Source organism: Melospiza georgiana, chromosome 1, assembly GCF_028018845.1.
Source record: "Melospiza georgiana isolate bMelGeo1 chromosome 1, bMelGeo1.pri, whole genome shotgun sequence".
In the NCBI taxonomy this organism is placed as follows: domain Eukaryota; kingdom Metazoa; phylum Chordata; class Aves; order Passeriformes; family Passerellidae; genus Melospiza; species Melospiza georgiana.
Window position 1 is genome coordinate 60,495,858 of NC_080430.1, and position 137,190 is coordinate 60,633,047.

General features: G+C 39.5%; 1 protein-coding gene across 1 annotated transcript; it reads right to left on the minus strand.

Moving 5' to 3' along the window:
- Positions 1–25,202: 25,202 nt before the first annotated feature.
- On the minus strand, positions 25,203–99,014 carry TPPP (tubulin polymerization promoting protein). The gene is made up of 4 exons (XM_058041947.1): positions 98,924–99,014; positions 84,873–85,124; positions 39,763–39,916; positions 25,203–27,910 (listed from the first exon to the last, which is right to left on the minus strand). The coding sequence occupies exons 2-4, from the start codon at positions 85,118–85,120 to the stop codon at positions 27,716–27,718; spliced, it is 597 nt and encodes a 198-aa protein (XP_057897930.1). The 5' UTR covers positions 85,121–85,124; positions 98,924–99,014; the 3' UTR covers positions 25,203–27,715.
- Between the last annotated feature and the right edge of the window lie 38,176 nt (positions 99,015–137,190).

Sequence of the window (137,190 nt, forward strand, 5' to 3'; positions counted from 1 at the left end):
ATACACTTGCATGAGACCTGCAAAAGAACATTAGAATAACAGACAGAGATTAATTTCTAATGGCTATGTATCATTCTTGATGGCTGAACAAAAAATTAGGCACATAGGAAATCAGCACTTCATGAAGAGCAGCTGTCCTGAGCAGAGGGAACATGAGCGCAACCAACAGCCAGTTATTTTGGGGCTAAGGTAATTGACATTGGAATGAGATGTTCAGAAGGTGAAAATTCTGGTACTTAGTACTGTGTTTGAGTCTCTTCTTTGGCAGTATAATGAATCTGTTCCTTTTCTTGCCATAATTTCTTAGAAGTAGATAATATGTTGCCTGCAATAAAAAATTTCTGACTCTTACAGACAAACTGTCTATACTGCTCTGAAAAATCTAGCATTTAGTGCTTGGTTCAGAACTGTGTATGCTTGCAAAACCACATTTCCACTATGAAAAAAAAATCTTCCCAATGCATGGAAATGCATTACAATGTCTGTTTTAACATAATGAGTTCTCCTATGTATTTGTTGAAGAAATCCTACTAAAGATAATATAAACAATCCTAGACATTATCATATTAAAACTATATTTAAAGATAAACTTTTGAACACTGGCAGGACATCAAAAGACTTTCTCCTATGCTTCCTCCACAGAACAACAAGCATTAATTTCTTTCAAAGTCTGCATTATTTCTACAACTATGATTAATGAAAAAAATCCCACTGAACACGTGAGATGCAAAGCTATGTTTCGTGTCAGGTACAAACAGGTGACGTGTGTATTTGTGAATGCGAAATGTGTGGACCCTGACAATGGGAGAGCTGTGAATTCTAATAATAACTGAGGAAAATAAAGCATGGAAAAAGGCCTTTGAACCTATCTTTTGTTTGCAATTAACCCTAGTTGATTTAGGAGCATTGGAATTAAGGTGTTAAAGATGTTGCTTTTTGCTTGCATTTAATCCATAAAAAGCTCTGCAATAATAACCTTTTGAAGTATAATTTTAGAATATTACTTGTATCCTTGAAACTATAGCTTTGGAATATATATAAAGGAAATATGCTTATCTCACACCTTATTGAAGCAGAGAAAAACAGCTTGAGAAAGGAAGATGAACATCACCTCAAGGATTTATGGTTTCGACCAAAGGGAAGCTGGACATCACTGTTATGAGATTTGTAGTCTCTGCAATTATAAGGTGGACACATCTGGGGAGCTGGATCCCACCAGATGGGATTCGTCTTTCTTCTTTCGGAAACTGGACTGTCACCATCTGGGGATACTCCTTTGAGAATACATCCAGAGAAATTAAAATCCCAGTAGTGTATAGAATTGTGATGTAATAAATTTGGAATAAAAATTGCTGGTGAGTAAAAGATGGGAAATAGAAACTGCTGAAAAAAAACTGATGAGTACCCCTATAAATACCTGTAACCATCAATTATCGGCATGCAGTTGGAGGGAAAACTTCCCCCACTGTACCCAGCGCTGTATTGCTCATACTTTACCATATTAAATAATAAATTGATTGCTGCTTGAATGTTGGCCTAGTCAAGCTTCTTATTCATAACAAACAGAACATGGATTAGACACATTAACCCTTCAGTGCATGAGCAGAATGCAATTTCTACACATATGCAGGCGACTTCTTTCTCTGAGTCAATCTAGAAAAAAAAAGAGAACTCCGCATAAAACCACTTTCTTTTCTTGTGAATCTTGTTTTTCCTATCAGCAACTTTCAACAGTTACTCAAAATTCTTTTTTGACTGTTTTATTGCAAGGACTTCTTAGAAGCTTTATGTGGAGTAGGGTTTGTTTTTAATAGGGATGTAAAGGATTTGGATGTCAAAAAGATTTTGGGAAAGTAACATTTCATTTCCCCCTGGTTATATGTCCAGTTGAAGGTACTCTGGGAACTAACTCTACTATTTTAAACTTGTGAGAGTAGCTTTTGTTTTAACAAACATGTATTGCAACATTCTGTAGTGGTAGAGATAAGTTGCTGTTCTCTTTATGTCTAAACAATATTAATTTTAAAAATATTTATGATCTGCAAATTTCTTAGTTTTCATATCCATTACTATGTGAACCATGGAAACATTGAACATGAAAAAAAATTATTGGATTAGCATTTGCACTGATGAAAAATCAGATGGGCTACATTACATGATCAAGTATTGCTGAAAATCAGAAGACCTGTAGAGGAAAATGCTGCTGACTACCATACCCAGTATACTTGGTACATTCACTTATAGCTATTACTTTATAGAATCTTTTCCTCTCATTCTTGGCAAAATTGTATAGAATAAAATAGGGGGAAAATACACCTAAATTTAGGGTGAATGGGCAATGTACATAGTAAATACACTCTCTTTTTTTAATCCACTTTAATACTTAAAGAACTTGAATTGAGAATAGCATTAGACTAAAATCTGGACAAAACTTAGACAGATCTATGCCAAAAGCCTTCTGTCTGACTTAGTTAGTCAGAAAGTTTTCCTTGACCTTAAGAAAAGAGAAAGAAATCCTTCCTAGACTTACTAGCAAAAAAATCTCAGATTGGTTGCTTTGAAGATGATAACATGAAAAAAAAAAAAAAAAACTGACTCTACTTTTAGAAGTTATTTTAAAGGCAATTATATTTATTTGACCCTTCTGCTTTTCAAGTTTCACCTCTGAGCTTTTGTCTTGCACACTAATCTCAAAGTAACCTATAATGGCTTTAATAGATTGATGAGTATATTCTGTTAGCAATAAAATACTATCCAATTTTCAAAAACTGAGTAAGAACTGAGAAAAGCCTACATGCATAGTCAGCCATATAATATAACGGTGACAAAATTAGGCCCTAAATAGCTAACAGAAAGAATGGCAGCTAGCCTAAAGTAGATAAAATAAAAAAGGTAAGATGTTTGAGCTACAAAAGGTCTTATATTATAGGGAACAATTATGTTTACTATGAAAAATGAAATTAAGGAAAAAATCTTTAAAAAACATCTCCTACTAAGCAGAAAGAATGCTAGGAGACACGATGCGAGGAAATGGCATAAAGCTGTGTCAGGGGAAGTTCAGGTTGCGTATTAGTAAAGAGATTGTCACTGCAAGAGTTGCCAAGCACTGTCACAGGCTCCCCAGGGAGGTGGTCATGGCCCCAAGCTGTCAGTGCTGAACAAGTGTTTGGGCAGCGCTCTGACATGCTGATCAACTTTGAGGCTGCTTTGTGTGGAGTCGGGGCCTGGACTTGATGATCCTTGTGGGTTCCTTCCAAATCAACATATCCAATGTTTCTGCGGGTTTGGATTTGCTAGACAGGTATTTCAAGTGACATGAGTATAATCCAAATAAAAGTGCTATTTAATGTATAGGAATTAAGAGAAAAAAAGCACACAAGTCAGATATTTAACACCATGATGGATATTCATGTTGCAGCTACTTTTCTCTTTTGAGTCTGTTTTCTTTCTTCTTCCTAACATCCCTTAAAAATCATAAACAGCTAAACATACATTATATAATCCTCACTTCAAGTTATAGAAGTGCATCTGCACATTAACATAACTACATACATTCTGGCCCTCCCGTCCCAATTCACAGTACCTCTACAGATTTTTCACTTAGCAGTTCTTAATAAGGCCGAAGATAATGTGAGAAGATTGTATCTTGTGAGGAGATTTAGTTTCTCTTCTATTTAAGAAATTCACCACTAGTCAGACTTTTTATCTGTTCTTTATCATTAATCCAAGAGAAAGACTATTTATGCTAAAGAAAAGATATCAGATTCATAATCAACATGATGTAAGTATTTTGGGAGGATCAACAGAGATAAAACCATTTAGACAATCAGTGTTTAAGAGAGTTTGTCTTCATATCATTTTTTTTAAAGGCTGGCAGTATGGGCAGGTAAAAAGACAAGACGCTTTCAAGGCTGAAGATAGCAATGCAATGTGGTTACTACGGGTTAGAGGACATTATGGACTTCTTCACAAACACTGGGTGTAAGTTTGCTGTTTTAAACTGAAACTTTGTAAAAAACTGATCGGCTGCATTCACAGACCATACACATATTACAGCTCAAAACGTCCTCACAGCAGTTAAAAAACTCAGGAAGGCCATCAAGTTAAAACATATTTTATTTTTTGTCATAATGCAACTTAACACCAGAATGTAATTACCTTCTCACCACCTATAATAAACCAAACATTTCAAGTGAACAGTTTACAAGGGGTAGCAGCGCAGCACGCACGTGTGCCGAAGGGAGGACGAGCGCAGGGATGCCGCACCGACTGGCACCGGCCCAGTTTGCCGCTGGAGCAGGAAGCGCCGTCCCAGGCCCGACAGCCTCCAAGGACGCAGACCGGGCCGCTTACGTTTCCCGCCCGAACCTGGGCCGTGCTCCCGGCCCATTCCCGCCCATCGCGAGCCCACACGCTTCCCCGGCCTGCACGGAGCCCGCCCAGCCCCGCAGCGGGGCCGGGTGGGCGCAGGGCCGCAGGGCGGACGGCGGCTCCGGCCGGGAGTGGCCGTGAGGGGCGGAGGGGAAGCGGCACGGAGCGAGCGGCCGATACGGCGTGCCCGCACACAGCCCCTGGCAGCGGGCGGAGGCAGAGACGGGTCCGTGCTGCCCCAGCGCTCCCTCGGCTCCCGCTCGCTGCAGACCGGAGCGACCGCTGTTACTGCAATAAGGGGAAAATTAATTGGTGTCACTTTCCCCTGACCAACAATTCATGCATTGATGAAATGACACCGCAGTGGTTCATGTCAGCAGACCATTAAACCCAGGTTTGGGGTTTTGGCACCACCGATAACTGTCCTCTCTGAATATTTAATCGTAAGCACTGTTTTGTGTTTTGCCTACAAATGTAGCAAGCAAAACACATTCCAAACAGAAGAAAATACAAATAGTGTTTTGTTGGTCAAGAGTCAGCAGGAAAAAAACCCAACCACACAAGAACACACTGATTTTTAGCTGCTGTGTACACCATATGCCAGAATAGGTATAGTTTGCTGATTCATTTAAGTTCCTTGGCACCTTGCATTTTAGGCGGTAGTTTGTTTTGTGTGCTCAAGGGATATAAATCTCTACAAAATCAGAATGTGTAAATTCTTAGTCAGATGTACATATATCACATAAAAGTACTAGAAGAGAGAAACATGCTCTTAAATTTGATTTCTTAATATGGTAAGTTAAAAGGTAGTTGATATATGGGGGTGTTTTGTTTTTGTTGTCTTTCCTCATTGCTTTTCTCTTTTCCTCATTTCTAGTGCTGTATCTTTCTACTTTGCACCATCTCTGGTGCTTATTATCTCATGCAGTATTACAATTAATTTGGTAAAACAGCAAAAAGTTCTTGTATAATTCTGGTTTAATTGTCTGTTATTCCATGAAAATTTATTAAATTACTACCAGAGTCAATGCAGAATAAAGAAACAGGAGAACATACGTGGAAGGAAGGTTGATATGGGAGGAGCAGGATTTAAAATTGTCCAACTGTAGGCTGCTGGTAAAAACCCCTCAGGTTGCCTAACCTTTCTGCTTTAAATATGCCAGAAGGCTTGGAATTCCTGCATATGAATTTCCATTGGTTCCCAAACTCCTTTCATCTCTTTGCAAGTAGTGGCAGCAGCTGTTATTTTGTTTGGCTGAGCTGACCTTACCTTTACTTCTGTTAGTAGATCATAGAACCACAGAAGGGTGATGGTTGGGCCTTTAAAGGATGACCTTTAATATGCACCTACTCCAATACCCTGCAAGGACCAGGGACATATTCAACTTGACCAAAGCCCTGGCCAAACATGCCCTTGAATGTTCCCAGGGGTGGGACACCTGCCATCTTTCTGGAAAATCTATTCCAGTGTTTCACCACCCTCATAATAAAAAATGTCTTGCTTATATGTAGTCTGAATCTACCCTCTTTTAGTTTAAAACTGTGTCCCCATTTCCTATCACAGAATGCCCTGGTAAAAAGTCTGTCCTCATTTTTCTTATAAGCTCCCTTTAAGTACAGAAAGGCTACAAAAAACTTTCCCTGGAGCCTTCTTTTCTCCACCTGAACAACCTCAACTCTCTGTCTTTCTTCAGAGGATAGAGGTTCCACCTCTCTAATAATTTTTGTAGTCTCTCTCTGGAATCACTCCAACAGGTCCATGTCTTTTCAGTGCTGGGGACCCCAGAGCAGCACTCCAGATGGGATCTCACCAGAACAAAGCATCGCCTCCCTTTACCTGCTGGCCACAACACTTTTGATGTAGCCCAGGATGCAGCTGATTTTAAGAGCTAACTTAATTTAGATGTGCCACTGACATGCTTCAGGAAATTTTGAATTATTTCTTGAACTTTGAGTAATGTGAAATACTAAGTGTTTTTCATAATTTAATGAAAACTGAAAGTTTTCAAAACTGATGTAATGATCTAATATCCCAGGGTACTTGGAAACAGCATTCTCAGATATGGAAACTAAGCTCATTAAGGCTTATAAATTCTTCAGAAAAGAAAATGCTACATGTGGAGTTAAATCAGGGGAGGGATAAAGGTAATGCCTGATACACAGACTGAGAGTAGGAGCTCCCAGTTTAGAAATACATTCTTTGCTTCTTGTATTCTGGCTAGATTTTACTCTGGATGCTTCCTGCACTGTATTAATTTGCTTTACAGTTATTCCTACAGAAATACAGAATTCAGCAGAGATAGGCCCAAGATCACCACAACACCCAGGGAATGCACAATCAACTTTCTCTCTTATAAATTACCTCTACATTAAAAAAAAAAAACAACTCATATGACACATCTAAAATGTTCTTTGTGGGCAAAACCCTAATATATTTAGAAACTGAGTCTTTATTGTTCCATAGCTTCTTTCCTAAGGAAGATCAAACTCAGATTTGTGTACCTGATGTGTGTTTTCCCTGTATATAGGAGTGATTTAATTTGTATAATATGCACCTACTATAAATACTTGTTTTCAAGGAAAAGCTGGAAGCATAGAGGTTATTTTGTCCTGGAGAGTAGATATGCAGAGTATTGAGCAAGGGATGGTTTCATATTAAATGGCATTTGAAAGATGTAATGGTTCTTTCTAGCATCCTTTTGCAATAGTATTACTGCCATTTAAGAAACCACCAAAAAAGCCCCTCAAACAACAACAGGAAATTAAAGTTTCCTTTTCCTATTTTTGTTTAATACCAAATTCTTGATATACTGCAGAATAGCTTCATCATGCATTTTGTATTAACCCAATTAAGTGCTAAAATGTGTAGAAGATATTACCTGCCTTTCTTATAAATATGCTGAGATTATGGATGTTCCCAGTCATGCCCCCAACTGGCCTGCCCTTTTGATCTGAAGTAGGTGATGCACCATCCTTGCTCCTTTCTCACAGGAGAAAATGATTCCTTTTTGAAATTCTCTGATAATTCTATGATAGATCTCTCTCATAATGCATTGGTTAGTTTGGAGGTAAGGATGTTGGTTGGTTGGTTGGTTGGTTGGTTGGTTGGAGTTTTCTTAACAGCTAGAGTTAGAAATATGTAACTAATACACACCAAGTCTTGAAAGCCTATGGAAGACAAGGCTAGAACAGCGTTAGCTGAGCATAGCAACATTGCAATAGTAACATTTTTGAAATTAGGGACTTTCAGTGCCTAATTCAGTTACAACATATCACTGTAAATAAGGTGGTGATTCCTGAGACATGTATCCTAAGAAGTGGGTAGGTTTCATGCTGAGGTGATAACTGTACTTCTGCACTTGATCCATCAGCACCTAAAACTTATTTTCCTGTACCTATTCAAACGGCACTTTGGAATGCATGCATGGATTTACTGTATTTCAGAATGAGCACCTGAAACAAACCAGCCTTTGGCAGTAGTCTGAGTGAAGTAGACTTAGAGCTTGGATAAGTATTTCAAACTTTTTTCCTTTCACAAAGATTATATTGCACCAGTGGGTGACCATGCAGAACAACATATTGCCTCTGCATGTTGAACTGACAACACTTGAAAGATCTTCTCTTTAATAGCAAACGTGATTTCACAGGAAGTCGAACACAGCAAATCACAGAATTCTTGGTAGCATCATGGGAATCCCAGGTGCTTCATATAGGGATCCTGAATAGTTGTTTTGATGCCATGATGACCTTTTGCTGTTTTTAAAATAAATATTTTATATACCTTTTTTGTATCTTCAGCACTCTTGGCATACATACTTGTAATTATTTAAATCTGATAACTTAGCATAATCCTGGTATTCTGTTAGACCAAACATCCCAGAGGCCTCGCAGTCGGAGGCTGGAAGGCCCTACGCTGTCTTGAGAAACCAAGCAGTAAAATGCATCCTGTAAATTAGGATTACGCCCCTCCAGGGGGGAGTTCTTCGGGATAGGGAGATATCAATGCCATTCATTCAAGCCTCTCATTGAGGCATCTTTATTAAATATGCTAATTTGCAAGGTCTGTAAAACTGTATGCATGTTTTATGGGGGTGTGAATTTCAACACATTCCAACTTGGCAAAGTTGTGCACCATAAAGATCCTTTCAAAATACTGAAGTAAAAGCCCTTTACCCCTTAACTGTGTCTGACTCTTAAGTTTTAGGACCAAGGAAAAGGCATCAGTTTCTGTTCTAGGGTTATTTTAGCTACTTAAGTCTTTTTATTGAAAAAAAGGCATCACTATATTAGTACTTCTGAAGTTTTTCTGACTCAGGTGGGATAGCAATTAAGTCTGTATGTTAACTGAAGCTGACAAAACAAATGTATCTGCTGCTTCCTGTCACAAACGCGAAGACGTTTGTATGGCTGAAGGCTGAAATACATAGAAAAGAATTTATATATACATTTGAAAACCAAAAAATACTCCAGTTGGTTATCTTTCAGCTGGACCAGCTTTCCAGTTAACTGTAGTGATAAAACACCTGACATATTCAAGAGATATAATGTAAAAAATGGTGTGAGAACTTGAACAATTGACTGGAAGTGGAAAAGGAGAAATAGCACTTAGTTTTCACATGCTGCTTTAAAACCTGGTTGTCATGCATTACACTAAGATTTTTTTTTAATTAAAATGAAACTTGCTAGTTTTACTTCTACTTTTTATAGCTTTTTGCAGTGGTACTACAAAAATAAAACCATTCTTTTTTCCAAGTTTGTAACAATGAGAATATTTTCATGAAAAAAAATGAGTGAAAAGAATGCCTTGCTGATGCAGCAAAGAATAGCTTCTATTCCTGCATCCTCCTTGTCATGGCAGAGATCCTACCTCACTCCCTGATCCATGGCTCCTGGCCACATAGTCCTGCATATTCCTTTGCTGTCCCTCTGGCACTCATCAGACAATTCTTCAAGTCAGTTCAGTTCATTAATCTAGCAGAGAAGAGAATCTTCTTTTTCCTGATCCACTTGTTTTCTGGCAAGTTGACACGTGACATGAGCTCACAGAGGAATCCAGAGAACACAGGAGTTTGTGCAAGGTAAAAAACGTGTACTGGCAACCTCTGATTGGAAGCATGAAAAAGAGAATGAAAAAACAGGGGGAAAGGATTGTCATCTCTCTCTCTTTCAGGGTATGTGAGCTTTTAGATCAGGTTGTCTTGGCACATCACAGTCTCAGGTTGATGAATGCCAATATTAAAGGAGAACAGAATTTGTAATTCAGTCTTGTTTCTCTTCTAACTTTATGCTCATCTAAATAAAAAGGCTCTTGCTTTGGGCTACTCTGGCTTCTGTAAAACACCAAATTTCTATTACTCCAGACTCTACTCTGGAAATATAAAATTAGTTCTGACTATAGTTGTTTTGAAGTAGGCATCGAAGTAAAACTCAGGGAATATAAAACAATACTATATTTTACACTTAAGCTTTTATATTACTGTCCTATGAGGACATGACTTGATTAATTCACAGCTATTCACAGGAATCCACTAATCTCACAAATTGATGGTATACACAAATGTTTTTGAGGTGACAGCTTTATTTTTTTTCCTTGGAAATGTTGTCTGATCTTGTGCTCACAGTAGCATCAGGGAAGAAAATTAGATTCTGTTTCCCCTGGGAAGCTGGACTGTTTTTAATTGTCTTTAGAGCTGCAAAACAAATTGCCATATTATTACTTTGTAAACTTCCATCTGTCATCCATATTGTAGTTTATTGCTTTATCACTGATATCAAAGGCCACAGTGAAGATAGCTACTTCTGTTAATAGTTACTAGTATAACTAACACTATTAACTGACTAAACAATATTGCAAGAGGTATATTTGGAGTGGAAACCAAATAAACTGTGAAACCTTGTGTTTTCTGTGACTTTTGTATATTTATTTCTGTACTATTTTTTGCAAGTGAACTTTGTTATTCAATCTTCCCTGTAACCAAACTTCAAAGCAGACAGTTTGCATGCTTACCTTTGTATGAATGAAATCACATTATTTCATGTGTAAGACTAAGTTAAAGGACAGTTATCACATTCAAACAGTATTCAGAAGCTTTCCTAGTTGTACATGAAGTACCAATGCTATTGACATTAGTCATCAAATTTGGCCACAAAGCCTATTGCCAAAAATTCTTATTGTTCAATACCAAACTAAATTTTCTACATGCCTTGCTGTTGCATGTTGCTGGTCTAAATTTGTCATGCTTTCTTTGTATTCCTAGATATTCCAAAAGTATCATTAACATAAAGTCAGCAAGTTTGTTCCTAATGCTTCCTTTAGAGCTCTAACATGTGCTGTCAATGGGAGATGAACTTCAGCAACTTATGTAACATAATGAATTATTTCAAAATGGCCATCACAAAGTAACCTTTTCATGACACATGAGTTTAAAAAATTTAAAATCTTCTTTCCTCTGAAAAATGGCTAGATTTACATGATTTGTCAAGGTTTTGTATACAGTTACTCTGTCAGCATCAATTTCATGTCCTAAAATGCTATCTTGACTGCACTTATTTTTCATTAACATTTATTACCCACCTCAGTATTGATTCATGACATTGCTGAATTAAAAGACATTTTATCAATCAAATCTTAAAGATTTTGGGGCATTGCTCAAACTTCCTGACTTGAACACTTGTACAAGTCCTAATTTTATAATTTCCTACTGTAGATGATCGTCCAGTGAGTGATAATTGAGTGAAATGCATCTTTGGTGCAGTTTAGTACAGATAATGCATTAAAATTAGGTTTTCCTGAGAAACAGAATCAAACAATTGAAGGTACAAATGCATTAATTGAAACAGTGATATTGCAGTGCTGTCACAGAAGTTTGAGCTTCATTCAAAAGTGAATAGTACAGTTAGGTGAGTTCAGGAAAAACCTGTAGTGAAATACTTACAAAACCTACAAGACTTCACTCAACATTTGAATTTTGCCTAAATATTTTTGAAAGACAATTACACATACAGTACTGCAGCCTTGCAGTGTGGTGAACTGGTTACATACAGCTTCATGCTTCAGTGGCTGGAATGTTTCTAGTACATCACATGTCTCATTTAAAAATAGCTGTCTTGCAGCATGCTCAGCAGCACAAATATAGCAGAGACATCTAACAAGTCTTGTCAGTTTCTTGTGCATTAATTCACTTTTGGAGGCACCTTTTCAGCTGGCATCCTCTGTCATCAATTAGTCTCTTGACATTCATACATCATTGGTGGGCTCGTTAAGACATTAATTTTCAATACTAGCATCGTATGTTCCTGATAGCTTGTTTGGAAACCTGGAATGGGTTTGCAAGCATTTTGGGAACTGAGTATCTCTAGTTAGCATAGAGGAGAAAGGATTTCTGATGTATTAGAATGGGTCTGCTATTTTGAAATACCTGGTTTGAGCGTTCTTTGGTTGCATTTAAATTTCCATTCTGTTGGTTCTTTGTGTTTATGTAACTGCATATTGTGCCTTCAAGCACCACTTTGTCAATAAAAAACAAATTTATTTTATGTTTTGAATGTTAGCTTTGGTACTATCACTTTGTTATGCCAAGATACAGTATTAGAATATAGTAATTACAATTAGAGTAATTTTAGTATTTTGTTTTTAATTGTATTTCTGTGAATTTTTAAAATAACTTTATATTTTTTTATATGTATGATCACATAAATACAGGCAGAATATAATTTTTAGCTTGCCCAGTGTTTTCCAGATCAGCAGTGCTCTGTTGTCTCCTTCTTACCTAGCAGATTGCAGCTTTCTGAGCTGTTCTCAGCAAACCATACTGCCATTAACTGCTCTAAATTAGCTTATTTTAGGTTTATTTTAGCCATCTGATTTTAATTGTGGAGATGGCTAACTCATCAGGCTTTTAGTCTTACATTTTAAAAGCTCTCACAATGATTTACTTGTAAATAAAATAATGGCTTTTTTATTATTAAAAATGGCTTTACGTCATTTTTACCAGACCTGTCACTGTCTGAAATACTTTTATCACCTTCCTTTCTGTAAAGCTATGGGTAGCACATAGAAAGTTAAGCAATATAAACCTTCTAACAAGAACTTGTGTTGTCTAGTTTTTATTCAGCTGAAATGTCTCTCCAGCATCTGTTGTATGTAGAACTTTCTCACATGGCGAATCCATAAACCCTAAAATCTCTATTCTTGCTCACCTTAGGAACTTGTTTTTCTGGACACACAGCCAGAAAATTGTGGAACAAGAAAAAAAACACTGTCATTTACTAAAATTGCATTCCTCAGCATGCTCAAACTTAGGCGTCTAAAGTAGACTCATCAACTTATATTCAGGGCCATCACCTTCAGTTATAACTGTTTTTTTTTTTTAATATGATGATGTGATTCTTCAGATATCTTCAAAATGGTGAGTCAATAGAGCAAGTTATTCCAAATAAATGTATTCTGGGTAAACTTACATTACTTTTCCTATTCCAATCCCAAAGCAACAAGATAATTTCTAAATTGAAAGGAGTTTCATGTTTAGAAATGTATAGCAAAGAACAAACTGGACATGGCTTACTGTTAGTAAGGAACTTAACCAAGCTTGAGAAGTTGGCAGACATAATTGAGTTCATCAAAGACAAATGCAAAGTGGTACCTTGGGTAGAATAAACCCCTGCAGTAGCTGCAGGATCTGACAGGTTATGTACCAGCTCTGCAGAAAATTTGGGCTTTTCCTGGGTAATGAGTTGAACATGACTGCAGTGCAAGTTGGGCTTTATTAACAAGGGCAGATTGAGAGAAGAAATTATTTCCTTCTACTCAACACTTATGAGGCAGTAGTGTATTCCTCTTTGGGGTTCCCCACGAAAAAGAGAGGTCATAAAACATAAGAGTCCAGAGAAGATGGTATAGGCTGGAACATACACTAGGAACAGGCTGAGAGATATGGTTTTGTTTACTCTGGAGAAGAATTAGGGAAAAGTGAGGAGGAGGGGAATCTAATTATTTTCTTTCACACAGGGGCATATGGAAAGATAAAACCAGACTTTCACCAACACACACAGTAAAATGACAAGAGGCAGCTAACATTTCCATGGCAACAAAGACAATTCCAGCTGGACATAAAAAAGGATTTTTTCCACTGGTCAAGCACCTAGAGGTGATTTTGAAATATGACTCAACAGAACACTGTGCAGCAGCTTTGCTGACATTGAAGTTAGAGAGCTCATTTAAGCATAAGTTGGACAGTTGAGGACATGGAGAGGTCCCTTACAGCCCGAGTTATTTTATGATTTTAACTAAGATACAAGTAAGTTATATAGTGTAGTATTTTAAATTTGATTTCTTCTCTGAAGATGGTGTTGGAAAATTATCAAATACATAATTTCATTTCATTTAAATCCTTTTCTGAAGTTGTAATATGGATTAGTGGAGTCACAGGCAGAACTGTAGTGAAAAATGACACAGACCACAAGTCATAAAAAATGATGATTGCTGTCTCCAATTTATAAAATGGAAGTTGCAACACAGAGATGACCAACACAAGAACAGGCATAGAAATTTCTGATAGTGTCTTTACTGAAGATAAAAAGGCTGCAGTCTTTAGTCATTTAGTCATTTGTGTATACCTGTGGTGAGTGGCTGGCTAAGATTTGTGCATGCTGGCCAAAAATTGTCTCTTGCTTATCAAGCAGTGTGAGTGAGAGTGCTTCCACAGCACAGGTAAACATAAGGGAATTTAATAACTGGAGGTGCTGTTGTGGAAGAAGACATGCACATGGGCTGTGCAGAAGAGTATCTCGAGGTAATACGGGACATAAAGGACACATATCCTGTGGTGGAAATGACAGGGAACTGATCCACAAGCCTTTTCCTTCCTCCTGTGTGATAGGAGAAATGGATGTGACCTTTAGGGTTCAGCTCAATGTCATGCATTAGGTATTCGGTAGTTCACTCACCCTGCTCTACTCTAGCAATATCATTTTGTGCAGGCTTTAGGACAAAGGGTTTTGTCTTTTTAGCAGTAAGGTTTGGTTTTCTTCCAGATGTAGTCATTGAATCTGCATAGAATCTGCATAGAAGACTTTCATTGGCAAAGTTAAATTTGCTTGTATCCTGGATTTCCAACTGAGGCTTTTTATCAAAGATTTTAAACTGTGATTTTGGGGTTATTTTTGATTCTTTGTGATGACTTCTTTTTTTAACTGAAAACAGTTTTTAGGTGGCAGTTAGGTCTCCAAAACACTGCCTGTCTCTCCTATGCTTTGTGCACCACCTACTGGATTCTTTTTAGCATCCTGCCAAAGACTTACCCTTTCACAGGTCCATGAAATACAGGTTTTACTTGTTTCCAAAAAGTAAACTCATAACCCCATTACTTGGGTGAAAAAATATTTCTTAACTTATCATAGATAAAGCTTAATTCATGTCTTCGGTTTAACATCCAGCTGTATTTAGCAACATCATAAAGTGTTCTTACTTTAACATATGGCATCAATAATAATTAGTGGCATTCTGGTTGGTATACAATATCTGAGGAAAACAGCTACTTATTCAGTAATTAGAACAAGAGTTGTTATATGGTCTACTTCTGCAAAGAAGTAAAAATTTTGGTTAAAATAAAATTTTTAGGACAATCTCTGTTACTTCTAGAAAGAATCAGAAACACTACTTGGTCCAAAATTATCTCAGGTAATGTTTAAATGAGATCAAGCTAGGGCCCAGGAGTATGTAGAAGCCCAGACAATAAGGAGGTAATATGTATGTCTCAAACACCAATAACTGGACAGCCATGGGGTTTTGTACCAAGAACAAGATTTGCTTGGAGAACAGGACCATGTGGAGGTAGAGCAGGGAGAAACATTCTTGTTTTACTCCCTGGAGGCACAACAAACAAAAGACAGCATCAGTGAAGAAATAGGCATGAACTGTCAACCAAGAGGAAATCCAGCAGGAAGATATGAGACCACTCAAGACCTCTGTGACCCTCCAAACTATGTCCAGATAGGTCTGACAGAACAGTCTGCCAATGATGACTAATTTGCATAGAAACCAGTCCTCGGGGCAGGCAAAACTGTTCTGTAAAAAGGTATTCACATCAAGCCCAGGCACACACCCTCAGGACTCTGCACATCCCATTGGCCAAAGAGATGATCTCTCTTGTTCTGTTCCCCTCTTTAATTCATCTTTTCCTTTTTCTCTTCCCTCTAACCCTACCCCTTCACCCAAAACCCACTGTTGGCATACAGAGTAGATCAGGGACTAACATATCAATTTCCAGGCCATGTGTGTGATTTACTAATAAAACTTTGTGGGCCCTCTGACTTCTGTCATTCCTTTTGACCAGAAGCATTTACCATTTTTGGGTGCTTCCTTCCCCATACAGTGGGACATCACAGAGCAAACAGACAAGAAACTGCAAAGAGCAGAATGAGACACAGCTCAAGATGAAAGCCATTGTCAAGCGCTGTTTATGAGGATGATGAGAATGACAAGGCACGGAGGACAAGACACTGTGATCTGTTTTAAGGCAGACAAAATTTACTTAAGTAAAAGATTACATCCTTCAGGATTTCTGTGTCATGGCAAATAGCTAAAGCAGGATCCCAAAATTAACATACAACATCACCTCATACTACCGACAGTACCTAAGAACAGAGATGGAGTTTTAAATAATGGGAAACATTTTATACCAATTTCAATATGTGTAGATATATCTAGATATATAGATATATAGATATGTTTTACATATAGAGATATAAGAAATTTTAATCTTATATTAAAAAAATGTATTTACTTTTCATATTTTATACTCCATCTGGTCCAGAGACGTCAACATATGAAACCTACTCTCACTGAATAAATGTCAGTGTATGACTGCAAGAATTTTTTCCATTAAGAAACTACTAAGAAATGTTCCTTTAAAGTGTTTGCTTTGAGGCAAAAGTTCAAATTAGTAGTACTAAAATAGAATAAACCTACCAAAATACTACTGAAAGGAAATATTAAAAAAAATTAATTTAGATGGAGTAATGAACAAAATTGGTTGCTTGAATTGTTTTAATGTAAAGAACTTTAATTTCTATCAAGAAATAGCAGACATGCACATGCCTTGAGACTCAAATTGAGCAATTTAATGGGAGCTATTATCAGTTAAGAAACACAACAAATCAACATTTTTGTAACAATGCAGGCAACAACAGATGTTAGTACCATTGCAAATAAGATACCATTGCATAATAAAGTATAAATGCATAAACCAAATAGAGTACCATTGCATTGTTTCATGATGGTAATGCTGATGGACAGAAATCCTCCACACTTAAAATAAACAAAGCCAGCACCACCAAAAAACCAAAATCGGTTCCAAGAACCTGTCTATGGTTGACCAGGATGAAGGGCTGGTCAGGAAACACGTGTATATTTAATGAGATTCCCCCCAGCCAGCCTATCCAATGGCTAGTGCCTGGATCACTGTTTTCCCCTGCTGCTGGAATCTGGACATACAAGTCTATGAAGATCACAGCTACACTTCATCTGCTGGGACAGTCCCATGTCATCATTCCCTTCCCACCTAGAGGACACACTGGATCCCTTGAATAACCAGGATTGGATGTGCAGCCAGCTGAGTAACTATCCCACAAATTCTATGTGTGTAGAGACACACGTCATCAGGCCTTGTAGCCTCCCCAGTAGTTGTTATGGACTGCCTGGTCTCTCTGGTATGTGCTTCCAGCTGTCTCAGAGACACACATGTATCTGGCCCAGCCAGAATGCTTTGGTAACTGAGCTAAAGCCCCTGCTTGCTATCTAGGTTAAGCTCAGTATCTGCTGGCAGCCAAATGGTGCTAGACACGCCCTCACTTGGCCCAGCTGCTAGCACCACAGGCATATGGGTTCCTGACACCCACAGATTCCACTCCAGTTGCTGGCATCATAGGTAACACCGGCTATTGTAACCCACGGTATGACTCAAGCTGGTAACAATTAGACCTCCATAAGCACATATGTACACAGAACAGAGAATCCCCTCACCCATGAAAATAGTTAGATATTTAATTTAATAAGACAGGGCAGCTCACATTTAGAGGACATCCAGGACATCACCAAATAACTGCAGGGACCAGGGACTAGTCCCTTATCCCTCTGTTTTCCTGTGCTTGTTCCTCCCCAGACCACCTACATCCCTACCTTTGGTTCCTTCCATACATGTTCACTATTGCTGTGGAGATGACTGAGAGGGGATTTAATAAATACTTATCAATAAGTATGTGACCTTGGGATTTAATGAATACTTATAAATAAGTATGTGACCAATATGCTTGGGTTATTTTACATTATTAATGAATCGGTGCTGTGAGTTAAATAGAAGCTAAGGAAATGAAAAAAAAAAAGGCTAATTAGAAGACCAGGTTAAGTCCCCTGAAGACTCAAATTTGGCAGAGGTAGCCTTTGCCTCGACACCTCTGAATGTAGTCCTGGCTGTGGTAGAACAGCTTGACAGAGCCATGAAAGATCAGCCTGCATGTGATGTATGGACACGAGAGCAGGAGTACGTAGTTACGGCAAAAGTAGCTACACAGACTGAAAACTAGCAAAAATAATTGTATTCCTGGAGTAAAGAGAACACATCCTGGCAGACAGGGGTTATTTTCATTTTAAAGCCATGATGTGAAAGTGGTCTGTAGGGGTGAGTGGGCATTTCTAGAGGCCCTATAGGAAAATAATAAAAAATCTTTTTTTGAAGGAAGAAGGAATCCTCTTTTGAAAATACAGATCTTAGTTTCCTTCTTAGAGGAATCCAAAGAACGAAACCTCATCTGAAAATACAGATCTTAGTGTGTTATATTCTCATAGGGCAGAAGAGTACTATCTTCCCCTATCTTAAAGGCTTTTTGAATAGTAAAGAATTTGATTTTTCCTTTAGGTTCTGCTTCACTATGTTTTTTACAGCTTCAGTACCCATACATGCTAAGAGTTAAAAGGAGTATAGGTGGCACAGTCCACGGTCTCTGTGCAGGAAGAAAAGCTATTTCAGGACACAGCTGTATTAGATTTCACTTAAAAGGCAGTTCTAAAGAAGGTTGTCTAGTGTGTGAGAACAAGGAATACCATTTCCAGTTTGGGAACAACTGGTGAAGAAACAGGGTAGCTGTAAGCTATTTAGTTATGTTGCCTTGCAGTTGCTAACCACTGGATTAGCAACTGACTGCTCATTTTGTCAATTAACAATTGACACTGCTGCATTTCTAGAGCAGCACTCTGACTTTTTGTTTTGTCACATTATTAATTATACTATTACAATGTTGTGAGTTAAACACTTCAACCTTCTGCTTCTTGAATAAAATCATGGTATTTGCTACTGGAAAGCTGAGTGATGTTGTTATTTACAAACAGAAGGTCCATATTTGATTTTGGATGTAACATCATTGAAACAATGTTCTATGAAGCAAATTACTTTCTTTCCTTACAAGTAAAATATTTTCAACACCACTTAAAGAAGCTGAGAGAAGTAACTCAGGCTTTTGCACTGAGGATCAATCTAAGGTAGCTAGTTAAGAACAAATGGCTTCATTGATGACAGATCTCATTTGGTGGATTACCATTATGATGGCTATTCAAGCATCATACAAGAATTCTCAAAATATTAATGGATAGCTTTAGTCATTATTCCAACTAGGAAAATAAATGGTAAAGAAGAAATCAATTCTGCTCAGAACCAGACAGCTGAATATTCAGAGAGTATTTTCATGTAATTTATAAATTCAGCAGCAACTAAATTAACATCTCAACTGTAAAATAACTGTTGCTTACAAAGTTTATCAGCAAATATCATTTACTCAATAAATGCCAGAACTATGTAGTAACACATTTATTGATCACTTTACCAACTAAAAATACAATTTTATACAGTCAGTCAACAGCAGTAACATACTTTATGAGAAGCTATGCTTTAACAAAATGGTGTTTAAAATATGGATTTCACTATAACTTGTCAAGCCAAGCTTTTACAGGACTAATCAAAACAACTGCTGCACTTGAACTTTTCCCCTAAAACATCAACAATAATGTTGCAGACAAAGTAGCTTTTCCATTGTTAATGTGGGTTTAGAATTTAACAAGACAACTTCAAAAGGTTTAAAACATCTGTAACATTGTCATTACTTTAACATTCACACAGATAAAGTGATACATTTAATACTTTCTAGCATTAATAAACAGTGTAAAAATATATTGCATATATATATATATATATATATATATATAAATTTGTTTCCTTTTCCTGAAAAAACCTAGTACAAACTAGTAGTATATGATCCCCCCTTCAAGTTTCTTTTACTTATTTTAAAGATTGAAGAGTAGTAGTTTTAAATTAACAGAAACTAACACATGGAAATAAGAGAATCACTGTTGTGCTCCCCCATAACCTCTTGTCATGGTTACTAAGCATATTAACCCCTTGGTGAAGGTGTTTCTATTTTTGCTAACACCAGCTAGAATTTTGGAACTGGCTGCAGTGGGGATAAGATTTTGCCCAGTGGGCTTTGCACTGGATGGTGCCTGGCCCCCTTCATCAAGCGGTTAAAAATCTTTGCTTAGGTCATGTTTTTCTACTATAGTTAAGATTTAGAAATGCTATGCTCAAGTTGTTCATTTGCAATAATGAAAAGAAGATTCAGTGTTAAATTAGTGAGAAAAAGTAAACTTGTAAGGTTAAATGATCATGTAAAAGTTTTTACCGTGTTGAAAATTTCACAGTGAACACAGTAGGCTAGTACAGCTGCATGTTAATGTTTGCAATGCCTGCAATTATAAATATTGCAGGTAATTATTAGCACACAGCAGCTTCCTGGTTGATGAAAGACAAATGAAAATAAGAACAAAAACTAGTAAGCTTCACTGAAGGTTTTTATCATAGTGTACAGTGCTCCAAGGAAGACTATGTCCAGACCTATCTCCACATCCCAACTGCTTAACGATAAGTTAATTTTAATTAGTGCTCTAGCTCAAAGACAAAACAGTTTTGCCTTCCCCCTTTATGATCAGGTCCTGACAGCATGCACATTCAGATTTGTGCAAATGACGAATCAAAACATCTAAATCAAATTAGAAATGGATATTGGAACAGCATGGACTGATAAACATGCTAGCAAAGGAATAAAGCATAATGTGGATAAATAAATGGTTTATGACTGAACAAAATCAATCTCATTCAAAAATTATACTTCTGTATAAATATATATTTCTCCTCTAATACTTAAATCTGTGAAACATCACACCTTGCTAAGAATAAACCTCAATACACTTATCCAACATTGACCATTTCTCTGCTTTACAGAATGTAAAGACAAATTACTTTGTATTAAAGCATTGTACAAAAAAATTTCCCTGCTGCAAGAATTTGCCAAAGCTGATATATTCTGAACCCAGCACAAAGATTAAAAATAAACACACTTTTTTGCACCCTCTAACTTGGTTTTGCCTATGATCTTACTTTTTCATATACTACAGTGCTAACAAAAGTAGCTTGCCAACGTGATTTTATACAGGACATCAGTTTGTAGGTTAACTGACTTTACACAAAGTCTTTGTAAAGATCTAGTACATATTTAGCTTGAATATTACAGACATACACAGCATTTCAGTTGCATTAATATAACCCTATTTAACAGAGTCCAGGTTGTATTATTTCACATTATTTAATTACTTTGTTTAAAAATAGCATTTGAGCAAATGCAAGCATACAGAAACTCATATGATGTAAACTGGAACTTGAAATAATTTACCACTGTGGGGATTCAGACTGCCATAATTTTTTCTTATTTTGTTGTTCTCTATAATGTAGCTCCTGATCAAAATGCAAAGATCAAAATGGATGAATTGAGTGTATTTTCAGGGCCACATTTTTAATTTAGCTGAGTGTAGCTTTACTCGTATTTCTGATTTTTCCTGAAAAATGTGCAAAGTTGTAGAAAAACCTTGCATAAAGATAACTGGAGGTAAGGGCAAATTATGAGCATTATATTTGAGGTCTTTGCAAATGTTTACATCAAAACTCACTTTGTACAGTGCCATAAGCTTTACAGTAACTCACAAAAAAGAGATGCTGTATATCTGTATTTGAAAATTAATTAATTGGCTATTTAGCTGCAATGGAATATGATAGCAGGTTATCATTTTTCCAAATCAGGTTAGTCAGTTGGGTATTTCAATGCCAATTTCTAAATGCAGGATTTAAAGAGAAAGAAGTCTCTTCTGTAGTTTTGCCCTCATGTATATCCATGTCCCCAGAAAATGCCAGTGTGCGTGTGCATGAACAGAAAAGATAACTTCTTTTAAAAAAAATTGCTTCAGACTACCAGAACTGCAAATGTGTGCCAAGAATGCTCAGCCAAGAGGCTGGATTTCCCCCTCTTTTTTTTATGATCAGGCTTATTCTTGCCAAAGTCTACCTTGAGTGGACGATCAAGTAGTTTGAATGAAATAAGCCAATTCAAGTGTTTTCTGACAACAAAGTCAAGAGTTGTGTCTTAAACTTGTTCTGAAATCCACCTTCTCCATAGGGTTTTTAAAGCAATATACCAAGTTTAATATATTGAAAAACATGAAAAAAAATACCAAATATATTAACAGATATTTTTCCCTGCAAGAATAAATTACTTGGACAATTAAGACATGGAGGTTCTATCTGCAATATTCTTTTATTTCTTATTATTCTTAGCTAGGACATCATTCAAAGCATTGGTTTTGAGTTTAATGCACCAGCATGAAAGCAACTACAGGTTTCTTGGTAGTTCTAGGATTCTGAAGAATTTAAAAGAAGAGCCCTGACTGTAATATTAAGTAAGCCAAATGGGCACTTTGGGGTTTCACAAAATGAGTAACTGATTGTTAAATTATATTTTATGGGCAAACACTTCAAATACAGAAGGTACACATGTATTATTTGGAGGTACTCCAGACTTTAGGAATTCCACACAAGTTTAAGAGCTGTCGTTATGCTTCTGGTATTTAACTGTACAAAGGTTTAAGCAAGACTTGAGTCCATAGGTAATGTATGACACTCCTGTTTCCTGTTCCCATCTCACTGTACCACAGCTTTATGCTTACTGACAGATGATGAACACCTCTGTGTTTACACAGTGAGTGTCACCTTGCTTCACAAAGCTGGGGCAAATGCAGAGCATAGTTTTAAATGGTTTCTTAAGAGCACTCAGGGGAAAGCTTGCTTTCACTCTTTCTCTCTCTCTTACTTCCTCACCATGGAGAAACTCCTCTTGTCACACTAAATCTATGTTAGAATTGCTGAAGAGTGATTTCTCTCAGAACAGGGTGAACAGGTAAAACCATAAAAGCCTCCTTAGCTCTTCACCTTTATGGTATGAAGGGAGAATGACAACACCACCAACCAGTCATGCTGAATAGCATTGACTGCAGGACTAGAGCTTGGCCCTAATAAGACTTTAGTTTTTCATCAACATTTACACAGTTTAATTACTTAAGCTGGATCTAAAGAGCATGTGTACACACACAAACCTACACAAGTCTTGTGCATTACATTACTTAATACCAACTAAGTGACAAACCAAGAACATAATATTCACACTACAAACAACATACACAAAAGTGTAGTTATTTTGGCACACACGCAAGGCTGACAGTCAGTTAAAAGGACACTTACCAGTGCAACACTACATTTGCTCTATCATGAAGGTAAAAGGTTTGCTCTTGGCCAGTGCAAACAGAGAATTCTCAGTCACAGATGACAGGCACATGCCCCCAGAATACATGCATCCCTGAAGGCAGGGTTATGTTTTGATTATTATACATGCAGGCACTAAGAATTAAAATTTATTTCGTAACTATGAAAAGTCTTAAGGAAAAAAACCTATCAATTACAACTTTAAAGTTTTGGTCTTGGAGGAATATACATGAGGATTTTCTCAACAGATGGTTACAGATGGCTGGGATATCTATCACTTGCAAGTCAAACCCACAGTAGTCATTTGCCTTTTTGTTCTGCCTAATTCCAGCTACTATAAAATATTAATTGAGCCAATAGAGGGGAAAAAAAGGATGACTGAAATGGTACTTTGTGAACAAAACTTTGTAAAATTCTAAAAAATTGTCAGACTTTTAAATTCAATTGTCAGAATTTTTAGTTTAGGAAAGGTCAGTAAAATACATACTTCAATTCAAAGTATCTTTGAAAGACATCTCTATGCTGATGAAAAACATAAACTGTGACATGTATGTAGTTTTCAAATCTCCCTTTCCCTTCCCTAAATAAAAAGGAGGTAAGAAGTATTATAGTTTTTAAAAATAGGGATTAAATTTTGTCTATAGTCTAATATTCAACATGTCCCTTTGGATTCCAAATATTTGACTACAATTAATTACAACTGTTCATATAAGACCCATGAAATTATGTGTGTTTTTTAATGTCTGCTTCTCAGTAATGCTATTGTGATAGCTTTGACAACCACAAAGAACAGGACAATCATTTTTAGTTTTGATACTTCCATACTAATGGTTGCAAAACTCCCAGCAAAACTCTTAACTAAAGCTCATGAAGTGACTAAACAGAATTAGTAAGCAAGCCCTAATAAGAAAATCCCTTTTGACCGCTGCATATTTTACTTAAAAACAACATTATTTTTAGAAACTTATTTGTAATGACTATTCATTTGCCTCAGTAAGAATTTTAGTTTCTTGCTCTCAGTCTTCTCAGGTTTTGATGGTCAGGTTAAGCTTCAGTAGACACACAGGTAAGGATTGTGTACTGCCACAGTATTTAAATGAAATTTGAGTCTATTCTTTAAGGCAGTTATTTCTAAAAGCTATCTGACTTTCTGCTCACATTTTTTTTGGTAGCATCTACTGTAGTAATGAAAGCAAAGATAACTAGGAACAACAGGGTTTTACAGAAGATGTCACATAAGACAGTGCTACATAGTGGAAGATGCTGAAAATCAAGCTGGAAATTTAGATGGAATCAATTGAGATGGCTCCAAAAGAGAGAGGACAGTAAATCTTATTAGGTTCCCATGTCCTTATTTCAGACATGATGTTCAGTTACAGTCTGCAGCATGGTGCATCAGAAGAGAATATGCTCAGCAACACACTAAGGGCTGAAAATGGGGCACCTCCTCAGCTATCCTTTCCTGTCATCTTTGAGGTATAAGCCGTACTTACTGTCCTGAGAGTTGAGGGAATAGCAGATGAGTAAGAAAATGTACTTTGCCTCATTCCCAAGCAGGCCTGGCACTTAAAAGCTAACAATCAAGCAAGTATTTAGGCTTTTAATTTCCTATCAATATTAGTGGAATAGTAAGAGCTTAAGTAGGTAGTGAACCCCTAATACACAGCTGCATAAGATGCTTTTATTCATAGCTATTATCTTTCACACCAAGCATAGTAAAAGAGAAAAACCTTTACTATCTTCCCAGTAACAACTTTCCTTTGTAACTGTTACATCAGAATGACTTCTTTTCATGTAACACTTTGAGGCTTAAAACTATCATACTGTAGAAACAAAGTAGAAAAAAGGAAGTGTGTTCCTCAAAATAAAATACTGCTATCTGAACCATCTTCTCAGGTTCTGATCCCAAGCTTACTATGGCATTGAAAGAATTTCAAATTTTGCATCAGGTATAAATAAAGGGCTTTTGGTTCATGGCAGGGATTTTCTACTACACAAGCAATGCAAAGTAAACTCTGGCAGAACCTCTGCTTGTTCCATCAGCCTCTTACAGCTCAATTTCTAGACAGTGTCAGCTCGGATCTGTTCACACTCTCAATTCCCTTGCATGCCTTCATGTGCTGATCTCCCTCTCACTTTGAACCAACAGCTTAAAACCTAATTATATCTTAAAATCTTCCTAACCAATCACTCCTCCTGTATGGAAACATTCTGGCATTACAGACTCTGTATTTGGGCAAAGTGTCACCCAGTGTGCCAGACAATAGCTAGCAACAAAGACCCAGGTCAACAGTGTGCTCCTGGACTCTGCAGTAGGCTGGACACCACCCTTTAGTGAGGCTGGGTCCAGAACTTTTCAGTTACCAGTGAGTTATTAGTCAAGTCTTAAAATCAAAAGGAAAAACAGGGACACTGATTTTGCATGTAAGTCAGCTGAAGTATTCATCAAGGGTTGTAGGCTCAGCCATTTTATTCATTAGAAAAACTAGGACTACCCTGGAGCCATCTTCGGGTGCCCAGGCACCAGTGACAAAGAAGGCTCTTTACATTTTGACAGTTTACTACCATGCCAGAATAATTTAGCCACTGTTGGTATCAAGTATCCTATTTTCTACTTTGGAGTATGGCAGGTCCCCAGTGCAATACAGTAGTGGATAACCTTTCACTCTTCCAGAACACTGGGTAATTCTTGGAAAGGGTTCACAAAGCTGAACACTTTGCCTCCTGAACGTCTTTACATACACCTAAACTCTTCACAGGTAACCAAAATCATCCGTGGGAAAAGCAATTTAAATCTTCAGGAGCATGTGCTGTGTTTTGGCAAACTTCCCTCCCGCTTAAAAACAAACATCAAAATGAATTATAAACAAACAAAAGGATGTCCAAGTCCACAAGGAAGCCCTTTCCTTTTGTTTGCTATTGTTTTGGTTTTAGGCTGATGTATGGGCTCAAAGGGTCACTGAGGACAAAGTTACAGGACAGGGTACCACACAATGTCAGCAGAATAAAACATGAACAGTTTAAGGGCTGAAAACCAGAGCTCTCTTTCCATACATTGGCCAAATACAGACTGTTCACCTGCATGGCACATGACAGCACACACTGCTCACCCATGTTTATGTACTCTCAGTGGGATGCTGGTACGGGTGGAGGGAGAGCAATACATCTATTAACCTTTATTAAGAGTTGAACATGAAAATCAGGGCACAAGCTCTTTTTGAAACAAAGCAAGGCAGAAGTGCAAAGAGCTGGTTTTGAATACTGAACATCCTATCTTTCATAACATTAGAAAAAGAGAGTAATACATCAAGGTACTTGTTCAGCTCTTGCAGAAAATTAGAATGGCCTTTTCTCTCCTTGTCAACCAATATTGAAAAAAGTTATTTTAATTCCAATTAATTTCTTTCGGCATTCTGGACCCCAGCTAGGTCACACTTAGCTGCCTGTACCCTGTGGGACTGGCTCTCCTGGTAACATTGGAAAGCCATTCCCAGCAATACTATCACTCCCAAGTCTGGTAGCAAAAGTGAACAGAGAATCAAATCCCTTGGATTCAAACAAATCAACCATAAAATGTAGCCCAGTTATAATGATTTGGGGTTTTTCTGAGGGAAAATTGCACCTGATTACATAGATATTAATTGTATATGTCCTTACTCCAAGGGGCCATAAGCTTTCCTTACATATGTTAGAGCTTGAAGGGACTATGTGCCAACATATGTGCAAAACATTCATTTAATAGTAATCTGATTGGCAGTGTTAAGTCATAAACAATATTTTAAAGTATTATTAGCTTAATGCCCTTTTCACTTCCAATGTGAGGCAGTGCAAACTTGAAAACAGACTGAAAATCCTTAAATATACTTTCTTAGTAATGTCTTGCTCCTCACCTCTCAGGTTACTACAATAGCTCCATCCAAATCCAGCCAGTCAGAACCATGCTACAGTAGACACAAGAAAAGCACAAAGTATAGACAGGAGGAAAGTAAGGGCTGGAATTTTCCAACTCTTTCTGCTGACATAAAATACTTTAGAGCCTATATTGTCCTAGAAATAGCTTTTTTTTTCAGTTTTTCAGTAAGTGGTATATGACAATTACAGGCTAGAACCTCGTATATTACTACCACTTACTTCCCCATAGTTTATTTAAGAGAAGTGCTAGATTCCATATAAGACATTTAAAAAAAAAAACCCTAAAATAATAGTCAAATGAAACTGCGTAAGTAATGGGATATTCTTCAGAAAGACTGCTACGAAAGATCCTCTTTTCAAGAGGTTCTCTTTGACATCATCAGGGCAACTGAACACCAAGGAATGTTTGAGTTATTTTGCTTCAATTGACAAAGTGTGGTATAACTGCTCTTGACTTTGGCTTTGCTGTTTGTTGATTTGGGTTTTTTCCCTAAAGCTCAACAAAATAATATCTTTTTTATACCTACATATTTATTTATTTTTGCCAATATATGAATGAGGAATGTAATGAAGTGGCATTGTGCTGCAAGTAGCTCAGCAGATGTTGAAATCAGTTCCAGTTCCTGAAGACAACTTCTTGACAACATAGTCTCAACATTCACAATAACTGAAACATGTGGGATTCATAACATCATCCTTACAAATGTATACTCTATTCCCCTCTGTGTTGTAAACCCTCAGCCTTACTTGTTTCCTTGTACTTTATGATCATATGTGCCTGCATGCTTATAACCAGATACATATCCTGAGTTATCCACCAGATCTTCTCGGCCAGCTCTGCCTTTTCCTTTCCCACTGGCATCAAACCTCTCTTTGTGAGAACCTGTGAATTTTGAAGTATCTGTAAGGCGTGAAACAGTTGGAGATGAAACGGTTTTCTATTGGAAGAAAAAAAAGAAACAAAACAAAAAAGACACATCAGAAATCAGCTATTCTTAATACAGATATGTTTACATGCTACCAAGATTTAAATCTTTCTAATGACAAAGACTATGCAAATACCTACTCCTTCCCAGCAATAGCATACAAAAGATGTTTGTTTCTTGCCATTACATACAATGACAATAATAATATAGCAGAAAAGGAAATAGCAAAAATTATGTCAAAACCTTTTGGAAGAGACTTTCAGTATAAGATACTTTTGATTAATAATCAAGTTCTAAGCACCAAGGATACAAAGAAGTTTCATCTTGATTTCACATTTTGAACCATGTTCAAAATCCATTATGTCAACATGAAAGTATAAAAGCATGGCTCCACCAATATAGAAAAGGTATTCCAATACAACTAGAATTCATTGCTTCAAAAGACAATTTCATTCTAAACTCTAGGTTTCATGAGAGAAGTAACAAACTGGAAGGACTGAAAGTAATTTCTAATATTAGAAAATTAGCAGTCCATGAAATGGCGCTGAGCAAAGACTTTTCTTCCACTGAGTCATATCAGGCTCAAAAATCAGTTTTGTTGTCATCAGGATAAAAAATATTTGACTACAGAAACAGAAAAAAAAATTATTGCACATAACAATACAGAAGCATGATAACCTCTGTGCTTGGACTAGGAGCAGCCTCTTTGATCCTTAAATTTATATTTTAATTTTATTTATTTATATTAATTAATTAAATTATATTTTAGTTTTATTTATTTATTTAAAATCATGTGAAGAAAAAACATGCAAGACTTTTTGTCTTTTAACAAAGAGTGGTAAAATATGGGCATTTTTTTATGTGCGTCACGTGTCACTATCTGAAAGAAAATGACCACTGGAGCAGTCTTTGCTCAAAACAGCATTGCTAAATGACCTTTAGGGACTTCTGTCTTGCAGTCTTAAGAGTACTATTTGCAGAGGTGGTTATTTTCCTATACTGAAAAAATAGGTATCAAGACAATGCTTAGGAAGAAATATTGGTCTAATATATACTGTTTACTTGTTCACATTGACCTGGTAGCACCTTTTAACAAGGAAAACTCCAAATGAAAGACAAGGGCAATATATTCAATATGGAGTTAATTAAACTTAAATCATATTTGCTTTCTTTGTATTTAAAAAACATTACAGAAAATCAGTTTTGTCTACATGTGCATACACTCTCTACCATCACACTCACAGAGAAGTCTCAGAAATTCTCTGTTGACTGCCCTTTCCTTTACCTAATTCATTCTCAGGACAGATGGCTCTTCTGAGAATTTGTAATGGTAAACTTAATCACTATTTGAAAAAAAAAGACTACAGCTTCTGCTCCTCTGTTTCAAAGGTGCAGTATGAAATGTATGAAGTTTTCCTCAATACACAAACTACAATAAAAACATATCAGAATTTTTGTACAGCAACATATTTAGTAACATACATATTAAAACTTGTGTGAGTGGATGGAAATGCACACATATTAACATGCAAGAAGAAACAGTAGAACAAGGATTAATAGAATGGCTCATGTCAAAAATTAAGGATGTTCCCAGAAAACTATTCCCAGTGGCAAACTTGAGAAACGTGGTGTTTATATCCAGACACCTGCATTCTGATAAGACCTCAACACACATGCCTTATAAGGTGCATCTTTACAAGACAGCAGCATGCCACACAAGGCCTTCCTTTTCTTATTTATATGTAGACACGTTTCAAACCAACAAAGAAAACTGAGGATGGGTAACAGCTTGGCGGGTTAAAAGATATAATATTTTTTTCCCAAAAAACAATTAAGCAAAACCTAAAACCACAGCACAAGGAACAGCACAAATCCAGAGCAAGAGCAACAGTGATCCTACATCATGTGATCTTTCAGCCCAAGATGGATCAGAACGTTTCCTGCATCACAGGAGTCATAATATATGACTTGAACATTAAAGGCAAGGCAAACATTCCTTCTCTGAATTGCTTTTTACTGAGTAAGAAATACAGCCTTTTCCTAAGTTGTACGTCAAGTCACTGATGTGCCCCTTCCTACATATGACAGATTATTACAATTGAAATACTGTTGATTTGCTGCTGGCAAAATTCTTATAAAATGAGAATTTTTCTTATAAAATTCTTATAAAATTTTGTATTGTTTCCAACAATACAAAATCCAAGCAATGTTAATTCCTTGCACATTATGCTCTCACTCCCTGAACTGATGTATCTATATAAAAGATCAGAGATGAGATGCCACTACAAGGCTATGCAGAACACCTCATTTCTCCTGCTCCTTCTTTTCCATCACTGTTATGATGAACATGTATACATTAAAAAGAAAATATTTGTTTCCTTTTAAGGTGAGGTGAACATTTTTAAGGTTGTGCTAAGATGCTTTCATTCAAAAAAGTCTTTGTAAATACAGAGTAGAATACACAACAACTTTACACCCATCCTGGGCTCCTCAACCAGAAGCAGCTAGTGGTACTATATATCACAGAATCATAGAAAAGTCCTGTGACTGAGCACTACTGAAAAAAAGCCTTGCACCATCATCTTTGCACTCTCCCTTCAGGTATTTATACACATGGATATGGAATTCACCCTTGAGCCTTCTCCAGGTTACACAGTCCCAGCTCCCTCAGCCTTTCGTCATAGGAGATATGCTCCAGTCCCTCCATCATCTTTATGGTCCTTTTCTGGACTCTCTCCAGTAGATTATCAGTCTTCTCCAGGGAGCCTAGAACTGAATGCAGGACTTCAGATGAGATTTCACCAGTGCTGAGCAGAGGGGAAGGAACACCCTGTTTGCTTGGCAATACTTCTAGTGCAGCTGAGATACCAGCTCACTGGTTCATGTTCAGCTTGGTGTCCACAAACACTCCCAGGTCCATTTCAACCAATTTCCTTTCCATCTGCATGGCCCCCTGCACATACTGGTGAATGGGGCTCTTCCTCACGTGTTGCAGGACTTTGCACTGCTTGCTGAGCTTGCCGAAGTTCCTGCCAGCCCAGATCTCCAGCCTGTGAGGTCCCTCTGGATGGCAACCATCCCATCTGGATGACCTATCAGCCGCTCCTCCCACCTCTGTGTCATCACAAACCCACTGAAAGTATACCATACACTATCATGAAGATGATTAATGAAGATGCTAAACAGGACTCGACTCAGTATGGACCCCTGGGGTACACCACTGTTTTCCAGCCTCCGACTAGACTTTGCACTGTTCATCAATACCTTCAGGGCCCAACCATTCAGCCTGTTTTCAATCCACTTCAGTGTCTGCCCATCCAGCCACTACAGCACCAGCTTGAGGGGCTGTGAGACTCTTGTAAGAGATGACACCAAAGGCCTTACTGAAGCCTGGGAAGACAGGCTTCTTGTACTACTCCCTTCTTGCCTGGTCTACTTGGGCAGTCATTAAATTGTAGAAGTTTACAGGTCAGTCAAGCACAACTCTCCCTTGGTGGTCAACCATGCTGATTACTCCTGATGACTTTCTTCTCCTTCATGTGCCTGGATATGATTTCTAGGACTAGCTGTACCATTACTTTCAGTGTCTTAACATGAAAAATTTATCCATAAAGATTCCTCTATAAGCTGATGACTTATTTTTAGTGAAAAGCCTTTAGAAACTGAATGTGCAAGCAACAGTTCTTATCAAAATGGTTCTTTTCTGTTTATGAAAAAAAAACAACTATGCAGATTAAACTGGGTATTAAGCAAAAGGCAAAACCAATTGAAAGGGTGGCCATGAGCTCATTCTCTACAATCCATCTGCTCATTATTGCACAAGGGTATGGGGAGGCAAATAAAAAAAGTGGGGAGTGGAGGGAGAAAGCTTACCATTCTTCTTAAGTAAAGAAAAATGTAGGAAGAAATATAGTGAAGAGCACAAAGGGCTGGATGAGAACAATTTCCACAATACCAAGTTACTACTCTACTCTCCCTTCTTTTTCACAATGAATCACATACAAATGATTCTGCCTTGTCATATAGCAATTCTGCTTGAACTATTTATTATCTAGAGTAAGTTATATAATCTCTCTAGTTACATTATTCTAAAGGAAATAAATTCCTTGGGGCCAATCTCCTCTTTTTTTTTTTTCTTTTTTTTTCTCTGAGACCATAGAAGTCTTCATTTTCCATCTCTTATTTGCACATACAGTCAACCACAAAGTTTGCATATAAAAGAAAGTGCCCATGAACTTCAGTTTTTTATTTTAAAAAAAACTTAGTCTAAGGAAGAAAGTTTTACTTCACACAACAGAATCAAACATAATCATTTAGTGCTCCAAATTGAGTTTATTAATTTTTTTGTGCATTTTTTTTCTTAGAAATTCAGTATTTTTCCTCACTTTGTTTTAGTGTCTACAAAGAAGTGCTGCTAAGATAGCAAGGGGCTTGGAGCATGTGACATACATGGAAAAGATGATGGGAATGTGTTTATAAAGACTCAGAATTAAAAAGGGAGAGACAAATCATATTCCTGTCCTCAACAGAGTGGTTATATTAGAAACAGAGATGGTTTGGAAGTAAACAATAATGGGCATGACTTGAAAGATATGAAATTCCTAGTAGACACATGAGAATTTTTCACCACTGTGGTTGGTCAAGCCTGGAAAGGGGGGGGATTCTCTGTTTCTGAGGACTACCAAAACTTAAAATGATTAAGTCACAGAACAACTTAGGTTGGAAAGAACCTTTGAGTATGAGTGTTTATCTAGCATAGGGCCCTGCTCACAGCAAGGCTCCAACGAGCTTACATAGAAACTCCTCCAGTCAAGTCCTGAACACCTGCAAAGTCCCATAGACTCCATGGGCAACATGCTCCGGGTCTGACAACACTGCAGGTAAGTAAAAAAACCAAAACAATCCAACATCTCATCCAAATTCCCTATTACCAATAGTGCAACTTCTGTCTGAAGCAGCCCTCATACCAAAGACAGGAAGTGAAAGCTGTAGTCTTTAAACTCTGAAAACCTTAACAAATGCCACATTCCTCCCTTGCCCTCTCTTGAGAAAGACAACTCTGCAAACTTACACAGATTTTGCCTGCTACCTCGAGATAACTAATGAATCAAGGACCAGTTTACAGAGCAAGCAACACAATCCACTTCATTATATTCAAGAATTTGAATTAGTTCCAGAAATGCATTATCAGCCCTTAGAAAACTGAAATGAACTACTGTAAAAAGGAAATGAGGGCACAGAAGTCAAGAACATTAATTTTCTCTACTGTAGTAGAAGTATATAGCAGTTTGCCAAAGAAAAATATATGAACTGAAAGCTCTGCAGCTGCACTGGCTTGGCTTGTTTGCAGCAGGAAAACTGTATGATTTTATAGACTCCAAAGACCCCACAAAATCAACTCTTGTGTCAAAAGGCTAGAAGCATCACATGGATGTGATGCCACATCACATAGTGAAGCCACAATCATGAAAATAAGGTAACAGTGTGAGACTGGAAGATTTCCCACACTTTCAACACTTTTCCCTCCAGAACAAAGCTGAGGCAAAGAAGAGGAAAGACAAATCAGTGCTGCCAAGGTAGCGTTCCTCATTTTCTGTCAGCACACATTACCATCCCTTCCTCAAAGCTCACAGTTCAAAACCCAAGCAAATGTCACAAAAGCTTTGCACCCAGCACAGTGCAAAGGGCTTCACGAGCAGGGCAGTGCAGCCCACACTCCTGCAGCTGCACAGGGCTCACTCCTGCAGCACCACGGCCCCTGGCAAGCTTGTGGCAACTCTGTGCTGGGCAGCTCTGCACACAGCATGGCACCATTCCCAAAAGGCCTTCCACAACCACTTCCTGGGAAGGAAAAGCACTGAGAAAACCTACTGGACTTCAGGAATATCACACCTTCCAAACAAACACCGAGTGCCCTGGCTTCCACAATGAACTCTTGGCTTCACTCAAACAACTTTGCCTCAAGGTATTTTCTACCGCTTGCCATCGCTCACAAAGATTTGGGCTTCACTTAAAGCTGCTCCACAGCTTAGGCAGAAACTTAATGATGCAAAACCCTGCAGTTGGGTTTCCTGCTTGGTTTTCCTTCCTGAATTACAAATGTCCAGATAGTACAGAAATAGTCCCTGCCTGCCTGAGGGACTGAGTCTCTTCAGCAATCAGTGCTGGGAGTGCCTGCACAGCCAAAAAACACTGGTGACAGACAGGAGGTGACCTGCTCCTCTTACTCCTCACCACAAGGGTGCAACACCTTAGCCACAGTACTCCTGGCCACACTGTCAGCTGCAGTCTGACAGTTCCTCTGAACGCTTTCCAACATCTGCTCCTTCAACCATAAAACTTCACTATCTAACAGCACATCCTCCTAGAAAAAGTTGCCATGGAGATTTCTTTATGCACCTAAAATGTTCTGGGAGCCCGCAGAATCAGCACCAACATTCATAGTCTCAGCAAGGTTTTGGAAAATTATCATGCTGCTGGTAATATCCACAACCTTTGTAAAAACAGGAAACAAAAAATGACTGCAACATGGAAAAAGAATTTCAAAGGGAAAGTCTGCCGCCCTTTTGGGGGGTGTGGGGGGCATTGTACCACAACTCCATACCAAAACTGTATTTCCTTTGTTTTTAAATTCATGGGAAGGCATGCACATGTATTAGAAGTCTGCAGAAAGTCAGAAACAGAGATCAAGCTTCAAATAAAATTGGGATTTCATTCATGTTCCTTTGCTTTAGCACATGTACAGACACACCAACACAAAAGTAAACAAAAAACAACTCCACTTCAATAATGCCGGAAAGTAGCATCATTTTAATGAACCCTGGTGAGGACTTTCAATGGAATGGTTCCCAGTAATGCCACTCAGATGATATAGCACTGCAAGTCCTAATTCTATATACATACCTAAACCTTCTCACTTACTAGGAGCCCAGCCAGAGATAGAGAGAAGATATCAAAATGGTTCCTTATATGTGACACCACTTAGGGCAAAATTCACATAAATGTGCCTGACCCAGGTCTAGCTCCATCAAGAGATGACCATGTGTAGTCCAGCTGTCAGGTGTTATTTGGCAGCTACAAGAGACCCCTTCCTTTCCTCCTCTCTAAGATTAGCCCCACATCTCCAGTTCTCCAGCATTTCAACAGTCCAAGTCACTGCATCATCCCAACTCATGGGATCTAGCAGCCTGATTAATAAGATCTCCCTCAAAAACAGTGTGCCAACACTTCTCTGAGGAGTTTTTCATTCTTTTTGGTGGTGAAGACAAAACAGAAGGGGAAATATATTATAAAGCCTTTTTTTTTTCAGTGAGGGTGTTGTTGAATCCTTCTTCAATTTAATGCTACAACCAATCTTTAATGAGACTTGGTCCAAAGCTAGATGCTGTCAACATAAGCCTTTACATATACTACCATCCCTCTTCCTCATTTTTTAAATGTAGTGCCTGGAGAGCCTCCATTCATCCCGCGCAGCACTCCAGTTAGAAGAGTTAACACACCTGCACAATCCCAGCGATTCACATCTCTGCCACTAATTTGCCCTGCTTTCCCCATACTATATGCTTTTGTGTGCAGGCATTAGAGACAGACCCCATGTCCTGCTGTATTTATGGAAGGGTAAAAATCTCCCTTGTCAGGCTTGTCCCCCAAACATATCTGCTCTACCCCTTATGATCTTTCATCTTCAGGTAATGGCAACCTTCCATACCCAGTCTAATAGTCTCCTCAGCAGATCAGTAGGCTTAGTTTGTAAAGATACTCTTGTTCTACTTTGTTAGATTTATTCCATCCCTGCTGAGTAGCCCTCATTTCTCTAGTCCTAGAAGCCAAAGCCCCATCTTCAAGAGAAGCCATACAGTCCACTTCTATCCAATCTTTTCTCCTCCCAGGACTGGCAAGGCAAGATCTTAGCTGCTTACCCGTCACCCTCATCCTTAAACTTCTGTAGTTCCTCTTTATATGCACCAGGTTACCTCCAGAGCAGTACTCTGGGTATCCACAAGGAAGAGAAAGGAAGAAGAGGTCCATGTGAGGAGGTTGGACAAATCTTGGCTGTGCATCTGCAGCAATCCCAGATCCTGGCACCTACCAAGCAATAAAACTCCTGAGACATCAGGTGAGATCAGAAAATACATGCCTTGATCATCCACAAGAAGAATCTCCAGTAATTTTCTGTGACTGGTACCCATTACTCCTGACTCATGGTACAGCACTATTGCCAGAGTATAGTGTCACCGTTATGGAACAGGGAAGTGTAATAGCACATGAGATATTTGGGATGACAAAATCTTCTGCGACTATTCACTCAACTCCTTTCCAGATTTTCACTAACACACAGCTCATGCTAAGGCCTGATATAACCACAAATCTGTGGCCAGCCAAGGATTCATTCAAGCAAGGATTCTTAAAAGAACCTGTCTATCCTCACAGTGTGAGATAGTGCTGCTCAATATTATCATTCATTTCCCCCTTTTTGTGTGAACACTAAATTCAGGTTCAGCTGACTCTGATGTGTCTTGTTGATCCTCACCACTGCTTAGGATACTATATGTATTCTGAAATTGAACAACTGCAGGTGGAGCAGATCTGTGATCTTTTGTTGCCAGAAGGCACAACCTTTCAGCCTTTTCTATCTCAATAGTCTCTGTCCACTTGGTCTTCAGCTGTCACTGCTTCCTCACCTTGTGTAGCTTGGGTTTTCCACAAATACCACGTCAGTCTCCTCTTCATCTTCTCCCACCATGGAATCTCAGGACCTTGACTACAGCACATCTCCCACAAGAGTGGCCACCGTTGCCCTGACCTCCAGGAAGACACAAAAGCTCTCTGAAGCATTTAAGGTGGATATAGGACTTCTTCCTAAGAGAGCCAAGGACTTTCAGTTCTGCAGACTTCTAAATCTTAATGGAAGTCCATGTGCTGGACAGTATCTCCTGCAGCTTTTTCAGACTACCACTGTATAGTCTTCAAGCAGATTCACATAGTCCTAAGTGGAACTCCTAGGCCTCTTTGCAATTCTGCTGCAACAACTGTTTTGTCTCATTTACCACACTCTGTGGGATGCACTCTGGCTTCCTTGCTCTTGCCCTAACAGGTATGTTTTGGTGATAATATGATCCTGCCCACATCAACATCTCCCTAAGCACCCATCATCTAGCTTTTAAAGTGCTGTTGCTGCTGTACTGCCCTGCCACCCACACTCCTCTCACCATGAATCTCACTGGATTGAGTCCTGAAAAACCTGATCTGGCTTTAAGTAATCCCTCTTGTGAACAAAAAGGTTTGAATGAGATCAACTCAGACTCCTTGCACTTGAAATTGTTCTGCATTTCTATGTCATGAATATACACTGAAGTTCAACTGGTTTTATTTTAACAGCAAACAATAACCAAAGTAAGATCTGTTTCCCAGGAGGTTCAAAAATGCATTCAGGATGGTTATGGCACACAGTCCTTGGTACAGGAAAAGAAAGAACCTCAGTTTTGCTCTTTGTAAAATTTGTGTAGGAATGAGGACAATTAAAAGGCCCTAGACTTCATTTACATGTCTGTTTACAAGCCGCCAAAGTTACATGAACTACACCATATATTCTATTGAGAGATTACCACCAAGTGAGCTAATAAAGCCACTGGCTTCATTAACCTGTATCACTTTTCTGTGTTTTTCTTCCTCTGTGACAAAATCAATACTATATGTTCTGTTCCCAGATTGGAAAGCAGCCTAAAATTCACTTGGTTTCAATGTCTGGCTGCTGAGCCTTCTCAACCACATCAACAACAAGTAGGGATTTTTGTAATTCTATGACATTCTGAAAGAGAAGAAAAAAATAAACAGGAGAAGATAAAAAATCTTCTATCACTTCTATCCCAACATGCACTAAAATCCTCATTGTCTGATGTGAAGGTAAACTTTCCAACTGTTCTCCTGAAGGAGTGCTTTCCCCAGGCTGCCATTTAGTCCACACATACTGACCCTACCATCTACCTGCCCAGAATACCCAGTGCAGAATATGAGAAGAAGCCAAGACACTAAGTTCCCCACATGCTGCTGAAGTATTCTTATCCACAAGCTTCACTTAATCGTATTTTCAACTCCTTCCCTAATATGTTTAGAGTAATGTGTCAGTAGAAGTTTTCTGTCTGAGACCTGAACCAAATCTATATGACCTATAGCAGAGTTTTACAGAGCAGGGCACACACTACAAGGCATGACTTACCTTAGAACTTTTAAGAAAAGCTTAAAGTAACTTTATCTAACCATACAGAAAGCAGCACAATTTGAAATTTCCACAATATTGACTTCCCAAAGTAAACTAAGCATTAAAAGCTTGTATAGAGAATTCATATCTGTGCTCCTGGACTGCAGGAGGAGAGATGCCTTGTGTTCATTCATTTATTTTAATGTCTTTAATTGCCAAGTTTGTGGGTCTTTTTTACCATCCAGGAACTAAATTAGCATGAGAAAACAAACATGAAATTTGGTTTTATATACACACATGCACACACTCCCCGTCTGCAATCTCCCTCCTTTTTAAGCTCTGCCTCCTGCCCCTTACTTTTCCAGGTAGCAGAACAAGATATTCTGATCCCCTTAACTTCTCAACTCTTCCCAGAAGGGCACATATTGAACAGTCAAGCCTCACATCTCTGGCTCATATTCCCCTCCACTCTTTCTCCCCTTCCTGCTCACTCATATACCTCTGCTGAACCTATATGATACTACGTTGCATCTGCAAAGCTCTCTCATCCATGCATCCCACACAGAAAGAGACTATTCCTTTAGTAGTAGACACTGCTCATTTCAGTGTCTGCCTGCTAAAATACCCAAAATGGAAGCAGGAGTGAGGTGTAGAAGAATGTACACAATTTGAGAGAAGACTCCCTGAACAGATAAGAAGTTATTCAAATCTATTAAGGCAAGTGAAGAACAAAAAGGAAGGTTCAAGTTTTAAGTCTGTATCAAAATTACCACTTGTTTTAAATGAGAGTAGAAGAGCAATAAAATAAAAAACTTGCAAAAAGCTAACTTATTTTAGAACTCAAAAGAGATATTTCCACTTGATGTTTATTTTACACTGACCATTTGTAGAGAACCAGTTTCTGAAAAGATTACATTTTCATTCAGAGCTTTACAGGCAAAATTCAGGAGGATCACAAATTTTAAGCAGATGAATTAAACTGACAGAACTATTCAAGCTGATGGTACACACTCCACTATCTCCAAAAATACTGGAAAAAAGCTTGCCTAGCCCGGGCATCTAAAAGGACAATCAAGCTAATGTACAGTATGCTTTATAGCTCCATTTTCATATACAAAGCTCAACACCAGTATTTTAAAATTAAAAAGACAGAACATTATAGCTCTGACAGACTTGGAACAAACAAGAAACAAAGACCAGACCACATGATAATTATTCCCAGATTTTCAGTGTTCTGGGATTCACATGGTGTAATTAAATGTATTTTAAGATGTCTTTGCTTTCTGGTATTTCACAAAACATCTTAAAACTTTTTATTGAGGCTCTAATGTCATTATACTCCTTTTGATTTGGATACACCACTCTTCAAAAACATTTCATTGTTCTAAGCATGCACAAGCTCAGGTGCTACTGACATGCTACTATGTGATAGTACAATTCCTAGAAGAAACAATGACAGTACCACACAGGAACACACAGTAGCACAATACTTAGTTGTTGCACAGTCTTTGCTCCAATTCTGCTTTGCTCAGAGTCTTCGCTCAGAACCTTCATGCTCACAGAGAAATTGGATTTGTGGATTGTGGAGGGAAGTGGTAAACATAACAACACTGCAATAGAACAAAGGACAGGTAGAAACAATCTGTCCATCAGACCAGTAACATACCGTTACTCCAGTTAAACCTGGGCCTTTTCCTTCAATTAGTTTATACATTTCTTGAAGTGCTTCCTCATCACTTTTGCCTTTAAATCGCTTCTTGGAGAGTTCTTGAAGAGCTTCCTTAAACTGCTCAAAAGTAATAGTTCTTACAGACTTTCCCCTGTTGAAAGACACAATTGAAAGAATTTACAAGAGAGCACAAAAAGCAATTGAAAGAAATTACAAGAGAGCACAAAAAGCATTTCAATAATAGCAGAATGGTTTCAGTTTACCACAGTGAACAACAGAGAACTGTAACAGAACAGGAAAGCCCATGCATCCCATTTATGGTGTCAAATAAAACATATTCCAGGAATATAATTTTTTTTATAAGCACATCAGCAGGATAGCACGTCACAGACTTCCTTTGATGAATGTTCAGAAATAAAGAGGAAATAAAGCGACTGGGTCTACCATCAAAATGCCTGCAGCTCATCAAATTAAATACAGTCTCATTTGGTTGATCACTTATAATGCCTGCATGTATAAGACAAGATCTGAAGCATCTTAGGCAAGTCTTTTTATTTACTACTTTTTATTCCTCTTTGAATAACTTATTATCATATTATTTATAAGTCACTATTCACGTATTCACAAATAAATTAAGAATTATTCTGCTATTGAACAAAGCAAACCACTGAAATGCATTTTAAAACTTGAAATTCCTTTTCAATTGAAGACTGACAAGTTTTTAAATGACACATTTAAATTCAATACCTGTCTTCCTTTGTAGACCATCATCTTCAAAAAACATTTAAAGGTATGCAGAAAACACAATATAGTAGCCTGGTAAACTCATAGATTTTGCTGTACAAGTATGTGGTGCAAATTCTGATAATGGGAAATTTACACTTTACAAACACCAGTTTATACTATCATTCCTGCAGATCTTTTTTGGTCCATCACACCAAAGGTTTCAGTTGATAGAACTCTTAAAAAGCATTCACTACAGTGATATGTTTAACCAAAAGAAGGTTAATGCATGTCTGTTTTCTAGCATTTTAAAATATTCAGTTTAGGCAGGAGATAATGTTGCAGAGTAAGCACAGTTCCACTCAATTTCCTAATATTAACGTAGTTTTAGTGTTCCTCATTTTAAAATTCAGGTACAAGGCAACAGCATCAGTGAGCTTACTCACATTAAACAAAAACCAACTATTTTTAGTTGTTATGAATTACAGAAGAGACAAACCACATCTTTTCCTCTATTAGTAAACTACAGATTCTCTGATCTTTAGAATAAGAATTTAACCCTAAAAGGTAGCCATATATTCTGAACTAAAGTTTATCAGATCAAATAGAACCATTTTCAAAAAGATGTTTTGATACTTATGCTGATATAATCTTAAATAGTACCATCTTAAAAAGCAGAACATGTTTACATTACAAAACTCTCAAAGTAAAAGTAACATTTGAGAGTCCATGTTGCTGGGAAACATGCTACTACACAAGTTTTGTTTGCTGCTTGAGCATTTATTTTTATGCCAATTTAGAGAACATTTCAAGCAAATCAGGGGAAAAAAATAACCAAGCACCACCACATAACCCAGACCAGTCCTTTCAACAGGGACAGCTGTTTATAGAGGAATAAACAATAGATGCTAGGATAAAGTATGCACCAGCAACAGAAATCTTGGGCTAGAAAAGCAGTACACACAGATCTAATTTTAATTCAAGTGTCAAAAAGACCATTGTGAAGAACAATTCAGCTATACATCATGGATTTATCTTTGATCTTCGTTTAGATACCTTCAGTGGTTAAATTCCTCTCAGCTAGAGGATGCCTCCACTAATGAAAAGGGGAAATTGTATTTCTGGTTTAGCAACCAACACTTAGAAAGTGACTCCTGCTTCAATTAACTAAACAAAAATGAAATTTTATAGCAGGCTTTTAAAACAAAGATAAATTGGTTATTCACAACAAAATTCAACACTAAGGGAACCCTTTACATAATTGTTCATTACTAGCATTCTTTATTTTCAATGCAGCCCAACGTATGTATCAAATGTCAGCAACCGCCACAAAATAAACTTTATGTATTTTTTGACCAAACATTGCTGTTCGCAACTACTTGTCTGCTTTAGGTAAAGCATGTGCTGGAGTATCTTAGAATTAGCTGGTAAAAGAACATCATGACAGTAGAAATAAAGAATATGATCCAGCATTTCATTAATCAGAAAGACAGGTGGAATAAACTGCAATTAACTACCTGGAATTTCTCCAGGATTCTCATTACTAGGATTAACATCCCTCTTCTGATGAAACACGTCCAAGAACTTTTAAGTAGCACAAAGAGGTCAAGACTTCATTTTGTTTTGCCTCTAATTTAGAAAAAGAAAGCACTGTCAATCACTGCAATCACTGCACCGTTGTTATGCTCCAGCATAACAACACCCTAAGACCCTAAATTCTCTACAGACTCACTGCTAGGCTAGCCAAGCCTAGCATTCAGGCCTTGCCAAAGGCAGTCTTCTGTAGCACATAGGTATAGCGTGGATCATCAGACAGGATCATTGCAGTGGGAAAGAGAATGATCACTTTCAGCAAAACCAGCAAAAATTCATGTTGACTTGTTTATTTTTCACAGAATATTCTGAGCTGGAAAGGACCCATAAGGACGATCAAGTTCAACCCTTAAATGATCAAATCCATGACCTTGTTGCTCTTAGCACCACACTCTAAACAAATGAACTGATCTCAGGGTTTTATTAACACATGAAGAATTTCTGCTTGCACACTTATTAAACAGAAGAGCATAACTTTTTTGTATGAATTAAAAGGAAAAATACATAAATACGGCTGCTAAGACGAACAAAGAACATTTGGTATAAGACGCAGGTCTACCTACCTTTCGCATTTCATCTCTTCCCTGTCACTTACATGGGGCAAGGAAATGAATGGATTTTTCCTCTTTAGCTTAAGGCAAAATCACAAATTGGACACATATATGACCAATGTACTATTATTGCAGCTGAACCGCGAAAGAGAAACAAATGTGCATCATGGCTGATATTCTTTATCAGACAACAACATTAATTGGAGTGATGTTTAAAACAGGATTGGGAGTGAAGGAATTTTTGCAACTATATCCCAAGTTTCCTAAATAAAACAGCTTTAATTTTGAAATTTGTTATCTTTTTCTACACTCCAAAAATATCCCCTCTTGCTCCTCCATGTATTACATTATCAAATCCACTTGTAAAGCATCATAATTAACTCCAAAACTCCACAGCTGCAACATATGCCAAGTCTTGTGGAAAACCCTAGGAACACGACATGGTCTTGCATTTTTGGTATGCGAGGTATGGTACATGTATGCCACGTACCAGCATCTAAATTATCAAGCAGCAATCCTATACCCCTCCTCTCTCTAGAGACAGGTCTTGAAGAGCTCTGGGCAGATGCTGTCATCATGATTACTAACTAGAAGCGCATGCTCGCCTCTCCTCTGTCTGTACAGACATGGGTTGAATGCACAGCAGACCACTGACTGAGTAGGTAGAAATGACAGAGGAAAAGTCTTTCAACAAACCTTGATTTACACAGTCTCTCCAATCCAGGTCCACCAATATACACTAGGGATAATGACTTGTGTGCACTACTGGATGGAAAATTGGACATGAGCCAGCAACATGCACTCCCAGCCCAGAAAGCGAACACCTGTATCTGGGGCTGCACCAAAAGCAGCGTGAGAGCTGTGGGAGGGGATTCTACTCTGCTGTGCTGAGAGCTCCACTTGGAGCACTGCATCCAGCTCTGGGGCCCCAGCACAGGAAAGACACTGACCTGCTGGAGTGAGTCCAGAGGAGGACCACAGAGTTGATCAGAGAGAAGGAACAGCCCTGCCATGAAGACAAATTTGGGAGAGTTGGGGTTCTTCAATCTGGTGGAGACATGGCTCCAGGAGACCCTACAGCAGCTTTTAGGGGGCTAACAAGGAAGGACGGGGGCAGGCTTTTTAGCAGAGCTGTTGTGATGGGACAAGGTAATGGCTGCAAACTAAAATAGGGTATATTCAGAGTAGACATAAGGAAGACATTTTTAGGAGGGTGATGAAACACTGCAAGAGGCTGTCCAGAGAAATGATAGATGGCCCATCCCTGGTCAGGTTGGATAGGACTATGAGCAACCTGGTTTCATGCAATATGCTCCTGCTCACTGGGAGAAGGGCAAAGTGGTGGTGTTTACCTAGATGACATGTAAAAGGCTCCCTCCAACTCAAAATAATTTATGAAAAATTATAATACTATGAACACAGCATAACACACAAGGCTGTCATACCCCCAGTTTATTTTCACCATTTTTATGTCCTGTTCACATTCAGGAAATCTCTTCCTTGTACCAGATTTTCAGACCTCATGAAATTAAGAAAAAAACCCAACCCATAACCCCCCAAATAAACTAATTCCTTTTTATTAAGCAACTGCTACAAAGAATAAGCTTCTTTGTGTATATTCGTAACTTGGTTTTAGAAGCTCATTATAAATATCTCGTTTCCATGGGAATAACAAAACAAATATATTCACTTTCATTTTCCAAGTGTTACAAGTTCAAACAACTTGTCTACAATTAAGTATGCCAAGGGTGATCACTCAGCTCTTAAGACTCATCTCTTAGATTTAGCATTCCAGAGAGTTAGCATAGAAAGATTAAAAACTGTATATTGAAAAAAATTTTCTAAATCAAGGCATCAGAATGACAATTAAAGCTGACCAGAAAATAATACAAAATGGAAAATAGCAACAAGCAAGGGAAGGTAGGAGGGAAGAAACGTTTTTACAAAACTAGGTGTCATAAAGTTGGCCACTTCAATGAAAAGAAATATATGAGGGACATGAATAATAAAAAGTTTTAAAGCCCTATACTTCATTATGACACAAAGAAACCTTTATGTTTAGAAAGGATACATTCTTACATACCATTCTATTTTAAGGTCTGCTTCTTACAACAAACAGAATTACTGTAATGCATCATCCTTCAGTGGCAGAAACAGTGTTCAAACAATAATGACAGCCTCCTGTATCTATGCCTACATTTGGGAACAGAATGAACATACTCAGAAGAATTTTAGGAAGCTTCCCATCACTTCCCCTTCCTTGATAAGTGTCTCCACATGTGGCTACTACGTAATAGGAGATTATGAACTGAAGCTTGAAATCCTCAGTTTGCTCTTGGGAGCCCAAGTTCACCTATATAAAAACATCAGTTCTGTGTCTGGACACCAGCACAGTCAACAAAGTGCAAAGTATCAATCATTGGCCCAAAGTAGATTGGAACAGCAAGCATTGCAGCTTCCATTTGCAGATATTACTACTAACAGTGCCCTGAATTCTTAAATGTGAAAGTGTACTGCTGCAAATGGATACCATGGAGTTGAATACTATTTGGATTAACAGTTGTCCACAATTTCAGCTGAAAAGCTACACAATTACACTCCATATACCTGATACACAAAATCCTTGATTGGTATTAGAGATCTTTATCTCCAGAGCACTAAAACAGCTCAGTGTTAATAGAACAAAGTCTACAACTTAATAGGTCCTGCTGTAATCTCCAATCTACCAAAAGACGTCCCAAATGCCCATCACAATAGGATACTTTTCCATTTTCTTACACTGAAGATAGGAAAGAAAATGTAGAATTACAGTGAGAAGCTTCTATTTTTGTTAGTATGTCAGACAGGATTATGGCAGGATACAATAACCAGGACTGTTCTGCTGTGGAAATTGTCATCTACAGTCTAAGGAGTATAGCAGGTATGACAAGGGTCTAAAAACACTATAACTAGAAGTGGAAACCCAACAAATGTTTTTGCATAAACTCTAACAGAAGGAGTTTTGTTTGTAATTCTAAATTCACTAGGGACTTGGGTGTCTGATCAACTGAGCAGTCAAGTAAAACTCAACAGCATCTCCTCTTGTAAATCAGAACAGAACTTCGGGTACTTCCTATATTTATTCCCAAGGCAGTCTCATTCATTCAGAAAACAGAATGAAGGACCAAGCTGGCAAGAGAATGCATGAGCAGCTTATTTGTGACAGTTTGTGACTTACTGGCACAATAAGCCTGATCAGGCTATTTCTGATTTGCCACTATTGCTCCCACATCTACGTAGGCAACTGCTAACTAATACTGAAGCACTTCTTAATTATCAGAAGTAAACACTGAAAATCATCTAAATTAATCACATAAAGGCATCACCACTGAGAACAAGACCATTAGTCAGGCGTTCTTCCCTAAGGACTAACTAAAGGCACATTTCCTAATGACATTCAGCCCTGACTTCATACTTTATCTGTTTCTCTTTTATCTTAACATGCCACAACAAAAAGTCACTACAGCTGAAACTTACTGATTTTCATACAAAGATTTTTCTTACTTTCCACTTTATAGCAGCAACTTTATTTTTACTGCTGTTACAGGCAAGATCATTTGCCCCTCTTTGTTTAGTAGAAGAGACACTGTCTCTTCCATGCTAATTGTAAAAACACCAAGTCTTCATGATGTGGTCTATAAACAAAATGTATATCGCTAACAATTGCTAGTGGTATTTGTACTGCGCACCTCTACAAACATAAGGTAGTATCACATACAAATTCAAATTCCTTGAAGCAAAATAGGTTTCACCCATCTCTGCAAAACACAGCATTCATCTAACAGATGTATCTTTTTTCCAAGAATGTCTGCTGTAATGCTATCACCACAAAGTCCAAAGCTATGTAACCAAGAAGCAGATTATGAGATTATGCTGCAGAGCCTTCCTTCCTTCCTTCCTTCCTTCCTTCCTTCCTTCCTTCCTTCCTTCCTTCCTTCCTTCCTTCCTTCCTTCCTTCCTTCCTTCCTTCCTTCCTTCCTTCCTTCCTTCCTTCCTTCCTTCCTTCCTTCCTTCCTTCCTTCCTTCCTTCCTTCCTTCCTTCCTTCCTTCCTTCCTTCCTTCCTTCCTTCCTTCCTTCCTTCCTTCCTCCCTCCCTCCCTCCCTCCCTCCCTCCCTCCCTCCCCTCCCTCCCCTCCCTCCCCTCCCCTCCCCTCCCCTCCCCTCCCCTCCCCTCCCCTCCCCTCCCCTCCCCTCCCCTCCCCTCCCCTCCCCTCCCCTCCCCTTCCCTTCCCTTCCCTTCCCTTCCCTTCCCTTCCCTTCCCTTCCCTTCCCTTCCCTTCCCTTCCCTTCCCTTCCCTTCCCTTCCCTTCCCTTCCCTTCCCTTCCCTTCCCTTCCCTTCCCTTCCCTTCCTCCTTCTTGCAATTTTCACTTTCTCCTCTCTTACACAGCTCAGAATTTCTGCAAGCTACCACCAGCACAATTCATAGCCAAGAAGTCCCAAACTAAAGGTAGGTCCCTAGGCAGCTAACCAGGCTGGTAGAACCTTGCAATCTAATGGAGTATTAAAGATATCCTGTGAAGGTCTGGTTTTCACTATATATCAGTCAAGAACAGAATAAAAAACCTCTTAGATACATGGTGCAAAAAAAACTCTTAAAAATTTAAAAGAGAAGATTTTCTTGGATAAAACTGAACAATGCGTAATTAACCCAAAGCACAGGCTTGTGTGTAAATTTTGAAAATAGAGCTGAGGATAGATGAGCAAGCTAAGAAAGCTACTTTAATACTATCAGGGTATTTGCACTGCAATAACTAACAGCTCTAAAGAGATATGGTTAAAAAAACCAAAATTAAGGTAACAAAACTTCAAATATCACTTTGCATCAGACTTCTGCCCAATTAATGGGTAAAACAGGATACTGAAATTAGACATCCATATGTTGATGCAAGCAGGAGTAATTTGGCAAATTGTGAGGAAAGAGGCATTGACAATATTTTCAAAAAAGTGATCCTAGTTAGAAGCTACAACAGAGATCTTCAGCTAAAGTAGTGGTCAATTCTGGAACACAAGCACCTTTGAATGCATAGCTATTTACTACAAGTGGATTCTTTTGGCAGGAAGAGTACGACTGACAATGAAGGCATCCAGATGACCTTCACAATTACTCTCTCTAAGATAGATAGCATGTTGGCCAAGTCACAGTACAGCAGCTGAACTAGATGGCTTCATATACCCCATGACAACAAGTGAATGCCATTATCAGTTTTCTAGGAAAGAAAAACAAGACAAGTGCAATGCAAAATGCAGTACAAAATTCTCTCACTATATTACTTGCAAATAGTCCTCACTTACAGAAACCTCTCTGGGAGTGGGTCACAAGGGCAGAACACCACAGATCATTTACTCAGAAGCTGAACCTGGAATGGCCTGTTTTCCCTCCGGTTGCTTTTTGTCTCACTAATGAGCAAGGGTAAAGCAGAGTTTGCCCAGATTATTCTAAGTGTCTGAAACTGGGACAGTTGCTAAGCAAGAAAAGCAGAAAGCAATGAAAACCTGAAGCAAGAGGACATCAACAGCTCACTAAACCAGCAGTTCATTGGACTTCATTGCAACTTAAATATTTTAGGCCTCCCTTATGAAAACTGTTTTCTGATCCTTGAGTTAACATGTCTCTCCTCTTGACTTTTTTTCCTACCCTGTGTGCTTCCTATGTGCTTCACTCATGGTGAAAATTTGTTTCCTTTAAAATAAAATCTGAAATTCAAAAAAAGAGAAATCCAACAGCTATAAGCCTATCAGATAAAATAATACTGGGAAGGGAACAAAGGGGGACTGGAGAACAAATATGACTCGGCAAAAACATTACTAAGTAAAAGCTTCCAAAAAAAGCAAATCCCACAATGAGTTAAAGGGGTTAAAGAGATTTAATGGGATTTACAGAGGATGAGGAAAAGAGAAAGTCCAAACAGACAGTAGGTCTCATACCTATATACAGCTTAGAGGAATAGATTAATTTAGCTAAACAGAGTAGCAGAATCCAATATTTCACATTCATTTGAGGTTTTTTTCAGTTTAAGAGAACAAAAATAATGCTATATTTGAACATTTAATAATGAAGATTATGTAATAGTTAGCTACTGATAAGAAGTACTAGGAAAACTCTGTGAAGCCTGAAGAAAGTATGTGCCCCAACTTACTTTAAAAGAGTTTGCAAGTGTATTTGGCATGAGAGGCATGGACCAGAGTTTGGAAAAAGATAGAAACATGCGCTACCAAGTAGTCTGGGAGTACTTCAGCTTTTCCTTGTTATAGAAGAGAGATATCCATCTTCTGGTTGCCAACCCTGTGGACTCTGCCCAAATTACACACACAACAAGACAGAAGATAATTTTATCACTCCTTAGAATGCTGTCTACTCCTGTGAAAGAATCCAATAAAGGACATACAACTTGCAGATAATGTTCAGTAACACAGAAATCCATTCCTTGGGTGTATGAAGGATTGATATCATTTGACAGCACAATTTGGGTGGAAGTTAAGACATTAAAGGACATGGCAAGGGTGAGTGCAACTAGCAGGAATATTGGCCAAAGTAGAGAAATTAGAAGCAATTCAAAAAACAGGCTGCAGACAGGTCTTAGCTACAAATGGTAGGGTACAAACTAGTGCTGAAGCAGAAAGACAATGCCTCAAAATCAGGCTTCCGGCATATATGCTTGTTTCTTCTCTAGCAGGCTCAATTTGTTTGCTGTTTTCTTTGGTTCTTGTCATCTTAAGGATATGTGCAAGGCTAGGCATACATATAGACCATAGGGGAAGGGAGCAGACACTAACCACAGTGTAACAACCCAGTACTGTGCCCAGCTGCCAGAGACAGGGCTGAGCACATCCAAAATGCAAAAATCCAAGAGGATTTATAGGTCATAGTGCTCATTAAGTCAGCTTCAAATAAATAAATTAAAGCAGTTAAGAATAGTTGAAGATTTACTAAGCATTCTTAATAGCTAATAACTTCATCTATATGTCTTCTCCAGGCTGAGCTTACTACACAAACTAGCGGTAAGAAGATTTTTCATATAATAATACTTCCCATTTAAACTTGAGAGAGCTGAAAAAGCTGATACAACCACTGCAGTTTCAAAAGCTCTTTCTTGCTGTTGAAGTGCAGGGGCTTAGGGCAAAGGCTTTACAACTGAGATGACAGGGCAAAGAACCAACATCACCTGTACTTTCTCCACCAGCTAAAGCAGTGCACATGAACACACTGCCTGATAACCCAGGGAAAGAAAAGTAGGATACACAGACAAGGCATCCTTCTACAGCTCACCAGCAATCCCATGTGAGCTGACATGTCTCATTCACATCCCAGAACAAAAAAAAACCAAAATCAAACAAACCAGCATTTTGGTTTATTTTGATTCTCTCTCTTGATTTCACACCTAGTGTGAAAACATTTCATTAAAAATGAGACAAATCAAAGTATAAAGAAATGACATCCAACAGAAACACCGTTCTAGAACATTGTAACAAGCAAGTAAGGTCAACGCTGCATGGCCAAACATCTTCTAAGCCGAAGTGAATGCATTTTATTCCAAGCAGTTAATCCATAGAAACTATACAAAATTGTTCATAAGTATGAACAATGACTAAAAAAATATTCTCAAGGTCAGCTTTCAGATTACTAGCTATTTTTCAGGACTTCATTTATATTACTAACCTGAATTTGTATAAATACATGGCACTCAGAGATAGGAAAAGAGAAACAACCTAATGAACCTTCATATTAGCACCCTCAGGCTTTTGGTAACCAGTAGCCTTCCTTACTGCTTTCTCTCTACATACAGTATCAGTGTTTTGATTGAGTTGACATACAGGGAAGACATTACCTTTTCTGATGAGACCAGTTAACCAAGAACAGGACACAACATTTGTCAAGGGAATAAAAAGTGGAATTTTTACAATAGAAAACAGAGTTACATAAGACAGTGCTGTTTTTATTAATGAGACCCAGAACAGAAAAGCTTCATATCTAAAACTAGATATTGAATGGTTATCTGGTATGACATCTTACTTGATTTAGAGAAAATTCAGACTCAAGGGGACAAAGAACAATGGCATTATTAAATAGCACTGGACATAGTAAGATCTTAACTCCTTACGTCTCAAGATATTAGAGCTTAAATTATGCTTTCATTGGACTTCGAAAGTAAACCATTGCACAAGGGACAGAATAATAACTGAATCCAATTCTTTATTATGGGACAACAGTGAGCATCCAAGCTTCTATCTCACAACATATTACTCAAAAAATTTTCTCCTCTCAGTTTTTCCTTAAATTAAAACAAACCCCCTAATTCTATGTGCTACTGACTTTCTTGGAATTTCCTTCTTATTTTCCTTCTCAGATACTGTGATGTCTCAGCAAAAACTCTAGCTGTGTATCCTTACAATGTCTAATATTAATGAGGGATTTTTAATTCCCAGACAGGAATTTAATAACTACCAAAATTTTTAGCCATTTTTCCTACATGGATCCAATCCAGATCAGAGCAACACACAAAGTACAATGCAAAATGGTGGCAAGGCAAAGGGGGAGTTTTGTGGGGACATGTTTTTAAATTACTATGAAGCTCAAGTAAAACTACAAGTACAATTTGAACATTTTATTGCTTGTTCCTATGGAGAAAGGTGTCTGGATCACTGTTTCAGTGAGGCCTCAGGCAAAACTCCCATCCTAATTCAGAAATTACACTGGTCAATATAAAGAAAAGAAGCACCTGGCTGATTACAAGTAAAATGAAGGAAAAGGGATGAGTAACACAACCTTGAATTCATATAGAGCATATTCACTCCACTGTTCAGGCACGGCAGCTGTTTGTTAATCACCACACTGCACCAGGATACAGCAAGTTTACTTGAATTTCTTGGCCAAGAAATTCAGAAGGCACTGTCTGATAGCTGAGGTAACCAGCTCCAGGAGATTTCTCCCTACCCTCCAAGTAAATATTTCCACAGTTGCAGACTGGTTTTCAGTGAGTTTTTTGTGAGAAAGGTACAATACCATTTAATATTATACATAAGAAATATGGTACGTATTTTTCAAAAACAGTTTTGCATTGTTATTTCTAAAACATAATTTAAACAAAGCAACACAGCTTCATGTATTTGGGAGCTGCAGCCAGCTCAGCAGACAAGCTCAGCAGTAAGCAACTCATTGCTGACTAAAATGCAGCTATGGAAGCCAGAGCAGCAGTCCTCTAATCCAAGGTGGAATTTTCCTTTAGAGTTTAATTACACAGAATTTAAAACCAAGAGTTTTATCAGATTGTCTCACTAAGAAAATATCATTGTCAGATGGTTTTACAACAGCACCATTCCAGTTTTTCAAAGGATTTCATGCACTTGGATTGTTTTCCATGTCAAATCACATCTAACCACAAAAGCAATTTCTGAATCTAGTGATAACTCAATCATAGGGAGCTCTCTAAGTAAAAAAGTATGTGCTTGTGGGAGAGGTTGTTTCAGTGATCCTGATGACAGAGAGAAAACATGGATGTATGTATATCTGCTAACATTTTTTGCTGGCAATATGAGAAGGTGGCAGTATTAAAAATAGACAGCTGGTGTTAACTGATGCCAGCTCGATCCTGGTGTGTAAGAGTCATTGACCATGGTTGGAGATAGAAAGGTGTGAAATCAAGAATGACACACCAAGTGAAAAAAGAGAAACAAACTACAGTGTTAGTCCATATCCATAGGTCACGCGCAAAGAAAGCCACAAAACTATTTGCCATAACCAACAGCCAAGGGCCAAATCATGACCTTCAAGAAAGGAGAATCCAGACTGCAGTTATGCACAGAGCAGAAACCAAACATTTTCTCTTTCAAAGAAAACAAGAAATATAATAGAAATAATTAAGAAACTGCATATTTCTCACCTACTGGAAGATTGCCTTCCATATGAAAGGGAAAATTGGATGTTGACAGCAAACTTCTAAATATACAATCCCCAACCTTGGAGAATTTCCAATTCTATGTCTGTTTCTTGCAAAGGAGATTTCACTCAATGTTAAAACAACAACATCCACAATGATGTTCTGCTCCCCATGTCCTCCTTATCTTCATGTCTTATGAAACAGCAATTAGAGATGCAATTGTCTGCATTGGCAGCATTCTCATTTTACAAAACAAGAAGACAGAAGAATAGGTAGACTGTGGCCAAAACAGTCCCTCAAACCATTTACAATGAGAGTAGGAGAGTATTTGAAGAGGTATTCACTTGAAGAGAACAATACTATTTTTTAAAACTGCAGATGGGAAATGTTAAGGCTAAACTATAGAACAGCAAAACCCCTGTAACATTTATACACGAGAGCGCCTCGTTTCCACTACAGATCCAAAAGCCAAATCCATATGTCTGCTACTGCCAATGCAGAGAATATTCTTTAATAAGTTCTTCTGCCATGCCTTCATCACTTCTGCTATGCCTTTATCCTTACCATAACTTGTAGAGATGGGTACCTACCTTTGCACAGCTTAGGGAAAAAATAGCTAATGCATCTGACCACTTACTTCATATACCTCAAGAGCAATCTCTAGGCACTTTTCATCTCAGCACAAGGTTGTTGCAATTGACAATGCAACCCTCAATCTGAATGAAGATCCCCTACTAATCATAACCAAGAACAACTGTACGAAGCCTCACAAGTATACCTCACAAGTAATTAGGGCATGCCTGTGAGCTTAAGAGACCAAAATAATTGAACATAGACAAAGCACAGAGTTTTAACCATCTCCTCACAAAAAAACCCCAACTCTAGAGAAAGAGAAAGCCTGCCAAACAAGTAGTTACAATAAAGCTACCTCCAGCTTCAAAAAGAAGCCCCTTTGACTCGTTGGGTGAGAGACTGATCCTCTCTGTGGCCAGAGCAGGGAACACATTTTCCAAATGGAACTCTCAGTTGTGTCACAGAATCTGCAGAACAGTCCATGCCAATAATGTCTTGGCACTTTGTGAAAGCTATAAACAGAGTGACCCAATTCTCCATGGGGATCTATCACCTCCCCTGGACTAAAGATCTGTATATCAGTCTTTACAGTGCTGACTCATGTGCATCTGAAATCAATCCAAAAGAAAGGCAGAAAATTACGACAGTTGATACCAATACAGACATTCTGTCATTTATGTTGCACTTCCCTATTCAAAACATGCAAAAGTTTACAATAAATGGAGGTTTACCCACCTAGTTGCAGACATCATCATCACAAACCAAAATGATAAGGAACAACTGGAAAGATTCCAAGATGCTGGAATGAATTGTGAAAGCAGAGAGGAGACTATAAAAGAGCAAGCATACACTCTTTTGGAAATCTGTGACTTATTTAGACCAACAGCTATGGAACAAAGGTATTGAGGCAGTGCTGGGTAAGATTTGCTGCCCTCTTGATTTTTGCTTTGTACAAAAGGATACTTTCATCTACAAACACAAATTAGTACATTCTTACACTAGTAATCTCCAGCAGCTCTCAGTTACTTACATTCAGAAAATGAAGCGTCATGTTCATTTTTCTCAGAGTACTATCTCAATTCTGAAAACTGTTTTCTTTAAACCCTATGATTTCACCAGCAGAAGCAACAAAGTATTGCTCCAAATTGTCACCCACCGACATGCTGGTGCAAGAATATTTAATGTATCTATTCCCACAATGTTTTCTATAGAAGGGCAAGTTTTCTAAATAGTGGACAGTTAATGATGCAATTAGTATTAGACTTGTGTGCTCTAATCCCAATGCATGTCAGAAAACTGTCTTACTTTACAGGAATATACTAACTTATTTGTGGTACAAAATCTTCTGATTGAAGGCCCCTGAAGAATTTCCATGGGATCTAACTCAACATATAGGGGTGTCGCCCTCCATCAGCACTGCCAATGCGGTAGATACTGTTCGTAAGCAAGTCAAGTATATCCTCACAACCTATAAAGCACAAAGCAAACTGGCTCTTGCAAGAAAATAGGATGGCACAAAACCAATAGATTAACACAATGTATATATACACAGTTCAGCTCTATGTTTTCTGTTGCATGTACCAGCCTGTACAGGTCTACTCTGAAAGCTCCCAAAATACACAAATGACAAACACCTTTGCAGGTTTACATGTTGATCTTTTTTACTACAGAACCTCTACATTAAGAATGTTTATTCAAGTAGTCAATTTAAACCAGCTTAAGTTCTTGATGGATGTATTTATGGTTATTTAACGTCTCACAGTAAGGACAGTAAAACCAGCAGGAATTCAAAAGCAAATGTTTCAGGCAAATGCTCTCCTTCAATTACTTCAAGTTTGACAATCAAAGAAAGTTTTATGCACTCCTGAACATCTTATCCTATACCTACAGAGTACCCTATACCTACACAAACAAAGCTCTGAGATCACAGCTACAAAAACTACTAAGTCTTTATGTCTTTCTAACCTGCAGCACTTATAGAGTGTCCATCCCCTTAGAGGCATTAGAAGCCAAATTCTCTCACACTTCAAAGCTCAAAAAAACCTCCAGATTTTCAAATAGAACTCAATGAGGATGAAAAGCAGAAATTCTGGCCAGAAATCTTCTGCGTACATGCAAACCAGGTACACTCTATATGCTTCATTTTCTAAAAACAGCAGCATATGACAATTTAGAATGCTGTTGAGAGGTTAGTCAATACTGCAAGCCCTTTAAAAATTACTACGTATGTTGCAGAAGCTGTGCTCTTCAGCAAATTACTTCTTCCAAGATAAAGAGATCACACACCTGGGGCAAGCACATATAGAAATCTAATCAACATTTGGCCTAAGTTATTTGGGTAACTGTCTCCAGAAAATATGTCTTGTCATCTTTTTTATCTCAAAGCTTTGACAAGTGGAGTCAAAAAACTTCCAAAAATGCCTAATGTCATGTCAAATAACATCAAGTCAATGCCCCTAACATTAAAGAAGTCCAGCTCTCCATGGGTAGTCCTTAAGTCTGATTGCTCTTATATACCTCTTCTGTTTATCTCAGGTTACCACCACTTCACTGTCCACCTGGACTATGGCTTTCACAGATTAGTACTCAAGGAAGTAGTAGACAAGGAGGACAAGGAAGCCAATGACTGGGTGACACGGTGTAGCATCTAAAACGGAAATAAAAGGAACAATCTTCCAACCATGCATGAGATAGTGTATTGTTGGGCAAAGAACACAAAATTACATCAGGAAAGGAATTATCAAAATTATTCAGAATGGCCAATGTTGACTGAAGCTGCAGTCAGATGGATTTCCAAGTCAGACTCAAAATTAGAATGTTAAATCAGCACACCAAGTTCATCCAATTTGGTACGGAAGCAGGAAAACTAAGCAGCGTATTTAACTGCCTAATACCCTCTCTATAGCTTTCTCCATCTGGTTAGAGGAGTCCCAATAGGCAACAGACTGTTGTCTTGAAAAAAAAAAAAGTATCAAGCTAGTTCTGTGTATTTTAGTTCAACAAATTTCCCAGCTACAATGTCCACTTCAGCATAATGTAAAGCTCTCCCATTACTCTCAGGTGAAGTGATGAAAGAAAAGAAACCTGTCTGAAAGAGGACAGCACAGCTCCTTACCTTTCTGTAAAGGTAAGGAAATAATTTCTATTTGATTTTCCAAGACTACAAGGTCCTGGAAAAAAAATCATGCTATTTATGTTTTTTAATAAAGGATAAGTTGCTGAAACACATGGCAAATGCACTGGGGCTCTCTAAAGGATCTACTAAACTGAATATTCTTCACTGTTCTTTTTAAACTAGTACTAGGACTTACTAGGAACAAAAATTATTTTAATCATATTATAGTCTTTAATTTTAGATTTGCATTCACACCACTCCATTATCTCTAATAATTAGCATTAAAAATGTCCTGAACTGAAATCTCAGACAGTTAACCACCATTTTCATCTGAGATCTAGAGTTAAAATTCTTTATTTCTGGATATACGCAGGACAATCACCTAATAGAATGGCTACTGTATGAGGTACATATATTCTTTTACTACCTTTCTGTACCTTCTTACATTGTTCTGTTAGACTTGAAACCTATCTTTAAACCTACAAAGCTCTTTATACTAAAAAAAGACAGAACCTATAAATGCCAAGTTACTCAGTTTTTCTTATTTTTCCTATTTATAGGCTCTTTCAAGAATACCAGCTCACCTATTAAATTTTTGGCTGAAAATTAAAAAGGTGCCAAAAAAATCAAATAAAACATCCTCCCTAGAAACCCTCTTGTACAGCTGAAAACATTAATCAATGCATACTGCTTAGAAACCTACAAAACCTTCTGTTGGCATCATGCCAAATGCAAACAGTTTGACGCATGCTGATCTCCACTTGGATTACAAATACCCCAGGCATCTATTTCCATACAGCATCCATGACAGGAAGAAAATGTAAACAGCCTAAATTTGGAAGAAAGGTTACTTACTACCTGTTTCAAATTGCAACACAGGAAGACAGCCCATAAAGGAGTATCAAAATAGGACTCCTTGTGTTCCCCTAGTAACACAAACTATCTTAAGTGTGCAGCAGCAGTAGCTGCTGTGCACAGAAAGTGATGGGAGAGCTGACAGTAAATACTGCAGTCATTACTTTTTTAAGCAGCACATACCACAGAGGCTTGCTCTAGCAAAAGCAAACACCAAATACCTTTTTGTGAAATACAGACTGCATACGATGATGAGTAAGAACTGCTCACCCTCTACTCTGTGATCCTCTACTCAGTAGCTTCTTGTATTACTCTCACACTGGTCTGTGTCAAATAGACCCTCCAGTCTCAGCACTATTGGTTCCATTCAGAAGTTTAACAAACACCACCCCAGAGAGAGTAACAAACCCCTCGAAAATCACAAAGCAGCTAAGTCCAGGGTTAATTGGTACGGCACTGGGAATTGTAATGAGTAATCTGGAGATTCTGTATAACTGAGATATATTCCAGACAATAGGCACAGATCCATTTTGTTTTCTCATAAAAATTTTTTAGTTTTGCTGTAATGAACTATTATTGTGTTAGAGTATTACTGTATTATCTGTTGTTAACTGCAAGAAAAACAACTTCTCTTGTATACAATTATAACGATATAAAAGCTATCAGTTTAGTCTTTTACATACCATTAAAAACATCATACTGATAGTACAATAACTACTTGTTAGCTTATTTTAATTTTTAAACAATATTTGCAACTGAAGAGCATATAATAAAGATCTAAGACATCAGGGCAATGAAGCAAGTGCTGTCATGTGTCATGAGAGTCACAGCCTGGTGCCAAAGATCACCAGTGTTCTGCAGCTGTTTATGCCCAGGATCACAAATAGCACTAAGTGGTACAATGTTCTCCTGTATCAGCTTGGACAAACAGATGTGCTGGCTCCTGTTCAGCAGATGATGGTGGTGGCTCATCCTTTTCTTCAGAGTCTTCTATGTTTCTGTCTAGAAGAAGAGAACTGTAGGAAACTTTTAGCTGTTCTGAGCATTGTAGTGACACAATCATGAAAATAAGGTAACAGAAGTATATAGCAGTTTGCCAAAGAAAAATATATGAACTGAAAGCTCTGCAGCTGCACTGGCTTGGCTTGTTTGCAGCAGGAAAACTGTATGATTTTATAGACTCCAAAGACCCCACAAAATCAACTCTTGTGTCAAAAGGCTAGAAGCATCACATGGATGTGATGCCACATCACATAGTGAAGCCACAATCATGAAAATAAGGTAACAGTGTGAGACTGGAAGATTTCCCACACTTTCAACACTTTTCCCTCCAGAACAAAGCTGAGGCAAAGAAGAGGAAAGACAAATCAGTGCTGCCAAGGTAGCGTTCCTCATTTTCTGTCAGCACACATTACCATCCCTTCCTCAAAGCTCACAGTTCAAAACCCAAGCAAATGTCACAAAAGCTTTGCACCCAGCACAGTGCAAAGGGCTTCACGAGCAGGGCAGTGCAGCCCACACTCCTGCAGCTGCACAGGGCTCACTCCTGCAGCACCACGGCCCCTGGCAAGCTTGTGGCAACTCTGTGCTGGGCAGCTCTGCACACAGCATGGCACCATTCCCAAAAGGCCTTCCACAACCACTTCCTGGGAAGGAAAAGCACTGAGAAAACCTACTGGACTTCAGGAATATCACACCTTCCAAACAAACACCGAGTGCCCTGGCTTCCACAATGAACTCTTGGCTTCACTCAAACAACTTTGCCTCAAGGTATTTTCTACCGCTTGCCATCGCTCACAAAGATTTGGGCTTCACTTAAAGCTGCTCCACAGCTTAGGCAGAAACTTAATGATGCAAAACCCTGCAGTTGGGTTTCCTGCTTGGTTTTCCTTCCTGAATTACAAATGTCCAGATAGTACAGAAATAGTCCCTGCCTGCCTGAGGGACTGAGTCTCTTCAGCAATCAGTGCTGGGAGTGCCTGCACAGCCAAAAAACACTGGTGACAGACAGGAGGTGACCTGCTCCTCTTACTCCTCACCACAAGGGTGCAACACCTTAGCCACAGTACTCCTGGCCACACTGTCAGCTGCAGTCTGACAGTTCCTCTGAACGCTTTCCAACATCTGCTCCTTCAACCATAAAACTTCACTATCTAACAGCACATCCTCCTAGAAAAAGTTGCCATGGAGATTTCTTTATGCACCTAAAATGTTCTGGGAGCCCGCAGAATCAGCACCAACATTCATAGTCTCAGCAAGGTTTTGGAAAATTATCATGCTGCTGGTAATATCCACAACCTTTGTAAAAACAGGAAACAAAAAATGACTGCAACATGGAAAAAGAATTTCAAAGGGAAAGTCTGCCGCCCTTTTAGGGGGTGTGGGGGGCATTGTACCACAACTCCATACCAAAACTGTATTTCCTTTGTTTTTAAATTCATGGGAAGGCATGCACATGTATTAGAAGTCTGCAGAAAGTCAGAAACAGAGATCAAGCTTCAAATAAAATTGGGATTTCATTCACGTTCCTTTGCTTTAGCACATGTACAGACACACCAACACAAAAGTAAACAAAAAACAACTCCACTTCAATAATGCCGGAAAGTAGCATCATTTTAACATATTATTGTTGTAGTGCATTTTTATACTTTGTAATATTTTGAAGTACTTTTGTTTTGTATCCCCATATTTTGCCCAAATGGTTTATCCCAGACTGTACCCCCCCCTCCCTTTACCTGTGTTATCTCCCTCTCGGGATGAGATCACCCCCAAACCTCCACTCTGGCTCTCTGTCAATCACTCAGCATCCCATCCCTCCATCTAGAAGCTTCAGTCCAGGTCGTCGAGTGATTAGCTAGAGGCTAGGGGTCAGCCCCCCAAGCCTTGCACCATTCGCTGTCCTAAATGTCCATCCCCCCAGTACCCTTCCCTTAGGGTCACTTATTGGTTAGTAAAATGTTATCTACTTTGGGTTTCCACCTCCCTTTAAATGTAACCTTGGCACATCTCCCGGGGCTCTCGGCAGGAGGCCCCTGAGGTGCAGGAGATCCTTTGGGACTCCCAGAATAAAACCTTGGATTAACCCCTGCTAAGAGTCGGCCCTTTATCTTCTACCGATGTCTCTAGTGTCTCTTCTGCTGCAAAGGTGACTAGCCTAGGTGCCCTCAGTACCCTCGGGACTCGGGAGAGTGTCTCCCCACTGTCGGCTGTGTCGAGGCCTCCTCCCCGGCGTCTGCCGACTCGCAACTGGCCGAGGGTTCCTGAGAGGCTCACAGAGGGACTGAGACAGCTTGGCGCCCAACGTGGGGCTCTGAGACCATCCCCAAAACTCACGGACAGGGCTCGGACATTCTTTTAGACTCTTCTCCAAAGCCTTTGGCCGGCAAGCTACCTCAGAAGAACACACTCACTTTAACGAGTTGCTCTTCTGTGGACGAGACTGGTAGCTCTTGAAGCACCCTCAAGAGTCAGTTTCAAGTGGAAGTCATCATCCCAGGACCCCCCCCCCTTTCCTGTCCTACTGGATTGGTAAGTTTTACCTTTTTCTTGTTTCACCCCTCTTTGGGAGGGGGTTCCTTTCCCTGCCTTTGTTTTCAGGCTTGCTGCGGAGAGCCGAAGTTTTTTTTTCTCTATTTTTGGGAGGCTGCCAGCTGCAGGCTTTTCTTTCTTCCCCACCCGACCTGGGTTGGTGAAATTTGAGATGAAAAATTTTAAATCACAGCTACAATGGGTGCCAAGCTTTCTGTATCTCACAAAGGTGTCTATTACCATCTTTTAAATTTTCTTAAGAGTGAAGAAATCCAATTTTCAAAAACAGATGTTAAACAATTTGTTAGATGGCAGTTCCTTCATTTCCCCGACGCTTCAACTGAAAATATTAATGATTTGGCTTTCTGGGACAAAATTGCTAATGAATTATTGAGAGCAGGGAAGTCAGGTGACAAATCTCTGTCAAAGTTTGCTTTTCTAGCTATGCAGATAAGAAATGATGTAAAATCCAAATCAAAAATGCAGGAGCAGCCATTCGGGAACAATTTCAAGACCTCTGCTTCCCAGAAACCCGATTTAGCCCCTTCCAAGTTATGTCTTCCCTATCCTAGCCCTCTTTCCTTACCCTCAGCTCCGAGACAGGACATTCTGAAGAAAGCTACACTCCCTCAGAAGCTCCCAGTCTCCACTCCGGAGAGTCCTGGCCAAACTCCCCGGGACTTTACCCTTTCCCTTATTTCCCCAAGTTGCGATACCCCGTCCTGGAATCCTTGTGCTCGTTTTTGTACCTCCGATCTGCTTCAGGTGATTCCCCCAGGCCATGATGGTGGATACCACATGGCCGTGCCTGCTCCTTCTTCTTCCCACAATCCTTTTCGCTCTCCAAACAATCCATTTTGGTTGGAAAACCCCGCCCCTGACACCCTCCCTCCCAGCACCCTCCCCCCTCCTCCTACTCTGGCCCCACCCCCCTCAGCCCCTTCAGGAGTTTTCCCACCAGCTGCCCCTTCCCTCCGCTCCTCCCTCAGCCCGCCCTCCAGCTCCCAGGTCAGAGAAACCGGAGATGCTGAGCCTGGCAGCCGGAACCCTGAAACATCACTAGTCCTTTCTGCAGCCCCTGTGTCTTACATTTCAGATTTAAACAGGGGGATTCAGCCGCATTATAGCTCTTTTCTGTTGATTCTGTCAAAGAACTTGCCAAAGCCCAAAAAGATTTTGATAGATCGAGTGAATATTTTAGGAGACTTCTTAAAGCTATGCTTTCTGCTAATACCTTAACCCCTGCTGACATCAAACACCTTTTTGCCTGCCTATTATCCCAATCTGAATATCTCTTGTGAGATGCAGCATGGAAAAAAGGACTGAGAAATAGTTTATCAGCCCTGTGGGCTGGTGAAGCCACCACCCATGATGTTTATGGTGAATTGATATCACTAGACCATCTCTGTGGAGAAGGGGAGTGGGAGGAAGGAGCAAGTCAGGCAGAGGGCATTCCCAGAAAGGTTTTCAAAGAATCTGCTAGAGCAGCTGGGAAGGCTTTCTTTGGGCTGTGTCCTGGTGCTCCGCTTGAGATCTATTTGAAAATAACACAATCTTCATCTGAATCCTTTTTGAGTTTTTGTAGAAAGGTTGAGAAAAGCTGTCGAATTGCAAGTTCAGAATGCAGGAGCCAGGATGGAAATCCTCACCGAGATTGCTAAAGAAAATGCTAATGAAAAGTGTAAAGCTGCCATCCTGAGCGTGCCCCTTGATCCAACACCAACACTACAAGCAATGCTAGAAGTGTGTGAGAGGAAAGTTACCATCACCCTTGCTGACCAGGACGAGAGACCAAAATCACAGAGAAAGATTGCAGCTGTGGACGCCCCTGACCCACCATCTACCAGCCAGCTTCAGCACGTCACAATGCCACAAGAGAGAACCTCCAACTCTAATCAATATTGCCATCTTTGTGGGAAGTTAAGGCATTGGACTGCTGACAGCCCTCTGAAAAATCATCTTTTAGATTTTAAATACAATAAGGTTAAAGATCAGAATTCCCCAAAAGACAGCCTTTTAAAAAACTGAATAAAGAGCGCTCTTTTTCCCAGCGCTATGACAAAAATAGGGTGGGTTCAATTCCAGCACGGGGGAGACAAAATAGTTTAGGAGACGTGCCTGTGCCAAGTCAGGCACTGGCACTGGACAAAACAGAATATTCATTTAACTGTGACAATCCCAGATCAATTCTAATGACCAACTCTCCCCATAACACTTACAGATTGGCACTGACAGAGCCTCTCCCTCTCAAGGACACTAACTGGCATTTCATAACTGTTAACCCTGAACAGCCAGGTACTTGGACACAGCTCTGCCAGAAATGTCACAGTAAGTATGTTGTCCTTGGGGACACAAAACACACACCCCAGGAAATTAACATTTCTCTGGGTCTTATATCATCAGACCTGAAACAGTTTGTCATTTGGCTTCACTGTACTCACCCACCCATGTACTTGTCCAAGGGCCAAATAATAGCCCAAGCCATCCCATTGCCTGAGCCTCCATGGGACCAGGAGCAGGCAGACACCCTCAGAGATAAACTCCATCCCAATGTCAGCTGGACTCAGGTACTGGGAAGAGAAAAATCCCAGTTATGTGGGTTGAACAGACGTGGTGAGTACAAATCTATACAAGGACTTCTAGATACCGGAGCAGATGTTACGATCATTCTGTCCAAGGAGTGGCCATCACACTGGGAATTGCAAAATGTGGCGGGACACGTGCAAGGGGTAGGGGGCATTCAACTGGCAAGACAATCAAAAAACGTCCAAATTGAAGGACCGAATGGCAAAGTGGCTTCCATTCGCCCATTTGTTTTAGACTACACAGAGCCCCTCTGGGGCAGAGATTTAATGGTTCAGAGGGGAACCACAATTGACATCTGTTCTGGTTCAGAGCAATTTTGGGAGAGAATCCCCAAAGGGGCTATGGTAGGAAAATTCAATCGGCCCCTGCCCCCAGCCGGTCCGGGAGAAAATACTTCCTTGGAGAAAAGAGGAAAAAACCTGTTTATTAAACAATATTAACCAATAAAACCCCTTGCTGCTCCAAAAGAGATGACAAACTGAGAAAACCCCGTCCCCGGGTTGCAGCTCAGCTCACTCAGTCTCTGATCAGTCCCTCTGGTGCTGGGAATGTCGCAGGCCAGGCCTGGCCCGGGTGGGCCACAGGTGCAGCTGTCAGTGCTCTGGTGGGTGTTCAGTCCAGAGCAGGTTTCAAGAGGTCTGAAGAAAATGGAAAAAACCACAGTCCAGGAAACTTCCTTGCCTCAGCTACCTAAAAACTAACTAAAGACAAAAAAAAGAACTCCATCACGCTGTCTGTCCGTCTGCAGACAACACAGTCAGGAGCAGGAATGTGGAGGAGTGAGTGCAGTGTCTGATAACAAACTGCTGCTTCTTCTCTCCCCCCTTCACTCTCTGTAACAAGGCTTAAAGGTGCAACACTTATTACTCAGCATAAACAGAACGAGACGATTCGGGATAAAAGCATCATATATTCAACCCAGGACATTCCACCCCTTATCCCCATATTGTCACCTTACTACTAAACCTAATATAAATTCTAATTCTACAAACACAGACATTATACATCCATTATAGAGCTATACACAGACAATGGTAATAACATTCAGCAAACAGTGATATTTACACAGAGGCCCAGGATGGTGTTACGGGCAGTGGCATGAGACACACCTTTCCAACCATCCAGCGGTGGCTTCCACTATGGTCAGCACATAGCACTTGCCCTGGCGTGTCTGGGGCAGTGTGATGTAGTCAATCTGCCAGGCATCCCCATACTTGTACTTGGACCACCGCCCATCGTACCACAGGGGCTTCACTCGCTTTGTCTGCTTGATGGCAGCACATGTCTCGCAGTCATGGATAACCTGAGAAATACTGTCCATGGTTAGATCCACCCCTTGGTCTTGTGCCCACTTATAGGTGGCATCCCTGCTCTGATGGACTGAGGCACCATGGGCCCACTGAGTTAGGAATAACTCTCCTTTATGTTGCCAATCTAAGTCTATTTTTGATGCATCTATCTTTGCAGCCTGGTCTACCTGCTCATTGTTTTGGTGTTCCTCATTAGCTCTACTCTTGGGAACATGAGCATCCACATGGCGGACTTTCACAGGCAGCTTCCCTACCCTGGTAGCAATGTCTTTCCACTCTTCAGCAGCCCAGACTGGTTTTCCTCTACACTGCCAGTTAGCCTCTTTCCACCTCTCCAGCCATCCCCACAGAGCATTGGCTACCATCCATGAATCAGTGTAGAGGTAGAGCTTTGGCCACTCCTCTCTCTCAGCAATGTCCAAGGCCAGTTGAACAGCTTTAAGTTCAGAAAGTTGGCTTGATCCACCTTCTCCTTCAGTGGCCTCGGCGACCTGTCGTGCGGGGCTCCATACGGCTGCTTTCCACTTCCAGTTCATCCCTACAATGCGACAGGAACCATCAGTGAAAAGAGTGTAGTGTGTTTCTTCTGCTGACAGTTGGTTGTATGATGGAGCTCCTTCAGCCCTGTTGTGGTGTGCTGTAATGTCCCATTTTGTCCTTCCAGGTCATTTCCCCAAGTGTGCTTATACCTCTCTCCCTTCCCCCTTGCCCCCATGCTGAGTGGGTCCTGTCAATCAGACTTAACATTCCAGCAAGGCGTCGTGTGGTTGGTCAAGTTCAAAGGATGCCCCTATGCCCAGAGGTCATTGGCCTTTCTGGGTGTCATCTTCCCCTGAGACCCTGCCCCTCTCACCTGGTTGGTGGCTCACCTGTACCTCCCCTCCCCCTGTCCCTGAGCTTAAAAGGTGAATCAGACCATGCGGTCAGAGTTCTGTTGGAGCAGTTCCTCACGTTCAGACCTCTGTAACCATGGAATAAACCTCTGGACATTAAACCCTCCAGCAGAATCCTCTCCTTTTTCTCTTCACCATCGCCTGAAGCTATTCCTCCTGAGGTAAAACGGGGTTCCTAACAAGCCTGGACTTGTTCAGTGCCCAGCTGCAACCACCAGCAAGCCAAGGTATCTCTGGGGTGATACACCGCAGTTGCTGTCTTTGGCCCGGCAGCGAGGGTCAGACTGGCCCAGGCACAATCTAACTGGTAATATTGGGAGCCTTTTTTCCAATACAGCCCGTGTCACTTCTTGTTCCCCTTCATCAGCGAGACCAAAGTTTTCACCTTATGGCCAGTTTGTAATTATTTCCAGAATCCCAGGGCGATTCAGTCTTTCAATATGGGCGCGCTGTGTGATAACAGCAATCCATTTGCTCCATGTAGCATTGGTGGCATGGTGTGTAGAGGGAACTTTTGCTTTGAACATCTACCCCAATACTGGTAGTTGGGGTGCCAGGAGGAGTTGTGCTTCAGTGCCTATTACCTCTGAGGCAGCCTGGACTCCTTCATAGGCAGCCAAGATTTCTTTTTCTGTTGGAGTATAGTTGGCTTCAGACCCTCTGTAGCTTCAACACCAAAATCCTAGTGGTCGGCCTCGAGTCTCTCTGCCAAAGGCTCCAGGACAAGCCATGGTTCCCAGCTGCAGAGTAGAGCATGTTCTTCACCTCTGGTCCTGTCCTGACTGGGCCAAGAGCTACTGCATGAGCAATCTCCTGCTTGATCTGTGCAAAGGCTTGCTGCTGCTCAGGGCCCCAGTGGAAAGTGTTCTTCTTACGGGTGACCAGGTAGAGAGGGCTCACGATCTGACTGTATTCGGGAATATGCATCCTCCAAAAACCTATGGTGCCTAGGAAAGCTTGTGTTTCTTTCTTGCTGGAGGGTGAAGACATTGCTGTGATCTTGTTGATGACATCGGTGGGAATCTGACGCCATCCGTCTTGCCACTTCACTTCCAGAAACTGGATCTCTTGAGCGGGTTCCTTGACTTTGCTCTTCTTGATGGCAAACCCAGCTTTTAGGAGAATCTGGATGATTTTCTCCCCTTTTTCGAACACTTTTGCTGCTGTCTTCCCCCACACAATGATGTCATCAATATATTGCAGATGTTCCCTTTTCCAGTGCAGCCTGGATCACTCCATGGCAGATGGTAGGACTATGCTTCCACCCCTAGGGCAGTCGGTTCCAGGTATACTGTATGCCCCTGCAGGTGAAGGCAAACTGAGGCTTGCATTCTGTGGCCAGAGAAATGGAGAAAAATGCATTGGCAATGTCAATGGTGGCGTACCAGCATTGTGGTGGAGTTCCAGCATGTCCAGCGCAGCAGCGCTCAGTGGTGGAGTCACTTCATTCAATGCACAATAGTCCACTGTCAATCTCCATTCTCCTTCAGATTGACGCACAGGCCAAATGGGGCTGTTGACCGGTGAGTGGGTCTTGCTGACCACCCCTTGGCTCTCCAGCTCACGGATCATTTTGTGGACGGGGATCACAGCATCTCAATTCGTTTGGTACTGTCGGCAGTGCACTGTTGAGGTGGCAATTGGCACTCGTTGCTCTTCTACCTTCAGGAGTCCTACTGCAGATGGGTTTTCTGACAGTCCAGGCAAGCTGTTCAACTGCTTGACACCCTCTGTCTCTACAGCAGCTATTCCAAATGCCCATCTGAGTCCCTTTGGGTCTTTGAAATACCCACTTTGGAGGCAGTCTATGCCTAAAATGCATGGGGCCTCTGGGCCAGTGACAACAGGGTGTTTCTTTCACTCATTTCCAGTCAGGCTCACCTCAGCTTCCACCAAAGTAAAATTTCGTGATCCCCCTGTCACACCAGCAATAGAAACAGACTCTGTTCCCACATGTCTCGATGGGATTAATGTACATTGTGCGCCAGTGTCAACCAAAGCTTTGTATTCGTGCAGTTCTGATGTGCCAGGCCAACGAATCCACACAGTCCAAAAAACACGGTTTTCCCCAACCTCTACCTGGCTAGAGGCAGGGCCCCTCTATGCCTGGTTATCCTTCTTTCCCTGGGCATTTGCCTTGGAGGGTCCTTCAAGGGGATCAAAACTATTGTCATTATCATCATATGTAACAGTTCGGTTACTGGCCAGTGGAGCTGCTTCCCTTTTGGAACTTCCTCTCTGAGTCTTAAGTTCACACACCTGTTGTGCCAGAGCAGCGGTAGGTTTTCTATGCCATCTCCTCCCCATGCTTTCTCCACAATCACGTAGGTAGAACCACAGCTCAGCTCGTGGGGTGTACCTTCTCTCGCCATCTGGGAAATGTCTGCCTTGGATACCAGAACCTCTGATCTGTACTGCCGAGATTTGGAGAAAGCCCTCTTTAATCCCCTCCCTCAGTTTCTTGTGACTCTCCTCCATCTTGTCTTCTAACTTTTGCTGATGTGTTTCCACTGATGTAATTCTGGCATGTGTTGGGCCATGTACAGCATCTGCATATGCTCAGAGCTTCTTTGCCATATCAAGCACAGTCTCCTCACCATCATCCCGCTTCATTATTGCTAAAGATGCATATTCTCGTGGCCCAAGTCGTACAAGTTTTCTCCACATCACAGATGTGCACGGTACCAAGTCTGCATTTACAGTGTTTACATCATCTGAGAAGACAATCTCTGCCATTGCCATTTCCCTCAAGCGTTGAATCCCTTGTTCTATGGTTTTCCACCGGCTTTGTTGCATATAGAGATCATCTGCACACAGGTGTATCTTTGTGCTACACTTCCTAGGACCCGCGCCCAGAGGCTGTGAGGGTTAGCCCCCCTCATCATTCCTTGGTCAATGACAGGATCCTGTGACAGGGATCCCAAATGCCTGGCTTCAGTGCCATCCAGAATTGTAGCCTCACCTGCAGCATCTCAGAGACGGACCAGCCAACTAATTATGGATTCATCAGGTTGTTGGGTGTCATCCTTCCTTAGGCCACGAAGGTCCTTCAGGGAATAGGACTCAATATTGGCTTCTGATGCTGTGTCAGTTGCGTTAACTTTGGCTTTTGTATCAGTTGGTGTTGAGGGTCCTTCCCCTGGATCATCATCGTCAGTCACTGGCCGATTGGTTTTGCTTGTGTGCTTTTTTCCTGCAGCAACTGCCAGTGGCTTAGGCTCATCATCTGGTTTAGCTGCTGGCTTCGAGCCTGTGGTGTTGGCTGCAGCCTGAGTGGCTGTGGTAGCTGCTGCTTTATCTCTGTGCCCCCCCTGCCTCTGTCTGCTGCCCTACAGTATCTAACAGAATGTGATAAGCATAGGCCAGGGCCCAGCTTATTGCAATTAGCCTTTTCTCCTTAGAATCGTCATGGCACTTCTCTTATAGGTATTTTCCCACCTCAGCTGGGTTCTGAATTTATTCCCGTGGAAAATCCCAGTCGACAGGATCAGAAAATTCCTTCAGGGTTTGGCCTATATTTTCCCATTCTCCACACCACTCAGGATTTTTCATGCCTGCATCTGCTTCTGGGTCAGGGGTCTCACCAACTCCTCTGGATATCTCAGCCCTCATGCTAGAAAAGCTGCAGACCATATAGAGGAAGCTTACCAGATTTAATACCAGAAAGATGGTCTCTTTAACATTCAGGGGAAACTGAACATTTTTAAAAAGTGACATAACAGATTAAAAGGAGAAGAAGGAAAGGAAAGGCTGGAAAGCCTTATTCCCGGCTCCTCTAACAAACTGGGTGCAATCACTAATAAATTCCCAAAACATACTACTGGAATTGGGATGTAGGGTAGGACGAATGAACCATAAATCATAAATATTGTAAACAGACGCCAGTATCATTGTAAACACCCTGTAAATCATTATCACCAAGGCCAGCACAACAGCTATTCCAATTCGTGCCCCTCTATCATAAAAATTACAATAATTAGGATTATTGTGTTATGGACAATAATCCTAGTGACCAGAAAGGTATTGAAACCTAAAAAAGGTCTAGAGACCAGAATCACATGAAGGCCTCCACCCCAAGAGACATTACAAATTCAAGCAGCATGGCTAATGACTGCTTTAACTCACTAGAGAGCGAGCACAACCAACACACAATCAATAGAGCTTTTTTCCACCTTCTTGAGCCCCACGTTGGGCACCAATAGATGTATGTGTTCTGGTTCAGAGCAACTTTGGGAGAGAATCCCCAAAGGGGCTCTGGTAGGAAAATTCAATCGGCCCCTGCCCCCAGCCGGTCCGGGAGAAAATACTTCCTTGGAGAAAAGAGGAAAAAACCTGTTTATTAAACAATATTAACCAATAAAACCCCTTGCTGCTCCAAAAGAGATGACAAACTGAGAAAACCCCGTCCCCGGGTTGCAGCTCAGCTCACTCAGTCTCTGATCAGTCCCTCTGGTGCTGGGAATGTCGCAGGCCAGGCCTGGCCCGGGTGGGCCACAGGTGCAGCTGTCAGTGCTCTGGTGGGTGTTCAGTCCAGAGCAGGTTTCAAGAGGTCTGAAGAAAATGGAAAAAACCACAGTCCAGGAAACTTCCTTGCCTCAGCTACCTAAAAACTAACTAAAGACAAAAAAAAGAACTCCATCACGCTGTCTGTCCGTCTGCAGACAACACAGTCAGGAGCAGGAATGTGGAGGAGTGAGTGCAGTGTCTGATAACAAACTGCTGCTTCTTCTCTCCCCCCTCCACTCTCTGGAACAAGGCTTAAAGGTGCAACACTTATTACTCAGCATAAACAGAACGAGACGATTCGGGATAAAAACATCATATATTCAACCCAGGACAACATCCCAGAAACCCCTCAGGTTTTTTGGGGAGCGGTCTCTGAATTGTGCCACGCCCAAAAACTGATTTGGAAAAGTGATACTCCAATACGGGTAGTTCAGTGGCCGCTCAACAAAAACAAATTAAAGGCACTTGAAGAGCTCGCAGAAGAGCGGCTAAGAAAAGGTCACATCGTGGAGACCACGTCACTGTGGAATTCTCCTGTTTTTGTCATTAAAAAACTCAACAAAGACAAGTGGCGGCTTCTCCACGATCTCCGTCAAATCAACAACATTATTGAGGACATGGGCTCTCTACAACCAGGGATGCCCTCATCAAGCATGCTTCCCCAGAATTGGTCTTCAGCTGTAATTGACATCAAAGACTTTTTTTTTCAAATTCCCCTGCATCCTGATGATGCTCCGCATTTTGCCTTCTCAATTCCCACCATTAACCTAGAGGCCCCATTGAAGAGATACCACTGGAACGTTCTCCCACAAGGTCTCAAAGTGAGTCCTGTGATTTGCCAGCGGCATGTCTCTTCCTTGCTGTCCCCTGTCCATGAAACTGCAGGAGATTCCATCATCCTGCACTACATGGATGACATCCTGGTGTGTGTCCCAACCGATGACATGCTTACTCACACACTTGACCTGACAATCAATGCATTGGTTGCTGCAGGGTTTGAGCTCCAGGAAGAAAAGATTCAAAAGATGCCATTTTGGAGGTACGTGGGTCTCGAAATTGGAAAGTGGACCATTGTGCCGTAAAAATTAACTATCAAACACGACATCAAAACCTTAGCTGATCTCCATCAACTCTGTGGGTCTTCAAACTGGGTGAGACCGTGGCTAGGCATTTCCACCGAGGACCTAGCCCCCCTTTTCAATTTGTTAAAAGGGGGAGATGACCTTAGTTCTCCCAGGACCCTCACCCAGGAAGTGAGAACTGCACTGGAGAAAGTTCAGGAAACAATGTCTACCAGGCAGGCCCACAGGTGCCAGCAGGGTCTGCCCTTCAATTTAATCATCTTAGGCAAGTTGCCACACCTCCATGGGATGATCTTCCAGTGGGAAACTGCCCAGGCAAAGAAAAGGTGACCAGGCCAAGAAAGATCCACTCTTAATCATAGAATGGGTCTTCCTCAGTCACAACAGGTACAAAAGGATGACAACGCCACATGAGCTGATGGCAGAACTGATCTGGAAAGCAAGGATTCAGATCAGAGAATTGGCAGGGTGTGACTCTGACTACATTCACATCTCCTTAAACTTGAAATCAGGCCAACTATCTCAAGCAACATTAGAACAATTTTATCAAGAGAACGAAGCCCTGCAATTTGCACTAGACAGCTACACAAGCCAAATTTCAATCCAAAGACTGGCCAAAATTTTTAATTTGGACGTTCAGTTTTCTTTACCATTGACAAGTATTCAGAGCATGACGCCTTTAAAGGCACTGACAGTTTTTACTGACATGTCTGGAGCATCCCACAAGTCAGTGGTGACTTGGAAAGATCCTCAAACTCAGGAGTGGGAGGGAGATATTGCCAAGGTGGAGGGATCACCCCAAATTGCTGAGTTGGCCGCTGTCATCAGAGCCTTTGAGAGGTTTTCCAAACCTTTAAATGTAGTTACTGATTCAGCTTACATAGCAGGTGTCGTGTCCAGGGCAGAGAATGCTGCATTGCAAGAAGTTTCCAACATTCCTTTATATGAATTACTTTCAAAATTAGTAAGAATTATCTCCCACCGAGAACAACCCTTTTATGTGATTCATGTCAGGTCCCACACAGACCTGCCGAGGTTCATTGCAGAAGGTAACCGCAGGGCTGATGCCCTTGCGACACCAGCCAAGATGGCCCCGCTCCCAGACGTATTCCAACAAGCAAAGATCAGTCACCAATTTTTCCATCAGAATGCACCCGTCTTGTTCGGCAATTCTGCCTGAGGCACAAACAACCCCAAGCCATCGTAGCCACATGCCCTTCTTGTCAAAACCAGTCACTACCTTCCCCCTAAGTACAGCAGCAAACCCTAGGGGTTTGCAGAGCTGCGAGGTGTGGCAGACAGATGTAACCCACATCTCATCATTTGGCAAATTTAAATATGTCCACGTCTCTGTGGATACCTTTTCTGGTGCCATCTATGCTTCTGCCCACGCAAGGGAGAAGGTCTGTGAAGTAAAATAACATCTCATGCAAGCCTTCTCCACATCAGGAATCCCTAAGGTCATCAAAACAGACAATGGCCCAGCGAAAAAGTCCGAAGACCTTCAGAGCTTCCTGCAGCAATGGGGAATAGAATATAAAACAGGCATCCCCTATTCCCCAACAGGCCAAGTTGTGGTGGAGAGGGCCCATCAGAGCCTAAAAATGTCCTTCACCAACAACATGAGGTTATGAAGATGGAGACCCCTCAAATCTGGCTGTCCAAAGCGCTGTTCACACTGAATTTTTTAAACTGTACGTATGAAAACCTTAACCCACACATCATAAGACACTTTAACGAGAACAGTCAGCACAAATTGAAAGTCCGCCACCGGTCCTCATAAAAGACCCTGAAACTTGGAAAATAGAGGGGACCCATGAGCTCATGGCATGGAGTAGGGGATATGCGTGCGTATCCACTCCTTTAGGCTTGAGATGGATCCCCTCCAAGTGGGCGAGACCATACATTCCAAGAGTGTCAAAAGACAAAGCTACAGCACAGGTAGCCGATGTCTGCTGGAGGAGGAAGCGTCATCAGAGTCTTTAAAGTTAAGCTGCTATTACCTGAACCTTATTCCTAACATTTTTTATCTTCAGTTTTTTCAGTGTTTCCCCTTGATCTGAACTCAGCCCCTGTACCATCAGAATGATCACCATCCTTCTGCTGCTTCTGTTGACAGCCGTCCATCCAAGTCAGATGTGGATCATTTCTCAGCCTCAGGCAAACGTATGGACCACCCTTGCCAGAGTCCTCAACCAAGACCATATTTGCCTGTCTGCCTCTTCTGTGTCTGACCTGATGTCCACTTGCCTTGTGGGGATCCCATCTAAATATGACAAATTTCTACCAACATTAGCAACACCCTTTTTTCCAGTATATAATCTGTTATACCCTTGGGCAAAATTAATTGATAGACAAGCAATAACAGAAAAGGAACCCGAAGAATTTGAACTCCTTGGTTCTGCAAAAGCATTCTATCGTGTTCAGTTTATGTTTACACCAAAAGACCAAGTAAATTTGTATCACGAAGTCAAACAGTTTAAAGTAAACTACACAGCAAAAATTTGATGTAAGAAAATTTCCCATGTAGAAATGTCATCTACCCCCAATAATAAGCCCCATGCCCTCCCTAAAGGGTTTTTCCTCATTTGTGGTGATAGAGCATGGGCAGACATCCCCTCTCGTCTAATCGGAGGTCCATACACCATTCGAAAGCTGAGCCTGTTTACACCCAACAAGACTCAAATCACGGGTTGGCAACCCAAAGCCAGGGCCTGCAATTCGGCCCACAAAAAGAGAGACTTAAGGAATTTAGACCCAAATTGTGATTCTGAAATTGTACACTGGTCCAAACCAAAAGGGGTTGCAATCACCGTGTTTTTGCCATGGGTGTCTGCAGCCAAAGCTCTACGTGAATTATCACAGCTAGAGTGTTGGGTCGCTAAACAGGCCAATATTATATCAGCTGTACTTTCAGACCTCCTGGCAGACGATTAAACAAGGCAAGCCACCCTACAAAATCGTGCTGCAACTGATTTTCTTCTACTACATAATCATCGTTGTGAAGAGTTTGAAGGTCTCTGTTGCCTGAATCTGTCATCCAAGGCTGAAGATGTCCACAAAATCATTGGAAAGATGCAACAAATGGCTCAGGACATCAAGCAAGAAACAGCAGACTGGATGGACGGACTTTTCCAAGGATGGGGACTCTCGGGTTGGGTCAGATCCATACTAAAGTCTGTATTTTTGATTTTGCTTGTTCTTTTTGTCATTTTGATCAGCTTTGGGATGATCAAGAGCATCATGACCAAATTAATATTGAAAGCTACTTCCCCTTTAGAGATCAATCAGGCAACTGTTCCCACCTCTCCCGAGGAGGAAGCAGAAACCTCTGCAGAGTCCACAAAACAGCCTTGGATTGCCGATGCTTGAGATCAGCCCGAGCTGAATTTTAATGTTTAGGTGCCTCTCCCTTTTTATTTAAATGGAAAGAGGAAGATGTTGTAGTGTGGTTTTATACTTTGTAATACTTTGAAGTACTTTTGTTTTGTATCCCCATATTTTGCCCAAATGGTTTATCCCAGATTGTACCCCCCCCTCCCTTTACCTGTGTTATCTCCCTCTCGGGATGAGATCACCCCCAAACCTCCACTCTGGCTCTCTGTCAATCACTCAGCATCCCATCCCCCCATCTAGAAGCTTCGGTCCAGGTCGTCGAGTGATTAGCTAGAGGCTAGGGGTCAGCCCCCCAAGCCTTGCACCATTCGCTGTCCTAAATGTCTATCCCCCCAGTACCCATCCCTTAGGGTCACTTATTGGTTAGTAAAATGTTATATCTACTTTGGGTTTCCACCTCCCTTTAAATGTAACCTTGGCACATCTCCCGGGGCTCTCGGCAGGAGGCCCCTGAGGTGCAGGAGATCCTTTGGGACTCCCAGAATAAAACCTTGGATTAACCCCTGCTAAGAGTCGGCCCTTTATCTTCTACCGATGTCTCTAGTGTCTCTTCTGCTGCAAAGGTGACTAGCCTAGGTGCCCTCAGTACCCTCGGGACTCGGGAGAGTGTCTCCCCACTGTCGGCCGTGTCGAGGCTGCCTCCCCGGCATCTGCCGACTCGCAACTGGCCGAGGGTTCCTGAGAGGCTCACAGAGGGACTGAGACAGCTGATGAGGATTTCATTTCCAGTCTTTCAGAGACTTGCTCCAATTCAGTTACAAAAAAGTCCTCCTAAATATCTTGATAATGGAAAGAATACATCAATTAAGCTCTTCAAGTCAAGCCACTGTTGTTTTTTTAAGGAAAGACAAACAAAAATCAAAAAGGTTGAAGAATGATAAACATCACATCAGTGGAGCACACCTCCATTCACAAACATCAGAATCCAAGCAGACTACATCTAAATTGTATAAGTAGTTTTACACACATAGGTAGATTAAATATATCTAATTGCAACATATATAGTATATTAATCTTCTTTCTGAGATGAAGGATTTTTAGCTCACATCTACTTTTAGGAGTAAATAGCATCCATACACACACTATTTTTTCCCTATGAAATTTCCACTACTCTAACTTCATAACAAGAAGTTTATTTCTGCTGCCTATGTAGGAGCACAAAGAAACTTATACTTATTCCACATGTCACCATGTACCACAACCAGCCCCCCTGACCATCTTGGTGGCCCTGCACCAGGCCTGTATCAATCGATTTCCTACACAGGGGAGCCCCAGACTGGGTACAACACTCCCAATACAGTCTTAGAAGTCCAAGCTGCATGGAAGGATCACCTCCCCAGACCTGCTGACCACACACTGACTCACGCAGCCCAGGATGTAGCTACCCTTCCTTGCTGCCACAACTCACACTCACTGCAAGGACTGCTGTCACCTCACCTTCAGAAACTTCTCATCTGTGCTGGTTTTGGCTGGAATTAAGTTAATTTTCTTCACAGTGATGAGTATAAAGTGGTATGTTGGATTTGTGCTAAAAATAGTGTTGACACCATAGAGATGTTTTTGTTATTGCTGAGCAGCACTGAAACAGCTTCTGGGCCTTTCTGCTTTTCCTGCTGCTCCTTCAGCGAGAAGGCTGGGGGCATGCAAGGAGTTGGGAAGGGACACAGTCAGGACAGCTGACCCCAATTGACCCCTGGAATATTCCATATCATATGACACCATGCTCAACATACAAATGTTGGGAAGGAGGAAGTGAGGGATATTCAGAGTGATCATATTTTAAAGTGACTATTCTGCATGATGGAGCCCTGCTTTTCTGGGGATGGCTGAACACTTGCCTACCCATGGAATGGGGCAAATGACTTCCTTAGTTTGCTTTGCTTGTGTGAGCAACTTTTGCTTTTCTTATTGAACTATTTTTACTCAACCCATGAGTTTCCTCACTCTTATCCTTCTGATTCTCTTCCCCATCCCACTGGTAGAAGAAACAGAGTGGCTACATGAGGCTTATTTTCCAGCTGGGATTATTAAACTACAACACTGACACCATCACCACCTCTAGAGCTGCCCCCTAGATTGCACAGCCCACTCTCCAGCCCATGCCTCACCAATTTGGGGACAATGTGACTGGAGCCAAGTCCTTGCCTTAAGCAATGTATACCAACTACACCCCTTTACCTACAGTGTCAGTCATTTCATCATAGAAAGCAATGAAGTCAATCAGGCATAACTGGTCCTTGGCAAATCCATGCTGGTTGCTCCAAATCATGTTCTTGTCCTTTGTGTTTTAAGAAAGGACTTCCAAAAGGATTTACTTCATAACCTCCCCAGGGACTGAGGTTATGCTGATTGGCCTGAACTTCAACTTTGCTCACTCTGTTTCTTCATGCATGGGCTTTATTCCTCCCACAAAGCCTGTCCCTGCTTCCATCTCTTGCATACCTCCTTCTCGTGATCCAGCCCAGTAGGATGCTCAATGCTTACTCTTGCTAGCCTGTTGTCATGCTTCCTGACTTCCTGCACAGGGGAATGAAATGTTCTTGCACTCTGATGAAGCTGCCTTGAAGACCAACCAGCTGTCCTGGACACCTCTACTCTCCAGGGCAGCTTCCAGAGAGAAAACACAGAGGTCAAGAACTGCCCTTCTGAAGTTCAGCTTTGTAATTCTGTTGTTAATCTTGATCATCCCCTCACAGGATCTTATACTTTACAATCACCTGGGTGCTGCAGACAAGGCTGCCTTGTCCTCTGCATCTTAATAATCTTCTACTTCAATCCAGGAAATCAAAACTGATATTTAACCATCTGGAAAATACTTGCCTGTTACTTAGTTTATTTAGTCAGTAAAATTAAGGCAAATTTCAAATAGCTGCTTTTACATGTGAAAAACATGTAGTTTTAAATTATGGTGCAATAGGTTGACCTGCGAAAGAAACTAAAAACCAAAACAACTGACTTCTACTCTAAGCCAGTAAAAGTTTGTGTAGCACACATGTGGAATAGGCCACAAAGTGTGGCAAATACCAAGCAAGCTGCTATATACAGTACTGTGTATGACATCATGCAGCATTCTGTATCAGCTGGGAAATGAATCACTCACCACCTTATCTATAGGTTTTCATGTGATATCCTGTAAAGTGGTGTTTTTAAAATCCTAATCAAACATCACTACAGGTATAAAATTTACCCATTATACACGCATAAAGCAAGCCTGTGTTACAGCAAGTGAATTTAAAACCATCTTCCTTCTCATATGCTATCACTGTTTTACTTTTAGAATTTATGCCTCTGGGCAGAAGAAGAAGACCTGTTTTGTTTTGTTTTTTTTCTTAATAAAAAGCTTTTGAAGGATAAAGTGCAAATGGCAACATTACATTTGGCTTTTTAGGCAGAAAAGGCAATGGGCTCTTAATTTCAATTAAAATATAGATGTGGCAAAAAAGAACACTTTCTGTTGATACTTACATACATTTCTACCTAAAAATGCACAGCTTCACAACTTGCCTGAGACTTACTAGATAAGATTTTGCTCTACATATTGTTCTATACCCACTTAAAACTTATTTCCTGATGTAAGCAGACTGAAGTACAAAAGTTAGCTGTTATGCCTACTTCATGAATGAAGTAGGATTACAAAAATCCTTTTCTATGTCACTATCAAAAGAATGTCTACAATAGGGATGTAAAACATAGCTTGCAATAACTAGGTACTTCATTTATATATAAAGACCACTTCATACCTCTTTAAATACTTGAAAATTTTAAGAGAGACTTCAGTAAAATCTTCATTAAAGACTATTTACTTCAGAGAAACCTCATGGACAGATATTTGTTTTGAATGAGCTCAGGTGTCAAACTACTAGTCCTTTCAAATACAAAAAGAAAGCAAGAAGCATCATACTTATTCAATACAAAGAAGACAACAATTATATTACAGCTGACAAATGGGGACAAATACTCGTTTTTGCCAAGAGTTTTCTTGCCAGCTTCTCAGAGCAAACATTACCCATTACCCAAGTCTTGCAGCCACAGTGAACTATTGCTGCATTAAGGCCCAGCTGTTAGGTCGAAGTGCTCCTGCAGAGACCTAACTGATCTAGGCTGTGGGAATTAGGCTAAACAGCCAAGTGTGCAAGACAGTGAGGACAGTGCATGGGTGGGTCTGCTCAAAAGTCAGGGCACAATAAAGTGTGTTGCGAAGATTCTCCATGGGAACAAAACCTTCTTTTCTCAAAAAGATGGAGGAGAGTTTTCTGGGCTTTAGAATACATGGCTTCCTCAGCAACAAGAAAACACGTCAAAGCAACATCAGGAGCTACTAATGGAATTACAGAAGACAATTATGCTTCCACTTGATCTTTTACCAAGAATATGTTAGAGGGCAGGGAGTAAGGTATATTTACAAAGCTTCTGTAGCTTAATTAATCTTCAATAACAATCCAGTATAGAACCACAAAAATTTGTTTAAAATTGAACACATAGTAACATCAAAACAAACAAACGTTTCCATGGAGATGGCTACCTAAATAAATGCTCACAATGGATCCAAGGGCTGACGTCACCCAGGCCTGCCTGCAACCATAGTAACATGCCAGTGTAAACAGAAATATTTTTATTTTTCTATCTAATAATGTCATAGAATTAGCAATTTCATGGCAATGCTTAAAGCATATTCTTGCAGTGCTGAGCGGTAACACTTCTAAAATAAGAGCATAGATATTTATATAGGGGCTATTACTATGACCATGTTAACTACATACAACAAGTGGACTATGTGTACAGCATAGCTAACATATCAAATTTCCCAGAGCAGTTGTTGACCCACAATAAACAAAGAAATTTAAGTTCCTAAGGCAACATGCTGGAATGCTGGTAAGAGCTCAGTAGCATCTATTATTCTTGGGTGTTCTGCTCTCCTTAATACAAAAATCCTGAAGTTCTTAGATTGTTGTGTCTCACTATCTTGCTGGAATAAGAAGAATGCAGCCACATTTTGCTTTCCATACCAAACACAGAACTCTTCAGTGCCCTTCTCCTCTGTCACCAATGACCTTGCTTTCTCCAAGGCAACAAGATTCACTAAATCCAGACTTGCACTCTGCAAGCAAAATACAGGACACACAGCCTACAAACTTTTGGAACTCCAGAAGAGTACCAGAAAAGAAACATTTAATGAAGAAAATTTCCAAGAAAGCAGGCAAGTGTTTCAGTGACTGAAAAGATGCCCATGGAATTCCCACTGCCATGAAAAACATCTTCATTCAAAGACTATTGCATGCCTGCATATTGTATGTCTCTAAATTCAGTGGGCCCAGATTGCATTATCGCTTTTCACTAAAAAAAAATGTAAAACAAAGATGTCTATATAAGGTTCGCATAGTATGTGACAAATTAATGCTTTGAATGATATAAAATCACTAAGATATTTATACTAAACTCCTACATTTTAGCAGAAACCTGAGCTACAGGGAAATTGAAGACATTATCGTTACAAAATAAGTCGGCAGTACTAGTTTTGGTCCTATCACAAATACTTCAGCTGCAGTAATTTACAAAAACTACCTTTCCCACAGAATATGACTGTGACTTATTCTTTGTCTCCAAGTATGGCAGTGAATTTATGGACCAGTTAAAAAAATCACTTCCTAGGAAGTATTTTCAGGCTTTTTTTTTAATAATCCCATAAGCCATTTTTTCTGAGAAGAGGTTGCTTCCTTTGCCATTTACAGAGAAAATGTTTTCCTGGTACCAATTAGCAGAAGGGACTTTTACATAACTTTAGGCCCTGCAACTGGTGTTTCTGTTTTATGTAGTCCAAGGAATATATGAAGAAAGGAATACAACATCTCAAGTGTTGACCATGAAACTACAAAAAAGGAAGCTTACTGCATAATTCATAATTACATTTACAGTTATGTACACTTCTGTTGGCTTTGGTGCATTTTTTAACAGATTTTATCCCATAAGACATGGTAGAACTTTTGTCATTCACTCTTCACAATGCCTTTTGCTCTTCCAAGTATAGGATTAATGAAAAGTTAATGATATTATAAGAGATAGCTTTATTGTATGCTTTATAACCTAAAAAATAAGAAAAGCTTACTCTTCTATTCATTACAGAAACTGCAGACTATTCCAACTGCATTAATGCAATCCAAATATTTGGCATAAAGGTAGGTGTTTTAACTCCGCTCTCTAAGGAAGCAAATAATAAATATTCATACATATGGCTATTCTCATAGGAAGGCTTCAGCTTTTCCTTCCAAGTAACTCCACTGCAAAATTCTTTTTCATTTCTTGAATTTTCTGAGCTAACAATTTTAAAAAACATAAATTTGTATTACAATCAACCAAGTTGGCAGGACTTGTGGGACCCTACAAATTACTGTTACACAAAAATATTTGGGGGGAGCAGGGGAGAGATCACCTGATTTACATATTTTCTTACCAAAGAATACAATTCTATCAATAATTCTTTCATGTCTACTACTGTGGATTCTTTGCTTTAGACTATTCCTTCTTCTTATCCTCAAATACATATAAATGTTGTGCTCACATGAAGGCCTTCGTAGACCTTTTATGCAAGATAAACAGACAAACTACATTTCAGTCTGACCTGACATTCTCATGCATTCTATACTTATTTTCTTATTTGCAACAAAGGTTCAATGGAATTTCTTCAACCTTTGTAACAACAGTAAATTTAACCTCAAATGAACGAATCTCTGAAAGACAGACACATAGGTCCCAGCTTTCAAGAAGTATCACAGACTATTTAAAACTCTCAGAAGTTTTGTTCACTTGGTTTGGCAGAGGTGGAGAAGGTGTGTTAAGTCTACAAAAATGTTCAATAATTTCAGAGGTAAAATCTCTCCTGGAGCAAAGCAAGTTGCCAATTGGTGAATAAAACATTATCTTTCAGTAGCTCTTAGGTAAACATATCTCTTATTAATTTTCCTTGTTACTTTATCCTATCAGCAATTTTTAGTTCCTACCTATTTTGCAAGTATCTACTAAATAAAGCCTGAGAAAGTTAGCAAGACAACAAATGTGGGCTTTATACATAGTAACTCATAAATCCAAAGAACATTTCTATTAGATTAATTATTTTCTAGTGTCTGAACAAAATATGTCATTGTCATAAAGTCTAAGTACAGCTTGCTAGAAAACAACCCTGCTAGGTACAGTGGCTTCCCAGTAACAGAACCAGCAGAAAAAATATTTGGAAGTTCTAACACAATGCAGATGGCCACTGTAGTTGGGTATGGCAAACATTTTTTAAATGTTTGCTGTGTTCCCTACAACTGCTAAAATCCACCAGCCCCATCACACTGAACCATCACTTTGGTTAATCATAAGAATCCCAGGCTGAGGCTAATCTTGTGAGACACACTTTAGCTTAAGAGTTCAAAACCAAGAGTGATGCACAAAGACTTCTGGTAACCATAAGGAGAATTCTTATTGAAGCATGGAAGCTGCACTTTGCACTTTTGGAGGGAGCTGGAGATTCTTCCATAGTGGTTAAGGTTTTACATTTAACATAGACAGGAAAAATTTGGTTTATCAAAAAGCCACAAAGCTCTGCTGGGAAAAAGCTGCTTGTAAAATAAAAATGAGTGTGAGTTTATTATGCCTGCTTTGATGCATTACCAAATCTATCATTATCCTTGAGCTTAAGGTTAAATGTGAAGTAAGAGAGAAAGCAGGGAAAAACAGTTGTCTGAACATGCTCAAGAAATCCTGTATACCCAGCTTATGCTTAAACCCTCCTAAGTTAAAGCATATTACTGACACTTGAGTTCCTATGGCCATTAGATCTTCCCTTTTTAAAACTTAAAATATTATATGTGAAATAAATGTGATCTAGACTAAAAAGAATTGCTGACACATGCACTCAAGAATAAAAATGTAAAAAAAACCCACAAAACCCCAACAGTTAAGAAAATGTGGAAGTATACCTACTGAAAGCATACATTCAAAAAATACAGACCTTCCTAATAAGGACAGCAAATCTCAGCTCCCATATGCCACTTAAGCAATATAATTTAAAAATAAAATCACTTTAAAAGAGAAGAATATATAAAATATGTTATAAGTATATGTACAAGTTGAGTAATGAACAAAAAATTAAACAATTAAAACTAAGATACTTTTGCATTTGATGCAGTTACCTACTAAGCTATTAAATACTGGAGTGCTGGTTTTGGCTAGGGTAGAGTTCATTTTCTTCACAGTGGCTGTATTTTGGATTTGTGCAGAGCACAGGGTTGATAATTTAGAAATGTTTTTGTTATTGCTGAGCAGGACTTGCACAGAGCCAAGGCCTTTTCTGCTTTCCATACTGCCATGCTGGCAATGAATGTGAGGGTGCTTGGGAGGAGACAGCCAGGAAAGGTGAAGTGACCCCAGCTGACCAGAGGGATATTCCAGACCCCAGGACATCACGGTCAGTAAATATAGTGGAGGGAGTAATGAGGAAGGGGGCACATTTGGAGTGATGGGTGTTTGCATTCCCAGCTTGTGACATGTGATGGGGCCCTGCTGTCCTGGGGAGGGCTGAACACCTGCCTGCCCATGGGAAGCAGTGAATCAATTCCTTGTCTTCTTTTGCTTTTCCTATAAACTGTCTTTATCTCACCTATGAGTTTTCCAGCTTTTACTCTAAGTTCTCTACCCAGTGCTGCTGTTGGGGGAGTGAGCAAGCAGCTGCATGGGGCTTGGCCACTGGCTGAGGTTAAACCAGGACAACTGGATAGAGGAAAAGATGGTATGCCTCTTCCAAGAGAAATGACAACACTTAACAGTGGTCACAGGAGCGAGGTCTGAGAAACTGCTGGGCTAACCCTCCCCCTCAAGAGCCAAAGACAAGAACCTTCAAGCTGAAGCGGGAGTGTTCAACAGCAGCAAGGGGATTTGGCAACATTTCCCAGGAGGCTCAGGTACCTGCCACCTTACAACTCACTCCTGTGCAACAGGACGGGATTCCTTCTGCCCCAGTAACCAAACCTGATACTTCTTTATATCTGCTAATGCTGCACATCTGTTCATGCCATATCATGGAGTTATCCTGTCACTAAAGAGCCCAGAAACTGATATGAGAAAGGAGCAATAAGATTTATCTACAGGAAATAATAAAACAAAATTTTAAGCTGATAAAATTAAAAAAAAATTGAAAATATCACAGATCAAGAAAAAAACAAAACCCTACAACCTAAACATCCATTTCAAATAAGACAGCTCTCTGATGGTATACCTAACTCCATTCAAGTAGGGATTGACACAAGGACAAGAGGGTGGGAGTGTGCATATGTAGCGTTTACAGTTATCTGGGGTAACACAGTACCCTTGGGGTAAGAATCCCAAGGAGAAAAGGAACAAAGAAAGAAATCAAACAAATAAATAAGGTTATTCTAACTATATATGTTACACTGACAACTTTCAAGATTAAAGGTCTTTTCTTCTCTGCCTTTCTCTAGTTTGATGCAGTCTAAATGGTCAGTGCTTGTAGGAAGATTTTCCAACTACCTTGTAAGCAATGCAGTTTGCATGTTCTCCCAGCATTACACCACAACATTTGAGTGCACAAGCCAAATAAGTGTTCCTACAGGCTACAAGTACAATTAAAAGACCCCTTTAAAAAGTATATCCCTCAATACAATGATGTGTGAGACAATTTAAACAGTGTGGCAATAAGAAGCAGAAAAGACAATATTATTGTATCAGATGCCAGGGGAATACAAAAGGTACAAATAATCCAATTCTATACATAAAGCAAAACCAAAAAAATTATTTGGGACTTCATACAGAACATGCCATAACAGATTAATCCCTTGTTAACATATTTCCTTTAATATCTTCTCTTAGGTTTGACAAGTTTCTGACTAAGCCAGCCTAGGTTTTTAACTGAGGAGAAAGTTTCACTAAAGCTCCAGTCACAAAAATAAGATCAGATGACCAAGACAATCCTAATTCATCGTAGCCAAGGGTCACCCTAAGTCTAGCATAGCCCTACACTTCAAACCTGAGCTGGTGTTGTGCTGGACATCATGACTGCTGTTAGAATACTGACTTTTAGTACATATCCCACCTTAGCCTCTGTCCTCTGAGGCCAAGCTTTGGCAAGATCATCCTGACATCCTGATTTCATTCAGATATCTTTCAAGAAATATTGACAGCAATTACTGCAGACCAGTTTATTGGAATAGCCTGCATTTATTCTGATCACATCATAGTCTTTGAATAATATAACACCTGTGAAATCAAAGTCAATTTAATATAGTAGGTCAGAAGCTGAAAGCTGTATCTTCAGACAAAACAAGAAAAATTTTTAAAGGAACAAGAAAGAGATTGATTTTGTCAAACAGTGTCTCACAACATCAGAAGCAATGGAAGATAAATTTAGATGGTATCTACCAAACATGGTGGGGGGAGGAGGGTGAGGAGAGGGAAAATAATGAAATTATGGCTAAAATGAACTTACTTGATTTTACTGAAGACGATGTCAACATCTGTGGTTGTCACATTCTTCCCATCTATGATATTGCAGTCCTTACATAGCTTTGACCAATTCTTCCCATGCATTTCTTTTCCTGTGGCTCTTGTATCACCGTGGACAGCAAATTTTCTAAAGGCCTCTTCCAGAGCACTTATTTCTCCTGCCGCAGCTCCTTCATAAGAGTTTGAGTCTGAGGATAACCTTTTTGCTGGTTTTGCCGATTTTTCAGCCATTGTGCTACAAGGAAAAGGAGGGTAAACTTATTGCATTAATTTGCACTAGATTACTTTCTGTCAATCTACATGCTAGAGTTCATGTCACAACATATGAAGTCCGTATGAAGAATAAATGGTCAATAAAGTTAGAAAGAACTCACTACCCTCCACCATCAAAAATCAGTCTAAACAGAGAAATGTATAACTATCTGCCCATCTGGGAAAAAAAATTCTAGTACATAAAAAAGAAAAAAAAGGTACAGCAAGAAACTAGGGACACAAAACCAGTTTCACAATCATTACATCAGCCACCAAAAGAACATTTAATATTTGTTTCTTTTTTTTTTTTTTTTTCTTAAATGGCAATCATCACAGTCACTCTGTTGTTTTGAATAGAAGTATGCCCTTTACACTGTAGGCATTACTTGTACTTGTATTTCTGAAGGAAAAATAGACATCTGTTGGGGAAGATGAAACAGGAAAGCCTTATAAATATGATTGCCTGGCAAAAGGTTTTGAGAATATGGAAACTATAAGCGAGATTGAAATGAAAGCAAGCTTTGAGATCCCTTAGTTACTGAATGACTGGAAAACAATGGTGTGGCTGGCTGAAGGTAATCCCCTTTCGATGAAACAAGACCCTCTGCAAGCAGACAGGTCCAAGGGTCAGAGCAGATCCTGCTAGCTTGGCAGAAGGGGTCCAAAGAGGAGTTTTCAGGGTGTAAAATGTAACACAGTATGGTAATGTAGTGATTCTTATAGGTTGTATGGAAATACTATAGGATTTGTATGTTGTACTAGATTGTTTAGTGACAATCAGAATATTCAACACAGAAGATGATTTATTGTATTGTAATGGGAACTTTGCTCACTTTCTTCTTTTCCTTCCACTTCTTCTTCCTCTTACTTACTTACTTTCCATACTCTTACTCTTGCCTCTTGCCCCTTTTACTCTCTTACGCTTTTACACTCTTATCCCCTCATCCTCTCTACCCCTCTCTTCTCTCGGGCCTGCTCTGAGCTGCGGCCGGCAGCTTCCAGCAGGGCCCTGCACCCATGCCCTTTGTAATAAACCGCAAGTTCCACAACCTGGCTTCAGAGATCTCTCTGTCCTGACCGTGCTGACCCCCCGTCACTCCCACAGACATCCCTTTATTTTCTGGACTTCAACTTTGAATTTTATTTTTTACTGAAAAATTAAGTATTTTTGAAATGCAACAAAAATACTAATGTTAGAACCCTTATGTTACATTATGTAAGGGCTAACAAGACAAGTCTCTCCTGTTATCCAGACCATTTATTTCTCAAGTTTATGCCCAAAGAACTGTAGCTGTGGAATTCATTTGGAACAAACACATCCATGATGGAGGCATACTGAGAAGGGATGTCATTACTTCAGACAAGAACTTTGAGACTATTCCAAGTACATATAGTATAGGTTTGTTTTTTACATGAAACCTTAAACTGTGCAACAGAATACTATTTTCAGGTGTCTTCACAAAAAAAAACACACCCTGAAGCACCAGAAACATGTCATAGAAACCTTTTTCTTCTGCCCACGCACTCTTGGCATGGCAGAAGTAAGAGGCACTAAACTAGGGACTAAGAAGCCTAGGCACAGGGCACGCTGCCTGCCTGCCCCAACAAACTGCACACTGACTGTCACCACCATCACATCAGTGGCACTGCTATAAATTTTTAACCCATAAAGAGATGGTTAAAGTATCAGAAGTCTGAAAAATGCTAGATAAGGGCTGGAAAGCCCATCATACTTACCCAGCCTTTCTTCTAAAGCCCCAGCTGTATGTGAGATGTGATTAACATATGCAGAGATGGGTAGGTATTTCTAGTTAAGGTTTTATTTTTTCATCAGATAGGAAGATCTTTTGATTTATATACTGTACATCAGTACAAATGCCTCAGCAAGGGAAAGGGTTCTAAAATTCTATCTCTTCCTATATTGTTTAAACTCTGACACTCAAACAACCATGACATACCCTTCCCTGCACACTGTAACCATAGCTACTTGCTATGAAGCAGTTATTGTTGAAGCTTTTGATTAGAAAGAATCTTTTAATTAAAAACATACTAAAAGGACCTCTGTCCTTCACACCTGAGCAAACATAGCATGGCCAAAGCACTACTGCCTTTTTTTGAAAACACCTAAATGCTTAAATCCCTTGCTATATCTGAAGCCGAGGGATCCTTCTGTTTTGTTTACACAGACAGCACAAGTTTTGGCCAACAAACCAAAATGCTAAATTAAAATTATTATGACAAAAATTTACTAACTGTAGCCTGAGAATTGTATGTGCACCTATGAAATGAAAAGTGAAGAACAGAGGGGGAAAAAGAGTTTGAAAATGTCAAGTTCATAAAAACGTTTAAAAAGTAACCAATTCCCATTTCTATTTCCTTTGTATTCTGCCTACTGTCCAAAGAGGAATTTTACCTCAAAAACCTTATCTGAAAGCATCCCAACACTGAAACACTAAAACAAAAAGCATGCACAGTAAATTGAAAGCTACTACAAACATTAAGACACACATACTTTTACCAAAATGTGTCTAGATCAAATCTTCTGTTTCATCAGACTCTATTCTTTTGCCACCAAAACAGTAGTAAAAGAACATAAGAAAAAAATAAAAATACTATTGATATAACGTATACAATAAAGTATTTAATTTAAAATCAGATCATGAAGATCTATGATGTACCTCTATATACAAGGAAGCTTGACTTCCAAAAGCAGAAGTCTCTTCCAAGCTTGTAGCATTTCAAATCAACTGGAGCTAGAATACAGAGCCAGAAATTTTCCAAGCTAATACTAACTGGCTAGAGAAAGAGAGTAGAGATCAGCAAAAACAAAGTCTGTGTAGGATATTAAAAACCAAAGTTACCTTTGTATGCAAGAAACAGGACAGGAAAAGGTGGAAATTTGCAATGGTAAGGTATGTATGGTTTGCAACAGTTTGTAATTTTATCTTGTGGCAAATAAACTTTCCAAGAAATTTTCAGGGATAGCTCCTGCTTGCTCTTAGCAAGTCTCTTAAGAAGCTATACTCAGAGTGAGTATCTTTAAAAGATACAACAAGAGCACAGTTTACAAGCTATAAAGAAGAAAACATCTGCATCACTCTGTCTCATCTGACATTGGAAAATATAACCACATGCCTACATTTTAAAGTATTTCCTGAACAAAATCTTTCCTTAGCCAGTGTCAGTGCCTTGCTGGCCAATTTTCTTTAATGCTTTGTTGCGTATAACCATGAATCAACTTTGCACAGCACAGCAGAATCATGCTTTACTATCTAATACAGTCTTTAATATGATAGCTGTAGCAACTTAAAGAATTTTTACTTACTTTCAGTAGCTAACATATTTAAACTTTATAAACTTGCTATAGGAAAAATGCTCAAAAACATATTTGGCCTTCAGAAAGATAGTTCCATACTAATTTCCCTCACTTATTAATAAATGAACTTTGTATTGGGGTTTTTTGAGTAGTTCTGGATCAGGCAGAACAGACACACTATAGAAAAGGCTTTAGTTTTGAATGGTGAAATCTGGTATGCAAAACAAACTCATTTCAAATAAATCCTCACCATCTAAAGCAGAAAGTCAAGGGGAGACTAAAACCAGGGCTCTGCAGTGGTTGCCAAATATTATTATGGACACTCCTTGTCAAATCACAATTACAGTTTACTTTTTAAAATCCTATGTAATAGCATGAAATATATTAAAAAAAAACCTACCTAGATTGATGAAAAAATTATCTAGTCTCAATTTAAACTTAAATTTAATTTCTTTCTTAACTCTACAAACAACTGTGAAGTGTTTGTCAACATAATTAGAAGGTGAAGAACTGCACAACACAGGATATGAAATTAGACCTTGGATGGAGCCAGCTCCTTTAACTTTTTTTAATGATTAGAGATAAGGAAGGAGATCATGTCATGTTGAAGAAACAATCTCTCAAACAGAAACAAAGAATAATCTATTTGACAAAAATTCAAGATCAAATGCTGTTTTGAGTCTTCTTTACCCTCTTCCCCTGGACAAAGGAATCAAAAGGTGCTTGGTAGATTCTGCTAGAAGTAAAGATTGCGAGTAAGTTGGGGCAGGGCCACAGTAAGAAGATAAGTGAAAGATGAAAGAAAGTGATTACTCTTGAATACCAAATATGAAATACAGTAAAACAAAATTATACCACTGTTCAAAAGCATAAGCTGTGTAGATGCTGACTACAACAACTACAGCTAACCAAAGAAATGACTTTTATCACCATCCAAAAAGTCTAGTATGTATAAAATTAGACAATACCAATTTCCAGAGTCAGCAGAAAGAAGGTGGGAGTAGCCACCAATACAATCCTCTCCAAATACTGCATGCTCCAACCAAGCAGGTCCACATTACCAAAAGCAGCCAGATAAGAAAGAAGTACAAGCAGATGCTAGAGTTTTGGAAGTTTGTGAAAGAACAACTATCCTCCAAAAAAATGGAGTTTCAGACACCCACAGAATACTTAGACAGTTAGGTACTGTGTTATGAACTGCTACAGTCTGTGTCCTTTAGCAACACAGAAAAACAGTTCTTGTCTCTTCCCTCGCTCTGCAAAAGGTAAATAATACAGCACATTATGCGGAGATTAAGCCAGGGATCAAACTAACTCATGTTAACTGATGCCAGCCACTGACTTCATTACTGTCTTGCGTTATATACACTGAAAGTGCAGATCTGTGTTCTCAGCATGTGCCTAAGCAATTAGAAAAAGTTTTCTAATATCATCAAAGTTCCTTTTAGCCAGAGACTAGAATATATACTCATTTGCAGACAGACAGCTGAAAGGCCTCCACTAGATAGTCACTTATTAACCTGGATTCTTCCATAAAAGATGGGACAAGAAGTGAATGTTTCTGTGAATTTCAGTTGTCAATTTCAAGAGCTGTGTGAATACCCAAAGCCTCAGTACTAACCAACTTCCAACTCTACTGAAGGACTTATATTAAATTACACTCTTTCACTTATCCACAATCTCTCCAAGTGTCAAGAAACTGCAGGAATTCCAGTATGGCTTTGATTTAAATTTGTAGGAATTGCTCTTACAAGTAATCCATCTCTCAGCAGCAAGGAAGACTTACTAAGTCCCAGAGTATTTTTTCCAACAATTTCAGAAGCTTATGCAACTCTGAATATGCATGTGTCCTAACAGGTCAGAATTCACCACAGCACCTTCACTGCCCCATCCCTGACAACTAATTCATGGCTTATTTGCTCAGCAGAAAGCTTAGTATTTGTAATGCAAATTATCATCACTGCCATGCCATGGATAGGGAAACCAAAGGAGAGGGATGAAGAAACATGTCTATTCTATTCTGCAGTATTCAGAACATCATAAGGACCCCGGGACCCATATTCTACACTACTTTAATTATGAAGGTCACATAAAGCAGATACATGAGTGCAATGACTACTTTAAGAGCCAACATTCTCTGACTTGATAAAGGAAATAAAAATATATTCTTACTAGCTGCAAATCTATTAAACCCTTTTAGGAAGTCCACATCAAAAAAACTGTTTGCTAAAAAAAATTTAAAAAAAAATACACACACATACATGTCACAGAATGACTAGGTTGGAAGAGACCTTCAAGGTCATAAAGTCCAACCCATGCCCTAACACCTCAACTAAACCATGGCACTGAGAGCCACATCCAGGGATGGTGACTCCACCACCTCCCTGGGCAGACCATTCCAGTACTTTATCACTCTTTCCATGAAAAACTTTTTCCTAATATCCAACCTATATTTCCCTTGGCTCAGTTCAAGACTGATACACATATCAGCAGGATACAAAAATCTGAATGCCTATTTTTTTGTGCTATACCATGTACTTTTTCATCTGCTTTGTCTAGCTCTCCTCTAATAGCTTTTATTTGCAGGAAGTTTTAAACAGTGTTAAAAACAGTTTTAATGAAGTTATCTCACAACATCAACTGCCATGGAAACAAATATGAGTGTAAGTGTCTAAGACAGAACAACAGACTAGAATATTACAGCATTATTACAGTCTCAGATACATTCATGCTAATGGAAAAGGCAGTGTATTTTAAAACTGTTCATGCTTTACAATACTTATCAACCAGGATTTGCTAAAATGAGGTCAAAAGTCTAGCGTGAATTAAGGAAAACTTCCAACTCACACTTTTAAACAGCAGAAATCATTCAAGAATCAAGCAGACCTCTGACTGCTAAGACTGATGAATTTTCAGAATCCAACAGCACAATGGCCCAGCTGCAATGCAATAATGGTACTGCCAGCATCTCCTGTTTCCTGTTACACTCACCTTTGCCCAGGCTAGCCTTATTTGTCAGGTGTAATACCCGCAACACAGCAACTTAAAGTTATATTTACACCGAGTATCAACGCCATCATCTAGCTAGCAACCAAAGTCTGCAGTGTAAATTCTTCAGGCTCCTACAACCTAAAATGCACTATCTGTTCAGGGTCTCAGTCTTAGCCCTGATACCTCCCTCATTACTTAATCCTTTCTACCATACACCCCAGGCAACTAGTTTCATATGTTCAGTGTTACCTGTTTTTACCTTCCATTCTCCTACTCATTCTTCCTGCTCACCAAGTTTTGCCAAGCATGCAAGTGCTTAGGGCACAATTTTTATCAGAGTCTGTTACTGCACTGTTGGTAAAACTCATCCAATGCACCACAAGTAGTTGTCATCCAGAATTTCTTAAGACCTTCTAGCCAACCCAAGTAAACAAGAAAGCAACTTTTCAATGAGCATAGGAGGTGTTATTTTTATGAGTTAATTGAGTGCATAATGAATTATGAAACTGTGCAAGGCATTTGAATTTGTCTGACTGTATCTGGTTTATTTTAGTACTTGATCCATCTTCCCCTTGTTATAAAAACTTAACAAAATTGCAATGAAAGAGAATTCTTATTTATTTTCTCCCTGTAATTATTTATGCCAAATAAAAACAGCGGAGACAAAGCACAGCAGATGGAATCTTTTCCCCACAATTTTGCATATTCATTCAGGCTTAGGAAAGGACAAACAGGAGGAGAAATGCAACATCCTCCTAATAAAAAGCAATGCTTTAACCGCTCTTAAAGCTTCCCTTAAGCTTCCTTCACAGCTACCTGCAGGAACCAGAGTTAAAGTATTTCTCTTCAGAGATATGCTCTGGTTATATTTCTCTACATGTGATGCTGAAGTTGCAGCCACCCATTTTCCCTAGCATACAACACAGAAGGTAAATGAGCAGAGACCACTGCAGAACAAGCAAAGCTAACAACTCTATCTAAAGTTAAACTCATCTTTACCTAAAGAAAATTAAATCCTTTTGCAGGCTTTATGAAGAACTGCATGGCTGAATCTCAAGCTCTCTTAACAATATATGTGAATTTAGCACTATGGACAAGGGCAAGGCTGGCCAGATCATACAGATACATTTAGACCTTCAGCAGGACATACGCAGAAAAGGTACCTACTTAACCTCTCCAATGTTTGTCCTCAGCAAAACAGTATTTCAGGCTGTGAACATATGTCATCACATATGCAATTAAAGGATCTAATTTAGAAACACATCATACAGCACAGAGATTATTCTGACTGCTGACAAATTATTGTTACTGTTGTATTTCTAAAAACTATTGCTATTCAGCTACTTACTTCTACAATGTTGCTTGAGATACAAAACTAAGTTTAGTTCTTAGTAAATTACACTCCTCCATTTCAAAGAACCACTTCATAAATATCACCTCTTTATATAAACAAAGCATTTGTACACAGACACACAAACCTTTATCAGTAACAGATCCATTGCAACTTATTTCTTTCAAAAAGCATGTTCACCTGACAACACTTAAAAGTACACAAAAATTCTCTATCTAGCTAACTCTTAACTAGCTCCACAATACCCTGTAAAACCACCATGTCACTTACACAAGGTTTTAACTATGAAGGTGAAAGCATAAATAAGGCATCCACAACATAGACATGTACTGGTAAACTCTTATTATGCTTTTTTTTCATTATGCCACTACTCCATTTGAGAGTTCCACTTTCTACGTACTCATCCTAAGCTCTGCCAGGTTGCTGTCAGTGGCAGATGACTAATCTGGACACAAAAATTCTGCAGTTTCATACAAAGGCAAGGATACAAGCCAGTGTCTAGAACCGCCTTCACAGAAGAAACTGAATGACACTTGTTAAAGAACTACAAAAGAGGAGACTCAAGTGTTTAGATGAGGTATTTTTTCATATTCTGCATGTATCAAAAAAAGACTTCAAATCACGGATCTGAAAAGAGTGGAAGACAACTGCTGCTCTCCACAGTAGTCATACAATTAATTTACAGCTCCAAATAACATGCTATGCCTGTCATCACTTTAGGATTAGTTGAATACAGGTTCCACTACAATTGCAAAGCTTGCTTCGCCTCACTTCTTCATACACTTACATTGCATCCTCCCACCACTCCCACCCAGAACAGACTTTACTTGGAACTTCCACAGAACATTTCTGGAAAAGCCATGAGTAATGAAGATCCACTCCATCAAAGCAGATCAAAGATTGTACAGAAAGATCACTTCAAACTCGATTAAGATGGGGGACTTTGAGTACCACCCATAAGTAAAAGTATCTAGAGAATCAACTATTGACAGGTACAAAATTAAATCCAAGAAAAACTGAGCTAACAGAGATTGGAAAGCACTGTAAGATTTAGTAGTCACAAAGCACCTCTGATCAAAGAAAGGATACAAGAGATGCAAAATCATGAGACGATGTTTTACCATAAGACACTTTACAAATCACATTGGTGGAATTCTTGAGAGATCCAAATACCCCTGCAGAGAAATTGAATCACCGACTAAATGGCTCTTTACTACCAAAGATATCAAAAAACTGAACAGTTGAAAATTTAGGCAACATCAGTGCAAATTAGAAATATGACCTCCTTATGAAGAGACAATCAACCACATCAGGGACTGAAGCTAACTCCCAAGAATAGCTGCAAATACTTCACATCCTCAAGTCTGCACATTAGACTGCCTTTAATACAGAATATTTATTTAGTCACATATCTCTGAAAGACAGACTTTTACCAAATCTAGGTTATTGCTCTTGGATAACTAACCCAATATAACCAATACATGAATCAAGTTAGACTGCCTAAAGATCCCTTATGTTCTTAAAATCTGCTACTTCACTTTTGTCTGAATCCATTAAAATAAACTAACCGTTAAGTATAGATTTTTTGCAACCACCTACAGCCTGGTCCAAAATAAGAAGGGAAATACTTATTTTGCTAAATCAGTAAGTTCTTTCACATCTATACATGCTTCTAAGATGAAATATTTGGGTACTACTCCTTCCAATACTCAAATCAGAAGAGACAGGCCTAAATAGGTTTGTAAATTAAACAGTGTCATCAACAATGGGAAAAAAAATTGTGAGCAAGACATCTTAGCATTTTCACTACTACTGCAAGAATTTTCTTAGCATTGATCCATTTAAGAATTTGAACTAGGACTGCAACCCTCAGAGATTCAAGCAAAAACTGTTATTTCATTGATTTTTTTAATTTCAAGTTTCTTTGTGCTCATTTTGTCAAATGCTCCCAATATATGAACACTGACACAGATGCATATTCCTGAGATTAGCCAAACTGAGCAAAAATTAACTTAATATGATTATTTTAAACAGTAACACTGCACATTCATTTTTATCATTTCATCAGCTGTATAATGCATTGAACCTTTGACCTGTAAACTCTTGGTTGCCACCTTTTGGGCTTCCATTCAGGACAAGGTAAACTCATACCACAAATGCAGGACACTACGAGGCAGGAGAAGTTTTAGGAGGAAACGAAAGAGGGAACCTTAAGACAACTAGCAAGAGTAAGAGCCTACGCTTCTCCACAGCTGCCTCAAGAGTCCTGACAGAGTTAAGAATCCCTCTTAGCAGCAGCAGCAAAGTGAATTGCCCACCCACCACACATAACAACTAACAACAAAGAAAAACTTCCCAACTGTTTTGATGGATACACCACTGTGAGCAAAGAAAACTGAGTAGCACAGAATCAGTCTGTTCTGCTCTGTCAGCACTTGAGATAAACACCCACTCAAGAAGAGTGTCCTGAAACCTGAGCAGGATATGCATACTTGTCCTGTAACACATGTACAGTCCCTGGGTACTTAAAGACCATATTTTTATAGGGGTATTTAACCAGTAACACCCTTTCACTGTACAGATATTTTCATCACTATTCCAAAGTATCCCAAAAAACTGCCTACAGTGGAATGGGAAATTCTTGCAATACTTCCATGTATGGGAAATTTGAGGTGGGAAAAGTGATGCACTCACTCAGAAATGTCTTTTAGCTGGAGGTGTAGTTATTATTATGTATTTCTAAGGGGGGTTAGGCACATGAGTGGGATGAGATGAAGAAAGAGCTAGAACAGCTTACAGAAAACACTCAGGAAAAGGGAAAATAATGGAATTTGAAATGAAAACTCCATTTCAAAATTTTAAAATATTACCTTAGATTGAAAAAACTGTAAAAACTAGATGGTCTGAAGAGAAAATGTTTCAAATTAGGTTGATGGAGATTGTTTACCTTAGTTTTCAGCATTTAGTCAAGTTAGATGCATTTCAAAATCCCCCAAACCCAAGCCATTCTCATGTCCCAAGGATAACCCTCAGAGAACAGTGGCAGTCTTACATTAAGTTCTACAATTCCCATTGCTCTTACACAAGAATGAGAAAGTACACAGCTGGATAATGCACACACATACCAATGTATCCTTCTTAACAACAGCTTGATTTCTCTTTTGTACCACTCACAGTTCTTTATTTTCTTTAGAAAGAAAATGTTCTTTATTTTAGATCATAATATTAGGGGGCCATGCCCAAGTTATTGTTCCATTATACTGGACATAACACATTAGTAAAGGTCCTCGATCACAGCTTCCAGACACTATGGCAATACAAACAGTAAGCAAAATATTTCCTTTCAACTAACTCGCAGAGACTTCTAGAAGTACTTATGCTCACAGTAGTCACGCCAGTATGGCAGAGAAACAGTAGGTGTGGAAATTATATACCTGCATTTAATTTCAGTTAGGCACAACAATTTTATGGGTTTCAGGGGGGAGACACAAACAAACTTTGCTGCTTGCTGAAGAGAATCCATTCCATTTATCCAAGCCTACAATCAGTATGCATGTACAAATAAAAAAGGACATTACATCACTGAATGACTGACTATGCCACAGAATGACTGCTCTTGTAATCTATGAAATATATACAGTAATATGTAAACATAGAGAGATAGATGCTTGTGAGTATGGTCACATCCTCACACTGGAGACTTACACAATTAAAGTGTGTAAAGCAAGAAAAATATTTGATTTTATTTTGTATTTTAGCTTATCACCTGAAAGCAAGTTATCAAGGTTAAACATTGCATGGCTTATTCTCTGAAGTGCTATGAGATATACTGAGTACAATTAATTGCTTTTACCTATAATGAGAATACTTACCTTAACATAAATTGACATAACTGACTGCCTCACTCCTTGAAAGACCCTTATTTTATTTTTTCAAATTAAGCTCAAGATATAAGAGGCAAAAATAGCTTCTACCAAAAATACCAATACCACTACCAAATACCAAGTTAATATAAAAATGCCAAATATTAAAACTACAACCACAGCTGCCTCCAGAAAGTAACTGGAATGAATATATCTACTATAAAAAGTAAATAAAAAGACATGCCTTTTCATCACAGTCAAGCCACAGATTAAATATGACACAGAAATAACTACTTGCTGGATGTATATTTCCATTTATAAATATCTTTTCTTAGATTTACAAGGGTCAAGTGCAAGCATTGCAGGAGATTCCTATGTGAACTTTATCTGCAATTTGATCCTTGCACGGCATGCTGTCTAAGCATTACACTGTACAATAATTTAATACTGGACATACACTTCAGCAGTTACAAATGATGCACGATTTAAAAGCATATAACTGTGACTCAGAAATGTACAAAGGCATTCAAAATACCATTTTGGACTGGGGAGATGAAAGGTCGAGTTGGGATGGGGGTCTCTAAAAACATAAAGAAGTGGCTCATCACTAAAGGATTAAAAAAATGGACATTGCCATTTAAAAAAAATGTTGTATAGGTTCGATAAACAGTGACGCTATTTTAAGCCTAAGACTATGAAAGCGTATAGGGGAAAAAACCCCATATATTTATGTTTTACTATCATGCTAACCCTAAAATACTAGAGGGGAAAAAAATCCATACCTTTATGTTTTACTATCATGCTAACCCTTTCCAACCCACCTAAAGCACATTATTTAACGATGCTAGCAGATAAAACAGCAGGACGGCTCAGTAAATGACAGTCTCACATCATGTGTTTCATTTCAGGCTGGGGGTTTGGTTTGCTCCTCCTCTTTCTTTTCTTCAATAAACATGAGGGGTTATGCAACCCTCTGTAAAATAAAAAAGAAAACAAACTGTCCCCTCCCAAACCTGCCCTGAGTAGAGCCTGCAAAACATGAACAGGGAACCTGGCTGTCAGCAGCATCTCCTACACGATTCAAAGCTGTCAGTGTTTGAGATGCTATTCATATATGCATTCAGCACCTTGCAGCATACATCCAACTTCCCTTTGGAACAGTTTCACCAATGTACAAGAGCTTTTACCCAGGACTGGAGAAATATTTGCAACCAATGGTGATCTGGCAGAGGAGGGGCTGTATTTATTTTCAAACGAGCTACCCGAGTTTACAGATAAAAACATAGGATCTTGTCTCGTCCTCGTTTCCACCCCTGAGTACATGGCTGTATACCTACGGGCCTTACCCCGCAGGCTCTAAATGGTCTCCCACACCTGATGCTGGTTTTGTGGAGGATGCTATACAGCAGTGACTCTTGAAGACGAAGCCCCTCCAGCTACCACCTGGGGATTTCAAGAAGAAAAAAAAAAAAAAAAAAAAAAAAAAAAAAAAAAAAAAAAAAAAAAACGGCAAATAGTCTCTCCGCATCGGTCTCCATAAAAGGGGGCCGCTGGCTCTAAACGAGCGCATAAAGCAGCAGCGTCGTTGGTCGAGGCTTTGTTGTTGACTGCGGAGCATTTGGTGTGTGCGCGCAAGGTGGCTCCTTCCCGGCTCCTCCGGGAGCCGCCCGCGGGCGCAGCGCGGGGCTCGCAGGCTGCCCGCAGCCAGCCTCCAGCATCGCCCAGCCACGGACCTGCTGCCGCCGGGAGCCGGGAAGCCGCCCGGGTCCCACGCTGGCTGCGGCCGCGCGTACCACCTCGATGGCGATCGGGGGATGCGGCTGGCGGAGCCCGTCTCCATGGCAGGGAAAGGCGCGCAGCTCCTCGCCAAGCCCCGCTCCCCGCCACCTCCTGGTCCCCGGTTCCCGGAGGGGAGCGCGGAACATCGCGGGGACAGCACGGAGGTGAATCCCAAGGAGGGACGCGGCGCCGCCCGCAGCCCCCCGCAGGCGTTACATAACGACGGCGGCGGCCGCACCGGGCGGGGCTCGGGCGCCCCTCCGGTGGAGGCTGGCACCGGGAGTGGGCACCGGAGCTGCCAGACCCCCGGCAGCGCCTCCACCGCCCCGTCCCCTCGCGCCATCGGCAGCCGAGCTGCAATCGATTAGCGACGCGATGGGAAAGAAGGAGAGAAGGAGCGGGCACCGCACACGACACGCACCCCACCCCACCCCCGGCGGAGCGGCGCTCGGCCGGCCCGGAAGCGGCGCCCGCACACTCACCGCCGGCTGCGGAGAGCGGCAAGTCTGGTGGCGCTGGCCGGGCTCCGTGCGGCGCGCTCGGCGGCAGCCGCGGGTGTCCGCAACCGGCGCGGCCGTTGCAGCGGCACCGCCCCCCCCGCGCGGGCATTGGCGGGCACGCGGCACCGCCCGCCCGCCGCGAGCGCCCATAGGCGGCGCGCGCCGTCCGGCCGGGGCCGCGCCCGGCCCCGCGGGGCGCCTGAGGGTCTGCGCGGCCGGCGCTGCCTTACATGGCCCGCTGGCGCGGCCGCGCTCCCGCCCGCCAGGTTTCCCCCGTTATTCCTGCTATCCCCGTTTGCCCCATCGCCCGAAACGCGCAGGCAGGTGCGCTGCGTCGGGCGGAGCCTCGCCCTGTTCGCGCATCCTGCGCCTCCCGCTGCCGATGCACCGAGAGGTACCAATGTCCTTTGTGTTCTCCCGCGCCCCGGCAGGTTTGGGTCTGGGTGGCCGCTCGGCTGTGCTTGAAGCTGGGATCGTCCATGTAAATGAACACGGTGTGGAAGACTGGGCTGTGTGGTGCAGCGGGCGTTCAGTAAAAGAAAGCCTCACCTTCCCTCAGGTTGCCTCTCGCCTGGGAGCAGCCCGAGGCCGGCACAGTGGAGAGGCGCAGCCACAAACCTACTCTAGAGCAACTCCATTCAAAACCCTGGAGCACAGACACGGTCCAGAAGCCAGCAGGAATCTAGTCAGCCGTTATGCACCCTCATCTGTGAATTTATAACCAGAGTCCAATGACCCTGCAGAGCATCCTTGGTGGATTTTAACTTGACTTCTTCTGTGCTGGAATGAAGTTAAAACAACCTACCCACAGTTGTGAGGGAGGAGATCAAAATGCTAATGTGCAATGGATTCTCAATTTTTCAAATGCAGGAGATATATATGGCTAATGTTTTGATTGCTTATGTGCCTATGCTTGCCTCAGGAAACAGAATAGTTTACGAACTATTGTAAAATTAGCTTATAAACTCTGATTTCAGTAACTCAAGGCAATTATTGAAATGACCACAAATGTAATAAATTGACTTGAAAGGACCCTTCATGTTAGGGTTGAGTTTGGCTGTAGTATGAGTGAAAGGATTTGTGGTAGTGTAGGGCAAATGAAATTATATTCTCTCCTAAGAGCAAAATCTATGTCTGCAAATCAACCTCCAAGTCCTTCTCCCCAGGGCTGCTCAAAATCCCTTCATCTCCTAGTCTGTATTGGTATTCAGTAGTGAAACTAAATGCGCTCTTGGTAGGCACAGACATACAAACTCATTTCTGCAGTATGTATGTGCACACACCCGTGGACAGCTACACGGATCAATACAGCCAGAAACACTCAGCACTCACACAAGCACGAACAGCACCAATGGCCTCATCTTGCTTCCCTGTGGCTAATCAGGATGAAAGTGTATTATTAGAAATATATGCTAGGTATAATGTGGATTCCTCCAGTAGCTGACCTTAGATACTCAGTCTACCCCTGGATCCACCATGTGCCCCACTGTTATTACCCTGGACGTACGAGCTCCTAAGACTTGCAGTCCCACTGTACTTGCTCTTCACTCGTCACCAACAGACACACACCATGATCTGCTGAAAGCTGGATCTCATATTCTCAGCTGCTGTACCTTCACAAATGAGCACCTCTCCAAGGGCTGGTGCAGCCCTCCTCATTCACCTGCACCACGGTTCTCTCAGTAGCTGGGCTTAGACATGCAGTCCACCCAGTAACTATCTGTGAATCCCAGGTCACCCAGTTACTGGCATCTGGACACACTATTCTCCACACCCCACAGTCCCACTCCAGCTGCTGGTACAGATTTCCTTGCACACAGCAGCACATGAACATGCATACTGCTGATCTCTCCTGAGCAAACACCACCCAGTATCTTGGACAGGCCCTCCTTCCAGTCTGGATCACTGTTGTCCCCAGCTTCTTCCCATACATGTACACACACACACAGAGACACATGCAGTCTCTCAGCTGACCTTCAGATTTTACATCCTCTCCATCAGTCGGCATGGACTTCTTGGTCCCTTTGGAAGTTACCTTCTCCAATTGCCTTACTTCTAGAGACATACTTCCCTCCCAAGCCTCTTAATCTCTTCTCCACCTAGTTTGGCTTGATATTTGCACTCTCTCTTGGTCCAGCTGCTTGCACCAGACACATATAATCCCTTATCTGCGGTGGAGTTATTGGTGCTTGATTTTACTCGCTTCAGTCTCTTCAGTTGATGACTCTGCTGATCTGCAAGCCCTATAATCCCTTGTCCGATTGCAGTTGCTGACTCTTAGACATCCATACAATCACATCCACACAGAACAGAGTCCACTCATTTAGGATGATAGATAGAAACGGAATTTAGGAAGAATGCAGGACAACAGGTGATCATTGGGTGAGGGTCATGGCCAGACAAGCATACTGCCCAGCAACCTGTTTACGCATGGGCAACTGCTTTTGTCCTCCTAGCCCTCTATGACCCATTTTCTCCAAGCCAAGATAAGCCCTCCCTTCCTCTGTTTTTAGTTTTGTCCCCTATACCAGCCAAAAGATATCTTGTGTAATCCTAAGATTCCCTGAATGTCAGGGGAGGTTCAGACTTGACATTTGGAAACATTTCTTTACCAAGAGGATGATCATTCCCTGGAACAGGTCTTCTGTGGAGGTTACTGATGCCCTGTGTTGTCAGTGTCTGAGGCATTTGGAAAATGTCCCTAAAAACAGCTTTAACTTTGAATCAGCCCTGTCAGAATCAGGCAGTCGGACTTGATGAACATTCTATTCTATTCTATTCTATTCTATTCTATTCTATTCTATTCTATTCTATTCTATTCTATTCTATTCTATTCTATTCTATTCTATTCCCTTGCATCCACAGTGTGTGTTATACCCTCTAGATAGTGTTGCCTTTTGCCCAACCTGGAAATGAAACTTGAGATAATTTTAGTAAGAAGGCAATATAAAGCGGGAACTTTATTTGAAGGCCTTCAGAGGCATTTATGGAAAGATGTCCACAAAAGCCCGCCCACCCTCTCCCAGGGGTGAGTACATTTTTATAGGTTAGTATAATGGATAGAAAACACCAATTAGGAGGACAAGTGGTGAAGCAATTCTCCCCCCCCCCCCTGCCCCCGCCCCCCCGCCCCCAGGCCAAGCCCCTTCTCTGGAGCCCCCCTTCAGCACTAGTTGTACTTTGTCCATGAAATATATCTGGAAGAGTGATTCTGAGCCTGGGATCCGAGGAAGAACCAAGATAGCATGGATCCTTGTACCCCCCAGGGCTTGGAGCTCTGGAATTTGTTTTGTCTTTCTGCTTAGGGAAAAGCCATGGAAAATCACTGGGAAAACTAGGTACTAATACAATAGGTGACAGAGTTACAAGTATATGTGTGAAGAATACAGACAACATGTAAAATAAAAAAAGGCAAAACTCAAATGCCATCAATTGTATCCCTGACTTCAACCCCTAAGTTGTCTGGAAGGACTACCCAGACTTATCTGCTGTGTTTCAGACCTGGATGATGATCATCAGTTCTCTTTTGTGACATTCCTGAGATTGGGACAAGGAATCTTTTTTCTGAGCTCCCCATAAAGATGAAGATTCCTCTCTTTGATATTGTTCTGTGCCAAATTTAGAGTGTGGACATGAGCTTTTTATCAAAGAACCCAACAACACTTAATTTCTGGTCACACTTTGAAGACCCTGTATTCTCAGATGGAGATGATTTTAGAGATTTAATTTAGCAATTTAATTTAATGGAATTTAGTAATTTAGTTCCTGGTCCTGGAGTCCACTATTGAAAATGTGGCATCATGAAGTATTGGCAAAGACAAATGAGTCACAGAAATAAATCAGTGATACCTCAGGGCATATATGTGATGCCTTCCTAATCCACACTGTCTTCCTTTCCACCCTTCAGTTCACAGTCCACCAAGTAGCTCCCTCTCAAGTGGCCAGGATAGAGATGAGACAAAATGTTGGAGCTTTTGTTTCATTCTTTCAACTGGCGTTTGTTGTTCAAGATGCTTGTCTTTTACACTTCCCAAACTAATTTTTAGAAAATTCAAGTATAAAATCACAAAAGCCCATTTTTGGATTATCCACATTTGGGTTACATGCCAATGTTTTGGTAGCAAGCAGGCTACAGGGGTGGCTTCTGTGAGAAGATAACAGAAGCCGCCCCTGTGCCAGAAGGAGTCAGCTCCAGCTGGCGCTGACGGACCCGCTGTTGGCTAAAGCTGAGCTGCTGGTGGCAGCACACAGTGACAGTATATTTAACAAGGGGAAAAAAGTGCTGCACAACAGCAGCCAACGGGTGAGAGAATGGTACAGACAACTCTTCAGACCCTAAGGTCTGGAGGGGAAGAAGGAGGAGGTGCTCCAGGCACTGGAGGAGAGATTCCCCTGCAGCTTGTGGTGCAGCCCCTGGTAAGGCAGCTGTGCCCCTGCAGCCTATGGTGCAGACATCCACCGTGCAGCCTGTGGAGGATTCTATGTCCAAGCAGGTGAATGCTCCCTGAAGGAACCTGTGAACCAAAGAAGAAAAAGCCCATTCTTGAACTGGCCTCTGACAGCACCTGTGACCCCATGGAGATGAAGCAGGTTTTCTGGCAGGACCTGTGACTCCATCTGGAAACCCACACTGCAGCAGTCTGTTCCTGAAGGACTGCAACCTGTGGAAAAGACCCACACTAGAGCAGTTCATGAAGAACTGCAGCCCATGGGGAGGATCTGTGTTGTATAATTTTGTGAAAGACTGTCTCCCATGGGAGGCCGCCCAGGCTGGGGGAAGAGCATGAGGAGGAAGAGAGAAAGCATTAATAACTGACCTGAACCCCTATTCTCCATCCACTGTTCAGGAGGAGGAAGTAAAGAAGTCAAGAGTGAAGTTGAACTCTGGAAGGACGGACCAGTGGGAGGAATGTGTTTTAAGATTTTTTTTTTTTTTATTTCATATTATCCTACTTTTGATTTGCAATAAATTAAATTAATTTACCCACATTGAGTCTGTTTGGCTCAAGATGGTTATTACTGAGTCATATCCTTACCCTTATCTTGAACCACGAGCCTTCTGTCACATCTCCTGTTGAGGCAGGGAAGTGATAGTGGGATTGGTGAGTGCCTTGCATATTTTCAAGGCACTCACCCAGCATATTCTCATATTATCTTAATAAAGCAATGTAACTTTGGGTTCATCTTAATTCTGTATGGAAATTAACTTCTTCCATATTTTAAAGCAAATTTGGTGCTTCTTCTTTGACTGCATTTATTTTAATTTTTATCTTGATAATGCCATCATTGGGTCCTATGTGTGTGCCTTGGACATTTTTCAGAAAATGAAATAATGTGAACACCATCATGTACGTTGTGGATTTCCGCAGCACTCAGTACACTTACGTTACGTAATACAATTGCACTGTTACAAATAATTCCTTAGAGTTCCCAGAAGCCCTCTCTCATCCTTGCACAAAGAGTGATTTTTCTCAGTCCAGAGAAGAATCTATTCAGTTGTACACTGATGAGACAGTAGTGTTCTGCTACAGAACAGGGCATTGCAGAAAATCTGGAGAGTAGTCCAACCCTTAATTATCTCAGTCTCCTCAGGAAGTCTGTTCTCTCACAAGAGAAAAGACCCTTGACCACAACCTGGAGATCTCACTGTCTTATCCTAAGATTAGCTGCATTTTCCCAGGAGGCTAGTAACAGTACAGCTGTGTTTGTAGGCTGTTGCTGAGGATGAAGGATACCATGTTTTCTTCTCAGCACAAGCCAATTGTGTGCGGTCCCATGAGACCTGACCTGATGATTTTTCAGTGTGACCTAGCATTTAAATTCTCTTTTGCTCTTCCAAACAGATTAAATGACTGATGAAATGTCATTGTCTCTGACATACTTTTGTTAAATACTCCCAAGCTACTGCAGCTACTGCAGGAGTAAATATCCTGAGAATCCAGGAATGGAGCAGAGGACAGGCATTGCCTATAATCTGGGTCCCACTGGTACTTTCAGAGTAAAAAGTTCCTACAAGCTGCTGTTTAAGGATGAACTTTCTTGCCTCTGGTCTGGTGGCAACAGACATCTTTCTACAGAGAGTAGAAAACTTATTGTATCCTTTCCCTTTCCAGAGCTACACAATAAAACACAACCAGATTTCATGTTGAATTCAAGAATATTACTGATTTTAATTAACACTGCAAGAAGAACACAAATCTATTCAAAATAAAACTGCACATATTTCCCTACTTCATTCTCTCCATCAACTAATATGACACTTCTGTTTCAAGACAAAGTTTTCTGGGACTGATGCAGATCTCTTTCCTGCATTTGACACAGCTTCTTTTCAAGTTTCTATACTTACTGCCCATTTCTGTTATTTCTATGTCTAGCCTTATGTGAATTCTGTTAAAAGGTTTTGTTATTTTAAATTTTTTTTGCTATTTCTTCTTTCTTTGCCTGGTTCTCCACAAGACACACAATTCTTTCCTGCTTAGACAGCTTCTTTGCTAATACATTAAGCCAATTCCACCAGAGTTGGAAAATTTTGTGGGCAACATTAGTTCCCAGATTGAGAGACATGTGATGTACCAGTGACAAAATGTTAGATTATGTGAATCTTATGTTACTCAGTGAATCAGAAGACACATCCTGTCTTGAGCCAGAACTGGTAAAGAGTAAATAAAAGGATTTCTTGAGCCATCAGGCCTGGGAGGGAAATGTATCACCAAGATCACATAAGTATTATTACAGGTCACTTTAGTTCACTTGTAAATTTCAAGTATTATAAGTTTTAATCAAAAATCTGTGTGAATCAAAGAGCATTAATTTGGTTGAAACTTCCATCAAAATTATGGAATCATTCTGAAATGCCTAGTAGTCAGTTCATTTAGAAAAATAGAGGTTGTTCAGATTTTTCCTTGTTTCTTTTTTTCCACTTCTTGCAATAGTTACAGAAACTGAAAATCCATCAAGCCTACTCATCTTGTGAGTATTATGTACAGCTTTCCAAGTTATACCAATAGTCATAAATAATGTCATTTGTACATCTAAGTGCAACATACATATTGTCAATATGTCATACTATGTTACACACAGTCAATTTGTGTACAACTATGTGTATAGTCATAGTCACTTTACAGTGACTATTCAAAAAAGTCACTATACAGTGACTATGCAGGCAGCAAAACTAGCTGCCTGACAGATACCCACTAGCAGTGCAAATGTATTTCTAAATATAAGAAATTTCAAAGAATATTTAATTGCATGAAGAGTGTGGCAGAAGTTCGAATTGGTAGCCAAGCATAAAGAGCCATTCTCATACACAGAAAGTTTGATTTAGGACATTCTGTATTTTGCTATATGCAGTCCTGTAACTTTGTATAGAAGCTAATCTGATTATGTTTAAGGAGTCAGGACTGCTCATCACTTTTACTGAAATATAAATTATTGATAAAATCATGCAGATATGGAAGCCAGACTGCAGGACATGTGCACATGTATTAATGGAATAATTTGATCACTCTAACAGTACAAATGACTGACCATGATAAAATTTTCACTGCCAAGCCTTCCATCAAATATTGTAATGAAAAGTTAAGTTGTAATCAGAGCTTCAGAACCTTTCTGAAAGAAACACCCTTTCTCACTCAGTCTTTGTTGCACATAAACCCTTTTTGGGAGAACTCATCCATCACATGATCTTTCTCTCAGACGGAATGCTGTTCCAGCTTCTCTTATATTCACTTCCCCAATGCCCTTCCAAAAAGTTAAAAATTAACAGAAAGTAGGACAATGCAGAGCAGTTGTAGGAAAGGATAAACTTTGCAGTACATCCAAGGCTTTTGATCATGATTTAAGAAGCATGGATTCCAATAGAGCATTTTGTACAGACTTTTCATTAAGAAGCTATCAACATTCTCATTTTCCCTCTACATCTGTTTTGCTCACATAAATTGGCGATAGTCCATTTTGCAGTAAGGACTCTGAGCAACACAGAATATCGTAGCACAAAGTCATTACTTAAAGGAAAAAATATCTTATTAGGGAAGCATTCAGGGATGTAAGGGTTAGAGGTTGTAAGGACAAGACAGGTCCTTCATCCACTGCATATCAACTCTATATGAAGTGACACTGTAGTTAAAGCCACTGACTTTGTAGTTAAAGACAACACATTCAAAAGACAATACCACTGAGCTATTTCTAAATATCTATATTCCATATAATTTCATACAATGGACAAAGACTGAAGTACTTGCTGAAGCCTTAGTAATTCTTTGATTTCTTTCTTCCTCAGTTAATCATTGAAAAACATTTTGTTGTCCCTTTTTGGTGGTTTATTCAATTCACTCTATCTTTGTTAACATTGTATACTCTTTTCAAAACCCTAAAATACTCTTAGGAAGGCATATAAATCACACTTCTCTTTTTGACAGGAGGGGAAATGGCCAGGAAGTGGAACTGCTGAGAGGGTAAGCTTCAGTAAAGCCTAGTACCTAAGATTCAGCATTGCAGTTAAGGTGGTAAAAAAGCTTGATGGAATTTATGTGGAAACGGCCATGCCACGCTGTTTCTGCAGTGCAAGGCTTTTTCAGCACTGCTTTGCCTTACATGACCTACATTCTCAAATGCTTCAGGAGGAGCTGGGAAAGTCAAAATGAAAGAGGAAAACTTTAGCAAAACTGACCACAGAGCAGAAGCTTTCTGAAGAGGTACTTGCAGCAGTTAGCTGCTGGAATCTGAGACGCTGAGTACTTTTTTGTTCAGTTTAGCTTTAATTACTTTGTGTCAGCAAATAACAAAATATATGAAACATTGCTCAAAGTCACCTATTTGTTCATCTCAAATGCTGCTGACTGCCCCTGGCACTAGATTTCACAAGTATTTTCTTTGTGTGAAAGTTAGAATTCTTTTACTGTAACATTTTTTAACAGACAACTGTTAACAAGTGTTCATTGATTAGGAAATGAATTGATAAGAGATGTAGATTTGTGTTAAAACTAAGTGATTGTTATCCAAGTAGCTACCACATATCATCTTATTTCTTGTCTAGAGAAAATAACATGAACCTATCCAACAAACTTATTTGTGATACTTTTTTTTTTCTACTGGTATTAAGACAAACAGATCTTTGTCAGCACTCATCTGATCAGTGTGAATATGTACTGGCACCATAGATGGATTTATTGAAGTTCAACCTAAAATCAACAAGTGAAGTTCTAGCCCCATTAAATTTAAGACCTTTATCATTAACATAAAAGGAGGTAGCATTTGATTTGCAATTCCCTTACTTCTCAGTTACTGTTACTTAAAAGAAATCAGAAAACTCAGATTAAAGCCCAAATAAATGAAACCAAACCAAACCACATTAAAACATAATCTTTTCAGTACTGCTTAATACTGTGGTTCAACATGAAGCAAAGGGTCAAATGCAAAAACAGTTCTCAAATTCTGAGCTGTTTTTGATTTAGGTCTAATGTCATATTTGGCCTCTTGGTGCTTATTTGCCAGAAGTGTCTGAATAGCTGCATCACACTCTTAATTTAATTTGCAAATAAAAACCAATGAACTTGAAAATATGAAGTAAACAGTCAACTAGAGTAAAATCAGAGTACCTTCTGGTCAACAATTATGATTAATACAACAATGTTTTCTAATAATCAGTGGATTTGGAGACTGTTCTTTCCACACCAGAAGACACATGCACATGCTCTGTAAACTTCGCTGAAGCTCATCAAGTTATTCTTGTATTCAGGTGTTTAGATTAGACTTTTTCCACTTCTATCACCACTGTAACAGGATGTCTGAGTAGAGTATTTGTCCACATGTCAAACAGCAAATTTAATACTCTGATGTGTCAAAGTACTGCTACAGGTAGATGATTTTGTGTCAGGCTATGAATGGGAATACCTGAGATAGGAAAATGCACTCTGCTACTTCTGCTTTAGGAATGTAAAACTCTTGCAGTGAACAAGAACAATTTAGTATAAGGAGGAAAAGAACTCAGGCGTTAAAATGGGGTTAAATCAGGCATGCATTGCTATAGGACATTCAAAGCCTCAAATGCTGTGGTATAGTCCTTGCCTTTTTTTTTTTTGGTGGTGGGGGGAGGCTGCTGTGGTTTTGTTTGTGTGTGTGCACATGGAGCAGCCATACAAGTCATGTCAGACAAAAAACAAAGCTACACTGGGGATCAGGCTTCTCCTAGAATAATCTCAGATCACATTTAAATGCTCATGGTTGAATGATCAATAAAATCATGTCAGTTGAGTTACTCAGAGCAAACATGATGTATTTGGTCAGCTTTGTGCTTTTATATTGGATGTATATCCTGTTTAGGAGAAGAACAGCAACTAGTTCTTTGATTGCAATACAAAAATGCAGAACGAAAATACCTAATGTGCCACAAGGGAAAAACCCCACAAACATCAACAGAAACCCATCCATTAGTACTAAATTATCAAACAAAAAGCCTTTCAACACTGGAAATTCATTCAATGCTCCTACACTCTTTTGTTGCAGTAGAAGAACTTCTAATATGAGCCAGAATAATTAGTCTTAAATGGCAAAGAGATGTGAAAATAACTGGAATTAAAAAGGCAGCTTCTTCAGGTTTTTAAGGATATCAAAGTCCCTAAGGCAGTTAACTACAATGTACTCAAAGCTGTGATTTAGCAGCTACTATCTCAACAGAGCTCTATAGTTCAGTTTCCAAAGCTCTGGTTCTGTGAATTGTTACAGCTAATGATTCATAAATAATTGGCTTAAAATAATATTGATTTGTTTTATTAAGTATAGATGGAAAATATTTTTTCAAAGCAATATTGTTCTACCAGTTGGGTAAAAGAGAAAAGTGCTAAGCAAAAAAACCAAAATGAAACACAAGGGTTAACAAAAAAGGATCATGCATGATAGGGAGAAATCTCTGTGAAAATTATTTGGAAAAGGTTTACAGTATGCAACATGGTCTGCCTTTTTTCCCCAACAAAATAAGTCTTCAATAAAGCCACTAAATTCTGCCCTGCCATTCTTCATATATTGAACTACACCCAGAAGCAACTAAAAAAAATCTCAGATTACGTAATGACGGTCTCAGGACACCTCTATCAGTTCATGTCCAAAAAAGTATTTTACAAAATAAATCAGAGCACTGTGTTTGATGGCCACCAGTCTGATAACCCAGTCTTGTGCTTCCTCTTATAGCAAGAAGTTTTTTAAAGTAAAACCCTTCTCTTACCTTTTTTGAGTCAAAGGGGGGAAAAAGCACTGAGAGAAAGAGACAAAATTTTCCACTATGCTTCGGGAGCAACATACAAAAGTAGCATTGAAGAAGAACAGAAATATTGGGCCTGGTATGAATCAAGTATGAATGCAAATACATAACTGAACACAGAGAAGAAAAAACAAACAATGAGTGCTGGTAACACCTAGATCAGTGAGTCTATTTATCCTGCCTGGGAAGCCACTTTCTTTAGACAGAGGAGCTGGTGATCCACATCTCAGCTTGCATGAGCAGACACAGAGCTGCACTGTGTTGTGCTGCGCACCCGGCAAGGTCTTCAGGCTGTGCTGAGCTGTGCTGAGCTGTGCTGTGCTGTGACACCAGTGTGGCCCCCTGGCTGTGTTGTTCTGTGTGTGTGTGTGTGTGTCCCCATCTCTGCAGGGTCACTTCAGCAGCTGTCTGCAGCAGAGGAGCCTGCAGACAGCTCCTGCTCCACCTGTACATCTTTGCCCATGTCCAGCGGTGCAGCCAGAAGTTCTCAGCTCAATAACCTTCAGGAATAGAGTTGCTTACTTGTAAGAACATTATGAACTATCTTGAAGGACCAAAGAGGAGGAACTTCTGTCCACAGACGGTATCTGCACAGCATGCTGTGCCTATGTCGGCACAGGGTCCACCTGATGCTGTGTGCATATGTTCTTCTCAGCATCTGAAGGGAAAAAAAGGTTTACTCCCTACTTATATTTCTGGTTTTATTCTATCTTATTTATCCTGTCTTCTTAGAGCAGTTGTTTTATTAAGCTGCTTTGTTTATTAAGCTATTTATTTCATTTGTTGTCAGGTCTTTCATACTGAGCTGCAGAAGGTGCCCTGCACCTTCTTTCTAACCTCATCCACACTCCAGACCTTGGTGCAGAGCAGCAGGTCGTCACAGTCTCAGCGCATAGGCATGCAGCTTATCAAGATATCTAATCAGGCAAACAAAGAACAGACTATTGTTAGAAAAGGAGGCAAAAGGATAATTAATAAAATTGTAATGCTAATAACACTCAGAGGTAAGACATGATGAAAAAAATGAATGATAACAATCACTGTGAACTTAGAAAGGTACAAAAAGTATGTTCAGGAGAACCAGGATATAGTTACTGATAAAGAATAATCCAGGACCACACAGAATGTATGCTGAGGACTTAGTAAGCAGTGCCCCTTGTTCTGCTATGTTGTGGTTTAATCCCAGCTGGCAACTGAGCACCAAGCTGCCAATCACTCACTCCCCTTCCCCTCACTCCCACACCATGATGGGGAGGAGAATTAAAAAATTATGAAACCCATGGGATAAGAACAGTTTATTAATCAAAATAAATTTCAGTGTAATAGTAATTAATAATAATAATGAAAAGTGAGGTAACCAAAACAGAGAGAAGAAACAAGAGAAACAAGTGATGCACGGTGCCATTCCTCTCCACCCACTGACTGATGCCCAGCCCATTTCCCAGCTGTGATCTGCCCCTCCCAGCCAACTCCCCCAGTTTAAACACTGCACATGACATTCTATGGTTTGGAATAACCCTTTGCCCAGTTTGGGTCAGCTGTCCTGGCCGTGCTCCCTCCCAGGTCCTTGTGCAGCTCCTCACTGGCAGAGCACAGGAACCTGAAAAGTTCTTGGTTCAGGGTAAGCACTACTGAGCAATGACTGATCCATCAGTGTGTTATCAACATCAGTCTCACACTGAATTCAAAACACAGCACTGTACCAGCTACTAGGAAAAGAATTAACTATATCTCAGCAGAAACCAGGATATTTTGCCAGAAGTAACCCTGGCCACACCACTTGAATATACACAGCTTGGCTCTTCTGACAGAATGTGTTAAATATAAGTGAGTGAGCTAAGTGAGATGAGCTTTAAAATAAAAATCACCATCTCATTCTGTATGGTTGCACACAGAGTTTTTCTTACATTATATACCACATTTATTGGTCCTCCACTGAAATTTGCCAATTTAGACATAACAGGATATAATAAAAAAGTAGCACATACCTTCAGCCATGGAGATAGGAAAAGAGAATAGATATAACTGTGCTATACATGTGGGAGTGTCACAATTAGGAAAAAACAAACCAGTTTCAAGTCATGGACCAAAATACAGCAATAACAGCTACACCATTCTCTGCTGGCCAGAAGCATGCCTGGCCATTCTAGTGAACAGGAATACATTGGAAATCCCAGGCAGTTATTGAATGATACCAGCCACCCTTCCTACACAGATCTGCTTGAATAAGAAATATAAATATCTCAAGCCATTTCAAACTTATTTCTCTTTTAAATGCATAAAACCCCCTCGACAGCAACAAGGGAAAGCTGCATTTACAAGAGGATGGATTCTGCCTGAGATGTAATCCCAAATTCGTTCTCTCATTTAATTTATGCTGAATTTCATTCCCAATATACTGGTCAGCTTCCGCATCACCTCCAAACAGTTCACTCCTTTGGATCAAATGGGAATACATTAGGGTACAAAGGAGTATCAGAGCTCTAAACTGAATTTTGGAGGGAAAGCAAAGCTGCAATCAGCACACCAAGGCAATAGAGTATCAGAAATCCTGGCCTGAAATGAGACTGAAAAATGGCATGGAAATTAGCACTTTTAGAAGATCTTTTTAGCTTCATGTGAGAACACAGAATGGCTAAAAGCTCTGTTCTTGAAAACACTTCCTCCCAGTGCCGTATTATCTGCCATTAGAAAAATCTATGCTACTTTCTCCTAGGAAACTATATCACAGAATATGCTGAGTTGAAAGGGACACAGAAGGGTCATGGAGTTCAACTCCTGGTATATTTAGCTATTTAGCTAATTATGCTAATTATTTAGCATAATTAGGCTAATACAAACCTATGATGTAGTAGAATCTTAGCAATGAAGTTGAAAGATGTTTTACAGCAGAATCTGAGAAATACAAAGCACCACCTCAGCATTTCTCACAGGAGCTTGATTTCCACAACTGTTTCTCTTTAAAAGTCACAAGAAATTATTCTACAGACATATTGTTAATAGTTGCTGCATTATTTGCAGAGGAATTATGTAATTTCTCGTGGAGTTTCTCAGTTGCTCTCTCACACTAAAAATATTCACAAGACTAAGCTTAAAAATAGAGAAAAATGAAGTTTTAGGTGAGTACAGACAGGGTTATGGAGCATGTTCTAGAACTAGTGACAAAGTGCACTTTAAATTGGAAATGGAATCCCCTCTTTAGATGTTTTTGTACTACTGGAAAGAAAAAGCCATGATCCCACTTATATGTAGGTCAGAGACACTCAGCAACCTGACAGCAGGTAAATCCTCTCTTTGTGGTCAATCCTTTGGGTTTTTTTTTTCCTTGGACACAACTCAGAAGTGATTTGAAAGCACATTATGTCATTCTCTAAAGCTGCTGTTCCAACAAACTGTTTGGCTGCCAGTCTGTGACAGTCTGAGTCCTTCCCAAAGGCAACAAAGCAGAGAATATCATCTGCTTCATCATGTCCTCAGCATACTAATGTTCAGTAATAAAATAAACATACAAACCCATGCTTATTACTTCCCCACAAAACTCATAAAAAACCACCCATTAAACCCACAGAGACAACACTGACTGCAAAGAGAAGGCAGGATTTTTCTTTCACACATTGACTTGAAGGGGGTTGACAGAGCTCAACAAAGTTTTTCTGTCATTTCTAGAAACAAAGAACACACAGTGGGGCCCAAATCATAATAATTTTGTCAAAGGTAATATGAACAAAAATTTTAAGTAAAAAGTGGAGCTGGGAAGTGAAGAAATATGTCACATGGAAAAAAAAATAGAGTGTGCTTTACCACAACAATATCTCTTCCGTTAAACCCACTTGAGGGCTTTAGACTCTTGTACATGATTTATACAGTTCTTTATAGAACAACTCTTTATCAGTGGGCATTATTATAAGAATGTTTTTATGGAAGTCTTTCCAACTAGTCCTAGAGAGCCCTTGAGTGTGTCTGGAAAATCTTGGGAAAAAAAAGTTAGCAGGTGTGGAGGGTAGGAGAAAAGAAAGTAAATTACCATTTTCAGGGTTGCTGGAATTTCACCACAAGAAATTTGCAAAAATAATATGATATGTTCACTTTTCAATCTGGTACAAGTTCTCACCTTGTTTAGTTGGATAAATATTGGTGTGTGATAGGACCCACTTCTTCCCCTTTAAAATATGGATAGCTAAAGTTTTAGATATCATTTGAAGAAAGATGTCTTGCTCTTTCAGAGCTGTGAGCTTGTTCTAAGATTAATTACACAGATCCTGCTTTATCATTTTTGTGCTGGATGTCAGGAAAAATATCAGAACAAGCTTGCTTGTTTAGTTTGACAAACAATTCCTGATAAGACTAAGAACTGGTAATGTTGGCTATTTTTAGCCACTTCTGTACAGATAGGAACTCTTGGAATTTAATTTGGTAATTTAACTCCTCTGTTACCATATGATTTGACACAGGATTGGTTTTAAGCAACTGGACCATTTTAAAGCATTAAAGGATTTTAAGGCAATTATAGGAACTGAAAACTTCAGTTACCGTCTTGCAGAACTGCTTACTATTTGATGGTTGTTCTTTCAACTCTACTTTTTCAGAGGAATATTTTTTCAAAGCCCACGACTGCTGGTCACTTAAATTTTAAATTGCATGCATACAGCTAAGAGAATGTGTGAAGCTCATTTACAGGCATTTTATGTTTATCTAAAACAGGAGATTGATAAATCACTGATAGTGGTGGAAGTTGGACTTAGCCATCAAATGGTTTTTCTTTCAAGTCCCCACTGCAATTGGGGTCATGCTGTTTGGTCATTCATATGTAGGTCACATTATGACTGTAGCCTGTTATTCATCCCTTCAAATAGGTTTTAGTTGCCCAAACAAATGGAAAATCAAAAGGATCAATGGTGCCCTCTAACCAAAATGTGCCCAGTATGGTGGATGCACAACTACAAACTTAATAACGCTCTGATACTATCTATCCTTTAAAGTGATTGTATGCAGGTGATAAACCATCCTAACTGAAGTGAAGAGAGTCACTTCTTGGAAGGTGACCAGCAGATGACAGCTGCATCTTAGTTTTTCATTCCTGTCCCCATGCTTGGACATAAGCAGAAAAAAGAAAAAGTACAGCCAAAGAGGCATAATAAATAAATCATTCTTAAAAGCCATTTCTAGAACATTTACTACTCATGTCAAAACACAAGAATAACCCTGAGATTGTATTGTCACAAATAATTAATTTGGGACCAGTGTGCTCCCAGAACAGAGGAGCCATATCAAGGTAACTGGATGTTTTTGAAAATCTCCTTTTAAGACAACATCTTTCAAAGGAAGGTAATTTATTGATGAACATTCTTTATGGCAGGGCATCAATGCAATGAAAACTTGGGAGACTTATTAAAGTATGTTTAATCAAAAACTCCCATCCTAAAAAGACTGATTGCATGTGTATTTCTCAGCTTTATAACAGCCCCAGTCTTGTTGCTTCAAAGTTTCAAGTACTATGCATGTCACTGCACTGAGGGATTATAAATAACAAGCAGGGGATTTACAGGCCAGACTAATAGCAGTGGGATTTCTTCAGGAGTTTAAGGCCCTTTGAGCTGTTCTGGTCCTGACTGGTGATAGAAAAAGAAAGAATAACATGTCAGATGCAACTAGGCAGCCACATAGCTTAGAATACAGCCAACAGCTGGACTTATGAGGTCAGGGAAGGATTGATTCAGCTCATGAATTGTAAACAACGTTTACCATTGAAGACAATGGGACATAATTACCAAGTAGAGAAAACTAGAAGCCCAAAGGAGTATTTTGGTAACTTGTAAATAAACTTGTGATATTTTCTCCAACCTGTGCTTTCTTTTCTTCTGGACACAGATGTTAGTGCGTTACTTTCTTCCTTTTTGTTGTTTTATTTGTTTAGAGCAAAAAGCATCAGGATTTTTGCAGGAAAAACTCTTGCTTTCTTACTTTCTGCAGCTCTTATTAAACATTTTGACACTGGTTAATCAGTACCAAGGAGATGATTGAGTGAACTGAGAAGGAGCAGTCTTCTACAACCTAGTAGCATACATAAGGGCAATGAGATGTATCATCCAGGTGCCCAGTGACTACATGGTTAAATGGCTCATGCTTTTAATGCAAGACACAAACAACCAGCCTTGTTCTAAAGAGCAAAAGCTTCCCTTTTCTGCAAAGACATTGTTCTTACAGCAGCAAGTTATCACACTGAAGGACCTGTTTCCCCTAATTAAAGTCAATAAAATCAATGCAAGCAAGGCAGGTTTTCATGTCTACCTCTCCAATGAGTCATTCATGGGTTTAGCAGTTCATTAATGAAATCCAACAACCTGATGATTACATGAGCTTCATAAGATTTCTTTTCTTTGAGCATTAATTTTCTGAGCTGGTTCTAATCAGATAAGTAATGAGGGTAAAGTCTTTAACCTTGTTGTCAAGAAAAGCAAAGATAGGCAGAGCGTAACCATGGGACAGGGTTATACTCTGTGATATCAAGCATCCTAGCAACAGGGATCTACAAACAGCATCTGGAAAACACATTCTCCTTGCTATTTCACTGAATTATTGTGGGGTTTTATACCAAGACTACTGCATTCATTTAGAAGGATTTTTCTCCTCCCCCCTATGTAAACAAATCTCATTACAAAGCCCAAAAGACAAATATTTCAAATATAGATGAACAATTTGCACTTGGACAGCTGTCCTGTAACGATGTAACAGAACACAAGGCCTTATCTCTCTTGGATAGGGAGTGATGTCAACAGTAGCTATGTTAACAAAGAGGTCAATAATGACTAGTAAACATAACCCAAACAATTGAGTAAGTGAAGGGTAAGCCATCAGGGGCTGGTGCAGAAGAGAGGCTAGTGCTTTTACAATGCCTTTTAAATAATTCCTCATTTATTTGTATCAGGAATACACAAAGCAGGAGCAGACGCTAAGCTGGACCCTTTATTCATTATTATAGAGAAATTGACATGATCTTTGCATACATTCCGCAGCAGTCCAGTTACAGACACTGCTCAGTAGAAAACCCCAACCACTCAGTTGAAAAGACTGTCAAACTGATCTCTTGGAAGACTAATATCCCCAGCAGCATTTAATGAGAGCCAGTATGTGCATATACAAGAGAAAATTAGCATTTCTACTGAACCAGTAAAGGGTAGCTATGTAGAAACATACTACGAGCTAAATAGGTCACGATACAATGCACCAATAAACAGTTCATTAAAAAATCCAACAAAACTGCAAGCAATTATTTGTTTGTTTTCACGTCTCCCTTGAAAAATTTGTGAAAAAATTTGTTGGCTTGCAAATTTTACTTCATGCTCTTGATAAATAATTCTTCCTTCTATGCACATTAAAACTGCATATGGTTCCAGAGGGTACAGGACGAAAGCTACTTTTAAGAACAATGCCAAGAAAGTTGTCAGGGCACCTCATTACTGCTCTGATTATGGGTTACATCTGAAGGCTATGAGAACTATTTATAAAAAAACTTGACGAGTCTCTATTAAAACAAGTATTAATAAATGTCACAACTGAAAATAACACATCTTCATTTTCAGATTTATCTGTCTTCTTTAAGGGCTTTGTCAATTAAATTGTTCAGTACTGCACTTGCCAGGTGCCTTTCCTTATAAAGAAAAAACAACCTCTAACAGTTGCCACGCAAAGATGTTTTGACATCTATATGACACATAGCTTCAAACTGCTGAACACACCTTAATTCAGCTGGTTGTTGGGTGGCCGTGGTTTAAACTCATTCTGGAATGATAAAATCTACACTTCAGTGCTTCCATGTTTCTTTACAAGCTGTTCTGCTTTTATCTAGTTTTCAGGCAATATTTCTGAAGCATGGGAATACTGTGACAAGAAGTCTGTGAACAAGCTACTAAAAAATAGCCTATAAAACCAGAATTTTTCACCAAAATTCTTTAAAGGTGTTCATTTATTTATTGGGTCATAGAAAACATGAGTGCTATCAGTTGAACAACAAACATGTGATTCCATGATGTATTGATTTGAGATACTGCCAGAAATCCACGCCTTGCACTAACAGATCTGACTCACACAGTATATAAGGGGAAAGAGGGATAGGGGGGGAAGGAAACAAAAAAAAAAAGAATGCATGAAAAAAATTATCAAATAAAATTTCATTCTAGATGTTGAAAACAAACACATTAGTAATTTCTATAAAAGTAATTTAAGGAAAATACATTAGAAAATGAAGTTACATGTTTGTCCTGTTGTTGTTGTTGTTAGTTTTTTAAAGTTCTTTCCAGTGTAAACTGTGTCCTTAGCAGGTCCTGCATGAAGTGCTACAGTTAACCAATCATCACCGGTGTTTATAACAAATACTTACATATTTAAACAAACATTGACAGCAGTTTTCAGCTCAGTGAATATTCCAACCACTTAGAGCTTGGCAGAAAGCCCTGTCAAAGCAGATACAAAGGCTACAAAAAGCAGGGCAACACAGAAAATACAGTTCTTGCTTACATTCCTATGGCTGTTACATGATCTTAATTACATAATTAATGGTGTAAATATATAAAAAGACGTCCATATAATTAAACTCCAGGCCCTTATCCAATCAAAGTGGCTTGAACTGAGAATACTCAAAGCAGTGTGTAACCTGCTGACAAATTCTGTGCACTTCAATAGCACAAAATGTGCGAGTGACTTCTGCATTGTTTGTTCCTCAAAATAGCATTTAACTGAGTTAATTAGGACTTGCTGATCTTATCAGTTTTGGAAAGGCAGTAGAACATCAAGGAATTAAATGTAAAGACCCTGCAAAGTAACCTGTTACTACCTTACTCTTAGTTTGATACCTCCAGATCTTTCTCACTGAAATATCCACTTGCTCCACCCCATTCCACTCAGACAGCATATTTGCCCATGTATGTGGCAAAAGTGCCTGATGACAGGTAAAGTGTTGCAGAACCCACTAAAACTTTTAATGCTGTAAGATAATTTCAGTCAACAGCTGGATGCTCAAAGGAGGACAATTGTTAAAGAGACTTCCCTGTCTCACCATCCAGGAGCCACACTGGCATCACCAAAGCTGGGACCAAGGCCCCTTTGCAGTTACACCTCCCATACTCCCAGTCAAATCAAGATTCCTTATGGGCTCAACCCCAGGTTTCCCTTAGCAGAGTCTCTGATGTCCAGGTCCTTCAAATAATTAAATCTTGGAGCAATAACAAAATACCAGTTCAAGCTGAGTGCCTCCAGGGAGGGACCCTGAACAAAGGAACCCCTGGGCTTTTACACCCTCACAGTCTAAGCATGGGAAGTCTGGAGTCATCAGTTCCTGAAGTGTCTCTGAGTGTCCAGCACCCTGGCTGGGCCATAGGTCCCTGGGCAGGTCATTGCCTCTTGCCTGGGGCTTGGGCTCCCACACCCAGAGCCCCACTTGCAGCTCCAGCTGCAGCTGCACTCCAAGCTGTACTCCTTACATGAGCAGTAAATGTACTCCTCACACTGACCACTAACAGCTCCCCATATTTTAGGCATATTTAACACAGCAAACTGTGCTATCCATTCTGTGGTGGTCTGGCTGCTGACAACAACCATTAACATGAGAGAAAGATGCGCAAATCTATTCCGTCATTCCCACAGCAGTTACTTCCCAAGTTATAGATACTGGAACAGATCACACATGGGTCCCTTGTTAAGAAAAAGCAAACAGAAATGTCTACTTCTGGTGCCACCAATTTTTCATCATGGAAAGACTGTCACTTACAAAGGCAACAAAGCTTCTATGGCTGCATGATCTCTCTCTCTGTTTTGCATGAGGTTTTAATGAGACTCAGGAGAGGCTAAAATGGCTGTTCTGGTACCTAAAGTCTAGCAGAGAAACCCAGTATGTATCCTCATAACATAGAAAATTGCTCCCCTTGGTTCCATCACCATACATATGTGGAGTATAACAAGTAGCAGGAAAAAGGGCAGACTGAACTACAGGATACTCTCAAAGGTGCCTGATGGCTCCATTATAATTTTGTAATTGCAAGTCTCAGTGCTTTGACAAACACTCTTCTAAAGTAGTTTACACTTACTCTGATTAACTCTTAATTTATGCTCAAGACTGTGAACTGAAAACCAGCAAAGCATGTAGTTCCTGATCTACAGCAAAACAGGCTGTAGCAGCCCAAATCAAGGCTCAGGTAAGTGGACAAGTTCCTCCCTAGCCAGCCTTCTTACTATTCAACTTGTTAATTAATGAAGTGCACTAATTTTAAAGTGCATTTGTACCTGCTCAAATTACTTACTTATTAGGAACATCAATCATCAAAGTGCACTTTCATTTCAGTGTGGGCCAAAATACACTCAGTTTAGGTGAGTGTGCATGAGCACATCCACAGTGTATCTCAACACCCTTCAGGCAAAATTAGAGACAGCCAAAACAGTTCTTATCTTTTGCAGCAACGCAGGTGACAAAAAACAAGTTTGGCCACCTCTTTACACAGACATTTGTATTCTCCTGGGGGAACAATGCCCCACTCCCTACAAGCCACATGGAATTTATAGGTGAACAGAACAACACTGAACCAGATTGCAGACTACAAAAAGAACATTTTCCTCTCAGAATTCTGTTTGCACTACAACAAAATACCTATGCAAGCACTTGCTGCAGCTTCAAAGTTAAAATAACATGGTCTAGATTGAAAGGGCATTTACAAAACTTTATGTGGGTCCCAGAATGAAGACTTTTTCCCACAATAAGATTTTAATCTTGAATCAAAGATCTGGAAAGAAGAAAGTTCACTTGTTGCTTTGTAGGAAGAATATGCAGAACCTATTATAGTTCCACAGATTTAAAATATGTATTTTTAAATGCTGACATGAAAGCAGAGAGCTCAGTGTTTTGCCACTCTTTACATGAAAACCTTCTTTGTGGTCGTTTACTTCTCATTTTAAAGCAATTGTTCAATTTGGTATGTCTTGGACTAGGCAAGGTAGGAAAAAATTGATATAATACAATTTCTCTTTCTGAAAAAAAATTGTGAAACATTCCTTCAATTTAACAAAGGAAATGTCAAACACTTGCCAGTAACCAGGAGGAAAATAAAGAACTAACAAACAAAAATGGATCTTCTGAGATTAGAAAGAGTTTGTTTTGTTGGAATACCTTTGTCATGAAACAGTCACAACAGATCTTAGAACAGTGTTTTGGAAAATACCGCTGTAGTTAAGTTGATTGCCAGAGTTTATCAATGCCTTTCACTTTCTGTGGAATGAAGTGATTCCTTTAGGCTGAGAGGCCCACTGAAATCTCTTGCATAGGCTAAAAAGGTGTTTCCAGGCTGTCCTGAACTCAAGGATTGTCTAAATCTTTTCTGTAACACCATGAAATACACATTATCTCCCCTGCAGTGCTGCTACTATTTTTTTCTAGTAAGGATAATATGAAACTTAATCTAAATTTTGAACACACTTTTTGAATTTTGTGCCCATTCTCTTTTGCCAGGACGCAAGAATGCTTTCACATTTTGCCCTCTTCCTCCTGCACTGCAGTTACTGGAACAAGCATCTTTCTAAGCATTGCCACCCACGAGGCCAGTGTTCAGCATCAAGGCAGCCAAGAAGAATATTTATGCCTGTGTCAAACCATCTTGGTACTGTAGGTACAGGAGCAAAAAAGCCCCAGCAGACTTATGTCACTTAATTTTGTGACTGATATGTTCAGTTTCAAGTTCAAGTTGAAGATGGATTCAACACCTTTCTAATACTTCTGTTAATACCCAGGTGATTTTCCATGTTTCTCTTACCCTTTACTGAGGGCATTTAATTGAAGATATGAATACAGTTTGACAGTTTCAAACCTGTTTTTTTAACACAGAAAATGACTAGACATTTTGTCTGCAGTTTTTCTTTGTAGCTGTAAACCTCTAGAAATTATTTTTCAGACAACACCTAACCTTTTGAAAAGCAAATCTGTTCTTTTCACCAAAGTATGGGTATGTCTCTCATAAAAATAAAATAATTCTCAGTTTACCAGAGAACCAGTAACATAAAAACTGCCTATCCATTATTTCAATTCTATTGCTGTGTCCTCATTAAATTGCCTCCAAACTGGCTGGAGATTTCTCAATGGCCCAGGTGAGATTGAAGGCAGCTGTTCTAAGGATGAGCAGAATGGATCTAAATTGCTCCCATAAAAAGCAAAAGGATATGGTGCAATATGGGGCAAACATGTGGCTAAGACCTGGGATGCTTGGCTCAGTTTTCTTGCTGCTCTTTGGGGGACAAGGATACTAGGACAGCTGGCAACAACTTGCTTTTCCTTACCCTTTCCTTGCCATGTTGTATTCCTGTGCCACTCACCTGTTCTCTCAGCAGCAGCCAAAGGACATCCCCAAAGACCAGAAGAGAGAAAGAATGGAAATAAGGTCAGTAATGTTCATTAAAAGAAGATATTCAGAGAGGTACACTGCATTTTTCTTTAACATTAAACTGTTGAAGAAGAGTGTATTGCCCTTTTGTCAAAACCAGTTGCCCACTAAATCTGTTGTAAATATAAGTTTCAATGCAAGATCTGGACACTTTCCCTCCAGAGTACATTTACCTGCTCTCTCTCCCCTAGACAAGAAGCTGCAGCATTCTAGGACTAGGACTAGGTCAGGCTGCTAGTTTACTAAGACATGTATGCTGAATAATAACAATCCAGGACATCACGTCCAGTCTGTAGAAGGCCTTTGTTCTGATTTTTGGATTGCTTCCATGTCAGGAAGTTGATTCAGTTGTTGCATTAGAGTTTTCTCAGAATCACTATAGCAACAGAAATAAAACCTTAAAGCAATTAAGGTTTCTGGTCTTATTAAAAATATTCATTGTGTTATTGTTTTGTGCAATGATCACAAAGTTATAATGAGATCATGCACGTTTCCTACTAGTTTCATTTCAAAATGCTGCATCAGTTTAAGGAGATTTGTTATTTCTCTATGCCATGTAAGGTTTTCCTGTAGCACATAGTTGAGAGCAAAAAAAAAGCTGAGCTTCGTAATTTTGTCAAGTGTTGAAAATAGTTATTTTCTTCCTCAAGCCCACTGTAAACTGTATTTACAAAAACAGAGTGCTAGACTCTGGAAATTAAAAAAATCACAACTTACAAAAAAATTCTACCATCCCTATCAAAAAAAGCAATATTTTGCCTATCTTTGCCTTCAGGTTTTAACGAAGTTAAATCTTTGGAAAACAGAAAATTGAAGACATGCAAAGGAGTATATTTACTTTTAAGAGTGAAAATTCATTCATTCTATTTAATGGAAAAGAGAGTACCAGATCAATTCATACAACTGGAACTTTGCTTTAAATTTACATTTCTATTTAAATATCAACATCAAACCTTGATGTTATCTAACTGAAAAGTAAATATTTTTTGTGTGCATCAAATAACATACCAAGGTCAATTTACAGTTAATCTAAGATCTTGCTTTTTCTTCTTCCCAGTAAAAAAAAATGCCCTAAACCCCATTCCTTTTCAGTTTGAAATTTCAAAAATTCTCCTTCTTCTAATTAATGTAGATTAATGAAACACTAATAAGTTGAAAAAGAATATTTTGTTAACATATTTTCTTGTATATAGTTTTTAATTTTAAAATTATATTTTAAAATACACATGTATGGGCTGTTTTAGCCACGTATTTATATAGAATTCTTAGCTTACATCTTGACATTTCCTACCAAGTTTGAGTGTTGAGTTTTAGTGTTTTGCCATACTGCAGCTGGAGATTTTCCTGAAAATTTGTCATACCAGCCCCCAGATTTAGGTAGCAGTTGAGCAAAGAAGCCTTAAAGAGACTCCAATGCTCCTGTATCTCAAAATCAACAAAATTAGGATGTATCAGCAGTAAGGAGCTCTAAAACTGATTTCTAGAAGGAAGTGCAAAATGACAGGGGATTTTTAAAATTATTATTTAATGACAAAATAATCTTGAACTGATGACATGAAATCCTCAAAACATGGTGAAAGGTCATAATAATTAGGTTTAAAAAGATAATTTAATATTATTAAGTTAAACTTGGAAAACAAATTCTTATAGTTAAAAAATCATACCTTTACGGTTTCATGGTTTGTTTTCTTCATGTCCTCAACTGAACACTTTACTACAAAAAGTTCTGATTTAATTTAGAAATGTAAAAAAGAAGTCTTGCTTTCTACTGAGTTTTCATACAAGTGTGTGAGACATATCTAAATCTCATGTTAAATAATTTAATTTATATCTTCTTCTTACTCTCTCACCACAACCTACACCTCACTACCACCCCACTTCCTTAAAAAAATAAGCACTGTCTAAACTGAAACTTCTTTCTTCATGTTCTTAGATCAGGAATTGAACAAATTAAATTAATTTGATTCTGTTTGCTATAAAATGGAAATTGATATCAACTTATGTAATCCAATATTCAGCCAGTGAATCTACACATTTGGGGAAAATATTAGCAGTGCTTAGTTAGTTTCAAACATCTCCAGGTCCCGTGACTAAAATACATTTGTTGCATGTTTTCAAATAAAATACTTTTCCCAATTTGGATTATTCAAGACCATAAAAATACAGAGCTCATTAAGACATCTTAGAAGTTAATAAATTAGGATAAAAGTGTAAAATAAACTACAGAGAAGAGTAAATTACTCAGAATATGGCAAAAGAAATCTGGTAGTAAGGTAGCAAAATGACACAAGAAAGGTGAGCAATATATGACAGTCTGCAGCTGCAGCTTTCAATATACATATCTGCAGGTTGAAGCATTTTACTTAACTTGAATATTAATGAAAATTATCTTATCTGTCTTCAAGCCTTGACATTTTACTCAGTGACCAACTATTCTTCCTTGCTGTTTAGCTTCTCTGACCTTCAACCACTTTAACTGACTCAAACTCTCTGGCAACAGAAGAAGGATCAGAGGAGATGACCAAAAGAATAATTATCTCAGAGAGTATATAAATAATGATTGCCAATTATTGTAAAAAAAAAAAAAGCTTAGCACAAAGGGCACTAAAAGATATTCTTTGTGTGGACACATGGGTGGGTCATTGGGTTATATGCCTTGAGGTGATTAGTGGAGAGAAAAGCATTCTGTGGCAGCCAGACCAGCCCTGGGGAAGTGGGTACATGATTCAGCCCTACAGGAAGTATAAAACCCAAGCAAGTGATAAAACATATTTTAATTTGTGCCCATTTTCTCTTGTCCTGCCAGTAGGGTGGGAAGAATCAGGGTCCCTCTTCTTACCTCCCTCCTGTCAGATCTTTGCACACACTGAGGAGACTTCTCCAGACCAAAGAGTCCCATCTATTCCAACCTCTTATATGAGAGGTGTTCCTATCCCCTCACCATCCTTGTCAGCCTGTGCTAGGATTGCTCCTGGAAGTCCACATCTCACTTGTACGTGGGGAGACCAGAACTGGACATGGCATTCCAGATGTTTCCCCAGTACTGACAAAGATGTTTTGTGCAGCCCAGAACACGGATGGCTGATTTAGATGTGAGGGTGATTGCTGGTTTATGGGCAACTTGTAGACCAAGGATGCCGGTGTCCCTCTCTGCAGAGCTGTTTTACATCCAGTGGGCTTCCAGCACGTACTGGTGCATGGGGTCATTCCTTCCCAGTTTGCAGGATTTAGCATCTCCCCTCATGAGGAACCTCATGAGGTTCCTCTCTGCCCAGTTCCCCTGCCTGCCAAGATCCATCTGATTTGCAGCACATCTGTCTAGTACATAACCCACTCCTCAGAGCTATGTATCATCTGCAACACTGCTGAGCTTCTCTCTGTCCCAGCATCCAGACCTTTAATGGAGATACTAAGCAGGACTAGACCCAGTATTGATCCCTGGAGTGCACCACTAGCAGCATGCCTCCAGCTGGACTTTGTGCCACTGACTACAACCCTGTGCATGGTTCTAGACCTTCAGGACCTTGCTGGCAAGTTTAATTGAAAGCAAAAAATTCACTTGTAGTGCAGGCTTGTTCTTAGCTTAATAAAGCTCAGAGCTGAAGAACTTCAGTTTCATCTCATAAGACATTTTTAATAAAATTCAGCAAGCCTACATATAAATATTACTGAGTGAATAACCTGAGAACTTGGAGAGAAACTGGGAAAGAAAGCAATGACATTTCTGAAATTTTGGTACAGCTGACATTGATCTTTTATTTGGAACTGGCTCAATCTTTAAACATAAGAAATTTTCAAGAAACATTTCACTTCAGCCTGATTTCCTACAACACTCCTAATGGCACATTGATTTCCCTCAGCTTTCTGTTTCAGGCTATGAGATTGCATTTCTAGGTGGAAAATATTTTTACATAGAAAGCACCATAGTAGTATTATTTTTTGAGTGAGGAGCGGTCCCAGTATAGTAATAAATACACTATTTGTACAGACAATTAATTTATGACATGTCACAGCCCAAAAATGAGTAAATGCCTTTGATGGACACAACAACCTTTCTTGGTTTTTTCATTATGATTTTAGGGGCTCTAGTCTACTGATAGAATATCGATGGAGGGTGTCCCCAGCCAAGGAAATAACATGCTCTGACTCCATGATTCAGAAGGCTGAACAATTGCTTCATTAAGCTATACTATATTACATTGCATACTATTCTATACTAAACTATATCATACTAAAGAGAAACCTGTGACCTTTATCAGAGTCATGACCCAGCTTTGACCTAATTGGTCAATCAATCAAACAACCATCACCAGAGTCCAATTAACAGATCCCTTTTTGTAAATAATCTTCATAACACATTCCACATGTGCCAAACAACAGGAGTAGCAAATAGAGATAAGAATAAGAGACACTAAATGATAAAATTTGCAGGGCTAGAAAACATTAAATATGGCAACATGAGGAAAAAACCTGTTATATTTACCAGAACACTGATAGAGTTTCTAAATTGGAGCTGCAAAGCATAAACTGAAATATAGTTGAGAAACTGCACTAGTTCTTGTTAATTTTCAGATATTCAGAGTACCAGTAGTACCAGCCAAGGGCAGTAACTGAGGCTGCTTGGCAATTTGCAAAGACCAAAGGAGCTGGGCATCCAGAAGTACCTGAAGTAAACAGAAAATAATTAAGTACTACGAGCTGTAAAAAGGTCCAACACTAGGAGGCTTGTGTTATTACTATTCCCTTCCTTTTCTTCACTTTATAAATGGATAGAACAGTCAATTTAATCAGTGCTACAGTCTGACTACAGAAGTGCCAACCCACTTCTAGAGAGGAATAAAGAAAAAAGCTTTCATTCTAGGGTAGTGTTAATCAAACTCTACCTTGTTTGTAATATGCTTACTTACTATTCTGCAAGCACATTGTTGTGCTGTCTTCCTCTAAGAATTATCCTAGGAAAACTTTAGCAGCAAACTACAACCCATCACATCATTCAGAAAAAAAGAGGTGTCGCAAATTATCCTTCATTACTGGATACTGTAAATGAAATTAATCTCCAGCTAAACGCAATCATTTATTTTTTCACAACTGCTACAAGTTGTAGGGTTTTTTAGTGCACTAGATATTGCTTGATTGTGTAACAGTGCAAAACAATTTTAAATAAGTGAAGGTGGTGTTTATTTTTTAAGGAGGATTCACAGCTAATACTCTACAAAACACAACCCAAGTTTACTGAGATACTAATGCCTACCTCCTAGGCATAGGGGTCAAAAAAAACCCCAAACTTGTGAGCTTTTAATTAGAAAACAGAATGTGTTTCTTTGATTTATCTGTAAGCCATAAAAAAGAAAGTATGCCTATATTTTTCCATCAATCAATAAAGCATTAATGAAATACACCTCTACCCCTCTCTCATCATCCAGAATACGTAAGATACCATTTTCCCTTCCTGAGCATGGGAAGGACATGGAGCTGTTGGGGTGAATCCAGAGGAGGCCACTAAGATGACCAGAGGGATGGAGCACCCCTCCTACAAGGAAAGGCTGAGAGAGTTCAGATTGTCCAGCCTGAAGAAGGCTACAGGGACACCGCACTGGGGCTTTCTGGTACCTAAAGGGAGCCTGCAAGAAAGGTGGAGAGAGACTTTTTACAAGGCCAGGGACTGATGGAAAAGGGGGAATGGCTTCAAAGTGAAAGCAAGTAGGATTAGATTCTGTACTGTGGAGATGGTGAGGCACTGGAACAGGTTGCTCAGAGAAGATGTGGGCCCCCCATCCCTAGCAAGCATTCAAGGCCAGATTAGGTGGAGCTCTGAGCAACCTGGTCTAGTAGGAGGTGTCTCTGCCCATGGCAAGTGGTTTGGAATGAGATTATTTTTAAGGTCTTTTCCAAGCCAAGCCTTTCTAGCATTCTAGAATTCTATGAAATTATAGACATATCTAATTTCTTAAAAAACAAAACAAAACAAAAAAAAAAACAAAAAACAAAAAACAAAAACAAACAAAAACCCAAAAAGCCCCAAACCCAAAAAACTAACCAAACAAAAACATACAACCCCCCCCCCCAATATACAAAACACAAAGAAGAGCAGCAAAAGAAGCACTTTAAAATGGACAATAATTTGCATTATTCTTTGCCTGAAGTCCACACACCTATACTGAGATGTATATTGGCACACACACACACACACACGTACATTGCAGGGTTTCATTTAAAGCATGAAGAGCCACTAACCCTGTTTGCGAGAAAATTATGTCTGCAGCTTTATGGTTTAGTGCAAACATCAACAAGCCTTTCTGTTCTCATCACACCCATAGTGTTATAGCTGCATCAGTTTATTTCATTCTTAAATCAAGTTATCCTCAATCACAACAGGAATGCTACTGCACAGCACCACAAGTCACTGCAAGCCAGTTTGTTTAGTAGTAACTGTAAAAATGTTTTAGTCCCTGTGCACCATTGGCCACGAAATTAGTTTTTCTGAAGCCTTTCATAGCACTTCTGGCAGCACACAAAATAGTGTGATAAGAACAAAATGCTAGAGATAACCTCCTCTGTTATCTCAGTTGCTAAGCTATTGCTTGAGTCAGTTAACAATTCAAAGGCCAGTATAAATTCTTATATTTTATCAACATTGGCCAAGCCCTAAGAGAAAAGAAGCACCTTAAAACAGAGGACCTAGAGATATAAATAATTTGAAATAGAAACTCCACGTTACTGCTAAAGAAAGGTTGTGCACACATAAACTGTCATTCATTCTTTGTCATCACCCAGAGGATTTTGACTTTGTTCTAAAGGTAGAAGTGAAATGGTAGTTCTCCCAAAGTTAATCTGTAATTTCATCCATCAGAAATGGTGTTACAAGTTTGCTGTATGTCTTACATCAGAAGCAGTTTGACCTGTATTGTGTGAGCTCAGTGGGACAGGTCTCACACTGTAGCTTAATGACCAGATGAGAACAAAACCCTCAGAACTCTGGCTCTGAGGCAGCAGTAAAAGAACAAGAAAATGGAAAAGAACAACCCACTAACCTTCAAAAATATTACAAGCTTCAAACGGATTTTTCTCAAAGCACAAAGAACCTTTGTTAGAGCTTCATTTAGTATATAATGGTATGGGAAAGTATTGTTTGGAAGATCTGCCACTACTTTCAAAAGGTAGAACTTCTTTCTGCCTGATAATCAAATGCAGTGTTTTCTGTTCAGAGATTTCAAAATGCAACTGTACATATTCCCAATTAAGGGTGAGGATGTTAAACTTTGGGGTTATTTACCTGGATTAATCAAACTGACAAATAAACAGGTGACCTGGAACCAGCTTTCTCTACCCTTAGTGGTGCCCTCTCAGATTGGCTAAATGTATATCTGCAGCAAAAAGCACACACCCAAAGGGCAGAGGTCCAAACATAGCCACGGAAATATACAAATTCACATGATCTCAAACAAATTTGAGGAGTTATCATTTCCCTTCCAGGTGTCAAAATGCAAATTCCAATAAAATAATTTCAGTTCTGCCTTTGCACAACATGGCAGAAAAGGGTGACTCTTCATTATTATTTTACCAAATACTCTTTTCTCTTCTCTCTCCCTCCTTCCTATATATTTTTTTTTTATAACAGCATGAATTGCTTTCTGGTTTTACTCTTTGTTTGATTTTTCAAATATCAGTCCTTTAAATTATGGCCAACCTAGTGATTTTTATTACTTTAGGCAACTGCTGCTCTGCTGAGATGGAGGATAGGCAGCGAAAGAGAAACACCATCTGGTTGTTCACAAGAAAAATGACTCAGACTCTTCTGAAGAGAAGACCAAGGCATATCCTACCCTGTTTTCCATATCAGAGGTTCCTAATACAGCATCTTTATCTTTCTCGTAGATATTTTCAAATTCTTCTGAGCAGCTTCCTCATACTGTTCATAGTTTGGCAATAGATAGAACATTCTAGATATGTGCAGCAAATTTTGCCTCCACTTAAGTTAAATCATCTTCACTGTGATCAGGATTTTGTCCACTATGTTGTTACAGAGAAAAGACCTAACAAGGTACAGAATACATAAAATAGCATTTTCAACTGTTTTGCTGTTGGTAAAAATCTTGCCTGTGGACATTTCACAGAATATTATATTTTTTCTGTATTAGATTAGCATCCTTCAGTGGAGTGGAAAAAAAGACAAATATGGCTCTTCAAAAAAAATTGCACAAGATATATCAACAGATATTTCAATCAGATTCACATTTTAAAGAATAAGTCCTGTAAGCAGAAATTTTTACGTAAATACCATGCATATAATCAGTGTTGAATACAGATAATTTTCCAGTTTTCTCTGTATAAACCAAATGTATACAAGAAGTTACAGGCAGTCAGTTTTAGTTTTGTTATATTACATGCATTCAACACTCAGCTAACCTAACCTTAGAAGTTCAAATGTCATATTTCTTCTGCAACCATGCTAAAGGCAGAACTGAAAGGCAAGTAAAAACATTATACTTGAAGATCTGCATGGCTTGAGGAGTGTTATTATTATTATTATTTCAAAAATACTTCCATATATGTTCAAGAAAATGAGACAGAACAAATATTGTATAGTGCAGGAAAAATGATGAGTGAGTGAAGGAGGTACATCCCAACATATGCCTAGTTGATATATTTCACACCATTGTGACTAAACCACACTGTTGAGAACTGGGGTAGGATGACTGTGACCTCCTGGAGCACAAACGCAGCAGAGTTTTTGCTAGTCCATGTGTCTTCACAAGGCACTGGGCTCTGCTTAGCAGGGTAAATGTGAACCCTTGCTAGATAGAAATACAAAGCGTCTTCCCACTTGCAGGACTAGGAGGACCAGGGAAAAGACAAGGTTTTGAATTAAACTTACTTGAGAAAATCAATTTCATCAGATCACTTTTGTACTTTCAAGTCAGTTTCATAATCCCTGCTTTTCAGAACAATTATCTCCAAACCCTAATGATGAGTTAACATTATTCTAAAACAAGTCAAAACCATTGGTACCTAACTTAAAGATATTTACAGATAGACTAGAAAAAAACTGGAAGCACAGTAAGAGCTGGAAATTCCTGAAGTTTACGTAGAAAGGAAGTGAAAATTTCCAAGCCGATTTCTTTATAAACTACTGAAAAAAACCACTTGTGAATTTGGCCTTAGTTTAACAAATATGATAAAAACATGACTAAATTTGAGTCAGTTTCAAGGCAGGTACTGATACTGCAATGGACTAATTCTACACATAAGAGAGTGTGACAGACTTCTAAAAAATTTTTGTAGAGATCCATAAAACAGATAAAAGCATTGTTTTAGCCAATTTTGTAACTTGAAGCAGCAACATTATTTTTAGAAAAGCACTTCTAAACATTTAAGAGCAGAATATCTTCTCACTCCTTGTGAGTATACAAATTGTAGCAAAAGGTTGCTTTAATAAAAGATATGGGATTTTATATATATAATGGTAGCACATGTATGAACAATTAGAATGATTATAAAGTTTCATTATTATGGCCAAAAAAGGATTTTAAAAAATATCCCTAAAACCTGGAAATTGTTTCCTTAATCTAATAATTTATACATTGTCCTTGCAGAGATAAGTGTTGATTCTTCATGACACACTAATGTTTATTTCTGTCAAACACTGGAGCAGAATAATTCAAGTTTTTCTTAGCACATTTTTCACTGCTGGGTAAATTGTAGCAGCAACAGGGTGGGAAAATAAGATGATTACTGGAAGACCAGGGATGTGTAAAAAAAAAGTCAAGAAAGCATCAAATGTATTAATGACAAAATTACTCAAAGGAGAACAAACTGTGATCAAGTATGTGTTCCTTCTAACATAGTTTTGTATCAAACTACTTAAATTTTTTTTATTGGTAAGAGCTTCAGTATTATAAGAGAAAATGAAAAAAAATTATCCAGCATAGCCTAGCTTCTTCTTGTGCAAGTTAGACCTATATTCATTTTGCACCTTTCCCTCTCACTGGCAAAGGCAGATTTTCAATATTAAGAAGGGAGAATTTTGTTTTTTAATTTTTAATGCATACTGACTGAAAGCTAAATATCACTCTTTACCCTTTCTCAAATTTTAGGTAGCCTGTGACATGCCACAGAACTGTGTGGGTTGAAAATAAAATTATTAGTATTTTGAATTAATTAATCCTCCATTACAATCTTCTTTCTTCCACATTTTTTAATCCTCCTCCCTGGAATCAAACCCAAATGTGCCAAGGTCAGCATGCCTTCTTCAAAACAGAAAGTAAATCTACACTCTAAGAAACCCCTCATGCTCCATTTTCTTCTCCAACTCAGTAGAATTACATGCTAAGATAATTACTTACTATTAAATGCTCCCTAATATTTAGAAGTAGATGAAGGGCCTTCCTCAGGGTTGGTTATTTCGAGGTGCTCTTTACAATTCTTACAAGTCCTTAGCTGGTGCAAAGAAGGCAAAGAAGATGCATGAAGTGCATTAAATGTTTGCAATAAATTGTTATGGCAAAAGGCCAAGAAAAAAAGTTACGCATGAAAGCTGTGCACTCTTGGTTCATAATTCGCCCTGATTCCTCCAAAAGTGTTCCCTCCCTGTCAGCTTATCTCACTCTCCTTCCCACTGTTTTCTTGGCTTTTTTTTTCTGCAGCTGAGGAAGCTTTTTTCCCTGGAAGTTGCTGCATGACCATAGCTTCCTGTGAAGTTCATGTGATCATTTGAGCTTGGTTTGTTTTGTGCTAAAGGACACAAGGGCTGGTATTGCCAGAGCCCCCAGAGTTCCATTGCCTACCCCATCCTGGCTGCAGAGGTGTTCATGAGTGATGCAAACAGCTACTAGGAATAAGCTGATCACTCTGCAATGGTTGTCCTCTAATTCCCCTCCTACCTCTAAGCCCATCTGCCTGAAAAAACCCAACGTAACAAAACAAAACCAAACAAACACATACACATACCTGGACCACTGATGAGAAAAAAATTATTCATGCCAGGCTTAAACTAGAGGACAGCCCTTGTCCTGATTAAAAACTGAAGTGTTTTACAGCCAGGAGAGATAACACATGTGCAAAGCTGAAAATAGTTGCCACACCATGTTTTTGTTTTGTTACCATGACAGCAATCACCAATATTTTGAAGAGAATGACTGCTCACTGACACAGCATGAGGACAATGGGAAGGTGTGTTTTCTTCACCAGTCCAGGAAGTGTCATTGTGTGTCCAAATGCAATTATTTCCTATGATGTCTAGGTGAAGTTATTATTCATCAGAAACAGAACCACAGCTGAGCTGGAGAAAATAAAATCTAATGCAAAAAGGACCAGTGTAGAGATACAGAAGTTTTAGGATTTTGCCTCTTCAAATATTTGCTACAAGAGGCAGAAATTTAAGGAAAAAAAGTCTCAATATTTCTTGTATTTAAATCCTCTATCAGCTAGAACATAGAAATATTTTGGCAAATAGGTGAGAAATGCCCGTTTTGGCTGCCTTTTCTTTTATGTCTTTGTCAGTGTTAGAATCGAAACCTCTTGCTACACTCTACAGCCGGTATAGACCAACTATATTTTGAAGATAACATCAGAAAGAAACTTCACAGCAGTTGGTAGAATTCTTCATGTCTTCCTATCTTGGATCTATCTCCTCCTCCAGAGAAAGAGATATATAGGAAGACCTCTGAATGGGATATCATCTCTTCCAAAAATTCCTGAACAAAAAATGCAGCATGCTGCTGGATTTACACGTCTGTCTTCCTTTCCTCGATCTCTCCAGCACTGTAAATGGTTATGGGACACAACACAGCCGACACACGTCCTCAGCTGATAATACAGAGAATGCAAATGGCAGAAAAAACACAACTGCAGGCACATCAGAGCTTCAGCAATGCTGTTACTCATCTATAAAGGCATGATAATCATCAGCAACTTGTTTTTTTCTAGGGTATGTTCAAAAGAAGCAAAAACAGGCACAGAGTTAAGATTGTTTTCTTAAAAACATTGCAAAAGACCTTAGGCATTGGATCTACAGCTGTGCTGACTGCTCAACCTCTGTTTCAACAAGAACTACAGTGCTGTCATAAGAGTGCTCCAATGACACCATACCATTTCCTAGCAATAATCTATGTTTTGTACATAAAAAAGTGAATGAAATACTGCCTATCAGTGTTTTCTCATTACGCTGTTAAACCTTTCTCCCTCTCCCATGTAAAATGAAAAGAGTCTTATTTGGACATTAAGCAGAACTTCAGACTGTGCTCTGTAATGTAATGAACTGCCAAAGAAGCAAACCTAACATAAAACAAGGTATTTCATGTTATCCAAATTGACCCTTCTGAAAATAAAGTTAGTGTAAGTTCATAATTCCATGAGAGATTCACCAAGTTTTAATCCTGCAATGATGGACTGAATATCCCATAAGCAAATGGAGAGCTGGGCATTCTGCTTCTCACAGGGCTGTTTCTGAGGAGTCTTTCCTTGCAGAAGCAGCATCTGGTCTTACTTTATGATATTCATAGTAATTTCTGATCATTCTGGGAAATATCATTCAACTGCAAAGTGTTGCCCCCTGGCTTCCAAATATTTCTGGCTCTTCTCACTCTCCAATCCCCTGCCCCTTTACTTGCAGCCACCACTTCTTGTGTTTAAACACACAATGTACATTTACAGTTACATACACACAAACCCTCCTGCAACACAAACCCAACTCATCTACATAAATGGAGTTCTGCAACAGTCAAGTGAAAGTTTAAATGCACTAGGAATAAATGCCATCCCATGGAGACACCCTAGATTTCCTTGTGAGGTGGATGGGCTTCTTCTCCCCTCCCAACATCAGCACACATATCAGCATTTATAACACATATTCCAAGGACGGTAGAAGGGCAGAAAAAACCAAACCAGAAAAAGCAGCGCATTTCCATCCATATGGAAGCAATGGTGTGCAGACTCCAAATACAGTGGCCAGGTAGATAAACAACAGTAAAGCAACAAACACAAAAATGAGTGGCATGGTAAGAACCAGCCCTTCAGTCTGGAACGTAGGGGTGGAAAAATCAGGTTATTTCTGCTGGTTAGCTGTTCAGGTCTCATCTGCATAAATATCTCATAATAGCAATGCATCTGCCAGAAAGCAAAATAACTTCATTGCTTTAAAAATGTCTTTGTGCTTTTTCTTTTTTCTTTTTAAATAAAGAGCAAGGGAGGAACAACAGAAAGTTTTTTTATTTTTATTTTTTACCTAATATTTACAGGTACATTCTGTCCCTGTACTTGTGTATCTCAGAGTGGAATAATGTTGCTCCATGCCAAATTTTTGTTTACAAAGATGTTTGCTATGTATGCAATACAGTCTCAACATTCCCTTTGCTGCCACTGTGGTGACTGTGCTAAAACATGAGTTTGATGATAGACATACAAAAGAGAAAAGAAAAAATCACAGTTATTTAGACCATTTTACATTTTCTTTGATATATTTCTATGTTGTGGAAGAACAGATCTAAGATTTCTCTTAGCATTGCTTACATCCTTAGCGCAATACACTTTTTCATACAGCAGTTATTAGAGGGAAAAACTGAAAAAATGCATTTAATTTTCTCAATTTTTTTATAGAAACCCTGAGTTGATTTTACCAAACACCCTAGGAATTTCCCCTCTATTTCAATGGTAGCATATTCCAACCAATGGGAACTCACAAAGTTTATTGACATATGGTGCCACCTAGCTAGAAGATGTTACATGTCATGTATAACAGATTTGAACAGAGTGCCATGGACACAGTCATCTCCCAAATGAACCAAACAGAAAATAGCTATCAAACACACTAGAAAGGAATGGTTTATCTTGGATTAAATAAATAATGATGTATGTTATATAAACTCACAGAACTAAATCAAATTTTTAAAATTCTTAGTATTTAAATAAAACCATAAGATTAGAGGCCTTTACTTGTTAGTTCAAATCTTTTCTGTGTATATGAACTTACCACCCGCAGAGACAAGAACAAATAAGACCTAGGGAATTTTTTACCCTTCAATTAAGTAAGGAAAGGACAGGCAAATTTCTTCTTAAGGCTTTTTTTGCAAATAAACCAGAATCATTTGGAAGATGCAACAGTGTACCACTGGTACCAGCATAGGCACATACACCAACAACGAAGAGGAGCAAGAGATTCTCTTTTTAGCACAAGAATCAGTAAAAATGCACTGTGACAAACAAGTAACTGAAAGACATTACTTCAACCACTTACTTTAACATTTTAGCATTTTTTACCAGAGACTGCAAACTCAAGAGTACAATTTTTCTACAAAATTTAGAAGAACGAGATTTCTCAAAGAAACATGAAAGCTTTTCTTGTGGCACTTAGTGAGCCTAATCACGTGTCTCAGTACATTTCACGTGTCTCAGTACATTCAGCAAACAGGTCACAAGTCAATGCCACTTTTGAGAAGGCACCACAGCAAAAGCATTTATATTTGCTTCTAGGAAGAAGTTTTGTCCTAAAAGCATTTTTTCCCTGGGGAATGCAGGCAGTAAGCCTAGTGAAGGGATTGTCCAGCACCCGTGGAACAGCAGTTGGAGATTGCTGTGCATAACTA

Bases quoted from the DNA above. Each gene is read 5' to 3' on its own strand.
- TPPP (XM_058041947.1), bottom strand. From the start codon at position 85,120: ATGGCTGAAAAATCGGCAAAACCAGCAAAAAGGTTATCCTCAGACTCA. The intron at 39,917-84,872 runs GTAAGTTCATTT...GTCTTTCAACAG, and splicing joins ATCGTCTTCAGTAAAATCAA to GGGAAAGTCTGTAAGAACTA. The intron at 27,911-39,762 runs GTATGTTACTGG...TTCTTCCAATAG, and splicing joins CAGGTTTAACTGGAGTAACG to AAAACCGTTTCATCTCCAAC.